Raw genomic sequence first — 129,150 nt, 5'->3', positions numbered from 1 at the left:
TGCTGGCTACCAAGAGAAATCCCACCTCCACCCCACCCCCTGCCCATCAGATCGCTTAAGAAAGTTAAGTTTCTGAGCCCTTAGGAGCATGTTTACAACTATTATTTTACAAGGTCTTGCACAAAAGTTGCACTGTTGACTCCAGTATAGCCATAATCTCCTCCTAAGCCTCTTTAGTTTTGCCTTAGGTGCTTCCCAAGCAAAACTCCTCATGCTCCACATCAGGTAGCAAAAAGGAAATATTTATCCTTTTCAGTTGCATCCTCCACTTCTGAGCTTCGTTTGCCAGCAAACACCTGACTGCTTTACATTCTAGTAATGTAATAACATCCACCTCTAAAGTGCCTTCTCTCTGTTGATAGCTATCAAGGTCATATGAGAATTACAGTGCAGTGAAAAGGACTACTAAATGTATGGCAAAGCGATACAACTACAGGGGAAATTGTGCAAACTTCAAGGAAAAGCAATAAATCCAAATCAGCCTTAGTCACCTGATAAGATGGTCTTTATCAGAAGAGGGATAAGAAGTGTGATCCTGTTAATTGTACTTGATCTCTCATCAGCTTTTAATACCATCGACCTGCAGAGCTGATTTTGGAGAGTAACATTGGGTGACTATTCCTTAGCACCCTTGACTATTCCTTGGCACCAAACTCTGGGTTCCACACAGTACTGTCCTATCCCCGGTGTTGCTTACCATTTATATGAAACCACTGGGAGAGGTCATCAGGGGATTTCAGGGCAAGTGCTATCAGTACACTGATGCCACACAGCTCTGTCTGCCTGTGATAACAGAACCAACAGAGCCTGTGAAAGTCCTAGATCCATGTCTGGACTCAGTAATGGACTGGATAAGAGTCAGTAAACTGAAGCAAAATCCTGGCAAGATGGGTGAGGGGGTTCCCAAGATCTGAAGATAGGTTCACTGCCTGTTCTGGCTGGGATCGCCCTCTGAAAGATCAGGTTGGTAGTCTGGAGGGATTTCTATATCCACTGGAGAGCTAGATAATGTGAACACCGGAGAGTTCATAACTGCTCGACTTGCTTCACCTCCCATTACCTGACCAGATGAAGGAGTTCTTCCTGCATCTTGACAACTGGTTCTTTAGCCATCCACAACAACCCACAGTAGAATTGCCCTACTAGGTTCACAAGTCACAAGATGCTACTTGAGTACAAGCCACCCTAAACAACCTCATGATAAGGTATTTATTCTCAGAATACCTTGTTGTCAAAAAATTCTAAAACAGAAAAACTGTACATTTGTCATACTGAGCCACCTTGCAATCATCTGCAAACATCTCATTGATCAGGCTGGCATGTTATGAAAACCTATCATGGGGTCCTTCTCATGGTTGTGTAGTGTGACACTAGACTGATTTCTCTCGGATGGTTTGTACATGAGCAACAAGCCATCCCAACAACCTACAGCTTGTTCAATGGTACCAACCTGAACTCTGCCCAGAATATGTTCTAAATACAAGCTACCCATCTTTGGTCAGAAGAACTGTCAAGAAAAAAGAAAGGTGAAGGTGATCTTTTCACAGCTGATTTCAACACTCTCTGCAGTGTAATCCATATATATTCCCCCATCTCATTTACTATCCGCCAAAGTGCACATTTTGCACTTTGCTCCAAACTTATAGGTGCCCAGGAAGGTGCAATGTGAACTCCCTCTGCACTTTTTTCCCAAGGAAAAATGAGTTGACACCTTTCTCATCTGTCTGTCAAAACTCCAGGCCCCTTCTCCAGAGGCTGCCCATAGTTTGTTAAACTACAGTATCAATTTAGAGTGACTACTTTTCTGAATGTTAATTACTTATTCTAAATTATTTTGAGAACCTAAAACAAAATATTGGAATTTGAAAGCTCAGACACATTGAGAAAAATTGAACTAATTACTGGTAATTTCTTAATTGCCATCTAACTTGTTGACACCAGCTTTCAAAACTGAAAGAGGTTCTCAAGGCAGAGCAGGTATAGTGGGACATATGCCTATATATATATCCTAGTCTAAAATACTGAGTTCCCATTCAAAAATCTGTTTTTTAAAGGGACATTTTACCTTAAGGGGAGGGAATGGACTGCACATTAACTCTTTCTCAAGCACCTAGAATGAATCACGATGAATTACAAAATATGCACTCCTGTTGGAACTACGTGGAGGATTGTTGAGGATTTTGCTGTGAAGGGGCCAATCCCTCCAAAAATCATCTTCAGATCATTCCCATAAGCCTGCTACTTCATGTGACAGTGACCAGTGCTTCATTTTCCCATTGTGTACCAAAACTATCTTCTTCCTAGGAGAACTCTGCATATACCTGCTTGACTTATGTCAGTGGGGTAAAAAAAATTGGAAAAAAGTATCCATATGTGTAAGACAGGGCGTGAATTTCAGCATGAGAACAAGAACAAAAAAATATGAAGTATGCACTTCACAGACTGTCATGGTCACACCTGGTCTAAGCTGCATGTGTTTCCCTAGAGGCCATGCATACACACTAAGCTATACAAGGAAGAAAACCATTGCACATCATTGGCTATAAGGAGCAGCCAAAGCAGCTAAAAATTTTTTAAAAAAGATTCCAAGGACAGCCACAAGCTGAGAGAGAGAGAGAGAGAGAGAGAGAGATCTAGATATATATATATATATATATATATATATATATCACATGCCTGGGTGTCAGAGGCTTTTAATCATTGCTCAGAAAACTCTTCAGGGAGAGAAGCTGGAAGCCACTTCTGCTTCTGCTTCTTTTAAGCAGTAAAAGGCTTTAAAACACATGTCTGATGTAACTCTTGTTTCTCACAAAAGTCTTTGCAGGTAACAACCTGATGCTGTGAAGGGAAGGTTCCTTCTGGAACTAGCAAAGGCTAAACATGTGCCCCACGCAAAGCATTCTGACTGTAAAAAGACTGCTGATGTAGCAAAAGCACCAGAGCTTTGAGGACACACTCCAGGAGCAGGCAGGATGACCAAGGGGAAAACTACCCATGGCAAGCCACAGAGCGCTTGATCGTCTGTCCCCAGTGACATGGATTATCAAGTGAACAACCTACCCACAATGGCTTATTTTAGCATGGCTTATCATGAGAACCAGCCCACTATATAGAATCAAAATAGAAAGGCACAATTCTCAGAGTACATGTGGCTTTCTATCAGTAAGTATATTAGCGTATTGACCAAAATTAGCATCCAAAGCTCAAATGTTCTTGTTATGAAGTCTCCATTCAAGTCTTGTCTTAGCCCTAAGCTCACCAGAAAGCTTCAGTGTTCTCAGCCCAACAAGATGTCAATAATACGGGGTCCCCACATAAACCTCATGGTAGAATTACTGGGACAGGGTACGCAAAGAACTTTGAAAGCCAAAGAACAACAACCAATATTGAACACTACCCACTTGTGCAAAAAAAGAACATGCTGACAAAGGCCAGTAATTTTACAAAACATGTACTGCACAATGTACTAATTAAAACTGCAATCCTACAACCCTTACATGGGAGTAAATCGTTTAAACTAAATGGGATATGAGTGGACATATCTAAGGTGGCACGTCATCTTCCCAGAATTCCACTCAAATGCTCTCACGTGGCTAATATGTTGTAAGTAGAAAATTTCCTGTCATGTTGTTTATTGTGAATATAAGCCAAAATAAACGTGATCCACTGGAGAAGGAAATGGCAACCCACTCCAGTATCTTTGCCATGAAAACCCCATGGGCAGTACCAAAAGGCAAAAAGATATGTCGCCGGAAGATGAGCCCCTCAGGCTGGAAGGTGTCCAATATGCTACTGGGGAAGAGTGGAGGGCTAGTACTAGTAGCGCCAGAAAGAATGAAGCAACTGGGTCAAAGTCGAAAGGACACTCAGTTGCTTATGTATCTGGTGGTGAAAGGAAAGTCCAATGCTGTAAAGATCTATACTCCATAGGAACCAGGAATGTAAGATCCATGAACCAAGGCAAGCTGGATGTGGTCAAACAAGAATGAACATCAACATCTTAGAAATCAGTGAACTAAAATGGACAGGAATGGGTGAATTTAATTCAGATGACCATCAGGTATACTACTGTGGGCAAGAATCCCTCAGAAGAAATGGAGTAGCCTTCATAGTCAATAAAAGAGTAGGAAAAGCAGTACTGGGATACAATCTCCAAAATGACAGCATGATCTCAGTTCGAATCCAAGGCAAACCATTCAACATCACAGTAGTCCAAGTCTATGCCCCAACCACAGGTGCTGAAGAGGCTGAAGTTGACCAGTTCTATGGAAGCCTACAACACCTTCTAGAATTAATACCAAAAAATGATGTCCTTATCATCATGGAAGATTGGAATGCTAAAGTAGGAAGCCAAAAGATAACCGGAATAACAGGCAAGTTTGGCCTTGGAGTACAAAATGAAGGAGGGCACAGGCTGGTAGAATTTTGTCAAGAGAATATGGTCATAGCAAACACTCTTTTCCAACAACCCAAGAGATGACTCTACACATGGACATCACCAGATGGTCAACACAGAAATCAGATTGACTATGTGCTCTGCAGCCAAAGATGGAGAAGCTCTATATAGTCAGTAAAAACGAGACCAGGAGCTGACTGTGGCTCAGATCATGAGCTTCTCGTTGCAAAATTTAGGCTCAAATGGAAGAAAGTAGGGAAATGCACTAGGCCACTCAGGTATGACCCTGATCATATCTCTGATGAATATATAGTAGAGGTGACAAATAGACATAGTGCCTGAAGAACTATGGACGGAGGTTCGCAACAATGTACAAGAGGCAGCAACTAAAACCATCCCAAAGAAAAAGAAATGCAAGAAAGCAAAATGGCTGTCTGAGGAAGCTTTACAAATAGCTGAGGAAAGAAGGGAAGCAAAAGGCAAGGGAGAAAGATACACCCAACTGAATGCAGAATTCCAGAGAATAGCTAGAAGAGATAAGAATGCCTTCTTAAATGAACAGTGCAAAGAAATAGAAGAAAACAATAGAATAGGGAGGACCAGAGATCTCTTCAAGAAAATTGGAGATATGAAGAGAACATTTCATGCAAAGATGGGAATGATAAAGGATCAAAATGGCAGGGACCTAACAGAGGCAGAAGAGATTAAGAAGAGATGGCAAGATTCTACAGAGGAACTATACAAGAAAGAGCTTAACGTCCCTGATAACCATGATGGGGTGGTCACTGACCTCGAGCCAGACATCCTGGAATGTGAAGTCATATGGGCCTTAGGAAGTCTGAGCAGCAACAAAGCTAGTGGAGGTGACAGTATTCCAGCTGAGCTATTCAAAATCTTAAAAGACGATGCAGTGAAAGTGCTACACTCAATATGCCAGCAAACTTGGAAAACTCAACAGTGGCCACAGGATTGGAAAAGGTCAGTTTACATTCCAATCCCAAAGAACGGCAACGCCAAAGAATGTTCAAACTACCACACCATTTCACATGCTAGCAAAGTTATGCTCAGAATCCTACAAGCTAGGCTCCAGCAGTATGTGGACACTTGCTCCTGGGGAGGAAAGCTATGGCAAATCTAGACAGCATACTAAAAAGCAGAGACATCACCCTGCCGACAAAAGTGCGTATAGTCAAGGCTATGGTTTTCCCAGTTGCAATGTATGGCTGTGAAAGCTGAACCATAAGGAAGGCTGAGCGCCAAAGGATTGAGGCCTTTGAATTGTGGTGCTGGAGGAGACTCCTGCGAGTCCCTTGGACAGCAAGGCAATCAAACCAGTCAGTCCTAGAGGAGAGCAACCTGACTGCTCTTTAGAAGGCCAGATCCTGAAGATGAAACTCAAATACTTTGGCCATCTAATGAGAAGGAAGGACTCCCTGGAGAAGAGTCTAATGCTGGGAACAATAGATGGCAAAAGAAGAAGGGGACGGCAGAGAATGAGGTGGCTAAATGCGAGTCACTGAAGCAGTTGGTGTGAGCTTGAGTGAACTCCGGGGGATGGTGGAGGACAGGGAAGCCTGGAGGAATGTTGTCCATGGGGTCGCGATGGGTCGGACATGACTTCGTGACTAACCAAAAAAAAAATGTTGCTCAAAGCATTATGGAGTTTTTATGTATGTAAGCATATATTTATTAATCAGGAGATGTCACAAGGTACATTTTTTGCATCATAAAAATATGTACTTGGAGAAAAGTTTAAATATATCTAGCACCTTGTTGTCCTAATAGCAATTTATGCTTTCCATAGTTCTGTTTAGTATTACTTTAACCTGAGCTCTAAGGGTATATAAGCAGCATTTAGGTAATAGCCAGATACCAAAGGACCTTGCACCAGTTCTCTTACCTAACTCTTTTGTGCTAACTCTAATGTTTACTCAGCTACCTGACTCTGCTGATACAGCATGTCCCGTGCCTTAAAACATGCTATGTGCTATTTCATAATCTCCATGTTAACCTAAATTATAAATATGAAAATACAAGAGCTTAAGCTACAGTCCTATAAGCACTAAATGGAGGTGTCATACTAACTTCAATGGGTCTTATATCTGTATAGCCATGTAAAGGATTACACTGCATAATCTAAAAGGAATTTCATTTAACTGCAACAACTGACAGAAAGAAGCTTTTTATAGATACAAAAATATTATTTAATGCCAGGTATTATTTGGTTTTCATCAGCTACCTTGTTGTATTGCTGTATAAATTGTTGCCTCTTTTCCTTTCTGAATGCTAATTATCCATTATAAATGGTTTTTAGAAACCTATCAAAACAATCTATGGAATGTGACATGTCAAGGCACATGACCAAAACTTGCACTAACTATTGGTAATCTAAACTGTTTATACTAGTTTTTAAAACTGAAACTGCTCCCCTTCCTGAATGCCACTGTATTGACTCACTGCTCTTCATGAAGACTATTTGCATTACAACAAAGTGACCATGCATATTTCACCTTATATTTGCATCTGCCTCAGAGGGTAGTCAAGGCTCAGAGAGGTTTTGAAATCATAGCTTCAAGGGTGAAAACTGGATTGCTACTGTAATTGTAAGAGGTGCAAACACATACCACCTCACAAAAGAACCAGATTAGCAAGGACTTGATCTTAAGTCCTGAATGTTATTTTTAAAATATTAGTTTTATGAATATTCATATTTCTAACAAAGCATCATTTCAGTGGTAGGCATATCATCTGCTGGGTAGGTATTACTTTCCAATTCAGAACTATGTAGGAGTAAGTTATTGTCCCCAATCTTCTCTATACACATGATGGAGATGAAGGATTGGCCCAGCCTGTTTATAAAGTACTCCTCCAAACATGCATTAGTGTCAAAATCTGAACAGAGTGCACTTATCTAAAATCAAGATGCACAGAGCTCTGAACAGTACAATCAATATCCAAGTATGAAATGGTGTGATCAGGCTCACATACACGGGATTTTATGTGTGCACATTCAGTTCAACCTTACTCAAAACTGGATGTCCACTAATTTTAGAAGTGAAACATGCACTCTCAGTAGGTAGAATAGGAAAGTGTGGTCTTTTTGCTACCTCCTGGGATAACGTCAGGAAGAGCACCTTCCAAACTAGTCCAAGGAAAGCAGTTTCATGCATGAACAAGTATGAAATGCATGCCCAGATCATTGGACTTAGAAAGCAGCTACTGATAGACAGTTGCTGTATGCTGAGCAATGCCAATGTATGTGTCCATATCACACAACATATAAATCAATTAAGCTGGTTGGTCAAAAAATACCTACAGCATTGTGAATCATACAGCAGTGCTGATATAAGAGGGGATTTGTCATGCAATATGCAGTGCTTCCCTTAAGCCAGCAGTGTTGTGAACTCCAGGCTCGAAAAGGTTTTTTAGTGTGTTGAAGCTGAGACCCCATCTCTGCCTTGTACTTCATCTCCTGGATAGGCTATTTGTCTGTTATCACTAGCCACACTTTTTTGCATGCATAGCCATTTTGTAGTAGTGCTCAAGGCACTTTTTCAAATTGCCAAATGTACCCACAGATGACCTTCCCATGCACTCGGATGGCAATAGCAGTTTGCCTGCCAAAAGCCTGACTGAGAGAAATCTAGTTAATTTGTTTCTCCCAGAAATCTATTTACATAAGTCACGCCAAAAAAAAAAAGATTGTGTCCAAAAAAATTGTTGTCCCCAAAAAAAAAAAAAAACCATTCTGAATATGAGGTTTTCAATAGGGGTCACACCACTGCCTCCTTCATTACCAATGGCACAGGACTCTGAATAAAGCACTCACTGCTTCATTAACCCAGGTTCTAAGCCCAAGAGTCCAAAACAAAAGTGGTCAGCCACATCCTTTGGATGAAAAAGGTGAAAGACAATCCATAAAACCTAGCAAGCAGATAGCTTCCAAAACCGCAACCACTTAGGCTCTACCTACAAAACATTGAGCAAACTGTTCACAGCAGGCCTCCAAATAGTCCATCACCTCTTTCAGAGGCCCCACTTGTAACAGGTCGTTCATATGCCCCAACAGCTCCACTAGACAGTATTGAGCAAATGCAATGATGGAAGAAAAGTAATTTCTTTGATGCCATCACCACCACAGAACAGGTCACAAAGATGAACTCTAAGCGCTATCTGGTCACCCTTGCTATGCATTTTCCTCCATCATAGCTCTAGTGGTCTTTCAACTTCCTTCATTATTTCCAAAGTCCCAATGAGCCTTATGGGTTCAGTCAAAGAAAGTTTATTGCATTCAGAGTTCTAACATTCAGGTGATCTCTGCAGAAGAAATGCGTGCAGTCACAATGCAACTTTTCTTCCTTGGTGCACTTTCCTTCACATTTTCATTTAAGATATGTTATCTGGAGATTTTTATTAGAACATTTTATGGAAACACATGGTTCCTTAACAGATAACATGATTTCAATAGTCAGTGAGTCAACATTTAATATTAAGATTGTAATTTAAAGTACTATTCAGAAAGAATGGTACAGACACAGAACATGCTACAAGGTACAGAAACTGGTTATACTTACAAGTAGCGCTGAATGGACAACTGGAGGATTTGGGTGATCCAAAAATAAAATAAGGCCTGGCAGACATCCCTGATCCTGGACAATTGCTCTTCTGTTTAGAGGGTCAGCTGCAAGATCCCTCAGCTGGTTAACTACAGATAATGCATCAGGTTCATCACTCATGGTGGCATTCATTTTTCTTTGTCAGACATAGAGTTCTACTAGAAAAGATATTTATTAATAATGTTATGATATCAATGAAGGTAGAATAAGCCAAGGCAGCATACAGTATTATCTCTGAATTGCTAGAGTCTCTTTATATAGTTTTAAAGTATCTTTAAACTACAACAGTGCAATAAAATACTCTGTACTGCACATCCTGAATAACCAGCCATATCTGACGAGACAACCTTCACTACATTCACTTATTGATGTAAGCCACCCTGAGGCTTCGGCAAATGGGGCGGCATAAAAATGTTTTAATAAATAAATAAATACATTCATCTATATTCAGTTGAGAAAAATTACATTGCATTGATAAATACAAAGTTGGGGGGAAAAACAATAGGTTGAAATTGTTTTTTCATTTGGAAACACACATGGCTATTTTAATCTTTTCAATGAATCTGTATGCTTTCAACGAAAATGGAAAGAATGTCAAGGTAGGAATATAAGAAAATGCACTGTAAGTCTTATCAGTGTATCTGTTATGAGAAATTAGTAAGGTAAGGTTTGTTGGAGTGTTGACAAGACAACAGATGTAGGTTTTAGTCCTCACTCAGTCATGAAACTCACTGGGTGACTTTGGATTGATCACTGACTGTCATGCTGACCTACCTCAAAGGTTGTTGTGAGAATGAAATGGCAAGGAAAATCAGCTTAGGTTCTTTCTAAGTAGAAAAAGGGTGAGATATAAATGTAATAAACTCAAAGTACATTTTTGCACATTCTGAATATGTAGAAACTTGGGGAAAAGTGTAAAATGTGCATCACTATGAGGACTGTTAGGATGAAAAAGTGAAGGATTTTGCCATGAAGTAGATATAAATCACACCACCCCCTTTTCACAGGTCAAGATCACTTGTGCCTTTGCTTTCTCAAGACAGCCTGTGTTTTGACAACTGTCAAAAGAAAGCAAAAGGAAAAAGAAGCTATTTGGAGCTTCTCTAGGGCAATACCCAGGGTTTGTACATGCTGCACTTAGGTAGTGGGTACTCCTCCAGATACTGCCCCAGCCAAGGCATTGGCTTGCACAATTCTAGTTTATAAAAATAAAATAAAAAGACAATGGAAACCTATTGAAACACATTCTGTGCTCAAGAAAAATGAAGGAAAGATCTGACAGTCACTCCAAGAGGCCACTAGGCACTCTGAAGGAGCTACCAGTTACTGCCAAAATGGGGATCTCAACAGCTCTTGAACATGGAGGGAAGGGAGAGGTGACTGTCTGCTGCAGTGTCCCATGGGAAAGAGAGAACAAGGCCAGGGAGAGGGAGAGGGCAATCATTTGCTGAGCACAACCTACTTACAGTGGCTTACTTCCAGAGTCAGCTGTTGTGATGTGAGAACCCACCTGGGTTCAGATGACATGAGAACTCATTGTGGTTAACTAACTAGAACTTAGACTGCCTCACACAGGATGCCTTATTTTGGGACAACAAGCTACTCGGACAATTGGGCTTGTTTGACACATGACGGGTTACTGTGTCATCTGACCCTAGGAGAGCTATTTCATCATGGATTGCATGGACCAGATATGACACCACTTAGCAAGAGGGGCAACCCCCCTCCATAATTCTTCATGATCTTACCTGTGCCACTGCTAGGGACAGTCCCTCCACCAAAGTCTAAATAGTACTTTGAAACAACCATCACTTTTTGGACACCTTTTATATAGGTTCCAAACATTGCATAACTATGTTCAACATTTTTAAAAAATATATTATTTTGTTGGTCTTTCACAAGTGCACTCTAATGGGTGTCTGAAATTTGTCCTCTTGCCTTAAGATTGTCACAGGTTTCAGCTTTCAAAGGAAAGTGGAGTAAGGCAATAGTTGGCAAAGCTGGCAAACAAGGCAAAGCTGCATGTATGCTAAATCTGCACATAGCTGCCAGGGGGCAAATGCTAAGGAGACAACTGAAAGGCAGGAAAGAGAGGAAAAAACAGTGAGAGAAGGTGTACCAAAAGAGGTGGTAGTAGTATCACCCTGTTACCAATGTAATCCTCTCAGTTTCCAGTGCTGAACTTGCAATGCCTAGAAATGCTAGCAGTTGCAATGACAGTCAGCAACGTCCTCCACATTTACAAGAATTCCCTAATTCTCTAGTTAATCCAGAAAGGAAAGTAATTTTACAACATATAAAAAGTTCTCATAAGGTGAAGAATTTGATAACCAGTGAGCTATAACACAAGTTAATTCCAGGGCTCCTGGTCATCCTACTTGACTAAAGGACTCTGCCCAACACTTGTTAACATATTTGTATTCCTTTCCTTTTGGAATTCTAGTGCACCTTCAACAAGCTAGAATAAAAAGCACCACAGTAGCCCTGCAATCCTATTCCCACTTACCTGGAAGTACTCCCCACTGAAACCAACAGGATTAAGCTCTGACATGCATATAACTGCAATGTAAGCTACTATGGAAATTTAAAGATTTGCTTCAATGAAACTCTAAAAGAATTTATCTAGGTCAGGTGCAATAGTTGCACCCCTTTAAAAATGTATTAGGTGTAATAGTTGCACTTTCATGTGGCTTCTTGCAAAGACCATATACAAGTCCTTAGCATTTGTTCAAGTTAATTCTTTGGAATTACAAAAACATCATAGTAGTGCAGTATAGCTTCTGACCACAACCTGAACAAGAGATGAATATGTCATACTCTTAAAAGTAGATGCAGATTATTTAAACAAATATGTACCATTCAGTTCATTATGTTTTTATACCTGACTTTCATACCTCACTACAATCCCTAATGAAAGAGTCCTGTGCATGTTAATTGAAGGGTCCCACTACATGGAGGGAGACCCCTGCAAGAGTGTACAGGATTGCAGTCTAAATCTGCTAATTCTATGCATGTTTACTTGGAAGTCCTAATCATTTCAACTGGATTTACTACTAAGCATATGTGCACTCTACACATAAAATATCAAACTTGAGAGAATAACTTTTGCTGTGTAGTATTCTGGCTATATGTATTATTCTTACCTGAAATGAATCAAATATTCAGACAGTCCAATCATCTGACTCTTCATTCCTACCCTGAAGTATATCCAAACATACATATTGTGCCTTATTCTGAAGTTTTCCAGGTGTGAAATTAGCCTTTTCACTAATTTTTTTGTATTATAAAAGCAACTGTATATTAATAAAATTAAATACTGGTTTTAATTAGAGCACATAACATTACATCCTTACTTGCAGTGCTAACCTTTCAGGGTTCAGGCCAGATTTCTGAAAGTGACTTCACACCGCAATTCTAAACTCACCTGCTGGACAAACCCCACTAGGGCTCAGTTCAAAGTAAACATGCATATCACTATTCTCCAACCCAGAGCCTTCCAGATGTGTTGGGCTGCAACATCCAACATGCTACCCACGAATTCTAGCGCTTGCAAAGGAACCCATCTGCAAGGCATCACGTCCAACGTTATCCTCCCAGGCCACTGCCTCGAGCCTCTTCCCACCTGCACCCAACCTCGCTCATCCACTGCTTCCCCCTCCAGCCCACTCCCTGGTTCAAGGGTCCCCATTACCCGCCCTCACTTTCATAGGACGCAGAAGGGGAGACGGTTTGGTACTCCGGCCCCGACAGGAGAGACCACAGCCCAGGTCCCGTCTTTGCTAATGCCGCTGCCGCCCTCGCGCTATAGCGGACCGCGTCGAATCGCTAAGCGCCCCAGCAGAGGTCACCTGGATCGGAACCTTCCACCGCCGGAGGGAACATTCAGCAAGCAAAGCAGGCACTCGCTGCTCTCCAGCACCGCTACGTTCTCCGGAAGTAATTGGCTGCAACCAAGAGAAAGTCTTCTCCACTCACAGATCGCCTTATTACGCCGCTCTCTGATTGGCTAGCTTGTGGAACTTAGCAACATTATGGGTTAGAGTCTGACCGGTTTTTATATAATTATGTGGAACCGCAAATCCCAGAAAGCTGTAGTAAATCTGATGAAGTTCCGTTCGAGTATTGAATTATGGGTGTTGTTGTAATTTCCTAAGAGCAAATCTATGTGCGTTTGGGTGCAAGTGATATCTACTGTGTTCAAAGAGATTTAACCTTTCCAAGTAATTAAATATGGAAATTCGTCCTTGCAATCCCATGCATTCTTATTTGACGGAAAAGACCACTGTGTTAAATGGGACTCACTCGCGAATTAGTTCGTTTAGACTTTGCAATGCCTACATCAAATTAAGTGCATAGACTTAATGCAGTTGATTCCCTGGCAAACATATCTGAATTTGCACCTTTAAGTTCCTTTTTTGCAGGGCTCGAAAACTGGTTTGTGGAGAAAATGCCTCGTAAAATGCATTCCTATAGATGTCTTCATAAAAGTAAGCCCCATTGAATTAAATGGTATTTACTCCCAGTTGTTGAATGGCCTTTGGTGAGACCTTTGGTGAGATAGGGATTTGTCTGTCCCGAGCATGTGAAGACAGACTCCGGCAGACTGAGCAGATGAGACCTACTAGAATAGGACCAACGGTCATGAAGGTGGTTTCTGCAAGCGTTGTGGTACGCTAAGAGCATGGCAAGACACGAATCCCTGGTCAACCACTGCGCCCAGCCCATCTCCAACCGTCTCGACTCTTGTCCTGCCACTGGAGCAAGATGGATTCTGGGAAGAGAGAGTGAGGCTGACTATGCACACCTCTCCCTCACTTCAATCCACGCACAAGTCTTGACATCCTCAGTTCAACCTTAAAGTCCTGTGGTGATGGGCGAGCGACGAAGCAGCAGGTGTGGATACACTGGGAGCTGTAGCCATGGACCTGCACACAGGCGGCTCAGGTCTAATGGTCATCTTCTTGCTGACCGAAGCAACAGCTGGATTCGGCATCTACCTGGGTGATTGAGCAGCCCTCTTTAGGACCACACTGCTCACCTCTGTAACAAGAGGAAGGGGCTAGAAAAGATGCCCTAAACATTGTTTCTTCACAGAACCCTGGCCAGCTTACCGCAGCTGGAGGGGATCCCATCTTATGCGGTTGAACAACAAAACTGCAAACAAAATGAAAATGCAAGGTAACACCACTGACTACTGGCACATGGAATGTATGCACACTTCAAGACAACCCCTCAGCATATCGACCAGAAAGAAGAACAGCCCTGGTCACCAGACAGCTCGCAAGATTTAACATCAATATAGTGGCCCTGTGTGAAACTCGCCTAGCCAACGAAGGTCATCTCACAGAAACAGGAGGCACATTCTTCTGGTGTGGACGTAGCAGTGACGAACGTCGTGAATCTGGAGTTGGATTTGCGGTTAAGAATCATCTTGTCCCAATACTTGCCATCTTTCCAAGGGTGTGAACATCATCCTGATGGTACGTCAGTTCCACAACAGCATGACAGCTCATGTTTTGGACGACGGAGAAGCTTCAGAGGCCTTTCCCGTCACAAATGGCATCAAGCAAGGGTGCGTGCTGACACCGACCCTGTTCAGCATAATATTTTTGGTCATACTGACAGATGCCTTTCAGAACAACTCCTTGGGAGTCAGCCTGAAATACAGGACCGATGGGAAACTGTTCAACCTGTGAAGACTCCAGGCTGTCACCAAGATAAAGGAGACTTGTGCTACGAGACCTCCTTTTTGCTGATGACTGTGCACTGAATGCTGGATTAGAGCAGGAAATGCAAGCCAGCATGGACAAATTTGCAGTAGCATGCAACAACTTTGGCCTCCTCATCAACACAGAGAAAACCAAAGTGATGCATCAGCCAGCTCCGAAAGCCCAATACCAAGAGCCCACCATCACAGTGAAGGGACAAAAGCTGCAAGCAGTGGACCAGTTTACATACCTTGGCAGCACCCTTTCCCGCACAGTGACAATTGACATCGAGGTCAACTTCAGAATCGCCAAGGCAAGCTCTGCATTTGGCAGACTGCAGACCAAAGTGTGGGACCGCCGTGGAATAAGCCTTGTTACAAAGCTTAAAGTCTACCGAGCAGTAGTGCTAACTACTCTGATGTATGCCAGTGAGACTTGGACAGTATACAGGAGACACGCTAGGCAATTGAACCACTTCCACACGACTTGCCTCTGCAGACTTTTGAGGATCCGGTGGCAGGACCAGGTGCCAGACACAGAGGTCCTCTCCAGAGCAGGCCTGCCATCAGTTCACACCCTGCTGATGAAAGCCTAGACATGCTGGGCAGGCCATGTTGCAAGGATGCCAGACCACTGCATTCCCAAACAGCTCTTCTATGGTGAGCTGTCTCAAGGAAAGCGATCGCACGGGGGACAAAAGAAGCAATACAAAGACACGCTGAAAGCCTCTTTCAAGTCCCTGGTTATCGACACCACCTCCTAGGAGACACTGGCACAAGACCAATCGACATGGCGCATGCTGATCCACCAAGGCTGCCAAACTTCTGAATCCAGAAGGACAACCATAGCACAAGAGAAGCGAGCACTCCGTAAAGCCAGAGTTGCAAATGTTGCAACAGTGGTGCCCACACATGTCTGCCTGACATGTGGCAGAACACTCCGTGCCCGTATCGGTCTTATCAGCCACCTGCAGACACACCGTGGACAACTCACAACCCATTAGATGTCAAGGTCCTCATCGAAAACGATGGACGAAAATCATGTACTATCAAGTTCTAACTTGTGGCAACCCTATGAATTAATGCTCTCCAAAATGCCCTGCTCTTGACAGGTCTGCTGAGCTGTAAGCTCAAGGCTCTTTAGATGAGTCAATCCATTTCATAGTTGATCTGCCAGTTTGTCTTCTGCCTTCAATATTCCCTAGTATGATGGTCTTCCATAGTTAGTCTTGTCTTATGATGTGCCCAAAGTGTAACAGCCTCAGTTTTGTCATTTTTGCTTCCAGGGAAAGTTCTGGCTTGATTTGATCTAGGACCCACTTGTTCATTGTTTTGTTTGTTCAAAGTATTCACAAATTTCTCCTCCAGCATGAAGTTTCACACAGATCAACTTTGTTCATTGTCCAGCTTTCACACCCATACACAGTAGAAATGCAATAGTGTGGATGATCTTGGCCTGGGTCTTCAGTGAAACATCCCTGCATGGCATGGATTTTTCTGGTTCTTATATTGCTTCCACATTTCAGTCTTCTAATTTCTCGGCTTCAGTCAACCAATTGATGGTTGAGCCAAGTATGTAAAATTTTTCACTATATTAATTTCTTATTTGGTGATAACAATGTTCTGTAAGTATTTTCTAGTTATGATTTTTGTTTTCGTAATATTTAGCTGCAGCCCTGCTTTTGCACTTTCTTATTTCACTTTCATAAAAAGATATTTCAATTCTTTGCTGTTTTCTGTATATCTTAAATTACTGATGTATCTTACACCAATTTTCACTCCTTCTTCCTTTGATCCTAAGCCAGCTTTCATTATGATATGTTCTATGTACAGATTGAACAGAAAGGGAGATAAAATACACTCTTAGCATAGGAGTGGCCAGACTTCCTCAACAGAAGAGACACATACAGTAAATGTCAGTTGTTGAGAGCTGCAAGTGGGTGCGCACGGGTGGCAGCAGTGAATGGCAAGTGGGTGCCCATGGGCACCCCAGGTGGAAAGCCACAAAATAAACTTAAAGAGCTTCATGCAGCTTTAAGTCTCAGTTTGATTACCTCTGGTATATAGGGAACTATTTCTTTTCTCCATATTCTATCCTAACAGTAGCTTTTTGTCCATGATACAGGTTATACATCAGGACCATGATGCATAGCTGTACAAAGCATAGATTGATCGCCTTTTGAAATTCTTTGGTGCACTACAGTAGCCAATTTCAATAAGGTTTTGAGTACTTCTTTCTTTTCAAAATCCAGCTGAATGCCAGACATTTCTCTCACTGCATGGGGTAAAATTCTTTGTTGCCAGCCCTTGAGCATCACTTTGTTGCATGTGAAATTAGTGCAGTGGTCCTAAAGCTGCTGCAGTCTTTGGCATCTCCTTTCTTGGGTATTGAAATGCATATCGAACATTTCCAGTCTGTGAAACATTATTTTGTTTTCTATATTAGTTGACATATTCTTGTTAAGATTTGAATTGATTCAGTCTCTGCAACTTAGAATTGTTATATCGGAACCCTATCTATTTTGGGTGTTCCTGGTATGTTTGTAAAATTAGAGAATAAGCCCCACTGAACACAGGACTGCTTTGGAGTACACTGCATAGGAATGTGCTGTCTTTTTATAACAAAAATTTAGTAGTATGAACAGTGTTTTGTGCAGGTAATTATTTTGCAGCTTTATAAAGAAGTGGGGGCTCTGCCAGTCATAATTCCAGTTTCCAATGTTAAATGCAGTTTTTAATGTAACCTGCATTCCTGAAGAGATCATAATCTTTGAACTGCAATGCACTAATGGTGCAGCCCTCCACATATTTACTCATACCATTTTGTGTAGTTGATTATATTTAGTGGCTGCATCTGCAATCTGGTGCACGATAACTTGAGAGTTAGCTGCACAGAACTCACTGGGTCTTATTTCTGAATAAACATGCATTGGCTTATCCTGTAAGACTTGTGCAGTCTTGTGCACATTAAACTGAATAAATCCTTTGTGAATTCAGTGGAATTTTCATCTTCATATACACACAGAATTATATTTAACAACAATCAAATAATATCTTGCACTTGCACACAAACTGTTGCATGAGCAAGCTACTCTCTCAGTCTTCCACAGAATTCCATAAAAATCCTCCATACTGAAGTGGGCACATTTGAGTATGTTCTGCATGAATGTAATTCTTATCAACTACCATTTATTTTTACTGAATAATCCCAGTTACAGAAGAGAAAGAAAAACTATCCACTTTCTTCATATCTGGCATAATCTTATGACCCTTTTTCTAAGCTGTATAGCCACAACATTGTATTGTTCCCACAAAGAGAAGTTGCCCTAGCCAGTTGATCACTTTGCTTCCTCCTTTTGTATCATTTTCAGCTCTACAATTTTGAGATGCAGCAACCAAAATTTCTGTAAAGGCATTTGTATAAATCCATGATCTGTATAAACACATTGTGGTACCAGTAATTTTGTTTTTGATTCCTTTCCTAATGATTCCTAAGATGGAATTTTCACATTCATCTGAGAAGTCAGTTTCACACTGAGTTGTTTTCATCGAATTATCTGCTACAATGCCAAGGTCATGCTAGATGCCATAAATGTTTTTACTCACTATTAAGTGGTTTATCAGGTGTTGTGAACAACTATATTCTTAGAATATGATGTTATCTGAGAACAAACTATAGATACACTTGTTTTTTGAATAGCATTTCTCCTAATAGCAACTTGCAAAATGATACAATAGATGCCCAAGACCCAGTAGGAAAGGAAGAGGACAAATATATTGAGGGTGCAATTTTGATGCAGGGGGGGAGAGCCGAGTCCTTCAGTTCCCAGAATTCCCTCGATGCAGCCTGCGGGAATACTGGGAACCGTGGACTTTTTTTCCTGTCAAATTTCCTGTAGCCTTGTGCTCTTCTCAGTATTATTCAACTTGGCTCTCAAAAAGTTACCATTGAGCCATTGTATCGAGGGAGCCGTATCAGCAGGTGGCGTTCCCGAGTAGATGCAGTGGAAGAATCTCGCCTGTCTTTTGTTACAAGCATGATCTACTTCCAGCTGAAAGCCATAGAGAGGATGTGGGAGGTTTGTATTCACGGGACCATTGAGTTGTACAATTAAGAACGCCGCCTTTCCCCGTCTCTATGGTTCGCTAACTTCCGGCTGTTACCCGGATGGGCTAAGCGGCCAGACTCGCCCTCTCCCTCCACCCCTATGACAGACGGTGATTGGCTAGAGCCGTAGCCGGCACAGCTGGGTGATTGGTTAGTCCAAGAACGGCTTTGAGCGAGGTGGAACGAAGAGCTGGCAGGACTTGGCGGCTACAGTCGGGACTAGAGAGCCGCCGGCAAGGCGAGAAGCTGGTGAGTTTCTGTACAGACGGTTTCTCTGATTTCGTCGCCCAGGACCTGGTTGGGGCTTAACGACTAAATCCTGTCCTTGGGCGCTGGGGGGAAAGGGACATTGGATCGCCATTTATGACCGACTGGGCTCGAGAGCGCGTGCTCAGGGCGCTTGAGGCGCCCGTGCGGCGCCACTGCCGCCTGCTTCCCGGCAGTTCGTGGGGCGAGGGGGAGTAAGAGAGACGTCTGCTACAGCCCCCTTGTTCTTTGATAACCTTGCTGCCGTTTAAAGTCTTCTTATAAGAGGCCCTGATCCGATACAGGTCACAAACAGTAATGGGGGCGGAGGGTGCCTCTGTGCGTGAGCAGTGTTTTTCCTTTCAGTATTGAGTAATCTCAATCCGACAGCGCGTTTTCAGGGATAAGGCAGAAAGGCCTGACTTCCAGAGAGGCATACACGCGAGCGAACCTCAGGTTACTAATTATGCACGGCTCTTTATCGCTGTCAGGTGAAGGGTCAAAACGTTCCGTCATCTGAATTTCCTCTGGACGAGCGACGACCTTTAGGTTAACCTCTGATGGGGTCAATGGTAACCTTGAGAAGTTCGTTTCCTAGCTGACTACTTTCTGGGTGTGCTACTCCGCCTACTGTGGCCTAGTGCTTTGAACTTTTGCCTGCTAGCCTTCCGAAGCTGGGACCCAAAAGCAAATCTGGCAGGGGCACGATATATGGCCTGAATCCTTCATGAGTATTGAAATTTGGAATTTAAATGGACACATTTTCTGACTCCACTTTAAAATAATTAAAAATATATTTCGTTAACCTAGACCTTGTTTTAAAGCTTGAAATGGAAAGATCAGGAATTTCAGATGGCCCTTTTCATAGATTGGCGAGGAATAAAAGAAGAGGCTTAGAAAATGGTTTTTTTCAGTTAAGTTTACAGTAATACTTTTTAAAAGCAAGTATGCTACTAGTGGTACTGTTAAAGTATATATGATTGGAGTCATATCTGTTGAAGTGTTTCAAAAAATGTAAATTACTGTTCTGTGACCTAATACTGACATTTTGAAGAATATTTCTAAGGATACAGGGAAAGAAATGTATAGTTCTGTTGAGCAAGATCATGTGGTCTACAATTTTTAGAAGAGTTCAGACAAAACTTTTGGGAAGGGACCATGAACTGTGATAGAGGTCATGTTTTACATTTAGAAAGTCCCAAGTTGAGTACCTGATACCCACAATTAAAGGAATCTTATCAGGTGATATTAGATCTCTGCCTGAGATTCAGAGTTGCTCTGTGTAAACCAATGGGTTACATGAGAAATAGGCAGCTTCCTATGTACCCTTGTGAAAACAATGCTGAAACTTTTTCTAATATTTTTTGTGTTGTCTCAACTCTTTGTTATGGTACGCTTGAGCAGTCCTTGTATATTATTACACTTATATGTTAGGTTTTGATTGCAGTTTGCCTATCTCCAGTATAGTTAAAAACTTTCAATTTGTTTCATTATCATAAGCATTTACAAAATTTAAAACTGTGAGCATTATGCCTACCAAAAGAGTACTATCCTTCTAACCATCTAGCTGAAAATAAAGCTTGCCAAAATAGATTGCAGTTCAAGAGAATTGGTAGAAAAACATGTCCAAATGCTTCATATAATAGTATTGCAATTGAATATAATGCACATGTGCAAAACGGATGATTTAGAATAGCCAGTTCTTGCCCTTAACTAGTTATTTGCTAGATGCAGCTGTAATTGGGATCCGATAGACAAGTGGAAAGTAAGCTGGGATTGCTTATATACCCTAAGATATAGTGGAATGGACAATAATATTTTAATAAATTACATTGCATTTTAGTACTTTAATATTGCTACAAATACTTAGACTGCTATTTCTTATTTGTGAAGCATGATGTAAAGCTAAAACATACAAGTAAGAGCTGCTTGTGGATTTGCAAATTAATTAGGACATGTGGCAGGGAGAATAAAGGACATAGGAAGAGCTGTGGATACATAAAACCAAAAGTTGCACTAATACATCTCTGTATACATAGAAAGATTAAGGTTCTTGTTTCCTATTATCAAATTAGGCATTTGCATTTTGAGGCATAGGCACAGAATTTTCCATTTCACCTTTGGTATGACATTACAGTTTTAGTTTTACTACTGTTACTTTTCATTTATTGGCCTAATTCATTCTAAAATAATTGTCTTACCTCAACATGGTCACCCAACCATAAAAAAGAAAGATGTTTTGATATCCTAAAAATTATCGCATTTATTGCAGTATAAGCTTTCATACACTCCTCTTACCTAAAACAGTTTATGAGTGATAAATTACTATTTTGCTGCTACAAACTGATGTAACTATGTCTTTGATATGTAACACTTATCCATCTAGAGATTTAGGATGGATAAAATAAAATATACCAGCCAAGGATGTTGTCTGCTTTGACTGGACCGGCTCCAGATTCTCAGGAGAGAGAATTCTCCAAAACCTAATGCTTGAACCTTCTAACTGTAATTGCTAAGAATTGAACCTGCGACCTTCACCTTGCAAAGTATGAATTCTACCACTGCAGGCAATTTTCTTGGTCTTTATTCAACCCACCACATTCTGTCTGTGCTACCATAATTCTTTAAAGCCCAGACAAACAGTTTAAAGAAACCTTGACTAGATCACGTTGCTGAGAAAAATAGTAGCATCACATACTTTTCCAGTGTCCTGCAACCTCTGACTAAGAGTAAGAATACTTGTGTATATAATCACCCAGAGCCACACAGAAATAAGGGTGGTAGGAAATGTGGCAAAAGGAGATAATTATGAATCAGGAAGAAAATAGCTAAGATTTTCCCAGATTTAAAATCATGCAAGCCTTAAAAACTTCTATTTGCTGCCGTTGACTACATGTGTCATCTTTATTTATTCCATGAATGAGCTGCAACTATAGCAGTAAAAAGTTGCTGCAGTAGTTAATAATATAAAGCACAGGAACTAACAAAAAATCAAACTGGCCCAGTTCGGGGAGAAGCAATCCACCTAGAAGGTATCTGCATGTTTATATGTAAGCATATCTTTCTTTCTTGAAACTATCCACATAGCAAAACACTTTGGAGTTCAAATGAGTCCAAAGAAATAGTACCTGTCACTAACAATATTGGAACTGCTTCTTCCAGCTGAAAAACTGACAACTAAATAGTTGCACCCACATCTAAAACATGCCATAAATGGTAAAGCCCAAAGGCATTGTGACTAAGATTGCCTGTGCCAAGTTTCCCCATGAAGATCTTATTACCTTGGAGTTATAGACTGTTGACTGAAACAAACTTATAATGAGAGTTGTATTAAGTACAAGTGTTCTTGCGGGAGATCTTACAGTTGTTTTCCATTCCCCTAAAATATCCGTTTTCTTTTCCTGTTCAGTTCATTGTTTACATTATGCAGCCAAGTAATTTGTCTGGTTTCCAAAATACCTGTGTTCACGTGAGCAAATGCTTCTAGCTCATGACAGAGAGTAAGTTGAGAAGAGTAGGTATTTTATTTCCTAGTGACATACATGTTTACTACAGAAGGAGGTTCTTTTTCAAATACCACAACTTGAAGTGTATTCTCCTTTTCCACATTACTTATTTATAGACATATCTAAAGTTCCTGGATGTCAAAGAAATAAGGATTTCAGGCTGTTTTAAAGATGAAAATGCTAAAATCTAATGCTCATTAAAAACAGCTCCTAATCAGCTAATGTTTTTAATTGTCACAGTTCTTTTACAGTTGAACATTGCTTCAATCACCTGGTTGGTATTGCTTGTAACAGAGGGATAACATATTCCATATCTAATAGATTTATGTTCCATATGCGGTATATTCCCATTTTTTCCCTACAAGCACTTGCTTTCCTACATTGAGGATCATTTATGAGAAAACTGCTTGGCAGCTTTTAATGAAATAAAGGAGGTTTTGCAATTTACAAGTACTAATTGTGTTTCTGTTAGGGAAATTCTTGAGTCACATCTATTGTTGCTGTTTTCTAAGACAATTTTTCCTCTTTTCAGGGCTGTATACAAACACTCAATGTTTACAACTGTTTAATCCTCCAGGATGGCTATGGAACATTTGGCCCCCAGCAAACCAAGGTCATTAGGTTACAATACTCTACCTTGTACTAGATACTCTACTGGAATAAACACCTGTCTAGAGTGATGTTTGAACAAGCTGGGTCAACTATGGAATCAGTAAGTATAATCATTCATGAAAGTCAAGCATTCCTAACTCCCAGTGACCTAAAAAGCACACTGTTAAGTACTTAGGTTCCATTAGAATATATGGAATATAGGCTTAACTAACATTCCTTCAATCAGAGTGGACAAAATACAGGCCACATGAATCCCCACCACCACCATTTTGACTCTGCCACGATGCTGCAAACTTCCCTCATGTTTCCTTTAAAACAAAGTGTGTGGGGATTACTAGCATTGTTTTAAAGGAAAATTGTGTTCCTGGAAGCCCCTGCATACTTCGTTTTAATGGAAAAGTGTTGGTTTTCTGCAGCCACCCCACCACTTAATTTTGGCAGCAAATTTGGTGGGATAGCTTGGGCATGCAGCTCCTTGGGGACAGGGAGAGCCAGAATTGGCTCCCAGACTCACAGGCATTGCCTAGCTCTGGGGTTGGCAACCCGCAGCTCCTGAGCCACACATGGCTCTTGAACCCCTCTGCTGCGGCTCCGTCGCTCAAAACGCCGGCCAGCACAGCTGCTGATTTGCTTGAAGCTAAATCAGTTAAGTAAATCGCTACATTCCTCTGCTAAACAAACTTCCTGCAGGCTTTCATGTTACACGAAATGCTGCTGAAAAGATTCTCTTTGTCCCAGTGTAATCTCCTTCATCTGAATGTTAAAAGCTGCGCTTGGGACCTGTCACAATTCACAGCACTTGACTGTTTATCTGCTAATCGGTCACTAAACACACCTATATCTCTGGCACAGCCGCAGATTGGCAGACCTGGGCTGATTTACTGAGCTCCCCCCCCCCCCACTAGGCCAACCATGGATAAATCAAAGAAAAGCAGTTTCTGAAGAAAACCAAAAATTTAATGGTACGTGGGTAGATTCATTTGCTTTTACTGCTGACAAACTTATGGGGTTTTGCTGTTTAATGCATGCAGCCCTTTAGCACTGACTTTGACTCTTAGCTGTTCTCCTATTCAAAATACATGAAAGGAGTCCTACTAGTTTATAATGTAAGATTAAAAATAACAGTTTTTAGTGACTGAACTAGAGCTGCAGCTAAATCATAATGAAGATATACATAGCATTAAGGTAAAAAACGATATATGCAGTGTTATCTTCATTTTAGATGTCAAAAGGATTTTGCTGCTCCTGGTGTTTTCTTTTGTGGGGGAAACGGGTCCAAATGGCTCTTTGAGTGTTAAAGGTTGCCGACCCCTGGCCTAGCCCAACTAATTGAGAGAATTGCTGTGATTGAGGGGAGGTGTCATTTTAGTGTTGGCTCTGTGTGTCATTGTGGTTGCATAGGCATTAAATCTCTAGTCGTCTGTCTATATGTGAATTCCAGTGTAACCCACACTGCCTTTATTAAATTTGCACAGGTTTATTGTGCAATTTGATGAATGTTTACTTAGAAGCAAACTTCAGTTTGTTTACTGGGGGTTACTTACCATGGGAAACAGTTTGCGTCACATTGAAGTCTTGATGTAGTTCTACCTAACACATGTGGTTTTCATAATATTGGGCACACAGTGTCAGACTTCTGCATTTTTTCTTTTCAGTTGCTTTGGTCGAGTAAACCTTATGGTCCAAACAGAAGTATTGTAAGGAAAATTGGTACCAATCTCTCTCTGATACAGTGCCCAAGGGTTCAGTTTCAGGTAAGAATTTGAATCTTTGTTTTAAACTGAGGGAGCTACTAGGACTACTAGATGTGGGATATACTTCTCCATCAAAGTATTTGATGGCTGTGCCAAATAGCTCAAATGGCCAGCAGCATTAGTTTTTTTCTAGGAGTAAACTTGGGTGACATATGCATATTTAGGCAGGAAAGAAAATCTGTACTTCTCAGCACTCCAGGCACCATGGCCACTGGGGAGAACTGGGAGTTGTAGGACTTTTTTCTGTTTAAATATGCATAGGACTGTACCCTAAGTGCATATGAACTTGGAAAGAACACCCTCCTGCAGAAATAAGGCAATTATCTGTAATTCCTGAAGTAGGCAAAAGTATACATTCTCCCAGTAACCAACCAGCATCTTGTTAGAAACCTAAAAGAAGGACATGAATGTAATAGCACCCCCTCAACCAAGTGCCCAGGCAACTAGTATGAACAGAGGTGAGTCAGTTCAGGCGATCTAAGATCCAGTTTTGTCATGTTCCACCTAGATCCTCCCAGGGGTCACATGAGAGAAGTTAGAACAATAAGGCATCCATAGCTATTATGGAGCACCAAAAGGGTTACAATTAGCTTGCAATTAAGTTTGTACTACTCTGGACACCACTGTGTTTTCATGTATAGCAGCTTCTCATTGCATATATAAATACCAGTGAATACCAGAAGCATGCTGAAATGTGGCACATTTGGTTATTGTGAATTACCATGGAAAATCAACAATTTGTTCTAAGGTTTCATTTCAGTATTGCTTCTTGTTATGTGTGAAGCCAGTTACTATGCCTTTCAGTAGTTTCCCCATTTCATCCAATGAGCTTGGTGGCAAGAGTGGTCACCATGGCTGCTCCAGCCACCATTTTCCAGTACCCTCTTCACCTAGCAATGGCTGAGTTGCAGGCTGACAGGTCACTGATTGGCTCTCCCCCATGCCCCCTGTCTTCCCTCCCAACGTGTGTGCCCCTATATACCTGGCCAGCCCACTACAACCAGGCCTGCTGCCTGGCTGATTACTCACCTTGTGCACCTCTCTGCCACCCTTGTGCCTTCACTCACTTGTAAGGCTGGCATTGCTCCTCTCACACATGTCTCAGGGAGATCACACAGACATGTGCATTCACATGACCTGCATCATGTTGAACAGATGAGGGGTAGGGGTGACATATGAGATGGGCAGTTAGTCAGGCTGCATGCAACGTAGGTGATGAGCCAGGTGGAGGTAGCAGGACAGGCTGGACATCAGGGAGTACATGCTGGGAAGGAGGACAAGAAGCAGCAACCATGGGGCTGCCTGTGCTACTTTAATGAATAGACAGGGAGTCCGTGGAGCAGGAGAAAAAAATGGGGGAGAGGCAGGGGATGCAGGCAGGAGTAGTGTACACTGGCATTGGTCCTCAGCCATGAGGCCTGATGGGGTGCATGCCACTGTTTGGAGGGAAGACAGAGACTCCTCATGGGTAGTTACCTCAAGAATGTGTGAACCTAGAACACAAGGTGAGAAAGGTAACTGAACAGCCTCACTGAGATGACTGAAACCTAAGTTAGTCTTGACTAACTTTAGTCACATTGATTTCAGTTGGTCTATTCTATTTAGGACCAACTAGATGCAACCCTTGATAAAGAGCAATTACATCATGAGAAGGCATGACTCACCAGAGAAGACAATCATGCTAGGGAAAATCAAAAGCAAAAGAAGAAAAGGAAGACCAAGTATGAGATGGATTCCTTCCTTCCATAATGGAAGCCTTGAACTTAGAAGAGCTTAGCAGTGCTGTCAAGGATAGAACATTTTGGAGGCCTTTTATTCATGGAGTCACTATAAATTGAAAATGTCTTGCCAGAACATAAAAATGTTTTCTTTTTCTTCATGGCTTGTTGCATGTCCTTGACTGAATGCCCATTTCTGTTATTTTTGAAAATAGGAGTTCAGGAGTGTTTTGAATATTGTGTCACTATGAGATTTTGTAAAAACTGTCTGAATATATGGCATAGTCAGTGCCCAAAGACTCGCTATATTCTCAGAGGAAAGAACTCTAGCTGCATTTAATTCAGTTTCAGCATAGTCCTGTACATGCCTACTCAAAAGTAAGTCCCCATGATTTCAATGTGACTTACTTTCAGTGAATGAAAGATTGTAAACTCAGTCATCTAAAAGCTGAAATGCCTGATAAAATCTAAGAGTAACTGGAAAGAAGAGCCTTCAGGCTATTGGGTGGTATAAAATGTTATAAATAAATCATACTTTCATATTCTTTTTTTCTAAGTGTTGACCTGGAAAATTATATAGTTACATTTCCTAGTTACACAAACACATTTAAGTAGAGCATGAGAGAGGAAGAAGAATATATGTATTGCAAATAAAAGTAGTTATTCTAAGGGAAAATCTGAGATGAAACAGACCAGTGTTAAAAGGTGGGGAAGCATGTCAGCACAATGTTGAAAGATAGCAGAAAAGAGATTTATAGAACCTTGGGGGTCAAGCAAATGCATTTGATTCTGTTCCAATAGATTTTCTACAAGGGGGGAAATAATACTTAAAAGAGTGAAATTTTAATTTTTTAAAGAAAGTCCCCTTATGAGTGTGGTAAACTTCAAACTAATACAGTATTTACAATTGTGGGTGCCACTGAGTAGCCAAAGGTCTGGTTCTGCATGTATTTGTTCTTCCATTTCTCAAAGCAGTCACATGGATTTTAAATGCAACTGCCTCCTTTAATGCTAAGCAGGCAGTTCTGAAGTGACTACATTAATTAATGTGATTTACAATAAAATCCATTCTTCAGATTTGAAAGTAGGAGGGAAGAAATATTTCTGGGAAGATTATCCTAGTCATGAGCTCTGGGTTTCTATTGTACTTGTATGACAATAGCACTTAATTTTACTGAAATGCTGTGGGTTGTAGCAATTGTCTTTGAGGGAAAATGCATTTAAAAATAAAGTCATAACTTTTAGTTTAATTATAATGAACAAACTGAGTTGCTTGGAAGCATCTTGTATGAATCATTAATCATGGAGTTCTAGATGTTTTCTAGCATAAAAAAGTTCTTCCTTGTTGATCCACCCTAGTTCATGTTTACCTGGTAGTACATGCTGCTTACAACCCTGCTTAAGTGAACTGTCAGTGAGGTCTAGCTGTTTGAATGTGGAGAAGGGCTGGCTGCACAGGATTCCTTGGAGAAACAGGAAGAAATGTTCCCATCATGATTTTTGTAGCTGCTGTCTTAATGGTGTATTTCCACAAAGTCAGGCGTTCATTCTTCTGGAAAGTTAGGAAGCCCAGTGACAGGGCCAATCATCATTTTGATAAAAGTTGTTACTTTGCACTGAGCTTAGGAACTCTTGCTTGAAAACTCAGAGAAATGGGGGACCTACTTTCCCCCTGCTCTTAGAGGAGTGGTGAGGATGGTTTTCTATGTGCTGCAACCCTTTGGAACAGCACGACTGGCACCAGACACTACCCTGAGTCCACTGCAGAGCACAGTGTCTCAAACAACCCTCCCTTTGGCATGAGGGAAAAGGAAGGCCAATGATTCCCTTCAGAGCCAAGCCCAAAACCAAAACGTGGTCTTGTGGAGGATGAAATTCCTTTCAAATAAATTGGGAACTGGCTGGAGGAGAGAATATGCAAGCGTGTTCTTAAGATACCAAGATACCACTTACTTGCCAATCTAAAATAATCCTAAAAGGTTCTCTATCACTTCCCTAAATTGAACCATTCATTGGCTTAATTTAATGTAAAATCAACTTCTACTATTTTAGAAAAAGCAACCATCACCACAACTTCATGGCTGTTTTCATGCTTTCTTCTTGATTGTTGTTGCACTGAAACTTTTCTATAGCATTCTCTTTTCCTTTTCTTTTTTCTTACTAGCCTTAGCTATTCTGTCACAGGATCTGCCACTTGTTTACTTGAACCTGCTGTAAGTCAGTTTTCTCCTTTTTTAAAAAACTTTATTGAGCTGTTTGTGCATGCTTATAATTAGGCCTGCTTCTGTGAAATAGCAAATTAACTTCCATGGCCTAATGTTCTCCTTGAACTTACACAGTGGGAAGAAATGTTTATTTACTATCAATTTTTTGTTCTGCCACCATAGGAAGGAAAAGTATTAGTGCAGTCCTATGCACATTTACACACAATAAAGCTTACTCCAAGACAGGTGGGCATAAGATTACAAGCATAATATAATTTGAGGTTTGAAAAGTAGGTTGCTTACCTGTAACTGTCGTTCTTCGACAGTTCTTCAATTGGTCATCTGTGCATTCACACATGGGGGCTGTGCAGTGCAGTGCAGCGCAAGGCCTAGAGGAGAGAAAATTCCATAGGTGAGCATCACAAAGTGGGTTGGAGCCCCCCTCCCTTCCCCTTTTGGATTCTACGATAAGGGGGTGTGCCAGGTTTGAACACTGGTATAGTTGGGCAAGTCAAAGTGTGGAGAGTGATTAGATGTAGAGAAGGAGCCCAGTTCTTGCATATTATAGTCTGTTCACGTAGATTTGTCAAGTCCTGAGACAGTGGAGTGGCAGAGGTAGGCAGATGTCTTGGCAGCATCAAGGTCACCTAGTGAAGATTCTCAGGCAGAACATGAGAACCAGCCTCCCTTGTAAAAGGAAGGAGACACTTCAGAACTGGCAGGGAAGCAGATTGGAAGGGAGTCTCTCTATCTGGTAAGGAGATGACAAATGAATAGAGCAGATTAAGAAGTATTCAGTATTCCAACTAGCCATGAAGCAACAGGAGGGGCCCTGAAGGTGGAGTCAGAATCTTTTCAGAAGAGAAAGGAAGGAGCAAAAGTTTTGGGTTTGGTTTGGATTCAACCCTGTACATGGCCTGATGTTTCTCTCACATCTCAAAGAGAACAATTTGATTAACACAGTTTTGTAACCTGTTAAGCTTTAGTAAAAGGATTGTGCTGCTAAAGTTTCATCTGATTCTGCTGGAGTGGAAAAAAGGGGGGGAGAGAACTGCTAATGATGTTAGGCGATAATTTGGGTGTTTGCTGCAGAGATTGTGAACCATAGTCTCACTACTGTGGTGTAACAAATCTGCCATGTTTAGCTGCTTACCTTGATACAGGGCATGACAAAATACAGGGTTGTATTTGGCATCATGTGTGAATTTAGCTTTAAGCAAATGGTTAAAATCTGTACCAAACTTGATATCAGTCTTTTCATGGAGGTTATGTCAGAATAATCCAGCCATGTCCAGGAGATGAGCACAGTAACATCACTCTTGAATGATCTATATACCCATGTAGAAAATAATGACAAACCTCGGTTTAATTTTTAACATAAAATCCGATTTGAATCCAAGCTAGAAAAGTAATTATATTTAGAGCTGGAATGGTGCAGAAATGCTTCTGAATTTCCAGGCAGTAGCATCAGTGCTTCATGTTTCTGTCTTGGTGCTTTCTTAACTAGGTAAGCAAATTAGAAATGAACACCGTTGACACTGGAATCTGTACACACACGCACACACCCTCACTCTGTAGTCCATCACTGTATCTGTTGGCCACATAGTTCTAAGTAAGTTTTGTGCCTTTCATCTCTTGGGACTAGTTTAATTCTCACAAGGGGCAATCCTCTGCCTGTTTAGGCAAAAAAAAAAAAAAAAAACCCTACAGAAGACCCAAGCAGCTTCTCTAATTTCTAATATTGTCCACTCATTCTAGCTTACTTCTCAGTCTGCAGCAGGCAGTCATTCTAACCAATTGGGAGAAGATGGAGTAGTTTCCCTTGCAGATGTTGGATGGATTGCTGAAGAAGAAGCAGAAGGTGAGGTGTGTACACGGCTCAGGTATGTTTCTCAAGGTTTTTCCACTGTATTTATTTAAATCAAGATGAGTCATGGGAGGAAGCAGTGTCTTAAACTAATCACATATTCAACTAACTGGCAAGTATTGCTGTTGAGCGAATAAAGTGCCTACTGAAAGAATAGGGAATGAACAGTTCAAAGGTAGATGCTTGCAGTACTTGTATATCTGGTGTGGTAAGCTTCACCGAGGTAGCAGGGATGACACCTTCCATTCTGGGTCCAGATTGTATCCCTCTGACAGTGATCTTTACTCCTTGGGGGTGGTGGGGAAACAGTCTTACAGAACCAGCACACCCAGGCCAGGGTAGATTCTCAGGTCACCTTGCCCTCTGGCACTTCTCTCACCTGGAAGACTGGGTCTTCATCTCAAATCAGGTAGTGCTATTTCCAGTGCTCTTACATAAATTCAAGCAAGGAGGCACTTACACCAAGGCTTTCCATGATGAGACCATGAAGCCATTCTGTCAGGCCTAGAAGGTTCTTGGGTGGACAGGTTGTCTCATCAGGGTGGTTTTAGTACTCCAGCCCTCCAGGTGGGAGCTCACCAGCAGAACTTACAACTAGAAAAGAGCTTCAGAGCTATATTTAATATTTCTCTAAGCTTGGAATGAAGTAGCAGTTTCAGTTCATGAAAGGCTTGTCAAGAAGTGGTATTTAAATATCTTTCTGAATATCTTCTTAAGATAAATAGCATTTAGTTCAGCTGTAAAGCCTAGCAATGCCAAAGGACAACAAAAGCACATTCATCACAGCATGAGGAACAAAATACAATTTTAATGAAGTTCACAAAAGCGTCTTCAAACTTTATTGGCATAATCCTGAATCTAAAACCACTCAGTTTAGCTTTTATGCTCTTTTAAAGGTGCTATTTAACAGTTGTAAAGGTCTCTTTACCTAACAGTTTGCAGAATCAACCATAATATTGCTTTGTCTCAGCTTGTTTAATAATGGGGTTTATGCTAGTAAGCAATACTTTGTTTCTTGATTATAGATCTGGGTTTTGGCCAAAATCCCAACAATTCTCTAGAGGTGAAGGCTGCTCAGGAAAAAACGCAAATATTCAAGGACTCTTGCCAGAACAGTCACAAGGAAAGGAAGACTGCAAGACTGCAGTGGCTTCAAATGATGAAGCTCTGAAGAAAATCAATGCATTAGAAAATGAGCTTGCCAGTTTAAGAGCACAAATCGCTAAGATTGTAAGCTTGCAGGAACAGCAAAATTTGACAGCAGGTATTAAGTTGTCCATTTTTACTTTAATACTCAAGTTAATTGTATGTCTCTTCTTTTTAGATGGTCCTTGTTACAAGGACTACTGTAGGGTACAAGTAATGTTAGTATTGTACATGGTGACCTGCAGAAAATGAGTGGCAGGTTGTTCTTGCACAGATAGTGGATTATTAATGATTTCTCAAACATTGCAAAAGTGCTAGATTCAACTGCTGTGTTATCTGACTTCAGTTGATTTGAGTCAACAGATGCGGAATGGCAATTCTTGAAAGAAAATATACCCTCTCACTGTTCTGACATCTGAAAACAATTTTATAAAAGTTTTATAGTTAATGCATTTATGATGTCAAATTATCCCTTACCTAACTTGCATTAGTAACTGCTGAATGTGAACTGACAGCCTGTCATGAGGAAGGTGTACACGAATTGCATTAACCACTTGTTTTGCATTCACTTTCCTTAGTCCCTTTTTAATAACATACTCAGAAAATAATGTATTCTCCACATGACAGTGGAGGGTATTGGAAGGACAGCAGGAAGGGAAAAACTTGTTTCCCAGCTAGCAAGGGTTTTAGAGCTTAACACATTTTCTGGCAGCCTTCTGTGACCACTGCCAAACTCTGTACATTCTGTTGTCAGTTGTAAAGCACTTTTAAAGAGTTTGGGTATGTCACATTTATCAAAGTTTATAATCTTTCTATTACTGAAGACTCTGCAGTTCTGATATCCCCGTTAACATTTCAGTGTTGATGTTTTTACAACATTCTTTCACTTCTGGCTGTAGTAGTTTTAATATAAAATACACTGAACAGAAATTGCCCTGTTTGTTCAGTGTCAATAGGCATTAACTAGAGAATGGAATTTAAAGGCCTTTTGATATCCAATTACTCTTCCAAAGTTTTCTTCTCTTAAAAACGATGCTATAAACTTGAGAAGGATATGCATGCTATCTGCAGATCATTGTCATGACCTAAGCACTAACTTCCAAAGGGTAGGCTTACTGGCTGTGCCTGCATTGCCATGAATCCTTGGGTACTTAACTAGGGAATAGGATGCATAATGTCGACTAGCATGGTGGCAATATACATATTTGCAGTAGGACAAGGGATGTCGGCATATTCATCCAGATCGGAGATATTAAATGTTAGAAGGAATATCTTCTGTTGCTTTTATGTATTGGAGTGGAAGGCATGAATAACAGAGGCATAGGACTGCATCCAGTGCTGCCTGGGCAGTATTCAGTGTTGCCTGTGTGCAAGTGGGATCTAATGCTAATGTAACAGCAAGCTAGCAGGTCCTGCAACAAGCTGAAATGAGTTTGATGCATTTCCATTCATTACCAGGATTGCTGTCAGAACAATGAATTCTTGTTGCATAACTAGTGGATTCTACCAACACAACAGAAAGAGCAGGAGCATAGTGACAGTATTGGATATTGCCTGGTGTGCAAGAACTGACTGTTTGCAAGATACTGTCCTAAATTGATAGTCACTTTGCTGTACTGCGGTTCACTTTTAAAATGGTGATTGCTCTTTACTGAATAAAGGTTGTGATATGTTTAAGTGTACAATTGTGTTACAGCTGGAATAAGTTCTGCTACATCAGCTTCTATCCCACCGCCGCCACCACCACCACCACCACCTCCACTTCCACTCCAGCAGAGTGCCTCTGCCATTGACCTAATTAAAGAACGTAAAGGAAAAAGAATAAAATCTGGACAGACTTTGATAGATGATCCAAAGAAGCCTGAAATGCCAAATATGCTAGATATCCTCAAAGATATGAACAGTGTCAAGCTGCGGTCAGTGAAAAGGTGAATGCATGTGCATTGCTCTCTCTTCTGCCCAGGATGGTGGCATGGGGTGGAGTTAGGGGGTGAAGGGAGTTAAAACTCTTTACTGTAACTCAGTTCTTGCTTAGCATGGAGAGTAACACAGATACTTCCCTGCTTGATCATGGTGAATTGGCTCTGCTCAGATGCCATCAGTCACTTGCACTGTGACACAGTCTATTAAACTAGGTGGAATAACTTGCTTCTCTTGCAATAGCCCTTCACATCCCTTTAAGCCAGGAGGAATACTGTGGCAGTATTACAATGAAAGATAATTGCTCTCTAAGATGAGAAGTACTGTGATTACATTTATTTCATATTTCCAGTGACTTGGTGCTATACCATATAAGGGTCCTGAAGCAGAGCTGCAGCACACTTACAAGACCTCAGGTTAGGAACAGAACAGGAGATGAAAACAGTATGGAGGGAATCCATCTATTTGCAGCCATTCAAAGTTTTCATGACTTAAAGCTTTCTTTATTCCTTTGAAGACCAGATGAAAGCACAAGAAGAAAAACAGCTGACCCAATAGATCCTGCAGCCTTGATAGCTGAAGCTCTTAAGAAAAAATTTGCCTATCGATATCGGAATGATGGCCCAAGTGAAACTGAAAAACAGAGCTCAGCATCTGAAACAAGGCTGGTAAGTGCTTTGCCTAAATACTAGGGCTGTTCACATGTAACAGGAATGATTACTGCACAGTTACCTTGCTTGCCTTATGTCCTGTGCTCACACATTTCTGAGGTAACTACTCATGAGTAGTCTCTGCACATTGGCCTTTCCTCCAAATGATGGCATGCATCCCATCAGCCCCCACAGCTGGGAAGCAATCCCAGCACACACCACTCCTGCCTGCATTGCCCATCTCTCCCCGTTGGCCCACATACTCCCTTGGGTATGTTTTCAGCCAGTCACCACTGTTTCCCCCTCCTGCTCTACAGTGCCTCTGTTTACTCCTTGGAGTAGCACAGTGGCCCCGCAGCCACATGAGAGCAGCAACAGCACACACAGCTGCCCCCTGTCGCTGCTGTTGGATGTGCTATCTATCTTCCCAGTGCATGCTCGTGATACCCAGCCACCCCCTACTCACCTGTCGGCCAGGTTGTCCTGCTCACACAGTGCCTGGTCACTCGCTGAGATGCCTGGCTCATGCAGCAGTGTCACGCCATTGCCTCCGAAGCACCCGATCTGTGTGCGCTGTCCTCCAACTGTGGCTGATACAATACTGGCAACACATGACCAGATACAGTAGCACCTACCAGTAGGAGAGGACATTTTGTACCAGTTGCATTTCCTGAATCATCTTTAAAGGCAGCTTCATGTAGAGCACATTAATCTAGCCTTGGGTGTCAGTTCTGAGTTCATGCACTGCTAGAGTGTACAGGGTTAGTTTATAACATTATTTCCAATTTGCAAATACTTGTACTTATTCTCATTTCACAGTTTGGGCCACACATGCTGAAGACTACAGGAAAAATGAAGACTCTAATTGAAAACACTTAAGCAGAAAAAGGACTCTACGAAGGACTCTTTCAAGTACCGTTTTGAGAACTAAGTCTGTTTTTGTTTTTATTTGTTTTCGTTTGTTTTTGTTTTGTTTTGGATCAAGGGGTCTGAATTCAATTGTGTCTCTAACTTCCACTAGTGATAATTCCAAGAAAAAAACTTTGGTAAAGCAATTTTTTACAGAAACATCCATAACGGTATGGAATTATTAACAACAGTAATTTATCTCTACAGATAGTCTACAACAGCCTTAAAAAAACTTGTTTGTAAAAAGTTACAGTAATTAACTCACTGTAGCTCAGGTGTAATAACTGCAATAATATTTTATATATTTCATTTTAGCTTCTTGGCCGTCTCATTCTGAACAATTCCTATGTTTGTACTATATTCTCAGCATCTTTAATTGAAGTTTACAGGGCCAACCTAAACATTTTGCTAACTTTAGTGTAAATGTTTGCAGCCCCAATTCTGATAGGCACCATGAGCCACAATTTGGGGTGTGACCATGGCAGTGCAGGAGGGAGAGATTTAAGGTTCCCCCTCCCATTTTTGGCCCAATCCTCCCCACAGAAGTGGGGGAAGGAATCCCCATGGCCTCTTTTTTTAACTTCTACCCCCAGGCAGGGATGGAATTTCAGGCAAAAATGGGAGGAAGAAAGTGTAAATTCCCTCTCCCAAATCTCTGTGGCCAGATTGGAGCTATGCAGTTACATTCAAGTCAGCAGAGCTATGCATAATTAGCAGAACATTCAGTATTGCTCACAGACTTCACTGAAGCTCCCCAGCCTCTGATCATATGCTATGAAGGAGACAAGCTTCAAAACCTTATTACTCAGCAAAAGAGACTTCAGAACGTCATATGCCTTGTATAACAAACTTTCAGTAAAGGATCCCTGTTCTGTCTTCAACACACATGCTACAGTGGCATATTTATAGGCAACACACTAACCAAAGTTCAAACTCTATTTTTGTACAAAACTATGTTTTGTATTATTGATTGTCTTGCAGAAGAATAGTACTTAACAGAAGATCTGGAATACTGCATATTGTAATTAACAAATTTTGGAAACTACATCAGGTGACATAAGCTACCAGTAAAGTATATGTTTAGCTTTGCAGGTTTGATACCAGACCTGAAAAATCAAGATAGCAGCACCCAATTGACTTTTTCTCTAATTTGTACTAGGTGCTTGCCATCTCTAGTGTCTGTACCAGTAGCTTAACTACTACTGGTTTCAACCTGCTTACTAGTATTTACAGCAGTTTAATGCAGAGCTGAACAATGCTCATTTTCAGAAGTACTTTCTAAATGTAACCTAACCTAAGGCCTCTCAGTTGGAACTTTTTAGCGTTTTGTGAGAGCTTGTTTTAGGAAACTGTTACTTGAATGACTCATAGTAATCTGGTAAAATAGGTTGCTAATGTTACAAATTTAATTTATGCTTTATGTGCTGTATTCATTTTTCATTTTAAGGTGTTATAATAAACTTAGTTGATGGTCTTTTTTTAATCTGACCAAAAATTCTCCAAGATGTTTGAAGTCCTCTTCCAAAGTCATTAGTATTTAATCCTACACCACCAATACAAAATTGAAATAAGAACTGATTATCGACTCTTTCTTTCAAAATTAGCAGGTGTGCACTTAGGTCATTCCCATAGGGTCATTTCCTGGTTTAGTGTTGGAGGTGGCTGCTGCAATTACTCTGGAATTAGTATCTGAAATATCCAATGTTTAAAGTGACAATCCTTAACTCAGAGGGACTTCTGTGTGTGAATGTTGCACTGAGCTGTATTCTTCCATCTGTTAGTTTTCAAGGTAGGGAAAGGCAATGGGGTGCCCTCCAAGTGTTTGGGACTACATTTCCCATCATTCCCAGACAGCATTATCAATGGAGCTTATGGGAAATGTACTTCACTGGAGTTGCCTGACTTGCTATTAGCTGCCACAAGATTTTTTTTTTTTTTGGCTGCAGCAGACCAATAAGGCTAGCCATCCATAAATTAACAGATTAAGCTCCCTGTACTATTTTTAATCAGTATTGGGAAAATCCCTGCAATCTTGTTTCCCAGTAAACAACAAATGTTAATACTTTCCATTCTTATAAATGACTGATGGCCAGGTATAATTTTGAATAGAGCTTTCAAGTGTTTACAGTATTTCTTGTATATTATCTGGATACAATGCAGTATAAAACTGTTGAAAGGCACTGAGGCTAAGGAGGAGAGAGTGAGTAGAAAGCGATGGATTGCACCTTACAAAGAAAGGATGTACTTGGCCACAATATGAAGTTTATCAGGACTTTAAACTGAATTCTACAGGGGAGACATACATCTGGGTGCAACTTCAATTGACAAAGGATACTGCAACAGTGAAAAGAACTCTAGCTGGGCCTAACACTAGTCTCACAAAAAATGGAAAAGCAGCCAGGGAATACTTCAAGTGGCCTTAGATAGCTTTACACCACTGCCGAAAGTATGGGACACAAACAACATGAACTTTAATTCTTAGTACACGTGGGCAAATATGACCTGATAGGCATAACTGAAGCTTGGTGGGCTGATTCCCTTGAATGGAATTCAAAAAAACAGGTTGCTTACCTGTAACTGATCTTCGAGTGGCCATCTATGCATTCACACACATGGGTGCTGCACCTGCGCAGTGCCTAGGCTGGAAAGATTGAATGCTAATGGTTTTTGGTGGGAAAACTCCGTTCCCTTCCCCCTTGGTAGCATATATATAGAGCGGAGTGTCCGCCATTTTCTCCAGTCTTTGGAGACTGAACGTTCGCCACCTCATGGAGAAAGATGGTATAACAACCTATCAGGTACCGCCATATCCCCTTCTGGTACTGATGCCATAAAAATATGAGGTACCGAAGCAGTATTATACAGTACCAATGACGAAACCACTCACTGACACTGAGCGGGGCCGGCGGGTGGGTTGTGTGAATGCACAGATGGCCACTCGAAGAACATCAGTTACAGGTAAGCAACCTGCTTTTCTTCATCGTGGCCTCTGTGCATCACACATATGGGTGACTAGCAAGCTTTACCAGAAATGGTGGTGGGTGGTGTCGCTATTGTAGAATGGCAGAAAGAACAGCCCTCCCAAAGGAACAGTCTCTTTTGGCACGCACATCAAGGCTATAGTGCTTTGCGAAAGTACAAGGCATAGCCCAAGTTGCTGCTTTACAGACATCCTGGATTGGGACACCCGCAGCGAACACAGAGGAAGCCTTCACCGCTCTAGTAGAATGGCCCCTTGGAACAACAGGTAAGTCCATCTTTGAAAGTTGGTACGCCAATGAAATGGTTTGAACAATCCATTTCGACAGCCTCTGAGACGAAACAGGTGATCCCTGGTCCCGCTCAGAATACTTTACAAAAAGCCTATTGGAGCGTCGAAGAGACTCCGTGCACGATCTATAAAAGGCTAAGCATCGTCAAACATCCAAGGTATGCAAGGACCTCTCGATTGGGTTTGACGGCGATGGAAAGAAAGCAGGTAGCACAATTTCTTGGTTCAGGTGAAATGGTGTGACAACTTTAGGTAAAAAAGTTGGATCCATCCTCAGGACCACCTTTTCCTTATGGAAGTTTAAGTAAGGTGGATCAATTCGAAGAGCATAAAGCTCACTGGCTCTATGAGCTGAAGTAACAGCAACAAGGAAGGCCGTTTTCCACGAAACAAGACGCATATCGACAGTGGCTAAGGGCTCAAACGGTGGTTTCATAAGCGCCTGAAGGACAACCAAGAGGCTCCATGTCGGCATAACCGGCCGAACAGACGGATAGAGATTCTGCAGTCCTTTAAGAAATTTCCGAATAAGCGGCTGCAAAAACACTGACAATCCTTGTACTGTACCTCTATAATGTGACAGTGCAGCTACATAAACCTTAATTGAGGAAGGTTTCAGTCCCGAGAGATGCAGGTGCATCAGAAACTGAAAAATATTCTCAGCCGATGCCACAACCAGGTTAAATGAGCTAGATTCCACAAAGGATGAAAAGCAGCGCCACTTCGCTGCATAGGGCTTTCCAGTTGACAGCCTTAGTGCAGACTCGAGAATCCTTACAACGTCCAGATTGAGGGAGCTTGGTCCCGACAACATTCCCATTGGTACCAAGTCAGTGAGGGGGTCAGACCGGTCATGAGTTGAGGTACCGAGTGATCTAGTAGATCTCTGTCCCGAAACAGTCTCTTGGATCAATGAATCCTCCACACAGTGAGGTTCAACAACGACAAGTCCGGGTGACAGACAGTGCTGTTTTGCTGGGTTAGTAGATCTTGAGTGGTCGGAAGATGAAGGAACTTGCCGTCCAAGATCCAAAGGACAGTGGAGAACCATGCCTGACAAGGCCACCAAGGTGCTTTGAGTATTCCTGTGGCATCGTCATGCACGATCTTCGAGATGACTTTGGTCAGTAGAAGAATAGGTGGGAATGCGTAAAACCTGAGATTTGTCCATGGGATTATAAGGGCATCCCCCATCGATTCTGGTCCTATTCCCACCCTGGAACAGAATCTTTTGCACACCTTGTTCCTGTGGGTAGCAAATAGGTCTATGTCCGAATGTCCGCACAGTTGGAACAATTGAATGCAGATGTGGTGATTCAGTTCCCATTCATGGATGACTGACATGTGCCTGCTCAGGGTGTCTGCCTCTTCGTTGTCGGTCCCGGCCAGATGGACCGCCAAAAGGGTTATACCTCTCGGGATACACCACTCCCAAATGTCCATGGATAGGTGGGCTAGAGCGGTGGACTTTGTTCCGCCCTGTTTGTTGATATAGAATACCGCCACTATGCTGTTGGACGTGATTTGTATCACTTGGTGGCAAAGAGCTACTTCGAAGGATCGGAGTGCCTTGAAAATTGCTAGTAGCTCAAGGTAATTTATGTGGCTCAACGATTATTGGTGGTTCCACATGCCCTGGGATTGAAGCCCCGCACATACCGCACCCCACCCAACCAGCGAAGCATCGGTGTACAGAGACATTGTCGGGTGAGGGGTGATGAAGGGGGTCCCCACGTTTCAATTGGCCGGGGATACCCACCAAGTCAATGTTCGTGAAACAGCGCGGGGCATATGAAGTAGTTTGTTGGGTGAATCTCTTTGTGGATGAAAGTTCTTGTTGAACCAGAGTTGAAGAGGACGGAACCTCAACCAGGCATGAGGGACAATGGCGACTGTGGCAGCCATGTGACCCAAAAGTCTTTGTATTGAGAGCCCTGTCACTATGCGGCTTTGTCGAATCCGAGAGATGCAGATGTGGAGGCTGTCCTGACGAGCTTGAGGGAGGAATGCCCTTGCTACCGTGGAATCGAGGCAAGCTCCGATGAAGTCTATCACCTGTATAGGGACAAGGGATGATTTTTCACTGTTAATGCAGAGTCCAAGATTGTCCAACAGTATGCAAGCAGCCTGAACAGCTGACAGCAGGGTTTCACGTTTCTGTGATACTATAAGCCAGTCATCCAGGTAAGGGTAGACTTGGATGCCTGAAGGCGAAGGTGAGCACAGACTGGTGCCATACATTTCGTGAAGACCCTCGGAGCCATGGCCAAGCCAAACGGAAGGATATTAAACTCGTAAATGTCAGTTCCGACGGTAAAACGCAGAAGACGCCTATGACTTGGATGAATCGAAATATGGAAATAGGCATCTTTTAAGTCAAGGGAGGTGAACCAATCCTCTCTCCTCAGCAGTGGAAGTACATTTTGAAGGGTAGTCGTCTGAAATTTCTTTGGTTTGATAAACTTGTTGATATTTCAGAGGTTCAAGATCGGACGAAGACCACTGTCCCACTTCGGGACCGGAAAATATCTGGAATAGAATCCATGAAACCCTTCGGAGCTGGAGACCCGTCGAATTGCCCCCTTACAAAGCAGTTGTTGCACTTTGTTCACTAACACTGGGGAGCGCGGTGTAAATCGAATCGGGCTCGACGGAGGAACAGTATCAAATTCTATTCTGTATCCAAGCTGAATGATCGACAGGACCCACCAATCAGATGTAATGGATTCCCAAATGGGGAGTCGGCCTTGCAGCCATTCCCCAAAGGGAAGGGGGAAGGGTGGGTATGGAGGTGGAGGAGATGTTTGCCCGTCCCATCAGCGTTGATGCTTCTCGGTATCGAAACGTCGACGGTTTTGCGGGAAACGCTGATGAGGTTGTTGTCTTCTGCGTTGCGGCCTTTGTTGGTACTGTTGTTGCGGCGGCTGGTAGCGGTAGGGCGGACGCGACCAAGACCACTTACGTTTGAGCTGTCCGGGCAGTTCCATGCATCTAGTTGTCATCCAGGATTCATGGATGGACTTTAGTTTGTGATCGGTGTGGGAGTGAAAAAGCCCCACTTAGAAGAAAGGGCATTTCTTCTATTCGCCACTTCATTTTGTCAGGGAAGTTGCAGTTTCGCAACCAGGTATGCCTTCTTAGTAAGACACCCCCACAAGAGCTCTCGAGTCCATATCCACATGGTGGCGTGCTGTGGATAGTTGTTGAATGGCAACTTGCATCCCCTCTTTAATGAAGGTTCTGGCAAGATCCCGTTGTTGTTCAGGCAGGGGAGCAACAACATTATTCAGCCTCTGCATAATAAAGAATTGATACCTGGCCAGGGTGGCTGGACATGCAAAGCCCGAGTCCTGCAGCCGCCTAGACTCTGCGTGCCAGGGTATCAATCTTGCGACCCTCCTTGTCTCTGGGGGCAGTATGGCCTCTAGCTTCCCTGCCCTGGGATGATTCAACCATCACAGAGTTCAGCTTAGGGTGGTGAAGTAAAAAAGGAATGTCGCTCTCTTGGACCCGATACATGGACTCGTATCTCCTCACTGTAGGCTGAGTTTGGGAAGGCAAGTCCCAAGGTTGCGTCATCGCCTGCTACAGAGTCATAATAAGCGGCAAGACAATTGCTGGCAATTGTTCTCCCCTGACAGTGTCGTAGAACTTGTCTGTGCTCAGATCTGTCTGATGTTTCGCCTCGATCTCGAGCGACCGAACAAGTCTAGAAAGCTCGCTGAAAGATATGTGGGATTCTTCAGGCGATGATGGGCCTTGAGACGTAATAAGGCCATCCAGAGAGGTAGAGTCAGCATCCGAGGTGGTATGGCTCTGACAAGGAAGTCCCTGGTGAAGTGGGACATTTGGGTTCGACCCGCCGGGAGGTAGATGACATATCCTCCTGCGCGGAAGGCGAGGAGCGATCCTGTGGGTGAAGATGGAATCCGAAAGAATGGTAGTCCTCCCAATGCGACTGGTAGTTGTAATAGGGCTGAAACCATCCTTCTTTCCGCCTCTCATCCATTTGGGACAAGGTGGTGGTGATGGAGATCGGTCTCTAGCTCTCATCGTAGGCATAGGAGTCGGGGAACAAGCCCTCGGAGGGGAGTCCCGAATCTCCCCATCGGATATGGACTCACGGTGTGGCTCCTCGGGCAGTTGGATAGGTAGGCCCTGTTGTGGAGCAGGTTGCATTGGGGACCCTGGAGGGGTAACCTGCATCGCCGCTTGAAGCATCGGTACCGATGGCATTGGTACCAAAGCTGCCGCCGGGATCGATGGTGCTGTCGAACCCGAATCCCGGTGCCTCTTATGAGGCGGTTTGGCCGCCTTATCTTTCTTCACCTTCTTATGGACCAAAGACTGATCCGATCCCCCATGCTTCCTCTTTTCCCGTTGTTTACGCAGGGGAGAAAGAGGTTGCTGAGCCCCGGAGGGGGAATTTCCATCATCCATGGGTGCGGCTGAGACATAGGTGGAGTGGGTGAAGGGTGTTGCCCGGACATGCCCAAGGCAGAGGCTAGGCGTTGAACCGCCGCGGACGAGGCTGTGGCCTTGCGCTTAGCAGATGGAGCATGCGCTGGCCCAGACTTAACTGCAGGCTGATCTGATTGCATCGGCGCTTGATCCCATAGGAGCTTCCGCAGTTGGTTCTCCCTATTTTTTCGCGCTTGCTTAGTAAAAGCAAGGCAATGGCGGCATTTATCAGTCCTGTGCCCCTCGCCGAGGCAAAGGAGGCACAAGTCATGTGGGTCTGCTGGAGCCATTTTGGATCCACATTCCACACATTTGCGGAAAGCTGCTCGCTGCGCCATCACAGAAACAGAAGAAATAGAATATAGGAAAGAGGGAAAAGCAATATATTTTTGGTTTTTGGTTTTGTTTTTAATAGGAACGAAGAAAAAGAGAAAAAGGTGATATAAACTGCAACGAGGGAACAATAACTTGGAATAACAGCAAAAAGACAAACAGTAAGTAGCAAACAACACTGAGTCAAGTGAGAGATGAACAGGCACAAGGCACAACGAACACCGGTCGCAAAAGACTGGAGAAAATGGCGGACACTCCGCTCTATATATATGCTATCGAGGGGGAGGGGAGCGGAGTTTTCCCACCAAAAACCGTTAGCTTTCAATCTTTCCGGCCTAGGCACTACGCAGGCGCAGCACCCATACGTGTGATGCACAGAGGCCACGACGAAGTTGTTGCAGGAAATAATACGTTCAAAGGGAATAGAAGTAACAAAAGGAGGCAGAGTTGCATTTTATGTTAAAGATATAGATCTCTCTGAAGAAATACAGGAAGAATAGTCCAGTAATCACATCAAGTGTATCTGGATTAATATAAATGAAAAAAAGGAATAAAAGGATTATAGTAGTTGGAGTCTATTGCTGTCCACCCAACCAAGAAGAGAATAAAGACGAAGCTTTCAAAAAACCTAATTGCCAGTATTTCAAGGAGTCATGATGTTGTTTTTATGAGGGACTTCTGTTCAGAGTCAAACTCTGCCAAACATGGCAGATTCATAATGTGTCACTGATAACTTCCTCCAGCAGAAAATAGACATAGGAACGAGAGGTACAGTTCTATTCAACCTTATCCTAACCAACTGGGAAGACATAGTAGACAAAGTAACAGGAACTCTGGGGAAAGTGACCATGTTTTACTTGAATTCTCAGTAATAACGGAAGCTAAAACTAAATGTAGCCAAACATGTACCCTAGATTTCAGAAAAGCCAACTTTAACAAATTCAAGGTGTTGGTAAAATCCCATGGTGAGCCACTCTGAATTAGGGAAAAGGCACCCAGGAAGGGTGGGATAGCTTTAAAAAAATGCTCAGGTGAAACTGCAAACTGCTTCAACAAGGTAAAAAGAGTGGTAGACAATAGAGAAAACCCATGTGGCTTCACAAAAAGCTAAGAGATAATCTTAAAAGGATATGTATAGGATGTGGAAAGAAAGCCAGGCTACAAAGGAAGAATATAAGCAAGTAGCAAGGAACTGCAATGATGACATCAGGAAGGCTAAAGCAATGAATAAACCTTGCTGGGGAGTGAAAAAGCGTCTGGACAGACATCTGAATATGGTGTAACTTAGTGTCCTGCAATAACAAGGGGCTGGACTCAGTGGCCTTCTTGCCTCTTCAATAATGGAAGGCTGTAATCCTATACCCAATTTCTGAATATTCATAGAAACAAGTTAATTTGTATTGATGTAGGATTTTTGGTTCAATTACCATAATTCTCAGCTGGCTTTACTGCCCAATCTGGCAGCTGATGTCTAACTGATTTGTGTTGCATTCTTTACTGATGTTAGATGAGTTCCTTAAAAGAACATAAAACCAATGGAGTGAAACTTTTCATTGTTGCTTATAAACTACTGACTGTGTTTGCATGACACAACAACCTTTCATGGGTAACTATGCTGGATTGTCATGTCATGGAAATCTAGATTGCTTCCTGCAGTAAGTCAATCTGCCAACTCATGGCTTATTCTAGGGTTTGCACCCTTGATGGATTGTTATTTCATCTGAACCTGCATGTAAGCAGTGAGCAAGCCACTCAGCAAAAGCAGAAAAAACTCCCATGTCTCTTCTCAGTGTCCAAGGAACACTTGCAGGGACAATTGCTGGCTCTCTCTTGCCTGTGCCAGCCACAAGCTTTTTTGCAGCCACTGTGGCTTTCTTCCCTCTTCAGCCCATTTTCCCTCAAGACATCAAGCTCCAAAGTAACAAAAGATTTCTGTCTGCCTACATCCCTGCCAAACAATGTATTGAAAAAAGAAGCCTGAATGCACCCATAAATAGTGCAGCTCACAATTTTCCTGAGGCTCCAGGTGCTCGGAGCACACACAGAACCATCAGGTCTAAACAAGCATCCGTTGATCCATTTGCCACCCCTTTTCACAAACCAAACCACCAGGCCATTTAATATCAGTGAAATAAGCAATGCAAAGCCTTGACCATCTAGGAAATTTGGAAGGCAAGGCTGTGCATTTGCAATAGTTCACATTTACTCAACTCTGAATTAAAACAATAGATGGCAAAAGAAGAAGGGGATGGCAGAGAATGAGGTGGCTAGATGGAGTCGTTGAAGCAGTCGGCGTGAGCTTAAGTGGACTCTGGGGGATGGTGGACAGGAAGGCCTGGAGGAATGTTGTCCATGGGGTCGCAACATGACTTTGCAACTAACAACAACAAAAATTGCAAATTTTAAAAATTGTGCAAATTTGGCAAAACCATTTTTTAAACCAGTGACAAGCACTCTGATGTGCTGATTGGGTACTGGAGGTCTACAGTAAAGTGTAAAAATATAAGCACAGCGGTTTAAACCACTGCGCCACCTGCAGTCCCTAAAGATATGATTACATAATGTAAAAGGTTGCCATGGACCACTGTATAGCTTGGCACCCTTGTAACAGATAAAGCTATCGTTGTCAATAATCCAGTTACCTTGACTACCAAGCCATTAAGACACGCTATAGCCCTAATAAGGCAGTTTCTGATGCTTAAGTTACAGCAGCAAAATTAAGTCATCACAGAACATGCTTCCTCAACTACTGAGAAAATTAAGTGCTTTTTTCTTGCTATTTTACGAGCAACAACTTGAAACATCCCTTTTTACTTATGGCTATAAATCTGAAAATAGGGAATTTTTCAAAACTATTTTGAGAGAGGCCACATCAGAAGACTTTATTTTTCTTCACATAGTTTCTTTTCTTCTTTCTTCCAACAATATATTCCTGTATTTTTTTCAAAGTAGATGATATGAACCTGTTAATTTAAAATTTGCATGTAAGCTGAGAAACAGTAACATACCAACCTCAATGTTTCAGTATAAACAAGTCTTTAAACTTGGGGTAGGAAAAATACAGCCCTCCAAATGTTGCTAAAACTTCAACTCCCATCAGCCTTAGCCAACATAGCCAATGTTGGATTGTAACTCCCACCAGTGTGCCAATGTATTCTGAGTGTTGGACAGGGGATCTGGGAGATGCATAGTCTAGTCCCCACTCAGCCATTAAACACATTGGGTGACTTTGGGCCTCTCACAGACTCTCAGACTATTATATCTTACAGGGGTTGTAGTTGTGAGGTTACAATATGCAAGCCACCCTGAGTTCTTTGCAAGAGGAAAAAAGGAAGGATATAAATACAATGTAATACAAACCCTAAAATCTGGAGGACCACATGTTCCTCACCTATGCCCTAAGGTATATTTGATCTGTCCTTCTACTTAAAGATAATACATGTGCATTAAAGTTGCATGAATACAACCAGCTTAGCACACCTTTCAGAAGGGATGCAACTGAATAGCTACCAGAAGCTTGAGTGGTGATCATGCAGGAATGGTTAGACAGATGCAATTTTTCTTCAGTTTATCTGTGCTTGATGCAACATGACTAAAAGAACTGATCCTTTGACTTTCTCAAATGCAATGTTCTAAAGCTGCTTTGAACACCAAGTTTGGACAAGGTGGTACAGAAATCCATATGCTAGGGAAAAATGGGAGACAGCAAATCTGTCTTCTGTAGTCACAAGAAATGGCTTGTTCTCAACCCTTCTCTATTATTCAATAAAGTGGTAAACTGTTGGATGTTGATTTCTCCAGAATTGCCTCAAAATGTATGAAGTGTATAGAGTCCTGTGGCAACTTTTAAAAGGCAGAACCTATATTATCTCAATAGTTACATTCTCTCAATATTTTGAATAAATAGTTTTGGCTTGAAATTTGGAAGTAAGATTGAAGCACAAGTTTTCTCTTTTTGTTGATGAGTTTAGCATCCACACAGGTTTTGTTCTATTCTTACACAGTGATACTAGTGGAATAAAGTCAAGCTTCTATAACCAGCACTAGGCCACCTTTTTAAAGTTCTAATAAAGTTGTATTTGAAGAAAATCCATGAAGTTTTAACATGCCTATTTGAATTAATTGAAGAGAAACAATTAATGGAGTACTCCAACTAAATGGAGTACTCCATGCAACATTAGATGAGCAGATTTCTACTCAAATGCTGGAAATTTTTCATATCTCCCTCCTGCAGTTTCCCAAATCTAGTTTGGAGGATCCTTCAATGCTGCAGAATAGTTTTGGGAAGCTATAGGGGGATCCAGTCCACCAAAAGTGTCCATTCTACTAGGGGACACAATTAGATACAACCCACTGAAACTACCATTTGACTCCCACCCCCAAATTTTACTATGAATATAGGTTTGAAACAGTAAAATCTGAATTCAAATAAGTCTCAAGGGAGATACAAAAAGCTTATGTAATTGAAATGGTTATATGATCTAATTGTAGACTCAGGAAATAATGTGAAAAGTTTTTATTAATAATCAAAAGTTAACAGCAACAGGCACAGTAAAATGAGTATGGCAAAGCCTATAACAAATGGCTTTACGCTGAAGCTCTCTCCCAAAAATGGCTGTTGCAACTGTAAACAGAATGGAATAAACAGTCTTTACAGTAAGAACAAGGGAAATACAAATGAACAAAAAGAAAGCACCAGTTTCTCAAAATAGATTACAGTTGTGCTTACAGTACTTAAAACAATGTTAAAAAAACAAATTACAAAAAAAGGAATGCTTGAAGATTAAAAATTAGTCCTTAAAATTTGTCCTTAAAAACATTTCTCCTTTTCACATCAAAAAACCCATATTGGGTAACATTTCAGTAGAGGGAGGAATAAGTAAACAATGCACTTTTTCAATCAACAACAAAATTTGGTCACTTAGCTTTGTGCATAGTTTAAGGCAGCTGTAGCAACCTGTTAGTTTCCCCCCTGTGGTTGCTCATGAAAATGTCACATTTTAAAAAGAATAAATAAAAAACATTGCCTTTCAAATCCTTCCCATCTCCCCCTTCCTCCCCCCAATTATACACACAGACGCAAACACACACGCATACACACTCTGCAGCGAAAGGGGCATTGTACCCTTGTTCTGAAGGACACACTTCCCATCCCACTTTATTTCAGATTGGCAAATACCCTGAGCTGTTTCTGGTGTTCATAGTCATTCCACCTTTTTTTCTTATATGTGCAGTTCAAGTGTACAATAGTGAAAACAACATGCAAATGTTTTCATTGTAGAATTCTAATACAATTAGGACTCTTCCTCTCCTCTCTCTGATCCCACCTCCCTCCCAAAATTCATAAATATTTCTGCCTGCTAAAATTGCATGCCCATTCTGCAGTGGAATAAAAGTTTGACTGTGCTTTACATTAAATGTTCCCAACGCATGGCCAAAATAGTGGCATGGGACATTTAGCCAACTAAGAGGAAAATGAACTGCAGTTTCAGATTTGATTTTCTTTTTAAAGTTAGTGGTTCCTTCAGAGCCATGCAGAAAGGTTAGTTTAAAACCTATGTTTCCAAGTACATTTGCAAACATCAGTTCTTGCCCAAGGCAGCCAAGTATGGGCACTTCACATTTCCACACTTTAGACAAAGACTGAATGGAATCTTGCTAACATTTAAGAGAATGGAATCATCCATGTCATGTGGCAACTTTGAAGGCCTTATTTCAAATTTCCTTTAAAAACAAATAAAATAATGTGGCACATTACATCTTGTACTTTTCTACATCAAGGTTCATTCACTCTTTGAGTTTGCATATTCAAGGTTCCATGCAGAAGCCAACCGAGGCATACGCATATTGCTCTATGTTCAGGTCTTGTAACTGGATACTGGGTTCAAATGATTTATCAAAGGAAAGCTTGGAAATAAATAATGCTGGCATTGTTTACACTGAAACCTTGGCAGTCAGACATAATTTATCCTCAAACCCTGTTTCGCAGGTATCAGGCAACAGGCAGTTTGTTAAGCAGATTCTGGGGTCAAGATAGTCGATGTTCCTGAGGTACTACATCAGAGTCCATTTCTTCAAATGCAGGATCAGTATCATCACCACTGCTGGATTGTTCTCTCTGTACACCCTTCCAGCTTGCTTTATTTAGTCCCAAGTGACCGAGCATTGTCTGAGACAACTTGGTGTTGGAAAAACGAGCCCATTCTGCAAACAATGGTTCCACCAAGTAGGTCATAAAACCTAGACGTCACGATAGAATACAGTGAAAAAACTTTGTGAATTTTAAGTTTAACATTTCAATATTAGTTTTTAAATGAGTATTTTTCATGCCGTTTAACCCCTGTATGTTGCCATGACCAACTATTGAAAGCATTGTGCATGTTAAAAGTTAGTAAAGCAAAATTGTGTTCTATCCAAAGAAATAGCCTGCTGTCCCTCTAACCCACTGTGAAACAACTTTTGTTTATTTTGGAGGATATTTGAGGTTGCTACTGAGTCAAAGAGTCAAACAAAAACTGGCAAGTAGCAGGAAGTTACAAACCTTCTGGGGATATAGTTTCCCATACAGTTCAGACCAGCAATCATAATCAACTAGATTATATAACTAACTACTAGACAAACAACTACTAAAGTAGTAAACTAGGCAAATGGTTTTATATTCAACCAATCAGTTTCCTTTAAACTTTTGAAAACAGGAGAAAGCAAATTAATGCATGGAGATAGAAGTGGGAATTGTATTATGATTTAAAACGAAATTCTTTGTGGGCTGGAGGGACTAGAAAACACTGCAGAGCTGCAGATACATTCAGGAGAGGGAAGAGGGAGAACCTGTCTCAAAACCTCAGCAGACCAATCTGGACAAGGCTGAGGTTCATAGGCAGCAAAGGCATAAGCAGGTTTTGCACACTCGTACGTTCAGGCAAAAATCCACAAACCATGGAAACTGCACAAGGTTATTTGCTGTGATGTGTGAACTCAGAGAAAGTATGATAACCACAGTGTGCCCTACTCCAATATCACAGCAAATTATGGTTACTACAAACCAGGATATGCAGGAAACAAATGAAGGATGCCACAGCACATTGGGATGATGAAACGATGCTGTGGATATTGTATCCAAATTATATAAATACTGTAAACATTTAAAACAACTTGCTGTAAAAATGAAACCTCCTTCAAATGGCATTTGTCCAGAGTTATGCCAGGCAAAGAAATATAAATCACAGATGAAAAATAGTTCTGATGTGATCAGTGTCTGTGCAATTCTTGCTTCATGGACACAGAATATTTTAATGTAAGTCTCATTCAAACACTTTCACAGAAGATGACACACTAAAGAATGAAAATATTTCTTTTTAGAAACTTTCAAAAACACTTAAGATTGATCACACACTTTATTTTTACCTTCCCCCTAAACCTCTACCTTCCCCCTCAATTTAAAGGGAAGTATAACAACTTTTCACAAAGATTTACAATTACCAATTTGGATGTTGGCAACAGTTTCTGTCTGTCTGTCACAAAGTGGACTCACTCCCAAGCAGTATTTCTTCTCAACATCTCCTAAAAACAGATTATTTCAATATGCCATTTAATACAGTCCTGGAAATGGAACTTGCCATTTAATTTTTTCAATTAAAGGGAAAATAAATAATAAATCTAAGAAATGCAACTCCAGTTTTTTAATACATCAGGAGAATTTAAAACTACAGTGGTGCCTCATACTTGAAATTTAATTAGTTTCAGGAGGCCGTTTGAACTCTGAATTGTTTGAAGTCCGAAGCAATTTTCTCCATTAGAAATAACTAAAAGTGAATTAATCCATTTCCACACCCTAAACAATACCCATTTTGGTAAACTTAAACAGCAAATACAGCCTTCTGAAACAAATTAAGTTCAGGGTTATATATGAGGTGTGATAAAAAAATAGTGAAATTTTAATTTAAAAATACATTACAATAAAAGACTCAATGCCATTAATCCCCTTCAATTACTCCTCCTCGCTTCAAACACACTTACCCCAGTGCTGTCATGGCTGCCTCGATGTCCTGAATCGATCCAACATGAATCAATTCGAGATGAATCAATTCAAAGACTAATCGATTCAAGTCAAGATGAATCGATTGAAAACAAATTGATTCAGGACATTGACGCTTTTTTTCCAACTAGGGCACAGAACTGATGTTTTCTCTGCAACTGCATTTTTTTTACTTCACTCACATTTTGAACTTAGAAGCATCGTTCAAACTGTGGAGTGATTTTATCTCGATCCTAATGTTCAAACCTGGATCATTTGAAATTAGAGTTGTTTGAACTACGAGGCATCACTATATATGTTAATCATTTGACTACTTTAATGATAATTGTTCACAGCTATAAACAGCAATCAGTTAAAAGGAAAAGCTAGTTGGTAAAAACAAGAATATGGATTTATCTGGTAGCTAGCAGGATAATGCAGGTAAAACTCCTTCTCACTCCCCTGCCATCCCTATGAAGTCCCCAAATCTGCTTGAGAGGGTTGGGGAAACATTTTGGAATAGACTGAATTGTAAACAGTGAAGGGAAACTGTATTTTCCCCTTGTCCTGTATTAGATGTTACCTTTCCTTTCTCACCAAAGAGTAAGCTAGAAATTCATCAGACAATGACTCTCACTGAGCACTAACAGATAAGTGGCACTTTTTTTCAACAGAAAAAATCACTGTCAGAAAGAAATGAGCTCTAGGAGATAATTACTTTCAGCCAGCAATATAAGTATTGCAAGCCGTCCCGAGGCTTATGCGAATGGGGCAGCATATAAGAATCACAAACAAACAAACAAATAAAATCATCTACACAGGAATAACTAAGAATCCCAAATAAATAAATAATCATCTACATAGGAATAACTTGCAAAAAACTAGGAGATGCACTCAGATAGTGGATCAAAAACACACAGCCAAGCCATCAGAATGAGATTCTGTATCTCCCTTTTTTTGTCTGAAAGACTTTATTGCTGAACTATATAAATGCATTTCAAAAGAAAACAACTGAACAGAGGAAAGCAATGAGACATGCCACCATGCCACTTTTGCTATTCAATTATCTAAATAGAAAGAAGATACTGGTCATCTTCCAAGGCCAGCGCCCTCAAAATCTAAACCAGGGGCCCTCAAACTTTTTCAACCCGGGGCCAGTTGAAAGGCAGCTGCAGCAGGTGTGGGCCGGTGAGGTGGGGGTGCCCGTGGGTGTGGGCCGGTGAAGCGGTGGCAGGTGTGTGAAGCAAGGTGGTAGCAGATGAGGCAGGTGGCAGCAGCAGCAGCAGGCACAGGGAGTCCAAAACTTCTGAGGCGGGCCAGATAAATGAGCATGACGGGCCAGATCCGGCCCGCGGACCATAGTTTGAGGAGCCATGATCTAAGCCAATAAGGCATTAGTTGGTATCAGTAACTTTAATAGCTTACAAAATTGTTGATGCAGTTCTAGTGAAGATTCACAGGTATACAGATTTTAGATATACTCTCAAATATGCAAAAAAGTGCAGAAACTTGATCAAGTTGTAATTTCATTCCAACTGCACCAGCAGCTTAAATTAGTATCCATAAAATAGTGTGTCAAAGCTAGCAACTAGTGCAGCATTTTTGTTAATGTGAAATAGATTTTCATTCAAGGAAAGCAGAAATGTCAAGCATTCTGCAGAGATGCAATCTATCCAGGAACAATGATTTGAGGAAACTATTTCAACTGCATATCTTAAGAACTCTTGGAAATAGCCCAAATAAGTTTCTCAATCTCCTGTAAAGCCACACATAACCACTGTACTTTTATCACCTTTTGTTTCACCTTCCAAGGTGAAATCAATTTATTTTTCACTACTTGCCTTGCTGAAAAAATTCTTCCGTTACTTTTTCACTCCACTGCTTGCTGAGTTCCCAAGTCCGACATGGATTGCAAATATCAGCACATTTCAAAGCCATCTAAGCAAATAAAGAGTCATTAGTTGTATTTCAGAAGGTATAATTAACAACCTAATATCACACACTTAATTTTGCAGCTTAAACTGTAAACAGCTTCAAAACAAGCTACCTTTAAAATCCTCAAATATAACAGATCATGAGTAACAAGGGGGGCTATCCTCCAGGCAGCACGCAATTATGTATGAATGAGCACTAAACTGAATGCAACTTCAGTCCAAGTGACTGAAGCAGATCACAACTAACTGCACAGGGAAGGAAACCTATTCAAAACTTAGATGTTACATTCCCACTTAAATAAATAACTGGTAACAAGCCATATAATTTTACGTCAAGCCTAGAATGTTTGTGTTTGATTTTCTGCTGTATCATCATCATAATCATCTTAAAGTGTTACTAAATGGACACAGCATTTTACATGAACCAGGTACAACAGGTCTCTCCCCAGTAAGCTTACCATTTCAATCAGACACATGGAAATGAAGGTGAAACAAAGACATGAGAAGGTGAAACAAAGACATGAGTAAGGTAGGGGAGTAATATTCAACCATTTCAATTATGCATGATTTGGCTTAGATCCATTGAAGGGCAGAGATTGGGGAGGGGGGGGTGATCTAAGGCTTCCAGGAAGATGTGAGCTTTGAGGACAGACAAAGCAAGTAAGTGAAAATCACTCAGAATTAGACAGATCCAATTACAAGTTTTGTACAGTCCATTAGGAGCTCCTTCTGCCACATCATATCTTCTTTTCTGAAAAGCCAGGTGTTAAATTACTGCTTCCCACACTGCAGCAGTTCTGATCCTTGCAAGGATACAATTGCCTGGGCAGTGATCTACAGCCTTTATCAACAAGTCATTTTCACCACTAATAATTCAGGGTACAAATTTCCAAGTCAAATCAACCCCTGTAGCAATCAGAGTTAAGTCTGTGATGCAGCACTTAGAATTCCATCCAGCCACTTCCCTGTTCAATCCAAACTAAGTTACCATGAATAGAAAGAGAGCAGAAAGTCAATAAATAATGACTCTGCCATACAATGTTTCCAGCTGGTGGAGTTGCAACTAACTGTACTAAAAGCACACTGTTCACTAAAATCTACTTAGGCTACCAAAGCATTTTTTTAAAGTTTCTATCAAAGATTTTCAGTAAAAAAAGATTGGTGTCATTCTGTTCTATTACAAGAACAATGATTTTTCTGAAAAGTAAACATTCCTGCTGGTTCATTTTTTGTAGTATCACAAGAACCAAAGAACTTAAGATGCATCAAGACAAACTACCCTTTTGCCAAAACTACCCTTTTTCCGGCCCTGCTGGAAAAGGACTGAAGAACACCGGAGGATCAGAATAAGAAAAATATTTGACCCAGAAGGCCTTAGTTTTCAGTACTAGCAAACTGTATTTTTATAAGAACTACACCTACAGAATGCAGCAAGCCTTAATCAAACCCACATGCAGTAGCCAAAAGCTACTGTATAGTAGCTCCTTAGTAACTATTTTACTACTTTTCCATTTAGAAATCAAACTAAAGTACCTGAAGAATGAGATGACGATGATTCTCTTCTGCTAAGCACAAGTCTTCCTTGTCCAAATGAGTGCGAAACAGGGACAGATACTCATTTTGCCGACTGATATCAGTGGCAAGAATCAGAGCCCCAATCTGGCTTTCCATCAGCTGCCTGAAATTGGGGACACACAGGAATTAGTATGAAATGAAGTATACATTTAACTTACATTTAAATTCAAATATATAGCCAGCAGGCTTTACACAAAGTTTGGATCAAAACTGACTCAAAATTTGTCATTCCTATGAATGACAGGCAGTCAGTCCAAGCTACAAATAACCCACACTTAGAAACAAACTGCCATAATGCCTATTAATGTTTTAAAATTACTGCAGAAAATTGCCATTACCATGCAGAGAAAGGAAGTGAAAGGGGAGAGAGGGAAGCCTCCAAAGCATGCCTTTCTGCCCCACCCATCTGGAGAGGGAAATCTCTCCAGCATTTCCTTGCTGCAAAGAGGAAACACTGGTGAGTTGGGTGGGGAGGGACTAAAGATATTCATGATTTTTCCACTTCTATGGGAGTCCTGCACCCCTAACCCCTGTGAATGTGGAGGGCCAACTATATGTGATCAGACTTACATACAAATAAAGATGAATTTCCATTTTCTCAGGAACTGAACTTGTCTGCAACCCAGAGACTGCCTGTAGTTTCCCATTTCTATCAGTCTTCAATGTATACTGTGCATTCTATAGCAAATTTGATCTATACCTGTTTTCTAGTGACATATGTGCAAATAATCCAGATTCTCTCAACAATCCCACTGCTGATCTCCAGTGGTGGTTTTCTAATACTGAGGTATTCTGAAAGAAAAAAAAAGTTATTCTATCAAGTCACTATCAATCCTGGACATCTCAGTGGCTTTCACTTTGATCCACCATGGGTTGCTTCTGGATTGATTCTCCAAGTTGGCTCCAGGAAGTGTCTTTTTGCTGGAACATAATCACTGGTGGCAAGGTTTTAGCTACATGAAAACCACTGGGAGAGGTTATCTGGAGATTTGTGCTTCACTCATTATCATTTTACTTCTGGTTTTGATTACTGTAATATACCAGTGTGGGATTAGTCCAGAATGAGGTTTGACATATTCCAATGGACATTCCCATTCAGGCCATATTACACAGATCTCTTGGTTTCACCAGTTAACAGTTTACTTCCAAGTTCAATTCCAGGTACCAGGCTTTAACTTTAGGATCTGCAGCACACTATAGAAGACTCCTCTTAGTCATACAGTCAGCTGAGAAGGCAGATGAGTTTCAGAAAAGCTGTTGTGCACCTTTCTGCTTCCAACTTTTAGGAAGGTGGAGCAGAGAACTTTATTTACCTGGACTTTTAAAGGATCTTGATGTAAGTGCTGATGTTTAACTGCTGTTTTAAATGTGACTGTTTGATCTGTCAGGCTCTGTTTTATTACATTTAGCATTTAAGTAAGCCATTGTGTAAATAGTTGTAAAGAGGGATAAATAAAGGAAAAACTTTAAAAAGCCTCCTACCATAGATTCATGACTACTGTTAAATAAGTGTTTTAAATGGATACTTTTCTGAACAGTATATATTTTTACTTACCTTGTATAAAGTTGCTAAATAATGGTTTGTTTTAATAAGGAAAGGCTGATTAACACCTGGGTGATCCAAATCATGAGTGGCAGCTGCAATTAAACTGAGTAAAATATCCCATGGAGTCAGAGACTGGGAAAGCTGTAATATAAAGTATGCCCATATGAATATTCAATGCTAATACTTCCAACACATTTCACTACTGTTCATTGTACCCCAAAAGGCAGAACATTTTATGGAATGTATTCTTATCATATTTTTAGCAAATCCCTGGATTATGTCACACACTCGCTATGATATAGACAGCAATTTGTAAGAGAAGGAAAACTGAAGTTGCATGGTGTTTTTGATCTACAAACTTTTCTTCAGTAGCAACCCCATGTATAAATAAATGAAACATTGTAGTATATTTTTGGAAGTATAAATGGAAGCCAGGACACTAACAAAATTGTTACTTAGTAACAATATATTTTAACAGAGATTTGCAATCACAGTTAAAATGACAATATTTTACCTTAGGTTCTTTTAAATAACAGTGCATGGCCTGAGTCACATCAGCAGCATGAACTGCATTATGATATGGGTTTTGACTGTGGTAATCTTCTTGAACCATTACTACAAATGGAAAGAAATATTGTATTAATCTATACATGATGTATCACACACACTTTTTAAAAACAAGCTGTTATGCACCATCAAATCATATCTGACTTATGACAACCCTATGACTGAAAGCCCACCAAAATATCCTGCAAATTACTGCAGGAAAAAAACCATAACTCTACTTTCATAGTCAGGAGTATTGCTGCAACATTATGTAGGAGTGATGTAAGCCCACCTTCTCCCCTCTACTGCACAGAGCACCTTCTATTTGATCTGTACCCATTCTGCACTAGGACATAATTACACGAAGATCTGGTCTGCGTGATTTCATCTCCTGAAAACTGGGGAACAAACCTGCAAAACAGGCTTTTACAAAAGCAGACAGCTTCTACATAGGATTATGTGCCACTCAACCACCTTGAAATAGCAGCACCCCACATTCAGGTAATGGATAAACTAAGGCGTAGTACTAGTAGTAGTATTTTCATGCATACTCCTATTTGAGATAGATGTAACATTTAGCAGATGTACACTGACAATTACTGCATGAGAAATGCTAGTTCTGGAGTTCTGGGTAAAATAATTTTAACCTGCTGTAGTCAAGTTAATATTATTTGCTATCAGACATTATCTAATGCCTTTGGCTGTCTATCATCCTTTAAGATTTCATAACTAATGTACCAGAAAAGAATATACCAAGTATAAAATGTTGTTTTATGCAGATCTAAGTGCAATATTAACACAATGCTTTTCTGGTCACATTCTTTTTGTACAGTAAGTGACACAGCTCTGACAGCTGCTGCACAAGATATTTTAAGGAAGCACTTTAGATGTGGGGATACTATTTTTCCAAATACCCTACAATTAACCTTTTTTTATCATTTGGAGTACCTTGTGGGCCACAAAGGGGCATCACCTGGAATCCATTCTTTCCTCCCATTCCTGAGTAACATTTTGTGATCTGCACAAAATGGTTCTTTTTCCTACTTGTATTCGTAAACTGCTTTTAAAACGAAGTCTACTTCTACCAGGACCACTCAAGAAGCTTTCAAAATCAGCAATATCTCTTGGCCACCACTATGAAAACTACTTCTTCCTGCATAACAATGAGCATCATTTCATGACCCTTCCATGCTATCTTTCCCCCTTCCTGCTGTGTTCTTCCCTTCTTTATAATGAAGAATACAATTTAAATTGACAGAGAGGCTATTATCCAGAACTATAGATACACTTCTCATCCTTTGCATGCAGATTGCTTCTCAGTGCGACAAATGATTTTAACATCTGGAAATGCCCTTACTGAAATGGCATATCTGCAAGATTATCAGAAGTGTTTAAAATGGACTTGCAAAAGCCTTTTACCTAAAAATCTGCGGAGCTTCATTGTATCTAGTTGGAAGTGCTCTATAAGTCCATGGAGATTAAACAGGTGGAAGGTTAAGGTGACTAAACTGTTCCCTAAAAAAATCACACAAACACAAAATTATTTAATGGAAAGCATTTGAAAATGTACTGGCAGAACAGTTTAAGGCATTCTACTATATAAGGATGAAGCTTAATCATTTGGATAGCTGCAAAGAAAGAGATCTGGTTCACTAGCTTTGGCAAGTAAAAGGCAACTGAATATTATTTTATCACCCACATTACCAGCAAATAGACTAACTATTGCTCCTGCATCAAATAAGACTTAGAAGATTAATTCCAAAGTTGACCCTTTGGCAAACAGAGAGGCAGCTTCTATTGGTGAATTAAGATCCAGAGGACCATTCCCCTGCAGGAAGGTAAAAAGCAGTGATTTTCACCAATGCCTCCTTCCTGCTACAGCCATCACACTACCTCAAATCTCTCAACACTCCTGAGAGGATTTTTCCAAGGACAGGGGTACAGAGGGGTAAATCTCCAAATTATCTTCCCCTCCCCGGTAGGATCATCCTCTTCTCAACTCTAAATGCAACCCAACCTACTTTGTATAATGATTAGGACTTATAATGATTAAGACTTGCATATCTTTATCTCCAATCACTTTTTTACCTAGAATATCAGCCTCAAAGCATTTTCAGATTTATTACTTTCATTTCAACATTCAAGAGCTATGAACTAAGACTATGAAAACCTCTCCCAGTACTGCAAAGTGAATCCATCAGTTTTCAACCACACTTGACATTTATCAATTCCTTCTAGAGTTGTATACAACACTGATTATGTGTCTCTGGCATTTTTATACTAGAAGATGATACAGTATGCCCATGATGTTCTTTAAACTCTACTCAAGCAAATTTGAGAACTGAAATGCGCTATAACAAGCAGCAAGACATTCATTAACTGCCTTAGGACTATTCCTTATCAATTATATACTTATGTAATCACAATACTTCTTATCAAATGCTGTACTCCATGGGCAATTGAAGGCTTGGAACATTATCAGACAGTCTATAATAATGATAACTTAATCAGTTTTCAGCTTAAATTATGATGGGGTTCTGAGGACCTCTCTTTAACTCTTTCAGAAAAATGTTAGTCAGCTTCAAAAACTGGACCCACATCTGAATTCATACCCATTTTTCTATTATATTCAAGAAAGGGCAACTGAGAGAGATCAAGGTGCTATTTTTGCCCTTTGGGTCCCCACAAGCCTAACAGCAAGTGTAGTATGCCAAAAGGGTAAATGTAGGTTCGCTTGCAAACTACCAAGCTATAGCACTTTGCAGTGGCTATGGAGAACTACATCAGTCACAGTTAGTTTGCAATCAACTTAATTTTGACCTTTTGGGGGATTCTCTTCTCTACAGTGGTCTTTTTCTTTCAAATAAGTTTACTTAACCTGAATTTTGGAGAGGGGACAGAAGGAGCTTCTATGGGGAAGCATGCGTTACCCACCCCAATTTAATTTCAGCTGAAGAGAACTGTATTCGCAAATTGTGATAGGTTTGGCTGCACCAAAAAGGCTATTAAAAGGTAATGTTGCTACCACCATTTATCACTGTAATTGAATTTGCTAGGTTCATGAACCATTTCAAAATGCTCATTGATTAGTCTTCTTTAGCCAAGTCATTAAATTTTGTTACCTTTAATTTACATATTCCAAACCCTCAGTCAAGATACTTCTTCCAGAATAAGCAGGTTGCTTACCTGTAACTGATGTTCTTCGAGTGGTCATCTGTGCAGTCACACATATGGGTGCTGCGCCTGTGCAGCGCCTAAGGCCGGAAGTTTGAAAGCTAACGGTTTTTGGCGGGAAGGTCCGCTCCCCTCCCCCTCACTAGTATATATAGAGCGGAGCATCCGTCATTTTACTCAGTCTTTGAAGACAGATCATTCGCCCCCTTGTGGGAGAGAAATACATTACAGCAAGTATCATCAGTACCGTGGATATAAAGATGTGGTACCGATGAGAAAATCCACTCACCGACACCAAGCGGGGCCGGCGGGTGGGTTGTGTGACTGCACAGTTGGCCACTCAAAGAACATCAGTTACAGGTAAGCAACCTGCTTTTCTTTGCCGTGGCCTCTGTGCATCACACATATGGGTGACTAGCAAGCTTACCATAATCGGAGGAGGGTAGGTGTCATTACTGAAGAACAGCTGTGAGAACCACCCTTCCAAAGGAACAATCTTGTCTTCCACGTACGTCTAGGTGGTAATGTCTAGGAAAAGTACATGAAGCAGCCCAAGTTGCAGTCTTGCAGACATCCTGCTGCAAAAGCCGAAGAAGCGGCCACTGCTCTTGTGGAGTGACCCCTTGGAACAACAGGTAAGTCTATCTTGGCCAGCTGATAAGACAATACAATGGTTTGGACTATCCATTTAGAAAGTCTTTGAGAAGTAACTGGAGATCCTCTATCCTGCTCAGAATATTTTACAAAAAGCTGACTGGAATGCCGGATAGATTCAGTCCTCGATCTGTAGAAAGCTAAACAGCGCCTTTCATCAAGCGCATGTAATGATCTCTCAATCAGATTCAATGGTGAAGGGAAGAAGGCAGGTAATACAATCTCCTGATTCATATGAAAAGGAGTAGCCACCTTCGGCAGAAAAGAAGGATCCATGAGTAGAACAACCTTTTCCCTATGGAAATTTAAATATGGAGGATCTACTCTGACAGCACACAATTCACTAGCTCTGCAAGCCAATGTGACTGCTACAAGAAAGGCTGTTTTCCATTAAACAAGTCGCAAATCTGTAGTTGCCATGGGTTCAAATGGGGCTCTAGTGAGTGCCTGAAGCACCACTGAAAGACTCCAAGTAGGCATGACAGGCCTGATTGTCGGATGCAGATTTTGAAGTCCTTTAAGCGATCTTTTTACAAGTGGTTGTGAAAAAATGGATGATCCATGTATTGTGCCACGGTAGTATGAAACTGCCACTATGTACACCTTTATAGACGATGGCTTAAGTCCCGAATAGTGTAGTTCTAGAAGAAACTGAAGGATATCTGCTATTGATGCCGAATGCGGATTGAAAGAACAAGACTCAGGAAAGGAAGAGAATCTCCGCCACTTTGCCGCGTAGGATTTTCGGGTTGACGGTCTCAATGCATATTCGAGAATTCCCTGGATTTTGGAATGGAGGGCTGTTGATCCCGATGGAAAATCTATCGAACCCTACAGGGTAGCAGGAGCCAATGGATCCGATGTGGTAGTTTGAGTATCGGGTCCGTGAGATTGATCCCCGGAGGAGCTAGATGCTGCCGGTATCGAGTCAGTATTGAAGTTCATCGAATCCACCAGGCTGTAAGTTTCAGTGATGCCAAGTCTGGGTGGTGTACCGTCCCTTCTTGTTGTGTTATTAAATACGGGACGGATGGAAGATGAAGGAATTCCCCATGAGACATGCGGAGAAGCGTGGAAAACCATGGTTGGCGTGGCCACCATAGAGTGATCAACAGTCTTGTGGCTTCGTCATGAATAATCTTTGATACCACTTTCATTATAAGTGGGATAGGAGGGAAAGCGTAAAAATTCATCTCATTTCAGGGGATCATGAAGGCATCCCCTGTCGATCCCAGTCCGATTCCTGCTCTGGAGCAGAAATTCTCGCATACCTGTTCTGTCTGGTAGCGAACAAGTCCATGTCGGGATGCCCCCAACGACAAAAGAGTTGATTACAGATCTGTCGATCCAACTCCCATTCATGGGATGTCGGCATCTGTCTGCTCAGTAGATCTGCCTCAACATTGTCTGTACCGGCTAGATGAACTGCTATGAGAGTAATGTCCCTCGGGATGCACCAATCCCATATTTGCATTGCAAGTCGAGCCAAAGCAGCTAACTTCATTCCACCTTGCTTGTTCACATGGAACACTGCCGTGATATTGTCTGAAGTTATCTGCACAACTTGATGTCGGAGCATGTCCTCGAGGGATCTTAGAGCTTTGAAGATTGCGAACAGCTTGAGGAAGTTGATATGCTTGTGGACTCCTGTCGATCCCAAGCACCCTGGGTTCGAAGAGTAGAACACACTGCTCCCCAGCCGATCAGGGATGCATCAGTGCAAAGAGTCACAGTAGGTTGTGGGGGTCGGAACAGAACCCCTGCAGTCAAATTGGCTGGGACTGTCCACCATATTAAGGATCGTAGGACAGAGGACAGAAGCCAGATCAGTTTTGTAGGTGAGTCCTGATGTGGTCGAAACATCTTGTTGAGACAAAGTTGTAGAGGTCGCAGTCGTAGCCTGGCATGTGGAACGGTGGCCACCAACACGGCCATGTGTCCCAAGAGTCTTTGGATCGAGCGAGCCGGAACTATTCTGTCCCGTCGAATTCAATGGATGAGTAAGCCAAGGGTATGTTGTCGATCCTGAGGGAGAAATGCCCTCGCCGCCATAGAATCCAAGCAGGCACCGATGAAGTTGATTGTCTGCGCAGGAATAAGAGAGAATTTCTCTAGGTTAATACAAAGTCCAAGGTCATTCAATAGGCCACAAGTTGTGCGAATGGACGACAGAAGACCTTCTCTGGTCTGGGAGACTAACAACGACTGTCCAAGTAAGGGTATATTTGAATACTGATGACCCGCAGATGTGCGCAGACCAGAGCCATACATTTTGTAAAGACCAGTGGGGCAGTAGCCAGCCCGAAGGGGAGCACTTTCAATTCAAATATTTCTGAAGCAACAGCAAATCGGAGGAAACGCCTGACACGGATGAATGGAAATGTGGAAATAGGCATCCCTCAAGTCCAGCAAGGTGAACCAATCCTCTTTCCTCAGCAACGGCAGGATATTTTAAAGAGTGGTCATTCTAAATTTCTTTGGTGTGATAAATTTATTCACGTTTCGTAAGTCCAATATAGGGTGGAGACCACCATCCCATTTAGGGACCGTAAAATATCTCGAATAGAATCCATGGAGTCCTTCAGATCGAGATAGTTGACAAATCGCTCCTTTGCAAAGAAGCTGATGAACTTCGTTCAACAATACCGGCGAGCATGGTGTAAACTGGATCGGACTCGATGGAGGAACAATGTCGAATTCTATTCAGTATCCATGCTGTATGATGGATAACACCCACCGATCAGATGTGATGGACTCCCAAATGGGGAGCCGGCTTTCCAGCTGATCCCCAAATAAGAGGGGGAAAGGCGGGAGTGGGAGGAGAGGAATGGTTCGCCAAACACGTCAACGATGATGTTTGTCTGCACTGAATTGGCGACGGCCCTGCTGGAAGCGCTGCTGGGGTTGTTGTTTGTGGCGCTGTTGCTGTTGTTGATACTGCTGCCTGAGCTGGTAGTGTTGTCGGTATGAAGGGCAAGGCTATGACCACTTACGTCGCTGCTGCGGCTGCAGTTCCATACAACGAGCTGTCATCCTCGACTCGTGTATGGACTTCAGCTTGTGGTCCGTTCTTGAATTGAATAGGCCCAACCTGTCAAAAGGCATCTCTTCGATTCTCCTTTTCATCTCGTCCGGAAAATTGCAGTTTCGCAACCACGCATGTCTCCAGAGCGAGATGGCACCGACTAGGGCTCTCGAGTCGGTATTGGTGTGATGCCTTGCGGTGGAGAGTTGCTGGACAGTAACCTGCATCGCCTCTTTTATGAAGACCTTTGCAAGCTCCCCTTGATTGTCAGGAAGGGCAGAGATAATATTATCAAGGTGCTGCATTATAAAGTACTGATAGCGCACCAAGGTGGCTTCACAATTTGAAATATGCAGGCCGAGCCCAGAGGCCGCATAGACTCGGAGTGCAAGGGAGTCTATCTACTTCCCTTGTTGTGGGGTGCCGTGTGACCTGTAGCCTCTCTGCCCTGAGAAGACTCCACCACGACTGAGTTCGGTTTTGGGTGTCGAAGGAGAAAAGGAATGTCCTGTTCTCGAACTCGGTACATGGCTTCGTACCTCCTAGATGTTGGCTGAGGGTTGGCAAGCATGTCCCAGGGATGGACCATCACCTGGTGTAGGGTTGTTATTAACAGTAAGGTGATGGTGGTGGACTGTTCACCCCTGACCACATCGTAAAACCTGTCGGTGCTGGGACTGGGCTGTTGTTGTGCCTCGATCTCCAGCAACCAAAAAAGCTGGGACATCAGCTCCACAAAGGAGATGTGGGGCTCCTCAGATGATCCTGGGCCCTGAGAAGTTACAGCCATGTCAGGTGATGTAGACTCTGCTTCGGACTCATCCAAGTCGATAGGGTAATGCCCTGGGTCACTAGATGAAGAACCCCTTGGCGACAAGGATCGGCTCTGGCTCCTCAGCTCTCTTATGGGTGCGTCCCTCGGACTTAGCCCTTGGGGGAGAATCGCGAATCTCTCCATCCGAGATGGAATCACAGGGTGGAGCCTCAGGATGTTGAGGGGATTCGCTCTCCGCCCGGACTACAAGCCGAGGGGAACCCAAAGGGGTAACCCGCATGGCGGCTTGAAGTGTCGGACCCATTGGGGTCGGTACCGAGATGACAATCGGGACCAAGGGTGCCGACAAACCAGAATCACAGGGCTTGCCATGTTCAGGCTTCTTAGCCTTTTGAGCCGGTTTTTCTGTTTTATCCCTCCTAGACTTTTTGTGACCAGAAGGTTTCTCGGAGTCGGTATGCTTGCGCTTCTCCCGCTGTTTCTTGGGAGGCAAAGCAGGCTGTTGAGCCACAGAAGTCATGCCCTTATCCGAATGGCGCAAAGGAGCCACAGTTGAGGCAGAGGCAAAAGCAGGGCGTCACGAAGGAGGTGTCTGAGCAGGGGCCAGTCGTCGGGCAAGGGCCGAATCAGAAGCAGACTTCGAGACCAGCTGGTCTGATTGTAAGAGAGCTTGGTCCCAGAGCAGCTTCCCGAGACGATTTTCCCTATTCTTCCTGGCCTGTTTCGTAAAGGCCAGACAATGCTTGCATTTATCTGTTCTGTGCCCCTCTCCTATGCAGAGGAGGCACTGGTCATGAGGGTCTGCCAGCGACATTTTAGAGCCGCAGTTAACACATTTATGGAATGCTGCCCGCTGTGCCATCGCAAAAAGGAAATGAAGATGATAGTGAAGCGGGAAAGAAAATATTTTTATTTATTTTTTATTTTTTTATAGACCAAGAGAGATAGAATTGAGAAGAATTATAAAACTTGGGTACGCAAAACTTGGATCGAAGAAGAAGAATGAACAAGAAGTAGAACAAGAACACTAACAAGTACCACGAGGTGGGAAATCGAAAGTCTAGGCGAGAGCGATAGCGGCACGAGGCACGGCGAACAGCGGTCGCAAAGACTGAGTAAAATGGCAGACGCTCTGCTCTATATATACTAGTGAGGGGGAGGGGAGCGGAGCTTCCTGACAAAAACCATTAGCTTTCAATCTTCTGGCCTTAGGCACTGCGCAGGCGCAGCACCCATATGTGTGATGCACAGAGGCCACGATGAAGAACCTAAAGAATTTCTCTCATTAAATAAAACAATTCCTTATTACTGAAGATCTTATGGCTAAAAAACTATCCATAAATATGGAAATGCATTTTATACATATATCAATTAAAGTTAACACATGTTTATGCTCTTCTTATCAGTTATTTGGAACATGAACTGTTTCCTATTAAAGTAACACAGCCAAACAGGGTTCAAGATCCAGCACTACTCTGCAATGCCTAAATGTAGAGGATGTGCTTAGTTTCAGCATGAGTATCATTAAGGTGTGTTTCTCACAGAAAACATAGTATTTACACATAATCAGAAATGGTGAGTATCTGCTATCTTACAATACAGTCTTAATGTGAAAATATGTATTTTTTGGTTAAACAAGAAAAAGGAATAAAGGATCCAGCATGTTAATCAAATAAACTTTACTTGGCTTAGTCTCATGAGTGAGTCAAAGGAACAGTACATCATATATCACTTTTCTGATGATTAATCTACTTTTCTCAAAGTTTAATCAGGTTGCTTACCTGAAACTATTGTTCAAGTGGTCATCTTTGCATTCACACATATGGGCTCTGCACACATGCGAGGAGCTCATTCAGGAAGATTCCAAAGCTGATTGACTAGTATTCAATTGACTGAATACTGATTAATGTGAGCCGTTCCGAGGCTATGTAGCAATGGGGATGGCATATAAAAACTTTAAATAAATAAATAAATATTTTCAGTAAGGGAAGGGGCTCCCACGAGGCTACAGTTTATATTATTAGACAGCCCTCAAAAAGCACATCCTTCTTCCCATGGTGGGAGGGGAGATCCCAGTTTCAGGTCATTATGTGTAACATTAGCAGGTGGGTTTGTGCAAATGTACAGATGACCACTTGAAGAACAATAGCCACAAGTAGACAATCTGACTTTCTTCTTCATGGTCTCTGTACATCACACATATGGGTGACTGGCAAGTTTACCTCATGAAAGAAAGGTAGTGTCGCTTAACAGAGAAAATAGTACACTCTGGCTTGGACATATAGGCGATAATGGACTTTGTGGATGAAAAGAAGCTGTGACCTACTGCATTGAGGCATCTGCCCTCTATCAGCCAGAATGGAGTGGAGTGTGCTTTTCTCAATGGGTGTCGTGATGCCGATTGTATAAACATTCAACTCTCCACAGAGCAATAAAACTTAAGTCCTTTAATGTTAATTGTCTACAAGATTTACAATTCTATAGATTAGTTTCCTAACAGCGGTCCCAGCTAAGCAGATGTCAGCCCTATAATGGCCTCTCTTTCTGAGCCCACGTGGGATCATTCTCCCAAGTCACGCCTCTCTTCTCTCTTATGCTGTCTACTTTGTAATTGTTCAAATCTACGTAAAAGATGTCTGTTCTCGGCTTTTGAGAAATCTATGACACCTATAGTGTCTTCTGTTTCTGGCTCAGGGAGATCAGCGTCAGGAGGGGAGGAGGCAGTTTACTCTGCCTCTTTCTCATGTCTCTCTGTCTCTGATAAAGGTCCAGGCGTTTACTCAACGAGCTGGGGCTCAGGGGAAGATGCAGTAGCTGGTTCAGCCGTCCCTGCATTGGGTTGTGGGGGCGATTCTTGGTCACAGGGTGCCAAGTGCAAGGTCTCCTTGTGAGTCACTGTTTCTGTCGGAGCTTCATGCATGACACTACCCCCCCCCCCAGGACCTCCTCCTTCTCGATGAGTACGTGACAGAGATCCCCCTGGTTTATGTGGGAAACGAGCGTGAAATTGTCATAGCAGGATAGGTGCATGAATGTTGGAGGCGGGTTCCCAACTTCTTTCTTTGGGAGGGTAGCCTTTCCAATGTATAAGATATTGTAGGCATCCTCTTCGGAATCTAGAGTCGAGAATCTGTTCGATTTCAAATTCTTCTTCTCCGTCTACTATGACAGGTGGAGGAGGAGGGAGTTGAGTGCAGAGGGGGTGTTGTTGCGGAGATGGAGAGAGCAACGATCGGTGAAAGACCGGATGAATTTTCATGGAGGAGGGCAAGGTCAAGTGAAAGGTGACGGGATTGATTTGAGTGACAATGCGGAATGGTCCAACCCGTTTGTGGGCTAATCTGCGGGAGAGTACAGAGAGGGGGAGGTAATCAGTGGACAACCAGAACCAGTCACCAACATGTAGGACAGGTCCGGGTTGTCTTCGTTGATCAGTGACTTCCTTGTAGATCAACTTAGCTTTGTCTAATTGTTGTTTAAGGATGGACTGCACTGAGGCTAAATCATTGAGGAAATTCCCAGAGGCAGGGACGGGCGACGAGGGGAGTGATGAGGGAAATGCTCGAGGGTGGTAACCAAGGTTGGCCAAGAAAGGAGTTTGATGGTTGGAGGTATGGACAGAATTGTTGTATGCGAATTCTGCTAGTGGGAGAAAGGAGAGCCAGTCATCCTGTTGGTAGCTGATGTAACAGCGGAGATATTGTTCAAGAGTGGCATTGAGGCATTCTGTTTGACCATCGGTCTGTGGGTGATGGGCCAAGGAAAGGCGGAGGTCGACTTTGAGTAGGGTCAAGAGTTCCCGCCAAAATCGGGACGTGAATTGACTACTTCTGTCTGAAATTAAAGCTAGGGGCCACCCATGTGTTTTATAAATATGGTGGATGAAGAGGGAGGCAGTGGTCTTGGCGGAGGGTAGTCCTGTGCAGGGAATGAAGTGGGCCATCTTGGTAAAAAGGTCCGTAACAACTAGTATGGTGTTGAAGCTGCTAGATCTGGGTAAATCAGTTATGAAGTCCATCGAGACGGTATGCCAGGGTCCAGGAGGCGTTTCTATTGGCTGGAGTAGTCCCAGTGGCTTTCCCTGTTGTCGTTTGGATCGGTGGCACGTGGGGCAAGAAAATACATATGTTTTGATGTCATGGTACATGCGAGGCCACCAACAGTCTCTAGAGAGGGTGTGCAGTGTTTTGTAGACCCCGAAATGACCTGCGGATGGAGCGTCATGGCATTGTTGCAGTATTCATTCACGAAGTGAAACTGGAACATAAGGGACACAATTGTAAAGTAGGATGTCATCCTCAAACAAAAAAGGGTTAGGGAGGGAGTTGTTCCTTCTTTGGTCTTTCTTCATGCGTACGAAGGGGTCAGTTCGTTGTGCATGTTGGATGTCATCGCTGTATGAAGAAGAGATGAAGGTTGCGGCCACGGTTTCCAAATGTAAGATAGGGGTAGGTTTGGGTTGTTCTTCGTTATCAGGGAAGTACTCAGGTTTTCTGGACAGCGCGTCAGCCAGAAGGTTTTTCGAAGGGGGTATATACTCAATCTGAAAGTGAAAACGAGAGAAGAACAGAGCCCATCGTGCTTGTCTTTGGTTAAGGATTTTGGCAGAAGTGAAGTGGACAAGGTTCTTGTGATCTGTTTGGATGAGGATCCTGTGAGGAGAGCCCTCAAGTAAATGTCGCCATTCTTCAAGAGCAGCTTTGATCGCTAGCAGTTCTTTTTCCCAGATTGTGTAGTTGCGTTCTGAGTTGGACAGCTTGCAGGAATAGAATGCCACTGGTCTGAGGTTATCGGTGGATGTATTTATCGATTGTAAGAGAACAGCTCCAATGGCTTTGTCAGAGGCATCAGTCTGTAGCATGAAAGGTGCAGAAGTATCTGGATGGATCAGTTGGTGTTCTGAAGTAAATTGGCATTTCAAGGAGATAAAGGCAGCTGCAGCACTGGGTGGCCAATGGAGGCAGCGCCCTTTGTTCTTCAAGAGGTCAGTCAAAGGTGCAGTTAGACAAGAGAAGCGTGGTATGAATCAGCAATAGAAGTTCGCGAAACCCAAGAACTTCTGAAGTTCTTTCTTCGTTCGAGAGGGTTGCCAGGATAGTACTGCTCGTATTTTCTCCGGATCCATCTGTAGACCGTCCGGGGTAATGTGGTAGCCAAGATATATGAGAGAAGTCGTGTGGAATTCACATTTCTCTAGCTTGGCTGAGAGGTGGTGTTCTCGCATGCGCTGAAGGACGGCTTGTACGTGGTGAACGTGAGATTCAGGGTCGTTGGAGAAGATCAGTAAATCATCCAAGTAGGCAATGAGGAAATCATCAAGGAAATCATGAAAGATTTCATTTATCAGTCTGCAAAACGATTGTCCCAAATTTAAAAGACCAAACGGCATTACGTGAAACTCGAAGGTGCCAAATCTCGTTGAGAATGTCGTTAGATGTTCGTAGCCAGGGCGTATGCACAGTAAATTGTAGGCATTGTGAAGGTCCAACTTGGTAAAAATGCGTGCTTGGCCTAGACGTTCCAAAATCTCCGAGATGAGTGGCATGGTGTGCCTATTTGGAACGGTAATTGCGTTTAGGCAGCAGTAGTCGATGCAGACCCTTGGTTCTTCAGAATTCTTCCGAGGTACGATGATAGGCGTTGCTGAAGTGGGTGACAAGGAAGGGCGTATGAAACCTTTTTTTAAAATTGGTAGATATGAAGTCTTTGATGACTTGGAGTTCCTTAGGTGACATGGGTCGTAGTTTGCCGACTGGGAAGGTTGCTCCTGGTTGTATGTGAATCTCCATGTCACATGAGCGATGCGGCGGTAATTTGTCAGCCTCTTGCGGGTCAAAAACAACCCAATGGCTTGATATTGTGGGGGAAGTGCAGTGGTAGAGGGAGGGGAGGAGGTGGGTGGTGTTTGGGATGTAAGGCTATTACAGTACTGTGAGCAAAAGTTAGAGTTGAAGTGTACTTGTCCTGAGTTCCAAGATATTTGAGGTCTGTGTTTGATTAGCCAGTCCATGCCCAGTACTACAGGGTATTGTAGGTCCTTCACTAGTGGGAAAGCTGTTTGTTCGCAGTGTTTCCCAATTTGCAGTGTGAGTGGATACGATTGGAGAGAGGAGAGGCCTCCCTGCAGGGGACGTTTTTGGATGGAGTCCACCTGGAGTGGGGTTGCTAGTGTTGAAGTAGGGAAACAGTGCTTTTGAGCAAATTCCTCATCCATGAAGGAAGCAGTGGCGCCACTATCAATTAGAGCTGTGGCTCGAATTGCAGGCTGTGGGTGAGCTTGCAATGAGATATCCAGCAGGAGGTGTCGAGCTGTGGAAGCCTTTCCCAGGGCTTGGCACCCTTGTGACGTGTGGGAGGGTCCCAGTGTCGCAGTGCTTAACGACGCTGGGACTGGTAGTTTCCCGCCTGCATTTTCAACGGGCAGGACCGTGCCAATGGCCGTTATGTCCACAGATAAAGCATTGTCCGGCAGTGCGGCGGTAGGCCCTATCTCCCCTAGGCCCGAGGCTCGACTGCTCCCAGCTGCATAGGCTTCGGTTCCTGCTCTGGCTGGGGTGTTGCCATGGCAACGTAGCTCCCGGGTGGGAATTGCTGGGGGCTGGCTTTTACACACGGGAACCATCTTGTTTTAGTTGGCTGCGAGCCAGCATGGCATTCTTGCTTAGCGCAGGCCCTTTCACTGAGCCGTGCATCTATCTGGATCGTTAAAGTCATTAACTCCTGCAAGTTTTTTGGCATTGAAATACGTGACATATCATCCAAAATCTCCTCTCTCAAGCCCTTGCGGTATTGAACCATCAAGGCTTCTTCATTCCACCCTAAATCATTCATGAGGAGCTGGAACTTGGTGGTGTAGTCAGTGGCTGAGGCATGCCCGTTTCCGTATGGCTATTTCCTTGCAAGCTTCAACACCAAGGAACTCCCCCAAGGCATTAAGAAATAGATTAGCGTCGTTTAGTATAAGGTCTTGAGCGATAAGCCTCGCAGTTGCCCAGCGGGCAGGGGCCCCCGTAAGTTGATTTATTAGAAATCCTACCTTCATCTTTTCGTTGGAGAAGTCAGGAAAGCATAGATTGATGTAGAGTTCACATTGCGCTTTGAAAGTTGTAAATCCTTCTTTCTTGCCATCGTATTTCGGGGGGGCTTCAACGGGGCATCTGCGTAGTGTTAATTCTTGATTCTGCTTTGAAGTAGTAGCTGTTTGCAGTTTTGCTTGGAGGTTATCTAAGTCAATTTGCATCAAATTGATCTGCTTTGTTGCTTCATTGTATCTTGTTCTCAAGAGGGAATTTTCTTCTCTTAAAGCTTGAAGGTCTTGAATGGTGGGGGCAGGCAACTGCATTGTTGTTGTTTATGAAAGGTAGAAAGTTAGAACGAAATTTCTTCTGGATGGTAGTGTTGAATAAAAAAAAATCTTTGCTCTGCTGTGAGAGAGGATTTACGATGATAGGGCTGACATACTGTTGTGATGCTGATTGTATAAACATTCAACTCTCCACAGAGCAATAAAACTTAAGTCCTTTAATGTTAATTGTCTACAAGATTTACAATTCTATAGATAAGTTCCCTAACAGCGGTCCCAGCTAAGCAGATGTCAGCCCTATAATGGCCTCTCTTTCTGAGCCCACGTGGGATCATTCTCCCAAGTCACGCCTCTCTTCTCTCTTACGCTGTCTACTTTGTAATTGTTCAAATCTATGTAAAAGACGTCTGTTCTCGGCTTTTGAGAAACCTATGACACCTATAGTGTCTTCTGTTTCTGGCTCAGGGAGATCAGCGTCAGGAGAGGAGGAGACAGTTTGCTCTGCCTCTTTCTCATGTCTCTCTGTCTCTGATAAAGGTCCAGGCGTTTGCTCAACGAGCTGGGGCTTAGGGGAAGATGCAGTAGCTGGTTCAGCCGTCCCTGCATTGGGTTGTGGGGGCGATTCTTGGGCACAGGGTGCCAAGTGCAAGGTCTCCTCGTGAGTCACTGTTTCTGTCGGAGCTTCATGCACGACAATGGGCCTTGAGAGGACTCCACAATAGAATTAGGGCACAGGTGTTAAAATAAGAATTTGGCATTCCGTTCTTGTACCCGGTACATATCTTCCAGCCCTGCAGGAGGGGGAACCACAGATGCCGGTGATTTTACACTCCTGGTAGACCATGTCAAGCAGGGTTGTTTGGAGCAGGATGGTGACCAGACCAGTGGTTTCTCATATACCACCTTGAAAACAGGGTCCTTTGCTCTGCAAGGATCCTGGCAAGGATTGAGTCCCAAGCTATGGGTCATTTGAAGGATTTGGTTATAAAATTGTTGGAGGTCTTCCAAAATGTGGGGAAGATCACAGAGGGGTCAAGACAGGCCTGGCAGGACGTCAGAACACCTGTCCAGGGAACAGGGCTCTAAGCTGGAGGTACACGGTTCAGAACCGGATTCCATGGGTTCAAGCAAAAGTCACACACTGATGTTTGGCCAACTTGGCTCTTGATGGTCAGATGCAGGATGGTGGAGAACACAAAGTTGCTAATTCCCTAGCATCCCTTGATGGACCCGGGATCAGCAGCAGCACTAGAGGATCTGTGTGGGTGAAGAACCGATCAAATCCAACAGGGCTCCAATGTGGCCACTCATGTCTGGAAACTAAAGATTTTCAGCATCCTCTGTAGAAGTCAGTCCCATACTCATATCTGTAGGGAGGTGTTAGTTACCAAAGTCTACAGGCCCAATCACCAGTGGGGGAGTGAGACCAGTATTGACATCTACTATACTCTGCAGACTGATGTATACTCGAGATTGGTGATGGCAGGGAGTTGCACCTAGGTCCAGAGGTGGGTTCAGTTTGCTGGCATATCAGAGGCAACAGCTCACAGATCTTGGCTTCTGAGAATGAAGTACTCACAGCCAGTGGCAGTGGTTGGGTCAGAAGCTCCTGCATTGTCTCTGCAGTCCAGGCTCTGGCACTGTGTCTTTGGTACATGGAAGGTCAATAAGGAATAGCATGTCACAGTGTTTTATGGCTTGCTTGCCACCATCTTGCCCTTTCGCCAGAGTGGGCGTTTTTGAAGGTTTATTTTTCTTAGCCAACTTCTTGACCTTCCCTGTCTCAGTAAAGTGCCATTTCTCCAGGGCAGTAGTTGGAAGTTCTGCCAAGGATATGGAGGCTGCTACTCCCAAGGTGGTTGGGTGAGGACAACTGCCCATATGGATGGTTCTACTCCAGAGTTCCACTTCGAAGCAGTCAGCATATTTTCTGGTCTGTTTAGCAAACACCTGGCAGTGGTAACAGGAGTCAACAACATGAGCCTTTCCCAGGCAAAACAGTTACAGTGAATGACAATTTGTAGGTGGTAGTTTGCTGCCACGTTTCGTGCAGCTGCAAAACAGAGCCTTGAGCACTATCGTCTCAAACAGGAGGCAGGAAGGTGAGGTCAGCGGAGCTGGGTAAAGTGGGGAAAAATGGGGAGAAGTAATATTCTTTTGTTTGTTTGTTTTGTAGAAGTAGGAAAAAGAAAAGATAGAAGTACAAGAGCAAGGTAAAAGTAAGCAGAGGAAGACCCTCCTGATGTGCTCACAATGGTGGTCTTATAATCTGAATTGAGGTCTCGGCAGGAGCCCCTCCCCACATGTTGGGCATGCCAGGGGATGAGCTCCCACTGAGTATTAATTAATCGCTTTAGCATCTTCCCAAATGAGTTCCACACATGCACGCAGAACTCATATATGTGATGCACAGAGATCACGAAGGAGAACTCAAAGTTTTCCAACCACTCACTTTAAAATACTCTCTGTTGCACCAGAAACAAAATCAATATCATCATCAGCAGCAGCAGCAACAGCAACATACAAACATAAATAATATGTAATCAGCATCTGTTCCTTTCACAATGGGCACAGGCAAGACAGGGAAACATAAGCAAGGATAGACCAGTTTGGCCAACATATGACAGCCACATCCTGAATATTACAACATTCCTTTAATGTGCTTTTGTTTTCTTGGTAAGTTTTTTAACCATCTATCTCCCCTTCAAAATGGCATAATCTGAGTAAAATAATGCACTGTACAGGTAGCTAGTGTAATTCCCAGATATTTCCATATAGATGTTACACTCAACTACTGTTTAAATTAAGTTTTACAGCAATCCATACAGCTCCAAGTGAGTAATCAGGGTGCAAATATTCAGTGGACTAGAAATTCCTACCATGTCTGAAGACAAATGCAGTTATTTCAAGCTATTTTTCACTGCATTTTTATGAATTTTCAAAGAAGAACTCTGATTTTTCCTATCACAACGTTTACAGTAAAGCTTAATATAAGACCCTATTCTTTCCTTATGCCTAAGTCAATGAGCTTTCAGTCAAGTTTTTCTGGAATACATAATCTAGGCTACTTTAAAAAAAACCTTTTTCTTATTTTACAAAAAAAAAGCCTGAAAACACTAGACAGTGTTTCTTAGGATAAGTGGTTAAATATGACCAACTATTTTCTGTAAATCTAAAGATAATGCATTCTACTCTGCCATTAAAAGAACAGAGTGTTTGCAGTGGAAATGGATCACATGTTCAATGCCAGCATGGAACAGATATTTATTTACTGTTTGACAAAAACTGCTTCTTCACAGCAAAGTAGATTACTGGGAGTAGCTTAGTGTACAGCAGATTTAGAAGAATATAAAACTAGAATCTTACCATTTGTTAGTCTGTCAAAAAGGAAGATATCAAAATTCCAGTTTCCAACTTTTTCTAGCATACACTGAAATCAAAATAGAAAAAAAGTTTACTTGCCAGTTAAAAGCACTTATGTGTACACTACATAGCTGAACCGTGATTAATTTATTTTGGCTGCATTCTAATTAGAAAGGATACCAGCAAGGATGTAAAAGACGACCCAGCAACATGCCTGTGATGTCACTTCTTTCTGTTTCACAGGCCCCAGTAATTATTCTTGCCTAATGGGTCATATAGCTTGCAAACTGGCTTCTTATCCCTACAGTGTTCTTTATAGACAATGATGCTGGTGGTTGTTGTTCTTGTTTCCACTCACAGGATATTAAGAGATCTTTCCAAAACATACCCTTATTGCTTCCCCATAGCATTCTTCAACTTCTGTACCAAATATCATACTTCCCATGCAAGTGCACAAGTAAGCTGCTACACACATATTAGGTTTATGCCAAAAGGTGTGTACAAGCCTGCTACACAGAGTAAAAAAATTATAGCACTGACTTACACACTCTTATGGAAACTACATCAAAAATTGGTGAACAACCCATTATATATCTTTCTTCACAAATTAAACACAGTCGCATACTGTGTTTGCTGCCTTCCTGTCCACAGCTCATTATCTAGGGAAGGAGACGAGATGAGGCTAGGGGCTTCTGACCCTGTTTTAAGGTGTTTTCTAAAGATGTCTTATGAATGTCTCCTTTTCTGGTCCTCCTCACAGCCTGATGATTCCTGGCAACTGTGCCTTGTGATACTGCTACTTAATGCCAGGTCATCAAGTAATAAGACCTTCCTGATCCATGATTAAATCATAGATGAGGGGGCTGACTTGGCTTGCATTACTGAGATAACAATAGTGAGGTTACTCTTTCCCAGTTCTGTCTACCTGGATACTCAGCACAGCACCAGCACTTGCCTTGTGCTCTGGGGAAAGGGGGTGACCACAGTCCATAGGAACTCTATCTCCCTCTTGGGGCTACCTGTTCATTCAAGTTGAGGCACCGAGTATCTATACCTTGCACTGGACAATTGAGACAGATTAGAGATCTTGCTGGTGTATCACTCACCCCATCACCCAGCCACCTTCCTGTCTGAGCGGAAGCAGTGGTCTCTGACTTGGTGTTGAGAATCCCAAGGATGCACTGGGCTCTATGTGGAGCTGCCTTTGAAAAGGGCCCGTATGGCTATTGATAAGGACTGGGTTTTGTGAACATATCATGCCAGTCCTTCGCAAGCTGCATTGGCTGCCAGTTGCTGTTCAGGCACAATCCAAAGTGCTGACTTTAACATCAAAACCTTAAATGGCTTGGGGCCAAATTATCTGAGGGAATGCCTATTTCTGTATGCTCCCACCCAATCACTAAGATCTTCATTGGAGGACTTTGTGTGTGTTCCTCCCTGCAAAGAAGTGTGGAGAAGATGTCTAGATGATCATTAGACTGAATGTTACAACTTATCTGGTCTTAAGTCAATCAGGAAAATGTAACAGATTTTTAGAAAGCATTCAGATCAGTCATTCATGAATTTTGATGGTACAATTCTGGTATCAACTTATTTTTCTTAACCAGCATAGATTCACTTGACCCTTACAGTGAAGAAACCTTTGAACAAACTACTCAAACTATTTCTCACACAGCCAACTGTAGTACTTTCTTTTGACTTACTCTTTATTTGTTTTGACTTACAGTAGATAAGTTGTATCTTTAGTCTATACAATAATACCATTTAGTGCAAGTCAGTTAGTTGCAGACTTTAACATATATTAATATTTCAGGACCAAATTATGCAGTAGTTAAAAAACAAACCTTAGCTTGTCCATTGTAATCATCATCTAAAATGTTTGAAGAATTTGGAAGAGTAATACCACGGAAGAAACGAGATGATCTCAAGTACCGCTGGAAACTCAGTAACCTTCGGATATTTCTTGCAGACACAGAAACTTCAATTTCAGAATTTGCTGGAGGAGAGAATAAAGAATCTTGAGATGGATAATGCTTCTACAAAACATGAGAAGATTAATCTATAAGAAAATTTAGAGCAGGAGTGGGGAACCTGTTGCCCTTCAGATGTTTCATTACTACACTTCACATCATCCCTGACCCTTTGCCATGCTGGCTGCTCAGATGGAAGTTGGAGTCCAACAATACCTGAATGGGCACAAGTTCTTCACTTCCTAGTTCCATTAGTGGGTGCCAGGAACATGCTTTCCATGAAAAGAACAGGACCCAAGAAAGCTTAGTACCCAACCCTTACATTCCAAACATGTTACAGCAATTAGAAATGATATTAGATTGTAATTTTTGAATCACTGTATGCTGGAATTGCCAAACAACTGAAATTATGTTGTTTTCATGGACTTAAAAACCCTAGTCATTCAATAAAATCAGTTTCCAAACTCTGAAGTAGCAAACCTCTACTATGTTCTATAAACTCTGGGACCTATGGCATTCGTTACACTGCCAAGAGTTAAATGAATGTGAATAAGAAGAGTTTAAACACCATTCAGAACCCTGATTACACCCAAATTCTAAAATGAAGTTTACCAAACACTAACAATAGGCAAAGAATTTTGGTGGCAGATGGTAGGAAGGAATAAAACAATCCTAAAGCCCACTTCCACTTTAGGGCTGGGCTGAGCAACATTAACCCCTTTCAGTAAAGGCTCAGAATTTTTTTTCTTAAGTGGAAACATTTTTTTGAAGCCTTTTATTTTTTTCTGAAAAATTGAACAATAGATTATAAAATATTTTCTTTCAAAAGAGTGAGTAAAATGTTTTCTAAAAAACATCTATGAATCTATGTTTCGGTATGATTCTGGACAGTATCCGATTATTACAATTCTTACGCACCAAGGACAAGCAAGTCCTTGCTGTAAACTGAGGCTACAATTCTTATATGCAAAAGTGACATGTATTTCTGCCTCCAGGAAGCACTGCCATTGTAAAAAGAAAAAGAAGATGGTTTCAGTTTCTTTAATCGTGGGCTTCCTCTTCTTGGTATAGTTGGGTAAACCTATTTCTGTCTTCTTGGCTAGGTCAAGACTGGAAGAAGTGTAGGGCAACAAAAAGGAGCCAAAAATATCCTTACCTGCAAGGTAACAGCTCACATTTATCTGGATTCAGAAAAATGAGCCATATTTAGTCTATCTTCATAAAACTTTTGTCAATGTGATGCTTTTTTGTTACCCCCTCACCACCACAATGACCACCACCACTTAGTTCTTACTGGTAAGCTAGCCACTTTTTTCCCCCTTTCCCTCCTCTCTGGAAAATGGTGAGACCAATAACTAGCATATGAAGGCATTTCCACTCTGCAAGTCCTTTTGACAAAAATAAATCAATTTGCAAAAATGTAAGGAGTACAAATAATGTCAAGAGCAATATATTCATCTGAAACCCCATTGTCAATAACTTTAAAAACATGCTGTTAAGAATTAAATTACTAAGACTACCATACCATTTGCCCCACCAGGCAACCTTTTAACAAGACTGTTTTGGGGTAAGAAAAAGAATGCAGAATATGAAAACTGTGCAAGGCAAAATCAGTAATGCACTGTGTCTTGCACTACTTACAGTTGTGTGGACAAACGGGAGAGAAGGAATCAAACTCCGAAATAATATTTCAACCTTTTTTACAAAAACATTGAAAGATCCCACCCACTGCAGAGTGCGTACATAAGGAGTGTATCCATATGATGTCCTAATGAAAACTGGAAGTGGTGAAGAATTTGCTTTGCTGACTGACACTGCAAATAATGGGAAAGTGGCATGGGAGATCATCATGGATACAGATCCACATATGACTGAAATAGAATGGACTAAACTTGGCTTTTACTTCTCCTCCATGAAACATATATAAATAGGCAGGGTAGAAGCAACCATCCAATGTAAAGAAGAGGAACTTTTTAAAGTTTTAAAGCCAAGTACCCAGATCACATAGACAAAGTTCCAGGTGGCGCAGTGGTTTAAACCGCTGTGCTGCTGGGCTGGTTGATCAAAAGGTCGCCAGTTCAAATCTGCACAATGGGGTGAGTTCCCGTTGCTCCGTCCCAGCTCCTGCCAACCTTGCAGTTCGAAAGCATGCAATTGCAAGTAGATAAAAGGGTACCACTTCGGTGAGCAGGCAGCATTCCGTGCACTTTGGTGTTTAGTCATGCCGGCCACATGACCACGGAGACTGTCTGCAGACAAACGCTGGCTCCCTTGGCTAAGAAACGAAAACGAGCACCACCCGCTAGAGTCAGGCATGACTGGACTTAATGTCAAGGGGAAACCTTTACCTTTACCCAGATCACATAGACAAAGCTCCAACAGTAAAATGGGGTGCAATCTTCCAGAGTTAAGAATATTTATCCCACAGGTATTTTACTTTTTGCTGGAATTCAAAACCTAGCTGCTGATTTCTATTAAATTCAACCCAACATGTTCAGTTCCCATTTCTTGCTGGACTTTCCCCATCAAAATCTATCAAGCCTTGTAAAGAAAAAGAAGTCTCACTTCACTGGATACAATTAATACATGTTATACTAAATAATTAGTTATACAAGCCACACTGCACTAGATCCCTCTGTAAACAGAGTTCCATTCAGAGAAAGGTTGCTCCTGACACTGGCTAACAAAAAAAGGGAGGCAATTTGTGCCAATTCCACCTAGCTGCTACAACTCCCACAATCTGTTCCAGAGCATTAGGGAATCCTCCAGAATGCTGTGTTAAATTCCAATCCTGTGCAATTTAGACAGGAAAGAGACTTACAACTTGCAGCATGCCACAGCCAGTATAATGTGAACTGTAGGCCCTTTTCTCTGTTTAAACTTGCAACTTACAACAGGAATAAAGTGACTCTGAGAGGTTTTACGACCAGGAAAAGTTTAGGAAAAAAAGTCCCTTCGCCTTTCTGTGAACATGCATCTTTGTTGGATCAAAGTCTTCCTGTTTGTGTAGACCTTCAGTGAATCACAGAGCAGTCCTGGATCCAACCCAATGAGAGAGACAGAAACTACAGATTTTTTTTAAAAAAGCCACTGATTTAGCTTTTAGAAACTGCCATTTTACAAATGGAGACTATAATATAGCATGACAAGTGAAACCCAAACATAAAAGGGAAGAATCCTTGTAATCAGGACAAGTTAGTTATAGTACCAGTTCTCAACTGAATATCACTTTCATAACTATGCTCTCACTATTTTCTCCATTGGTGCAATCATGGTATTACCTAAAGAATTCAGAGGTCTGCAATATTTTCCTTGGCTGATGCTAGTAAACTAGTTTCAAGCCTTTTCAAGATCCTGATCAAGCAATTGAAAAAGCACAGAAAAGTTACAATTCTTGATTTCTGCCTTAAGTTCCTCTAAAAAGAAATCTAAATTAGAAGTCTCAAGCACTCATTTTAGTCCCATTTTAAGTATTTACATATAATACAAATGTGTGTGGTTGTACACTAGGGCTCTGATTTGCATTAACAGGTTCTCAGGCAAGTTTTCAAACCCAAGTTATGATAGTCTCAGCTGAGGTTTTTTAAAATCACATATTAATCTATGCTGCTGAGATTCTTAATATCCAAGCTGTCATGGTTTTCAAAGACTAAATGAATCATGCGAGAGTGGGAGTGGAGTAGGTGTATGAATACATTCACATGTATTCAAGTGTTGTAATGGATTGACGTAGAGGCGGCTGAAGAAATGGGAGGAACCAGAATGTGTTCTAACCAGATAATGATGGGGAGATATTCCCATCATGTTCCAGACTATATTAATCTTTGAAATCCTTAAAATTCAGGTGAACCCTAAAAATGGTATAAACATTACTATTAAGTGCCTCATGGCACACAAGCCACAGCATTCCCATGGTCTTCATTTACCCATATCCAACTGTCCCCAAAAGGCACTGAAAGCATACCATCTGTCATTTAGGCTCTGGGCTGAAAGCTTACTAAGGAAGTGACAACCTGAACATAATTTTAGTTCACCTCTTTCTGCTCTTGACAAGACTAACTAGCAGCTGCAGGACTGTATCCCATGTTCTACTTTAATACACAGAACTTACGCTAGGAATCACTCTCATGATGCAAACTATAACCAAGAGTATCTGTAACTGTTCATAGTAAAATGCATAGCAATTTATCAATCCTTGTAAGAGCAGTGAGAGGTAAAATTCTTCCTACATTTTAACTTGTGTTATACAAAGGTTTTCCAGGAATATTCTAGAAAGCACTGATCAATTTATCTGTTCCAGTTTAACTATGAAACAGAGATTTTATAAGATTTAAAAATAGTGACATAAAACCAATTTTAAGTGACAGAAGGAGCAAGGCTAAGTCCCAAGCATTGAATGAAGGGCCACAGAATATTCTGATTGAAAAAAGGGGGAGTCAGAAATCTGCCCCCTCACAGCAAGTGCAGAATAAACCACACCAGCTGCCTTCCATGGTCAGAACAGTGACTTTAGAGAGAGGGAAAACCGGAAAGGGTAGGAAGCTGAGAGAAACAAAGAGGCCAGAATACGAACTAGCCTGAGGTCTCCACAGCTCCCTTCTTTCCCCTCTAGTACCACTGCTAAACAAGCAAAAGAACCAATCCAGCTAAAACTGCACAGTGGGATGAAGGCAAAGTGAAGATCACCTCAGTTGCTCCTTCTGCCCTGCACTGCATGAGATGGAGCATCCAGGTTTGAGAGCTTCTGATCATTGATTATTCACCTGACCGAACTGCATCCTAATATTAAGATTTATGGTTGTCATTTCACACAAGATTATAGCTCAGTGCTACAAATGTTCAAAGCACATGCTCTGCATATAGAAAGGTCCAGGTTCAATTTTTTTCCCGATTTGTATCCTGCCTTTTTCCTACAAAGGGCTCAAGGTAGCTTACATCTCCTCCTCCATCTTATCCCCACAACAACAACCCTATGGGGTAGGTTGGGCTGACAGTCTGTGACTGTCCCAAAGTCACCCAGTTGGCTCCATGGCTGAGCGGGGACTAGAACCCAGATCGTCTGAGTCCCAGTCCCATGGTCTTAACCACTACACCACACTGGCTCTCAGCATCTCCTAGCATCTCCCAGGAAAGACAACTGAATGAAATTCCAGGTAAACACTGCCAGACAGATCTAGATATTTTACTCAATATAAGACAGTTTATTCTGATCTTAGGTAATGAAATCTGCACCATCATTTACTCCAGTAGGGTAAGTAACTGGCAATGCAGGGCTTTCCAAATGATCTACAATTCTACATCAAACCTCCAGATCTCACTCCCATGCTCTCTTGTGCTTTTTAACCTGCTTATCTTTACTGTGAATACATGTTGTCTACTCAAACACATGCAAATGGCTTTTTAACTCCCACCCACCCTGCACACAAAGTGAATAGCAAAGCCAATCTTGCCATTCCCTTTACCCACCTTAGCTGATCACTTCAGTTTGCCCTTTATCTTGCACAGAGAAATGAACAGCATGGCAGTATAAGAGAACCCCAAGAAATCCTCCTCTGTTCTTCAAGTTAGGAGAAATTAGATACCCTTTTGCCTGTACTTCAACCTTGCTCAGTTCAAAACATTGCTTCCATTTTAAAATTAGTACTCCAGAAGGGCACTATTGCTCAGAAATGGACAGTGTACCTATGCCTTTTAAATGAATATTCAATACCCCATAAAAGTCAATGTTTCATTATTATTCATTTAAGGGCAGTTATTGGCATCCCATGTAGATTATTTTATGTTAATTTAATTAACTAGGTATAATTTGAACAACTTGATTCAATTGTTAAAGAGAGATTAATCAGAACATGGATCACATTTTATCTTTTGGAGAAAGATTAATTTTGTAGTTTAAAAACAAGTTCTTAGCATTCAACTTGATTATTATAATAAACTACCTAAAAGGGAGTTTCTAGTCTTGACTGCTTCTACAAACACCATATATGATGAAAAGTGAAGTTATACAGATTGAAAGAGCACCTAAGTTCCATTACTTTCAGCTAACATATAAACACCTAATGCATTCCTTTCTAGGATTTCAGACAGGCCCTTTTTAATTGTGGGAAGGCAACCTTGAGTTGCAAGGGGTCAAATAGCTTTTGCTACAGACTTTCAAGAGTTATCTAGCTGGTCACTGCTGGAAACAGGTTTGGTCTGTTTCAGCATGTAGCAATTAGATATAAATGTAAGAAGACTCTTCAAAGAGAAGCAACATATGATTTGAAAATTTTCTTTTGGATTGTAGGAAGGTGAAAGACTGAGGCTCAGTTCTGATGGGACATGCTAAAATTATAGTTTGAAGATTAACAGCATGCTGCAGATTTATGTACTTCTTTCTTTCCCCTCCCACCCATGTTTGCAATAATCATAGGTTACCATTACCTCTGTGTTAGGACTAAACAAACCAGGATTGAACGAAATCAGATTACAAACCTATTTCAATCGGTAGTTCCCAAATAGTCCCGATTAGGTCTAACCATAACTAGACCTAATACAAAATACAATACAAAATACAGAAGATTCATCAAAGGACAGTATTCTATAGGCTTTCTCCTCTATCTCTGCAGCCCTAACCTCATCTGAAAATCTGCTCCTGTAGGTTCACAGTAAGTATAAAGGTGCAGCGGAAGGCTACAGGAATGTGTCCTCCACATGGTTCCACTGACAAATATAATTACATCTGTGAAACAACTTAACTGGATTTCACCTACACATAATACTGTAACTAAAGGACTCTTCCTATAGACAGTATAGCAAACTACAGAAGGGATAGACAATAGAAGCAAAATTATAGAAAGGAAGGGGTAATTCCACAGAAGAGGAGAGAACATAAACCATGAAAATTTTAGCTATTTCCTCACATAAGTAGTCTGTTTGTGACACGTCACAATTAAGCCAGAAAATTTCAGACAAGAATTTACCATTAGAACCAGCTTCACAAAAATCCACTCCTGCTTTTCACACAACTGTTCTTTGTCAGCAAGCTAATGAGATAGGAGTGAGTGAAGAGAGGGTTTATTATTATTGGACAATGAGAAGTTATAAACCCTTTACAATCTACAGTGAATCATCCCAAGAACCACTAGTAATCCTGATCTACCTTCCTGCCCATACTTGTTCTAACATGTCCTAATATTATAGAGTAAAGGCTCCAGGGAGAACACCACATTTAGGTTCAGTCCCAACTTTTGAAATTTAATTGCATCAGGCTTCATATTGAGAAAATAACTGTTTAAAGAAACCTCCAAACAAGCGAAAGCAAGAGAATAGCTAAGAACTGACGGCTGCACCATTCAGAAGCTTTACAGTTGGAATATTTAATTATACCACCAAACTTCCTAGAATTACCACAGCATAAAAATGCATCATAGTGAATCATACTGAGGTCAAACACAGTAAGAAAGCCTGTGAGATTAGTTACATATGGAATTTCAGTGAATATACCAGAAGGACCTTATCAGTGCACAAATATTGTTGGTGTAGAAGTTACACACGTGTGAAGACTATAAAATAGTTAAATGGGCCAGCCTCTTATCAAGCAAAGGATATAGCATGCTAGAGAATCTGGACCTCTTATTCATTCATTAAAATCTGATGTTCTGGCTTTCAGCTTAGTGTCACACGAATTTAGAAAGTTACACTATCCTGCAAAATGTGTACATTCATAATTTCTCAAGCAGAAATTATCTTACTTGCAGGAAGAGAAAATTGTTAATTGCCATTTTACAGCAGCCATCAATTACTTGAAGCTCAGCAGCCAAACACAAATGGAATCCTTCATTACTGTTCTGCTATTATTTAAATACTTACAGTGAAAAATACGGAAATCAATGTATGGATGAGAGCCTCTTCTCTCTGTTTCAAATCCTGCCCGACTTCTTACTCGTACATCTCCTAGAAATAGGGTCAAGAGTGAAATACACCATGTCGAAGTGCTACAGAAAAATTGCAACTGAATACAGTTGCAAGGTGTAGACGTTTCTGTATGCAGTGTTACAGTCATATAATGAATCTAATTCAATCCATGCCTTTTTAAGAGGCAATTTCAAAACAATCTGAGTATCTTTCAAACATGCAATTGCATGCTTATGCTTTTCATTAAATTCTTTTCTTCCTCATCATAAATAGCCAAATAAATAGTCAAATGAAAATATATATTCTAAACTACAGTACTACAATATTTTTAAAAGAAAACCGTAACTGAACAGTAGGAAGAGTTTACATTTACAATGTTTTACCATTCCAACTGTTACTACCAAGTTTACTTGTCTTTAATTATCTGTGTATTACGCAAGACCTTAATGAAAAACAAACTTAGCATTAATATGGAGATAAAAGCTTTATTTATTTTCCATTTCAACTAAAATAGTTACAATACAATAAAAGTATACTGTTACTACTTGAGAGTAACTGATCAAAAATAACCCTTTGTTTAAAGCAGATTAAATATGAAATTAAGGTTTAACTTAACTGGAGTCCTACCATTTTTTCCAATTGAAATAATTCTACAAAGACCAGTTAGAAAGTTTATGATCCAGATTAGAAACTATGCCCCTACGGTTTGATGTTAGATGAATTAACCTCTTGCCCATAAAATCCTTCCTTTCCTAACTTCCTCCTTCCTGACAAGTCATAGTTTGCTAGCAAGCCAAAATCTGAATAGTTTCCAACTCTGGCTAACCAAAAAATCAATACAAAGCAAATCCTCCTCCTGTCCCCCAAAATTTGTAACATTGCTGAAGATTCTTATTCAGATATGCTTTTATTCTGTGTTATGTGCTGCAACTATATATTTGATTTTACAGAAAATAATAAGCATACGATCAAGTTGAACTGGCATTTGCTGCAATCACAGCAACTGATTGCACACACTTTTGCATTCCATTAAACTGAGAAACAGAACTAAATCTAGACAGAAGCATGCCCTACAAACATTATAGTCAGATAACTGGTAATAAGCCATTACTACAAACTGCTAAAACACAGCTAGAATAGCAACAGCTAGAATCCAAAGGCCTGTGGATGTATAGGAGCTTTCCATTACCCCTCATTACTTCAGCCCACTGTGCTATCTCTCTCCTCTGCAAGACACTCCCACAGGAACGCTATTCAGCAGCACACCGGCCTTCCTTTCTTACAAGAATGGGATAGCTTGGATCCCAGACAAACTCTCCCCCGCCCCCCACATCAGAAAGTATTTACTTAGCTTAGCTTATGCTTTTGGAACATTTGCTCTGCTTTACATGTAGGACAAGGCAATAGACAAAATGATGCACATAAGTAGTGCTTTATATAGCTAGCTGTTACATCAGATTGATACAAACTAATCATTGTAAGCACCAACTGCAGAAACACAAAATGTTTCAGCACTTCAAGAAAAGTAACAATTTGAGGGCTCCAACAGTGGAATCCAACCTGGTCTGTGTTTTGGGAAATTCAAACAATACCAGGGCAACATGATGATTGAGCATCCTAATACTGTCATAAATGCATGATGCCAGTCTGTGCAATCCCTATTAACAAAGCTGAACTCCAGAGTGCTGAAGTGATCCTAAGCTGTTACAACAGTTGCATTCACACCTAATGGTTAGTATACAGGGCTAAGCACCCTGGAAGCCTGTAGATATTTTGGTCTACTACTCCCACAGTCCCTGTCCACTGGTCATGCTTGCTGGGATTTATAAAGTTGTCTGCATGCTACCCACTCCTGCAACATGGTTGCAAGGAAACTGGAAGTCTCTGTTTTAAATTAAGCACTATTTAGCTTATTGTTAAAAGCCTAAAATGTGGTTTAATTTTAACAATGCTTAGCTGAGACCTGTCAGTTTCCTAAAGTGTGGTTTGAAGTTTGCTCGTTTCCACTAATCATAATAAAGGCTCAATGACACACAAAAATACAAAGGAAGCAGCAGTTTCCAAACTCCTTCCATAGCCACACTAAAGGAGGAAGAGGAAAAGGAGGCAGTGGCAGGAGAAGTGTGAAAGGTCAAAAGGTGCTGTGGTTCGTTCATATACTTATAAAATGTGGCTTTGCACAGGATTCTGTAATCTTTTGGGGGCTATAGTCACTTTTGAAGTTTTGTGGTTGTGGTACTTTATGAAATGGCTGCCATGGGAGGCTTACCTATGTAAAAATTAGAAGCCATGGTGAGCATGCTCAGATAGACAGCATTGCTTTTCCAGAAAGCAAAACTATGAGACTGAAAGAAAAATAACTTGCTCTGGAACCTATATACATGACAGAGGTACTTTGAGCTCAAATGAAATCTTTATTTAGGATTTTGCCTTAAAGGCCTTTACCAGAGGGTGGAATTATTGCCATTCAATACACTACCACAGATGTCATGAAGTCCAGATACAGAGAGGTCACCCAAGTCTCCCTGAATACTCCAAAACAGCCTATGCTACTTATCCCAATTCTCATTTTACCATACATTATGTATGAACAAATCTTCTTCCCAGTAGCATCTTCTGAGCAGACTGCTGTGACTCGCTTCACTGAAGACTGACCACTATGAGTAGAAATAGGGCCTTTATAGTTGCTGGTCCAAAACACTTCCCTGGCTTTTTTTTAAAAAGTGCAAATAGAATATCCTTTTGGACTGATTTTAGGATTTGGTTCTGCTATTAATTTCAGCGTATACCGCCTCCCGGATTTAAAATCCCAAATATATAAGCATGACAATATTTAGACAAGTATTAGTTTTTATTTTGTCTTTTTAAATATGTATGATCCTATTTGTGTTTATTATTGTTGCTGAAGTTCTAAAAAGCAGCATATAACACATATTTCTGTGAAGAATTCAGAAACCCTAAGATTAAACAGTATGGCTTAGGCTCATAGCAGCTATACCTCTGGCTATTTGACTTAGATATTTCTACAAAGCATGGGTAGGCAACATGGTGTCTAAAGGTACCAATCTACCCCCAGATGCATTTTGTAGCACCCACTAGGGTACCTCCTCTATCTCTTATAAATAGATAATGCACATTTTTTTCTAGCAGCTTGGAAATAGGATTCTGTTGATTATGAGAAGCTGATTCAAATGAATTGCTTGGCCTACCTCTATGCCACCTCTATCTCGTACTCTGTCTATTTGACAATGACATGCCTTGCAATGGTATGCAACATAGTTCTGCAAATTGCCAAATGTGCTCATCACCCCAAAGCAGTTTGTCTATCACTGTTCTAAAGCACTGGGAATCTCTTAGACTACACTCAATTACAGTAGAGAAAAAATGCCCATTCCTTAGCAGCAGAGTTAACAATTACCTCCTTTGTAAGGAGAGGACATCTATTAGTAAATCTACTGAGGGAGGGAGCCTTTTCTCTTTGAGTATCTGTAGAGTAAACTGGGACAGGACTGTAGGGAGTTATTAGTCAAGCTAACTAACATCTAAAATATTTTTTTAAAGGGAACATCTTGGGTTTTAAGATGTATGTATAAATTTACTTCCTTAAACGAGGGATTCTGTTCAATGAAGTCATAACTGACTTGCTATTTATTATTCTATAAAACAAATAAGTAATACATTCTATTAATGGAATCTGCAAATTCAGGAAAATGCTCTAATAGATGTTAGCCAATTTCAATCAGAGCTTACATAGAGCTTGTTCTTACAATAATCACCCCTCAACTTATACTTGCGGTAAAATCAGAAGCATTCTTTCAAAATGGCTGAATAGAAGCTCCAAAAAAGGTACGCATGTCAGCATGAAAATTAGCCAGTGAAATACCAACAAAAGAAGGTAATAAACTTGTGCCCAAAGATCTATAAGTTTAAAAAACAGACTGCCCCATGTTTCAGTAAATGTGCTCCTAAGTGGTGCTCCTAAGTGCTGAGTAAAATTGATTTTATAGTAAAGCCATTCTATAAAAAAGACAGCTAGCACTCATTTAAAAAGTTAAGAGTTCAATGTGGTTAAAATGACAAGCATTATAAAACACGTATTTTATAATAGATCAATGCTTCAAAATGATATACGTGAAAAACATTCAATGTGTAAAATAGACTTTTGGCAAGCAGCAAGTTATAGTGTTCCAAAGACACATATCTTTTTTCTCCCTCTGTTCAAGATTTCTTTTTGAAGGGATTCTATGTCAAGGACAGGACATTTTGAAGAGCATCCTTTCATAGAATAATCATAAGTGAACAGAACTGCCTAGCAACCATAAGGGAAGAGAACTGCCTAGCAACAGTGCCACATGCACTGGTTACCTCCCGCTTGGACTACTGTAACGTCCTCTATGTGGGACTGCCCTTGAAGATGGTCCAGATACTTCAGATGGTGCAAAATAGAGCTGCTGTTGGGGACTGGTCGTTATTCTCACATAACTCCAGTCCTCTATCAGCTCCATTGGCTTCCCACTGAAGTCTGGACTCAATTTAAGATGCTGGTTATTACCTATAAAGCCCTAAATGGCTTGGGACCTGGATACCTAAAGGAACGTCTTTTTCCCTATATGCCCTCCTGCTCCTTAAGATCAGCAGCAGAGGCCCTCCTCCAGGAACCCTCTTTGAAAAAGGTCAGGAGACAGAGCACTCGGAGGAGAGCTTTCTCTGCGGTGGCACCCCAACGATGGAATGCACTCCCTAGAGAGGTCCGCCTGGTGCTGTCATTATATGTCTCAACACGTCAGTGGCCTGACCCATGAACGTGGACACACTCTGGACCTGGTTTTCTTGACAGGGCAGGAAGAGGGTGATCTGAGGGTGAGGAATTTATGTTTGACGTCCTTGTCATGGTCAGATCACTTCCTCATGAGGTTTGAGTTCGAGAGCAGCCTTTCCCTCTGTAAGGGTGCGGACCTGATTATGCTGGTCCGCCCCTGGAGTCGGATGGATCCTGATGGATTCCTGAAGGCTCTGGGGGATTTTCCAGTTGATAAGGCTGGTGCTCTTGTCGAGGCCTTGGTTGAACTATGGAATGGGAAGATGACCAGGGCTATTGACATGAGCGCTCCTAAGCGTACTCTCCCACCTGGCAGAGCCCGTTCTTCTCCTTGGTACACTCCTGAATTATGGGCGATGAAGCGGGTTGAGAGATGTCTAGAGCATAGGTGGAGGAGATCACGGGATGAATCTGACCGAACACACTTAAGAGCCCACTATCGGGCCTATGCTGTGGCGGTGAGGGCGGTGAAGAAGAAATTCTTCTCCACTTCCATTGCCTCCTCATGCCGTCCGGCGGAGCTCTTTCAGGTGGTGCAGGGGCTGGTAAACCCAGGCCCAAAGAAAGATCTGATGCCACCCTCGAAGGCCCACTGTGATGACTTCGCCAAGCATTTGAGGGAGAAAATCGCTCAGATTCGTCACGAGCTGGACTCTACTATTGAATCAGATCCTATTGGGGAGGTGCCAAAGAAGCCGTTGAGTCCTCAACTGATGGATGAATTTCAGTTGTTGTGGTCTGACGATGTGGACAAGGTGCTCGGACAAGTACGTCCTACCATCTGCTTACTAGACCCTTGCCCATCTTGGCTACTCAAAAATGCCAAGGATGGGATTGTGACCTGGATCCTGGAGGTGGTCAACGCCTCTTTAAGAGATGGCCAGGTACCTGCCCCTTTAAAGGAGGCGGTAGTCCGGCCAGTTCTAAAGAAGGCATCCCTGGATCCAGAGGTGGTCGCCAATTATAGACCGGTGGCCAACATCCCCTTCTTGGGCAAGGTGCTAGAGCGGGTGGTGGCGGGACAACTCCAGGCACTCTTGGATGAAACTGATTATCTGGACCCATTTCAGTCCAGCTTCAGACCCGGATACGGTACTGAATCTGCCTTGGTTGCCCTGTACGATGACCTGTGCAGGGAGAAAGACAGGGGGAGTGCATCCCTGTTGGTCCTCCTGGACCTTTCAGCAGCTTTCGATACCATTGACCATAGTATCCTTCTGGATAGGCTAGCAGGATTGCGGTGGTTCCGCTCCTATCTCAATGGCTGATTCCAGAAGGTAGTGTTGGGGGACTATGGCTCTGCACCATGGCAGCTATGCCATGGAGTACTGCAGGGATCCATTTTGTCCCCATTGCTATTTATCGTCTACATGAAACCGCTGGGAGAGGTCATCAGGAGGTGTGGGCTGCAGAATCATCAGTATGCTGATGATACCCAGCTCTACCTCTCATTTTCAACGAATCCAGGTGAGGCAGTGGCTGTGCTGAACTGGTGCCTGGCCAAGGTAGTGGGCTGGATGAGGGCCAATAAACTGAAGCTCAATCCAGACAAGACGGAGGTCCTGTTGGTGGGTGGCTCGGGCTTTGGGGTGGGGGACTTGGGCCTTGTCCTAAATGGGGTTGCACTCCCTCTGAGGGACAGGGTTCACAGCTTGGGAGCACTCCTCGACCCTGAGCTGTCACTGGAAGCTCAGGTGGCGGCGGTGGTGGGGAGCGCCTTCCTTCAGCTTCAGCTGATCCATCAGCTGCGTCCCTATCTGGAGAACGATTGCCTGGCGACGGTGACCCATACTTTGGTTATTTCCCAACTAGACTTCTGTAACGCGCTCTACGTGGGGCTACCCTTGAAGATGATCCGGATACTTCAATTGGTGCAAAATAGAGCTGACAGGTTGCTGACTGGGACTGGGCGTTGTTCTCATATAACCCCAGTTCTCCATCAGCTTCACTGGCTCCCTATTGAAGTCTGGGTCCAATTCAAGGTGTTGGTTATGACCTATAAAGCCCTTAACGGCTTGGGACCTGGTTACCTAAAGGAACGTCTGCGTCCATATATGCCCTCCCACCCCTACGATCAGCAGCAGATGCCCTTCTCCAGGAACCCTCCGTGAATGATATTACCCGAGTACCCGGAGGAGGGCCTTCTCTGCGGTGGCGCCCCACCTATGCAATGTGCTCCCCAGAGAGGTCCGCCTGGCGTCATCAGTATTTGCTTTTCGGTGCCAGGTGAAGAACTTTTTATTTAAAAGTTATTTTAACTGTTAATTTATTATTATTGTATTTATAGATTTTAATATATATAGCCGAAATGGTACCAGTTTTTAAATTATTGTTTATGAATGTTGTGAGCTGCCCTGAGGCTTTGTTGCGATGGGGCGGCATAGAAATGTTTTAAATAAATAAATAAATAAATAAATAAGCTTTTTGGCGCCAGGTCACCTTTTTATTTGACCAATATTTTAATGTCAATTGATTTTAATTGTGTGTGTGTTTGTGTGTGTGTATTATATATATATATATATATATATATATATATATATATATATATAAATTTAACAATGTTATTTTTATATTCAGTCATGGTATACCCAATTAATTTTGTTTAGGACTTATATTATATTGTAAGCCGTCCAGAGATGACAGTGATGGACAGTCTATAAATGCCCTAAATAAATAAATAAGGCAGACATGAATTGATGGCATGTTAACAACAACAAGTTAGATTGATATTAAGACAATTATGTGTTACATAACCTTAGTTCCTAATTCTATGTACTTTGGATTCTTGGAGTTTTTATAAGCATTATCCATAAAACAGCATTTATTCAATAAAAAATATATATCAAAATATGCTGGGCAGTATATTTGGACCAACAGCATTACCATCATTTTCAGACTGACCTCTCAGAATGTTTCCATCTGCCAACAGAATGGCAATCGCTTACCAAAAAGGTTCCTCATCTTCTTCCACTACAGCCTCCAATTTCTTCTGGAAGGATGGGAAAGCCTCCAAACCATATTCGGGGTATGAGAATACAGTAAGGAGTAAGGAATACAGTAAGGAAAAGGTCACCCCACAGTCAATCTGTTACATTCTACATGTACTCGGAATGGAGCAGAAGAGCCAGGCTAGCCCAAGGCTAGCCTGGTATGACATGGTTTCATTCTCCTACCTACTACCATCATGCTGATATATTATATGACTTTAAGTAGATACACTATAATCTTTATATTTTAAAGGCATAAAAGATAGCAAATGCTTGTTAATGTCCTGTTAAACTATACTATCAATTCATAACATTCATATGCAGATTGCAATTTAACAGTATATTCCACAACTACTGAATTTTATACAGGATTCTCAAAAAGAGACCTAGGATTTCTTCCCCAATCTCATTTGGTAATTAAATATACATTCTATCAAGCAAAATATTAAAACTATAGTCATACAATTTACTGTCCAAATTTACAGATTCAAATGCATGGCAGGGCACAAAAGTCCTGAATGTTAGCATTCTTACAATAAGCCTAAGTCAAAGTTTATGCTTCAGTTACAAAGAGCCTCTGAAAAAGACTATTACACACAACTGAAAACTATGTGTGATCTACCTAGAAGTTAGTGTGGCTTCTGGCCACTGAGTCTGGCTTTAATGCAGGTGGCCACTGAATGGGCAATGCCAAAGGGCGTCATGCCTTTGGGTTATAGCTTGAAGAAGGAAGCAATGGTCAAGAGTCAGATCTTTAAATTTAAAAAAAATAAATAAGGAGCCTGTTAAGTAAAGTTGATATATATGATCTGTGAGTTAATGCTATATACTGAGTTAGTTACTACATTATCTCCCTTAGTTATTAGGTAGCTGTGTTTTGTTCTCCCTGAGCAATATTGTTGCTCCCTATGCAAGTATAACCATTGCAGCTTTTGTTATGAGTAAAGGGAAGAGAGGATTAAGTGCTCTGGAAGGTAAGAAGGCAACACTGAATTGATAGAGGACAGATGGTTTTATGATGGTGATGGAGAGCACAGAAGAAATGTTAGGAAAAGCAAGTGAGATATTATTATTATATAACTGTTTGTTGTTCACCATATAACTGAAGTTTTCAGGGTGGCATACATGTTAAAACACTATAATAAAAACCAGTAACATTACTCAAACACACACATTTGAAAGCAGCAAGAAAACAATGTATCAAAGCAGAATAGCAAAACTGCACAAAGGGGGATTTTAAAAAAACTTATTTTTTGAAGTATTTAAAAGGCTTTGCTTTGATTGGCTAAATCTCTCTAGGAAGGATCTCTCCAGGGACTACTTGCCACTAAGAAAAGGACTACTCATAAGTAACTAGAGCTTAATATGCAGAAGCACTCAGCCAATGCAAAGAAGAAAAAGAGAGGAAAAATGGAGGGAAGAACCAGTTTCTAGTCTACCTCACAAGGATCTTGGTTTTTTATGTAACACTGGATACGTTGGAACAACTATCAATGCAATTTTGAGTTATGCTATTGTTTTTAGAATAATGAATAAAATGTTTAAGAGAAGATGTTGATACAGTATAACCTGGCCTTTATTCCACCAAAATGGTTTCTATGGAATAGGAAGTGTGAAATTTCTGGAAATTTTGAAGCCATGGGATTAAATGTTTTACTCATCTCTGATCATTGTTACTTCTTCCATTCCTTATTAAAATTATGGATCTAAAGTCTAATTTTCAATTATGCTGCACATAAATCTTCCTCCAGCTCTTTCCCACTTTTTCTGGCTTCTAGAATGACTCAAACGTTTCAGAGGCTATGCTAAAGTTCCTTCTGATAACACATAAAACAGGAACCAAAATAATGTAGCATGTATAACTTGCTTTACTCATAACAAATAACTAAACCAATTTTACTGAAAACTCAGTGGATTTATAATTGTATACATTTAAATTTAATAATTTTGACATGATAATATCTAAATGAAATAACTTTAGATATGGAAAAAGCACTAAAAGCTTATTTTCCCATTTTCTCAAAATGTCCATTTTTCCTGGAGGAAAAAAAACATTTTCTTCCATGGCTTCAAGATTTCCATCTCTCAGATCATTACCTATTCCTATTACATATGCAAATAGGCAGCCCTTTTAGATACGATGGCCCCAAACCATGAAAGTCAACAGCTGCACACTTTGTCCTCTCTAACTTTGGGAATTCTAGTAGCTGTCCTGCAAACTTCATAGGTCTGAAGGTTCTGCTGCTGAGTACCAGTTCACTTAACAGAAGGTGTTTTTTGGCTTCATCCATGATGCACACACCCTTCACTGCCTGTATAACAGATTGGGAGAAATCCATGTCACTCGTCTCATCCAGACATGTTTACTTGGCAGAACCAATCAATTGTAAGCCACCCCGAGGCTCATGAGATGGGGCGGCAGATAAGTTGTTTAAATGAATGAATGAATGAATGAATGAATTGGGGGTCAAAGAGGGGCACCTTGGTTACAAAGGCCAAGAACGTTGTTCCCTGAGTAAATAAATAAATAAATAAATTGGGGGTCAAAGAGGGGCACCTTGGTTACAAAGACCAAGTACGTTGTTCCCTGAGTTCTACCAGTTTTCAGTGCCCATGCCTGTTGTTGGGCTCCCAAGAAAGGCTGGGAATTCTGTTGCTGTACTGTACACACTAATGTTCAACAGTCTCCCAGCCTAGGCTACCACATGCATTGTTGGATTTCAACACCTACACCAAGACCAACATGCTGGAGCAACTCAGGACTTCAGAGTTACCAACAGCTTATTACAAATAATAATGAGCCCCAATAAATGTGACGGGTCATATCTGGTCCCGGTATTTTATTCAGGTGAGGGTCTGTGGGAAAGGGAGCCAGAAATTTTTTCCTTTATCATGGACTTTAACATTACCTGATCAGGCAAGATCACTGAGCTGCCTAGAGCCAATGCAAGGATTATAGGAAACTTCAGTCGCCCAACCCTAGAGAGATGGATCAGGAAGGCTTTCTGACATCCATTAGGGAATTTCCTGCAGTCTTAGCCAGTGGTCCTCCTGGGATCCCAGAATAAAGAAACATCCTCATCCGAAACACAGTCAATTCAGCTGAAAACTTGTGGTTAACAAGGTGATTGGGTCAACAACTAGAGTACAGATCGTGGAAGTCTTACTGTTAGCATGACTAAATGCAGGTAAGGACAAATCTTCAGACTTACTCTGTATTTGTAAAGGTGGTGAGAATATTCTACTTCTCTGTCATCATTACATCTGCACAATGCCAGCCAGCTTTAACAGGAATTCTGGGGAGGAGCTGGAGCCCATGAAGGTTTATTATGATCAATTTGAAATGCATTTTGCAGGTAGAATTGCTTGAATGCCAGCTAAACTAGATGCCATAATTATAATCCGAGAAGGAGGAGACCCTCAGGTGGCAGAAATGCTTATCTATTTGTTTGTTTAAAGTTTTATAGACTGGCCTATAGCTAACACTCTTGGAATGATTTACAGCATAAAACATAGTAACGTCCCCATAATAACTATTACAAATAAAAATAATGACAATTAGCAAAAAGAATAACATAACAATACACAACACAATAGACACTAATCCACAGAAACCAATTAATCATCATCTGAATAAAAACCAATATAAAATCATAAGCATATATTCAACAATTAAAGTAACAGGAGAATAAAATGTTTTTGACTGGCACTGAAAAGTATACAGTGTTGGCACAACGCCCTGGGGAGTTGGTTCCATAAATGGGGCACCACAACCAAGACGGCCCTTCCCGTCATAGCTACCTTCCTTACTTCTTTTAGCAGTAGCTCATGGAAAAGGAATCTTAGAATTCAGGTAGGTGTATAAAAGAGGTGGCATTCCTTTAGATATCCTGGTCCTAAGCCATTTATTTATTTATTTATTTGTTTATTTAAAACATTTCTATGCCGCCCCATTCGCCGAAGCCTCGGGGCGGCTCACAACATAAATTAAAATATAATACATTAAAAGTATAAAACAAATTAACAATATAAAATAAGAGGTGTATACATCAATGTGAGCACCCTGAACCGAGCCCAGACTTCAATTGGTAACCAATGCAGTACATAAAGGAAAGGGCTTATTTGTTCATACCCAGCCCATCCCAATTATCAGACAGACTGCCCTATTCTTTACCAACTAAAGTTTCCAAACTGTTTTCAAGGGCAGCCCCATGTAAAGTGCTTTACAGTAGTCAAAACATGAAGTTATCAGTGCATAGATTACCATTGCTAGGTTCTGTCCATCTAGATAGGGATGCAGCTGACATATCAGCCACAATTGATAAAAGGTGCTCCTGGCCATACATGCTACCTGGTGTTTCAGGAACGACACTGGGTCCAAGAGTACCTCCAAGTTCCACACTCTGTCCTTTAAGGGGAGCATAACCCCATCCAGGATAAGGCAGATATCCTCCTGCCAGACTGAGGTTCCACCTACCAATAACACCTCCATCTTGCCTGGATTAAGATAAGCAATTTATTAGCCCACATATAGTCCATCAGCCTGCTCTGACACTAGTTCAGAGATGACCCTGCCTCACCTGGATAAGATGTAAACAAGAGGTAAAGCTGAGTATCATTAGCGTACTGATGACACTTCAGCCCAAAACTCTGGATGACCTCTCCCAGCAGTTTCATGTAGATATTAAACAGCATGGGAGATAGGATGAAATCCCGGGACAATGACATAACTACCATGGGTCAAGGTGCTATCCCCAGCAGCACCATCTGGAATAGGCCAGCCAGGTAGAACTGGAACCACTGCAAAGCAGTGCCTCCAACTCCCAACTCAGCCAGCCTATCCAGAAGCATACCATGGACAATGGTCTCAAAAGCTGCTGAAAGGTCCAGGAGAACCAACATGGACACACTTCCCTGTCTTTCTCCCAACAAAGTCCATCCCATAAGATGATCAAGGCAGTTTCTGTCCCAAAACCAGGCCTGAAACAAAACTGAAATAGATCCAGATGGTCTGTTTCCTCCAATAGAGCCTGGAGCTATCTAGGGGTATGTTGGCCGCAGGCCTATAATCATTAACATCTTCTGGATCCAGGTATGCCTTCTTCAAGAGGAACCTAATCACTGTTTTAACAGAGTTAAGGCCAGCCCCTTCTTCAGAGAGGCATTCATAATTGCCTGGACCCAGGAGCACATTCCGTCCTTGACTTCAATCATGAGGGGCAAGGGTCAAGGATACAGTTGGTGAGCGAGACTTGTACAAGCACTTTGTCCACATAATCAGTCCTCAATAATTGAAACTTATCCAATGAAACAGGACTGAGATGGGTCTCTGGACTCCTCCATTACAGGGACTACATCTAACATGAAGTCCAATTTTTGCTGGATCTGAGTGACTGAATCTGAGTGCTGTGCAAACTCATCACAGCAGGCCACCAAGGGTTCTCCATGATCCTCATTACAGCCTATACATAAAAGGCCACTTGAAACAGTTCCACTAGACAGCACCAAAAGGATGTGATGCTGGTGGAGAAGAAAGCTCTCTTCTCCATTTTCACTACCACAGAGTAGGCTCAACAGTAAGCTCTCACCAGTGTTTGATCAGATTCAGCCCCGGTTTTTCTCCACCTACACTCTAGCCATCATCCCAATTGCTTCATTGCTCACAATTCTGCTGTATTCTGCATGGGCTCTGAGCATGGGAAGAGGGCTGCTTAGGTGCCAAATGGTAAGTTTCATAAAGCACTCTGGACTTCGACCGCAGCGCCAACTATATCAGCCAGAAAATCCCCACAACCCTCTGGAAACCTGGATCCATCAGCCCCTGGGGATGGAGCATTCTAATGAGTGAAGAGAAAGAGCAGTCCTAAGTCTCAATCTCATGAGGAAGTGATTTGACCCCCATTTCCAGATTACCATCTTCTTGCCCTGTCGAAAAAAGCAGGTCAAGAGTCATTGGTCCTTTTTCATGTGTTGGGCCAATGACATGTTGAGACAGCCCCACAGTTGTCATGGCAGCCATGAAGTCCTGAGGCTACCTGGTGTTAGCTCAGGGCCATCTGTCAAAAACAGCCCTATCTAAAGGCTAGACCTAACATCAATTTATTCATGCTCTAGTTATTTTCAAATTGGAATACCATAATGCATTTTATGTGAAACTGCTTTTAAATTCAGTTCGGAAGTTTCAAATAGTAATAAATAAAGAGCAAATTTTTGTTTTTACTACCTCTTAAAAAAAAAAAACCAGGAGACCAACAGATTAACCAACACATTGACATCCATCTCAACAGAGAATGAACAGAAAGTCCAGTAACTGTACAGCAGCCACTGTTGAATCTCGCCTATCAGGAATCCAGTGAAAATGCTATGGCAGGACAGTCTAACTTTTTGTACCTTGAGGGCTTCATGAGGACTTCGGCACAGAAGCTGGGGGCTGTATAATGAATTACTTTTCTATATCATAAGTTAAAGTGTTTGCAGTATATTGATTTTATTTAATATACACAATATTTTTAATTAACCATTAAATGAGAAAAATTAATTTTAAGATATTTTAGTACTAATTGAATGAAAAAGAACACATTGAGGGCCTTTCTTCCCTGTTTCTCCCACCCAGAAACCCTCCCATGTGATCCCCCTATCCCCTTCTTTCTTGGAATTAGCGCATTGAGCCTCTTGTATTTGAACCAATGAACTCTCCCCAACATGCTCCATTTGTTCCTGCTATTGAGCGCAAAGGCACTCCGCTCCTGAGGCTCAAGAAACAAGTGAACTGGGCTGGCAGCCTCAGGAGAGCTCCCCACAATCATTCCCATGCCATCACTGGAATCCAGACTGAGGGGACAGAGGGGCTCCAAGTGGCAAGAGGGCCAGAGAATAAGGCCTTGGGGGCCACATGTGGCCTGCAGGTTACATGTTAGACACCCCCCCATAGGATGTAGTTAGATATGAATGTGAATGAAAAAGACAGATATGTGGACACAGACAAAACAACATAAATATGAATACGAGAATAACTGTGTATGCAGTAGAAAGGAAAACAAGGATATACATATGGCTTGGACTAATTCCTTCATTCTTTGTCATTTTAAAAGCAGCAACTACCTCCCATTTCCTATACACACAACAGGACTGTAGTTCTTAGTCTGGGATGGTCAGAGACTGGAGTAGGATGCACAGATGGTGAATGCAAGCTTTACAAACAGACTATCAATCACATATTATTGTTGAAAGACAGTCAACAATTCAGTACTAAAACTGAGGATTGCTTCAGGATCAATAGTCTCAAAGGCAAAAGTCTATCAACATGTCTCTGCCTACACAGAGGAGCCAAAAGCATATGTAAAGATTATAATTTTGTGGATACAGAACACTGATTATCTATGCTGCTGGATTCCTCTCTTATATTCATAGAAGCAATCTCAATTATTTACACTAAAACTCCTCCCAGTCATCTTTTCCTATATGTTGCAGTCACACTATTACATGAACACTAGCAATGATAATATTTAGTTTCTAACTTAAGCTAAAACTTCCCTACACAAACATTTGCTCATGCAAGCCACGCAAACATAGCTTTAAACAAAACAAATTCTTAATCTCACAAACACCAAGAATCTGCTATAAACATAGTGCATTTGAAATAAGAAACACAGCTACAAAAGCTAACCTTTAAAGCAAGCAAAAACCACTAAAAGCTCAAGTATTTCAGCCTTTATTCATATTTCACATTTTATGTATTTTAGTATACATTTATACTATTATCTCTAATGTTCTCCCACACCACTCCGTCTTTTCCCATTTAGATGTGCGCTACTGGGAAAACTAATCTCCTATTTTCTGACTATCATCTCTTTACTTGTTTAGTACTTGACTCTATATGAAATTTGTGCTTGGCAAATTAGATTAGAGACAAACCAACGATCAGCAAAAGTCATTGAAAGAGGTAGAAAAGGGACAAGCAAAAATGGAAAATTTGTTAGAATATTTTAAGTTCCACACACAGAGATTTGGGTGTTTTAACAAGTGACTATACTTACCTAGCATGCGAATGTACAACGCAGTTTGATCAGAACTGTCATAGGAAATTGCCCCACGTCTCTGAAAATAAAAAACAGAACATTATATTCCTGCTTTTTAAATTTCTCATTTTACCAAACGGACACTGCCTCTATCATAAATAATCTGTTCTTATAAGGAAGATTTTCTCTAAAATGTCTGAACTTTATCTTCATATGGGCACATACAAGGAGATATATTGTCAGTTTTGCCAAAACATAGAAACCTTTTCATTTATGTTCTCAGATCATTCAAAGTCTGGTAAGAAACTCAGGGTTAGAACACATACAACAAAGCTAATCTTAACCATGTTTAAAGAAATAGATCACTGAATGGCACACTTCCTCCCACTCTTCCAAATTAACCATAGTTTAAGGTTATATCAATACCTATATTAAAGTAGATGGAGGGTCAGCTTATTTTGGACAGCAACAAACTCCCCTTGATGAATCAAGGTTCTAATCTGTGGTTCTCTGTGATCTGTTCCTACATAAAAGTTAAAGTGGCAGCAGTAACAAAGCATTTACCTGCTACAGCTGGTATACCAAAGTAGTCAAACTTGGTCATAGTTATCCATGGTAGATGCTTCAAGCATGTTATTATAGCATTATTTGAGCTACACTGATTGCTTGTATGTCCAGGATCAATTCCAGCTGCTGGCTATTACTTATAAACCCTAAAGGAGTTGAGATCTGGTTCTCTGCAGAATTACCTTCTTCCATATACACACCTTCATTAATTCAGTGCCACAAGCTCAGTCTTTTGAACAGCAGAACAGTTTTATAGAGCAGCCTTTCCAGAGAGGCCAGCTTCGCCCCAAAAATGCTTGCCTACAGGTATCAATTAAAAACTTTTGTCTTTCAGAAGCCATTTAGAATAACCTAAGTCTCTGTGAGATATTTCCTGTTATATTTTTCTTCTTTGTGTTGCTTCTTTTTTCCTTCTGGATGTTTCACTCTGATATTCTTCCAATTTCATACCCTAAACCTTTTGGGGAAATAGTTTGATAATTAATTATCAAAGATCCTGTTAGATCCTTTTAATCCATTTATGAAAAATTGTGGATTATAAATATAAGTAAGAAGTGATAGTAAACATGTTTAACATTAATGTGAACTGGATCACTCACAACCATTTGTAACCAGGCTATTACCCATACTGATGTACCCCTAAACTAAAGACTAGCACAGAGAGTGAGGAAATGTATATACACATGGCCTTTTAACTCATCCCTTGCAAACTGCTTTGAGGAATATTTTCTATAAAGGAATAACATGCAAAAATAACAGTACCTTAGCTATGTCTAGGTGGAGAGTGTTATAGTTACACTCCCACAGTGAGCTATAAACACTAGGAATATAATTCTACCACAGTTACTCATAATCTCTATGCAATGAGATTATGCATAGAGATGCATAATGTATCAATAACCATCCTCTCATATCTGTTTCACAGTCGTTGTTAGTTGCAAAGTCATGTCCGACCCATTGCAACCCCATGGGCAACATTCCTCCAGGCCATCCTGTGCTCCACCATCCCCCAGAGTCCACTTACGCTCACACCAACTGCTTCAGTGACTCCACCTAGCCACCTCATTCTCTGCCGTCCCCTTCTTCTTTTGCCCTCAATTGTTCCCAGCATTAGGCTCTTCTCCAGTGAGTCCTTCCTTCTCATTAGGTGGCCAAAGTATTTGAGTTTCATCTTCAGTATCTGGCCTTCTAAAGAGCAGTCTAAAAACTACTATTTCCTTTTAGTTTTTCTAGTGAGCATATATGAAGAACGGTGGCAAAATGGGACTAAAGAATGACTATGCATTAAAATATTTGACGAATTAACTCTGTCTACAGCAGAGTTATGGCAGACTTACCTCCAAATCAAAGATAACAATGTGGATTTTTCCAGGGGCCAGGGCTTGAGGGCCAATCCCATCCTACTGGAGGAACCAAAGGAAGCCCTGTGTCTGAACAAGGAATCTCTATGGACTAGATTTGATTCATGGGCCAGAAATTCACCATCCCTACCTTACAACCAGTGCATCTCTCTGCTGATACAGCTACCTCTCTTCAACTGCCTCTATCCATAATCCCCCAATATTTATATATAGCCTGTTCCTTTGGTTTAGATTAGCAGGATGCCCAGCAACAATCTCAAACTGTCAGCTTCATTGTGTTTCTACAAGCACTATGAAAACAGCTCTAATGTTTTTGTGATCCTTTGCTCCCAGGCCTGCTTTGTTCCAAGGAAACAAGTCCAAGATTAAGTTGGGGATTAATGTAATGGTTAATATCACAGAAGCAGACAAATAGATGGCTTTCAAGAAAAAAACAGTTCCTTTTCCCTTTGCCATTCCTAGACAGAAAGGGCATTTGGGGTGTACAGTCACAAGCAAAAGGTTACAGTTCCTCAAACACAGTATCTCACCTTCCCTTTCTATTCTTCCCATATGAACCAGCAAAACTGGAGAAACATGTTGACATGGGACATTCAGTAACATAAGGTTGCCTAAATCAGCAGTTCTTAACCAGGAACATACAGCCCTCCGTGGGAAGCAATCTACAAATATCAAGAGAAACATTCAGGACTTAAGGGAGGAAACAGGGGACAATTAGAGTTTTAGGAAGCCTCTCTTGCAAGGATGTTTACAAAGAAGAAGACTTGCATACAGCTCACCCCACCCTAAGCATAAATCTCAAATCCCAGATTACTGACTCAAGTCATTAAAATATCACAAAGAGGTGCCAAATTAAAATGTCCTTCCCCACCTGGTGAACTAAGTACTTCCCCATCCATTTTCAATGGTGTGTTCTAAGCTTCCAGAAAGAAAACAGACAGGACACCATAATATCAAAACAAATAAGGAAGAAACTGGTTCTCAGGAAAAGCCGGTCAGGATCAAATAAACCTAACATTAACAATTTGGCTTAAAGGCTATCCGGCATGGTCACACTGAATACATCTCAGGTATCTGTACAATGGGCACACCTCATAAACATTCCTTATATATTAGCATAAAGTTACCTTGTTTGGAGTGTTGTTTCCATGTCTTCTACTTGTGGCTTGAGGGCCATTTGATGATATTGTTTCATAACTGATGGACAATAGTGTCTTAAAGGCTAAGAGCCAGTGGACCAAATAAAGCAATAGCTTATGAAAGAAATTCAAAAATCCTTTGTAGGTCAGAAATTCTTGTCTCCAGCCATGAATATTAGATTAATTTTTAATTCTCGTTCTTTACAATGTAACAATTACTATTTCCATATATACATGAAGTAAATAAAATCATTATGGAATAAAAGATATTAACAAAATCTGACCAGTAAAATCTAATGTTGATACTCAGGATGTGTTCAGTTTCTTGCATTTTTTCCTTTTTCCCCTTTTGCAATCTTTAACTTCAAGCATCATGTTTACAGACTATATATACAGCTATCGAGAACATGAACACTAGCTTCAATTTTCTTCGCATCTGGTTTCACAGTTCTGACAAATACACAAAGACAGCTATGGTCCCTGCGAGAGCATCCAAGGGACAATAAGAGTGAGAGCTTGGGAAAACCTCTTCTGAGACTGGAGACAGAACTTCATCCTTAAAAGGTGGATTCAGAGATTTCATCCCTACCTCCTTGCAACTGGTATTAGGAGAATCCCACTGACTACCCCACAGAGGTCAAATAATCTACTTCAAAGAGAAGGGGAAAGGGACCATTCCAGAGGTCAGGATATGACTTGAGCCTCCTTAGACTCCTGCAGCCATCTTCCTTTCTGCCCTAAATAGCCCTTGCAAAATAGCTGAAAGTACAGCAGGACCCCCCTATCCACGGGGATAGGTTCCAAGACCCTCAGCAGATGCCTGAAACCATGGATAAAAGCAAGCACTATATGTACTATACAATGTACAAATACATTCCTTTTCTCACAATTTTATGAATAAAAGATTTGTTCTTACCATAGAACCTTAGCATATGATTTTTTCCTCTCCCTATTAAATTGAGAATTTTTACAATTTCACTTTGGCATGTTATGGTACTTTATAACTTCTCTTCTGGAGCGAAGTCAACCACAGTTAAGTGAAAATTTGATAACTGAGACAGCAGATACAGGGGTCCTGTTGAATAGACCTGAGCATGGAAAGGAGGTGTTCAGTGTGAGAAAGATGGCTGCTTCGAGCATACTTTTTCAGGGACTGCTGGCTGAGATTCAGAAGAATCAGAAGGGGAAGGAGCAGAGGGAGAGGAGCAGGGGGTTGGGAATGTAGGCCATCCTGAGACACTGAGATAAGTGGAGATGCTTATCTCAAGGCCAAACTCCCCAGGTGTGCAGACAGTCTCTGGGAATAATCAAGATGTACAGCTAGTGGGAGGGCTCTTGGAACACAGGAGTTTCTTAGACACAGAGGTGGCGGCCCTGGCTCTAGATCCCATGACATGTTCTCAGCAGAGAAGGGTGGCTCAATCAGAGGATCAACTTGTGGCAAGGGGGCAAGTGCTCATTTTTAGAAAGCTCCTGCCAAAGGAATGGGGCCCAGGAATGCTCATAAGGAGAGTTCTTGAAGGTGAATACTAGATTGGGTTCTAAACCTTCTCCATGCACTCTGCGTGTTTTGTGCTTTTGGTCAATAAAGGTTGTGTGTCTGAATGTGCAAAGGAGGAACCTCAGCTCTCAACAGGAGCACAACTCCTTCTACCCTACAGGTGTCAATCCAGCTGGGAAGAGAAATCGCAGAGGGTTCTCAGCAGTGAAAGTTCAGCCCACAAGATTGTGTCCCAACTTTAAAAAAATCAAGATACTAAAATCCATTGACTACTTTAGCAACCTGTCTGGGTCAAGGTCCAAGATTGGTACATTGACAGCAGACACCACCCAGGATATTACCCAGGTAAGGATTCTCATTCTAAACCCCCACAACTGCATGCCTCCATATTTGTGCAAGTGAAACACATCATTCAAAAATAATGAATGCATATACAAATTTATTAAAAACAAGTTTTAAAAAACTGGGTAGAATACCTTGTTTTTAACTCATTTTTTTCCTGCTCCCTTTTTTTCATGTATACAGAGTTTTACCATGTACTCCAAGGGAGAGCAACTTGTGATCCTTCTCATGTTGTTGGTCTACAAATTGCCCACCCCAGTCTACTCTAAAGTGCATGGCAGACAAGTGATTTGCTGACCTATGTTCACTAGTTTTATGGGCCAAACCATCTCAAGCAGAGTCCTAGCAGCTTTATTTCCAGGTAGATTTAGCTTCCAGTCATTAATCCCCAAATTAGAATGGGTTCTGGTTTCTTCAGAGTTCTTCTGTAGAGCCATTTTTCAGTATCTGGCAACATGCTCCTGGTACTCCAGATCATCTTGGTGGTACACCAAACCAGATGAAACTTCTCTCTTGTTTGACTGATGAGATTTTAATTAAGCTTAAGTATGTTTAACTTAAGCAACCATGTACTGCTTCCCTGTTTTTCACCTCCACGTCGCATCCCCTTCCACATGTCAGTTTTAAGCTGTAAACGTCCCTAAACAGGGATCTGTACTCTGCAGAACACCATACACACAAATGGAGTTATAAATGTAATACATGGCTCCATTTTTAAAACTAATACAAGTACATTAGTATATCACCAACTGGATTAAGTGACTGCCATTCTCTAAGAAAACATAAAGAAATATTTAGACCCATTTTTCCAAGCCTGATGAGAATTCCTGTGAGCAGCCCCTCCATCCAAAAAATACTGTTAATTTTCTAGAACAGGGATAGGTAGCCTAGTGCCCTTAAAATGTTTCAATCTCCCAACAAAATTCCAGATAATGGGAGGTGTATTCCAAAACATCTAGAGAGCACAATTGAGTTAGTCTAATCTAAGTCCCAATCACTTCAATAGTCAACTTTAAGAAAAGTATTCAATGCGATCCTAGGCTGCTTATCCCATTCTATAAACGTGTTCACAAAACTCGAAGAGGCTAAAGGTACAGGGATGTATAAAATGATCTCGCTCTCAGCATACACCATGGATCTTACCTGAAATATTAGTTTAACCCTTGTCAATAGCAAACTATGGAAGATAAAACCATAGGAAAGATCAGTTTGATTAGAAAGATTGCTGCATGTTTGTTTCCCCCACTGTACTGGACCTAAATATACCGTATTGAGAGCTACTTTAAGAGCTTCTATGGTGAAAAGGCAGGATAACAGTGTCTAAATAACACATCTAAATATAAAAACACAAGATGAAAAGCTATGTTAGGCATTTATATTAATTTATTATACTTATCAGCAAAAAGCATGTTTAACATTTTATGCCCATTGATTGAAAGGAAATTCAATCATGTGTTTAACTTGTTTACTACATTTAGTGAAATTAGTCAGATGTATCACACAGTGAGATGTAGCTTACATGATTAAACTAGCTATGGTTAACAAACCATGGTTGTTTGAGAGCAGTCGGGAGAAAGCAACTGAGCATGCTGGATCCCAGACGCTTAACCGCTTCCATCTCATTGTCCATGACATTCAAACCCAGAATTCTGAGTTGTTGAGGGAGAGACAACCCAGAGATTTAACCCATGCTTTGTTCTTGAGTTAAGCTATGAGTTTTTCTCTCAATATCCCATTCCCAGGTTGGGACATTACAGAGAACAACCAAGTCCCTGAGCTGTTTAGTAAAGTGGAAAGCAGGCAGGAACCAACATGCCCACACCTGGCTGCTTATAAACAACTCATAGTTAACTGTGTTATTTAATCATTTGAACTAGGTCACACTCTCTTGAGAAGATACAGGACTACTAGAATAGCAGCTCTGCAATCTCTCCCCCCACTAAAAAGAATGAAATTACATATCCTTTTAGCATATTTGTGATCCAAAGTGCTCAACTACGGCTGACCTGTGCCCCAAGAGCTTAGCTCAAAGATAAAATTAAAAACAGCCACTGCTTACAGGTTCACAACAATCCAAAGCAGAAAATTCCATACTTATTGTGATACCTTGACTTCAGAAGACTAACTTGAAAGTTCCAACTACTTTTATATGTTAAACACATAGGAATTTATCAGCAGATAATTTTTAGAAATGCTGAAAGTCTCAAACAGAAAAGGTTTGGGACTAGTTAAAAAAAGGACTTGCATTACTAGGAGAGCCTTTAGGACCACACACCACCATTTTAAATAGTTCAAATCCAAATCAAGTATTTACTCAGTATAACTTGAGATTTCAAATGAAATTTGCACTGTTGCAGAAGATAATCATATATATTCCAACTTCTTTTGTAAGATTATACTGATTTACCAAGGGAAACATAAATGAATCCATAATCACTGCTAAAAGTTGGTATTTATTTTTGTTTGGAATATCTTATAGAAATAAGTTCATAAAGCTAGAATATTTCTGTCAGTATATCTAGTTCAGGTTCTACAGTTTCATATTAAGATTTTTAAAAATTACAATGGCTTGAATTCAAAAGTCTAACTGGCAAGTAGATGCTTACATAGGGAAAATCGATGGTTGTTCCCTACCTCTGGCACCCCTTCCTCAAGAACTAGCTCCTGCCAGGTCAGGCAGTGGTGATGGGAATATCAGCAATGCACATAGAGAGAATGTATTATCTTTGCACAACAAGATCCTTTGATCCAAGCCATTATTTTTAGTGTATTTTTTCTATTTGTATTAAAAGAATTTTAGGTTAGAATATCACATTTTAATTCTATTCTCTAATACTATATAATTTTCTAAACTATGTGCTAAGGCAGTAACAAGAATTATGTGCTAAGTTGCTTTTTTAACAAATGCAAAAGAAACCTCTAAAAGCCATCTGAAAACCGTGCTTTAATAATTCATAGTTTAAATCATTTGGGACTGAAGGAAAATGTGCCTACCAAACACAGGCTCCAGTCCCATTAAAGAGTGGGTTCATTAAGAAACAAGTCTCTAACAAGACAAATAACACACTGTAACTGTTTTAATATTTCCCAAAAGTCTAGTGTTCTAATGAAGACACTATGTATTATGTCACTATCTCAAGGAAAATGGCTACTACCTAACCATGAAAATGACTTTCATAGGAAACATCTACAACAAGGGCAACTGCATATGGGGTCTACATCTGAACCTGCAGACCCCAAATTATCAATAACTAATCTAAGTACAATATCAACTTAGGTGATACAATGAAAAACCACCATTAGGCTCTGAATCACCCATCAAGTAAGTGTCATGTAACCTTCAAAATTCATTTGTTTATTTGACACAGGGTGGAGGAATTAAATCTATGACTCGATAGTCAACAGCAAAATTGACTACTTGGACTTATTGTGGGCCTCAAAATTATCTCAATGGGAAGTAGGTAAGAACTCAGGAGAATGTAAAATCAATATGGCATGTGACCGCTTGAAAAAAGGGACATAGGGTCTTCTTACTAGTTGCTACTCCTGCTCCTTATCTAGGAGCATATTAAAACTAGAAATAAACATTGTTTTCTGTTTGCTGAGATGGAGGCAACTGTCATTGGAGAAGCAACTGTCCCAATCCTTTCTTCCCTACTGCTACAAATAGCAAGATTCTAATCAACCAGAAATTTGTTTGTGTGCCCTCCTAATCCAATCACATCCTACTAGAAATAAAGAAAACCAAAATATTTATGTTAATGGTTTCAGAGAAAGTCTGTATAATAAACAATCCAATCTGGTCAACAGCAGAATTGCAACAATAGTGTCTAGAAATACCCTGGCTTCTGGAACATTCAAAAAATTTAACTTTCCTGGTAACTGAAGCCTGAAATACTTTCCTAAAGCAAAGCAGCACTGGAAAATATGGAAAGCTATAAATAACCATTTATCATGTAAAATTATTTCAAATTAATACTTTGCATTAATTGTTTGGACAAAGGGAGTTGAGGAAAACAGTGCTGCCAAGTTATGATATATCCTGGGAGTGCCTCAATCTCCTTTTCTGGCCCTCCACAGCCCAGCACTTTGACAGCTGGAATCAGCCATCTAAATTCTTTACAGGATAGGAGTAGTGTGGGGACAACCTTGACTCCACACCCTACCCGTTCTCCATAGGATGCCTATAATCATCAGAGACTGTGTGTGTCTCCAATGGCCTGTACCATAATGCACTAGTTCAACATGTATAAAAGTCTACCTTCCTTCAAAGATAAGGCCTTGGCCTATATCATGTGGGACCAGTGTATGCATGATAATATTAACACAAGGACTGTTTGTGAACCCTTCAATGCATACTTTTTTCTCTTTTCTTTGTTCTTAAAATCACAGAGGTAGATGCTAGATGTTGATGTGTTAACTCTAATACAACAAGACACAGAATGCTCACTGGAGTCAGTTAGTGCACTCTTCTGTTCTGAATGGCACTAAGTTTAACCAAATGAAAAGGATTCTGAATATAAGTCTATGAAGAACATTTCTGGGGATATGACTAATGTAAAAAGTCTTACACTGAAACTCTGAGGTGCAGGTGAGAATTACATTACCTAATCCAACAATTCTTTGAAAGGCATTGAAAGTGTTTGAGATGCTTATTTTCTCTGAATTTTTAAATCATTATTTTGTATAATAGGGTTTCTTCTGAAGAAATAAAAGTAATATACTATGAAAGCTTCTTTAAGGTTAATATTAAAAATCCTATACAATGATATACAGTCTCAAATGATTTGTGGAGGTAAAAAGCACTAAGAGAATAACTGCAAAGTATACATTCTGTGGAAGATTTGCTCCATTGTTTGAAGTTTGCAATTGTTTGAGACCTCACAGGGTTGTTATTGTGGGGATAAGACTGAGAGGAGAATTATTATGTAAGCCACTCTGAGTTCTTTGTAAAAAAAAAAAAAAAAGTGGGATAGACATTTAATAAATACATGCCTAGAATCTAGCTTCCACTGCTCTGTGCTATCAAAAGGCATTTAAATAATATACAATTGTCATTATACACTGTGGTGAAGTGGAGACCAAGGTTCTTGGTCCCACTCAGCCATGTAATTCACTGGATAGCTTTGGGATGGTTTCTTTCCCTCAGCCTAGGCTCACAGGTAAGGCTGAGAGAACAAAATTAGGCTGAGGTTTGTTGTGAGGACAAAATAGAGAGGGGGTGGCCCAAGTAAGCCACTCTGGGTTCTTTGGAAGAGGAAACAAGTTAGGATATAAATGTAATAATAACACCACCTATGGTAAAGAAAGGATCTCAGCCTTGTAGTCCATAAAGTTATTCAGGGGACTCATAAGACTAGTCATCATATTCATGTTCCCAGGGCTATAAAGAAGACAAATTGTTCACAGCAGAGAAGCTATTACACTATTATTATTATTACCTCACCAAGAGGGATATAACTAATCATTATTTTCTCCACATTAGAAAACTTAAAAAACTAACCTAAGTTCACTGATATCATCTCAGTTAGTTGTGCTAAAGCTAAATAGGATAGTATGTATGAAAATATATTGACCATTGGCAGTAACTTCAGTTAAAACCAGCAGTTACGTTCAAATAATACTATGATCCTTACTTCAAAGCAAGTTCCACTAAATCAGTGATGGTGAACCTTTTAGAGACCAAGTGCCCAAACTGCAACTCAAAACCCACTTATTTATTGCAAAGTGCCAACACTGCAATAAAACCTGAAAACAGCCAGTCCAATATATATATACATATCCTTGGCAGCACACTGACCAGCCATGTGAAAGCTTGGACGAGTCTAGGCTAATGTGTTGTGGCTTGTGACATCATTGCCTGGCACCACTACTCCTTTCCGAGCATGCGCATGGTCCCTATGTCTGCTGTCATCCAATGCTCAGCTGCTGGAGTGACTTGGCTCATGTGCCGACAGAGAGGGCTGTGTGTGCCCACTGTGGTACGCGTGCCATAGGTTCGCCACCACTGCAATCAATCAATCAAATTTTAAAGATTTTTAGGATCAGAAAATAAAGGAACTTAGACCTGAGGTGCCAGCGCAAAAGCACATATACTGATCTAAAGTCTCTTTAAGGTCAGAAATTGGCATATTTGGAATTCTGAATTGCATAGGGTAGGGTGCGTGTTGTGGCATGAGTAAAAAACTACCAACACACTATGCAATGGGCAATGTATGTGCAATGGAGTCAGAAGCCTTTGAAGATAAAGCAATCTTGACAGAAGGGGAGATTTTAAGCAGAGAAGTAGGGAGAGAGGAGAACCCTTCTTCCCACACAGTATCTATCTCCTCAGGATTAAAATGAACATTAAAATGAACATTTACTTGTTTTTTTCCCCACAGTAGTGGAAGGCTATTATGGGAATTTAAAGAAAAATGTCAGCCATAAAAGGAGTTAAGCCACAGCATTTCACTACTCAATTCCCCAAACACTGGGGTGGCAATTCTAAGGTCTTGTCTTCTTCTAAGGTCTTCTTCTCCAAATGATTAAGCTACATATTCCATAATGTTTTGATATCCTATTATTGAACACCAAAGAAGAAGATAAACCTTGGTTAATTCTCTCTTCATTTACAAAGGCAGATTTCCATATGTGCAAAACCAGGAAAAATCCCCACCACCTTGATAACTGAAGAAAGTTATAGTTGATTCATTTTGATAATATTGAAAGAACAAATTTAATAAATCATCTCTTATGCTGGGCAGATGCCTTAAAATTCGGAAAAGTGTTCTCATTTGCAGGAAAATCTCAGCAGACTGCATCAGGGCAACAACAGATGGGCAACCCAATCCTCAAAACATTTAAACAGAAGAGTGCCAAAAATGGCAACAAAATCTATTTTCTCACATTCCACCGCCTACCTACATTTATTATGGCTAAATTTGTTATTGTTCCCACTGGACTCCTTCAGTGCAAAATTGGCTAGACAGGATGAAGTGAATTTCAAAACCTACTGCAAATCTGACATTGTTCCTTTAAGCTGCAGCAGATAAATGAAAATATAAAGATATCTAGCTGGTTCTAGAGGAGAAAAAAATCTTGCATACAATATTTAAGAGGAATGTGTGCAATTGGGCCAAAGTTTTGTATCTGCTTCATCTCTCATCATAAACTTAAAAGATATACAGTTCGACTGGATCACTTTCTATGTAACTCTGTTACTAATAGGAAAAGGGAAAAATCCTGAAAACTTAAGATAGAAATGCATTTCTTTAGCAAAATAAAGATGCAGGTGCATGGGCAATGAGCAGAGACTCTAACCCTCTTTCCGAGATCTCGGTAGGTCTCCATCACAAAAACGTTGTGATATCCATATAATTACAAACGGTCCTGGTTTTCCTTGGCCAAATGTCGAAGAAAACAGAACTACACAAAATATAGAGGAACACCGCAAAGGTATCCTTTATACTCTAAAGCACTACCATCCAGCGTTACAGGTGACAAAACTGCAACCGGGGGGTTAAGGAGACCAAGAAAGGGCGACAAAGCTATTCCACAGAGATCAACAGTTCCTTTATACGTTGCGTTTTGATTTCGTCTATTTTGCGAACTTCCTAATTCCACCCGCCTCATCATTTTCTGCACTGGAGATGCATGGACTGAGCGAGAGAAGACTTTAAAGGGCCGCTCACCTGGGAGAGCTGCCTGGGGTTGGGGCAGCCAAAGAGTGCCGAACTGGAGCTGAAGCTGATGGCCCCTCTGCGGCTGAGGACGTGCTGCGGGACCGGCCTGTCCAGAGGCAGCACCGGCAGCTGATAACATACTTCCATTGAAATGGAGGCAGCGCCGCCGCCGCCGCCACCGCGTCGTCTTTTGCGGCGCCCACAGAAGCCAGGCCAGGCTCCAGGAGCGAGGCGAGGCCCGGCCCGGCGCTCTCACCTGCCCCACGCGCCGAGAACGGTTCAGGACCGGCAACGGGCCGCAGAACAGCGGCGTAAAAAGACAGGCGGGGAGGCTTTCGTCCACGCGCTTCGGTGCAGCCTTTGCCCTGCCGACTCAATCCCCAGGAGGTCTCAGAAGGAGAAAGAAGTACTGAGAAGGAAGCAGCAGAAACCGCAGCAGGTCCCGGCTCGAGTGTCCCGGTCAGCTCCGCAGCCGGGACAGCCGCGTGCCGCCGCTCATTGGCGTCGCGGAGCGGGCCCAGGTGCCCAGTACAACTGCGGCGGCGTCGGGCTGGTTTGGGTGAGACACAACTCGGCTGCGGCAGCGCCGCTATTGTCCGGCACGAGGCGCGGCCCCGCTCGCTAGGGGAGGGGCCAGGTAGTGGTTGTTGGGTAGCGACGGGGCTGGCGCTGCGGTGGCGGCGCAGGAAGATAAAGGAGGGCGAAGGGAGAGAGGAGCGTGGAAGGGGGCCGCTTTCTCCCCTTCCGCGCCCACAATTAACGCAGCACGCTCGCCCGAGAAGGACGGCACCGAGCCAGGACGGGAGATGGGCGGGGCAATGCGCGGCGGGAACGCAGACGGAGCTGTGCGTCGTGACGTCATTTTCCTCGCCTCTCACACCTTGTTGAGAGAAGTAACAGCGAAAAAGCGGCGCGTGGGCTGGCGCCTTCGTGAGTTCTCGTGTGCGCTAGCTCGACGTGTCTGGAGCCGTGGATCCTTCCTTTCGTACGGAGACTGCCTCCTCCCCTCGATCTCTATTTCACCTCCCATCTCTCCTAGCAACTCTTACGAGAGAAAAGTTCGGGAGGTTTGCCTGTACCTTTAGCCTAAAAGATAGGCTGGAGGATGCCCAAACGTATTTGGAATTGTCTGGCTCTCCATTAATTGTGCAATCCTCTGCATATTTGCTCAAAAGTATATCCTAAATTCAGTGGGGCTTACTTCCATTCAGTTGTGCTGTTTGTTTGAAAAATCCGTTGGGCACAGTGAGACTGACTTAACGTAAGAAGAGCCATGCTGAATCATATCAAAGGCCTCTTGGGGTCCAGCATTCTGTTCGCACGGCCAACCATTGAAACCCACAACAGCTAGAGGCATAGTGCCTGAAAGATTAATGTAGCCCTCGTGTCTACTAGCCATCCTTCTCATTAAACACACAAGATTGTGCTGCTAAGCTGTTTGCAAGACCCATATAATTCCTTCAACGTTTGAAGATGCTCCTTAAATAAAAATGTTCATGCAGAAACTAATAGCGTACTAAATGAGATAGTTTGCATTCTTGATTGGTTTGCTGCTGCAGAACAACCATTCTCAGAATTTTGCCTGAAGCAGTCAGTCTCTGTCCCAGCTCAGCAGTGGCTCCAATAGCTTGCTTGTTCTCCCAACTTATCTATGGATACCTAGATTGATACCTATCTATGCATTCATGTTTAGAGGCTGATGGCAGGCAATGCATTTTAAAGAAAGAATGGGAGATAACATAAAAGCAACGTAATTAATTATAGTCCTCACACCCATTCCATACTTGCTTTGCTGAAGTAAGTTCTGTATATTTATGTAAAATAATATTTTTGTAGTGCTTTGACAACCTACAAAACCTGTTCGACCAAAAAGAGATTAGCATGTGAAAAGCAATGTGTGTTGTAAGATGCAGAATACAATGCTTTATTCATACTACCTCAAACCCTCCTAGGCCATTGCCAGTGCCATAACTTACAGATTTATGTGTGGCAATGACATGAAGACTAGCTGTCACTGCAATGGAACCCACCCTTCCTTTCCTTTCCTTTTTATACTGCCAAGTACCTGAGGCTCTCTGGGCAGTTAACAAAAGTTAAAATTAAACAAAAGCTTAAATGACACATAAACACAATTTAAAAGAACATAGAATTCCTATCAAATGGCTCTCTATAGTGCATCAGGCCTCAGTACTGGAGTATTTATTGCAAACATATCTGTTTGCTTTGCCATTTCCCCACTTGTGAGCTATCTTTGTACCAACCTGAAATACTATTAACTGTGTGTATGGTCTACTTTGCTCTTATTCTTCTGTAAACTTCAGAGTTTGTTTCAGATGAGAAGCACTATATAAATATTATTAATAAATAAACTCTCAAAAACTATAATCTTGTCTTCTGACTTGTATCGTTAAATATAAACCTGGGAAAGGAGTGTGTCACTTCTATGCACCTAACCCACTGTCAGTTTTAAACTAAGTTCATTTAAAACTCTCTCAACTGAATTCTCTAATACCTAGCAACTGCCTTGAGGATTGCGTCTGAACAGTGGTTTGTGTACTGTTTTAAGTTCCACCCATGGATTAAAATACCACATAAATAACATACAATCTCTCACTCACAGACAAATGCACACACAGCTTCTTTATGTGATACCTCTTGCTTTATTGTGCCTTCTGTTTTCTTTATGAAGGAATAGCATGTCCTTGGCACGTCCCCCTGCCCAGGGTTTTGTGTTTTTTTTTACTTCTGTCTTCCTATATGTTCTATGACGCAACCCAAAGGTGGTGCTCCAGTATAGCACAATTGCAAAAAATCCATTGCTATTTTGTAGTACTACTTAGGATGTTAGGAGATACAGCTTACTTTCCTTACTCTAGTCTAAATTAAACTACAAACATAGCTGGAAAACACCAGAGAGGCCTGGGGGATGATGTTGTGTGATAGACTTGCAATATTTTATGTGTGAGGGATAAATGCCTCATGTAGATAAGCCCATACACCTCAGGAAGATCTGTGATGTTTGATTTGTTTGATACTATTTTCAGAGGCACTACTTGGCAGATCTAGATTAATGCAAAGAGCTCCAGTTCTCATCATTTATTTCCCTCAATCTTATTTCAGCACACCCCCACTCTAATATATTGCAGTCTTGTTCAGAGCTTTCTTAATAGCACCAGTTCTTGGTATTTGAAAAATCAGCTCAAGATGAAAGCTGTTTTCTTTGTAAAACTGAAAAATACCACTATGAGACTATGAAATGCCAAATAATTCTGGATTTTCTAAGAAAGGTGTAAGGCTTGTAGGCTGCTTACACAATCATAAAATAGGAATGGAAGCCTAATAGGTTGGATGTAGATATAGCCATTCTTAAAGCAGACTGATTGAAGTGAACAGGACTTGAGTTACAGAAATCAGTCCCCTGATTCAAAGGAGTCTACACTAAATATGACTACATCTGAACCCAACAAATGCTTGTTATCTTTTGACGTTTCCTTTTAACTCACTGGTACAATGGAATGATTGACATAATACAGCATCTCTTTAACAGGCTCTTCACAATCAAAGAGATAACATTGTGAATCATAAGGTACCCTCATCCTAACAAGTGAGGAAACATATTTTTCCAGCAGAGGTGTATGTAGCATCCAGGTCCTTAGATCTGAATCACTAGCACATTATAAGTTATTAGAATACACCACCCCCCATTAAACAACTTCAGGCTTTGTGACAACAAGAACTTAAGTCTGAACCATCTAAAATGTAAATGTCATTACTGTGCTTGGTTAATTAAAGTGTGGTACTGTTCATACAAATGCCTATCAATGTGGATGATGTTTTAGCGTGGAGTGATTCTACTCTATGGGGTGTACATGAAATTGTATAACCATAAGTGCTGAGCCAATTAGATGATTTTTTTCATTGTGATCACAGCCCTCCTCCTAGCAGGACACCAGTTCTGCCAGAAGGCCTTCATAATTGACCCTGATCACATGATCATGCTATTTTCACACGTGTACAGCAGAATACAGCTTAGGGTTGCATCATGGTGAAGCAGCTCCCACACTGTTATGTGTGGGTGTGTGAATGGCACCAATATTGACGTCATTCCTCCAAACAAAACCAGCATGTCAGAATCATTTGTTTTGCATGTGCGTTTGTGTGTGTGTGTGTGTGCACGGAAGAGGGAGAAACACTCTTCACAGAAGAAATCTAATTAATAAAAGGAGCCAAAACACTAAACCCATGGAATTCTAGCCACTTCCTGCTCCTGTTGCCAGAACAAATATGCAGGTGCAGCAGCCACAAAACTAGCATATGACAGGAGCCAAAGTTGCACAATGAAAGATGTGGAAGTACATAAAAGAAAGAGCAGAACTGATCTCCAGATTATTTTTCTTTGCAATCTGAGAAGATTGTGCTGATGGAAAAGAGTGCCCCAGTTGACAAGACCCAATTCTTGTCACTTGACACTTTGCAAGAGCCCCTGTGATACTCTACACCATTCTTTGTTTCCTCTTCCTGCCTTGCCTATGCATGTCCCTTTGCACCTGCTATATTACATACACGACTCTAGATCTGTAGAGCAAATAACTAACAAAACTGCCATCAATCAGAGCATATTTACGAACTGTGACGTGAATTTGCTGCGCTGCAATGCACTTCATCACAGAGGTTCATGCCGCGTAGGTAGGTAACTCTACCTTACTTAGCCAGATAATCAGAAAACAAATCAGTGTCTTCAAGGAGATAAATAAGATAGGGTGACTTTTCACAAGGTTGAATAAAGAGAAACAACATTATCTGGTGAGGGATTACCATTGAAAATAAAATCAAGAAATGTATTGCTGTATCACAATGGAGGTAGCACCATTTATGGGAAAAGAAATCTTGTTCTTTATTAGAACTGGCAACTTTCCATTTTAGAGTTTTAGAGAAACTGATATACTATCCCATGCAAACTTATATGAGATACATTTATGAACAGAGTACAACTAAGTTTTTCCCATGATACAGGAATTTATTATTTGACTAAGAGTTCAATCTTAAATATGTGAATGACTGAGTTTAATGCCTTTTTAAAAAAATACATACATTTGGCATTGTGTCCTGCAAATGTAAAAAGAAGCCCTTTCAATTTGGGGTGTGTGTGTGTGTGTGTGTGTGTGTGTGTGTGTGAGAGAGAGAGAGAGAGAGAGAGAGAGAGAGAGAGAGAGAGAGAGAGAGACAGAATGATCTGAGCAACTGCCACCTTTAGGATATGAATGAAAATATGAAAACAATGCTGTCACTGTAATCAAAGCTTCTAGACTTGAACTGCAATTTGCTTTGAACCATTGTTTTAAAGATATGAAGTGTAGGTTATATAGTGCTGACAATCAAAAGTTGTACATCAAGTCTTAAACTCTTCCTTAAAAACTAATATTTAAAAATGTTTTCTTTATTATAGTCCTCTTATACAAAGTTTCTGTCATTTTGTACAGAAGTTGTTTACACTATTATTCTTTTGAGATCTCCACTGTAATAAACTGCCTGTATTGTAACCCTGTTGTGCATGTTTCTAATTCTAATCTCCTACTATCCTGTGCAAAGAGAAGGATTGCATCAGGGTTGGGATATGGAGAGAAACTCTTGGAAAGAGGACATCCACACCCTGGCATATCTGAATCACCAGGAGCTAGACTGGAACACAGTCGACTCCTGCTCATGCCGCTCCTACCTATGCCAAACAGTTTTCCACCACTGATCTAAGGGAACCTCAAGAATACCCCTTTCCCCAAAAGCTAAAGACAAAGCTTGACACTAAGTTGCCGAGATGGCTTTCTCCTGTGGAAGCTCTTACATACCCAAATGCCTTGAATTTTAATATGATTGTGAGCTATGATTATATTTAAGTAATGCTGAAAAATTGAAGCCGAATCAAGAACTACAGGAACAGGGCACTGATCTCTCTTGGTGGCACAAGATTCAAATACAATTGAGATATACAAAAGACTATAGAATGTATGGTTTTTATAAGGAACTAATAGCATTTGATCAAATTATTTTAAAATCAGATAAAAAATGATTAAAAGGTTGAATAATTTTCTTTTGGATATGAAAATGGTAGATGAACAAGTTAAAGAAACTATGATAACATGGGCACAAAATTTTGGATACAATATTGAGTTACAGAAATGGCAAAAGCTGTGGGAAAGAAATGTTAAGATAACCCTAGCATCTTCATATAAAGAAAAGCTTTATAAAATGTTTATAGATGGTATCTATCGCCAAATAGATTAGCAAAAATGTTTCCAAATATGTTAAAGAGATAGATAGAAGTGAGCAGGAGACAAGAGGATGGCGTTCAATGTGGATAAGTGCAAGGTCTTGCATTTGGGGCATAGGAATAGCTGTCGTAAGTACAGGTTAGGAGACAAGTGGCTGGAGAGCAGCACTTGTGAAAGGGACCTCGGGGTGTTGGTTGACTGCAGGCTAAACATGAGTCAGCAGTGTGATGCGGTGGTCAAGAGGGCGGACGCCACCCTTGGTAGCGTAGCCAGAAGTGTGGCTTCTAGATCGAGAGAGGTATTACTGCCACTCTACACGACTCTGGTGCGCCTGCAACTGGAGTATTGTGCTCAGTTTTGGGCCCCTCATTACAGAAAGGATATAGCCAGGTTAGAGTCAGTGCAGCGAAGGGCCACAAGGTTGGTGGCTGGTTTGCAGAGGATGGGGTATGAGGCGAGACTGAGGGAACTGGGTCTCTTCAGCCTGGAGAAGAGGAGACTCAGAGGGGATATGTTGGCGACATACAGGTATGTGAGGGGATGTCACATGGAGATGGGTAGAGACCTGTTCTCCCCTGCAGAGGAAGGCAGAACGCGCTTCAATGGAGCAAAGCTCAGGGAGCCAAGGTTCCATTTAGATGCCAGGAAGCACTTCCTGACAGTCAGGACCCCGAGGGTGTGGAATGGGCTTCCACAAGTGGTCGTTGAGGCCCCATCGGTGAGAGTGTTCAAAGATAGGCTGGACATGCACATGGTGGGCATGTCATGAGTGGAGCCGGCTAATGCCGGAGGTCAGACTAGATGGCCCGGGAGGTCCCTTCCAACTCACTATGTTTCTATGTTGGAAATGTAAACACAAACCTGGTACTTTGTATCATTTGTGGTGGACTTGTGTTTAGGCAAAAAAAATATTGGGTTAAAATACACAAATGGCTTGAGGAAATGTTGCATAAATCGTTAACATTTAAACCTGAAGTCTTTCTATTAGGTATTGTTCCTGATAATTTTGATAAGCAAGCTATATATTTGACTTTACATATAACTACTGCAGCGAAGAGCCACCTACTGAAGAGTAGATTTTTAAAAAGATTTTGGATTGCGTGGAGATGGACAGAATGACTTTGTCTTTGAAGGAGAAGGAAGATACATACTTCTATCAAACTTGGAATATTTTCTATCATTGGTTAGAGAAACGGGACTATGAGTAGAATTGAATATAGTTGTTGAATGTAAAAGAGAGTGTGATGTCAACCTTGTATGTTCGATGTCCTGAATAATTGCTGTTTTTTTTAGTTTTGGATTTATAGAGAAAATAATAAAACTTGTTTTAAAAAAAAGAATACTCCTTTCCCCAAATATTCTTTTTCAACTCTTCTATGAAGTCTCCTGTTTGCCATGTAGAGAATGTTGTTATGGGGATAAAAATGATGAGGAAACACAGTGTAGAACACTTAGAGATTTTGAAGGAAAGATGGATTACACACACACATTAAACACTCTGTGAGTTTCCAGCTCTAATTGTATGGAGACGTAAAGGGAAAAGTGCATGCTATAAGAGCAAACAATTAAGTAACTTTAATATATTAGGTTGAAATTTTTTTTAGGTTGAAATTTTTTATTTAAATAAAAACATACTACAAAACTTTAATATATTAGGGGCTCCCTGTATTAATATTCTTGCTCCTCTGTCCCTTTGCATCCATTCAACAGGCATCTTTTGTTACAGGCTAACCAAATCCAGAAAAAAGGAATGTACTTCCCCACGCTCTGCCCAAAATCCCTAGTAAAATTTTGTAACATGGGGGTTTCAGTACTTGAAATTTTCTTTGTTTTTCAATAAAAAATAACTGAATGATTTGTCTTTATTGAAATAAGTTCAAGAAGTCATAATATGCCAAATCATGGAGTAAATATTAGCCATCTGTATCTTTATGATCCTGTAACTGCATGCGTTTATCAATGATAAGTCTTTCTCCTCCTGGATATAGGCCAGATTAGATTATTATTGTTGTTAATGGAGTTGTAACACCAGTAACTTGCATTGAAAGATAACCTGAGTGCCAACAAAGCTGCTGCTTAATTACAAAGGCCTTAGTGAGGTTTTCTATATATTTTTAACACTAACTGTATCTGGACTTGCACAGCTCAGGCCTGTTCACACTTCCCAACAGCTCATCATAGGATAATATACCTAAGGGTGGCATTGCATTGTACTTGGGTGCCTGTGCCATCCAAACCTCCAGGTTGCCCAGATTACTGTGACTTGTCAAGTACACCCAGGTTGTAAGGGCTGCTTGAGGGTTAGGTAACCTGCAAAAATTCCTAAAAGAAGTCAAGGGGTTGGGGTTAGGTAACCTGCAAACAATCCCTACCACATGGGTTTGTACAACACAAACCATAGGATGCTTTCACCTTGCAAAAATGGCTCCTGTAGGCTCCTTTGCAAGAGTCCCCATGGAGAAATCGAACCACAGTTGGCTATCATGTCATGCCGGCCAGGTCAATATCAATGCATCGTCTTGGAGGGTAGAGTGTAAAATGGTATTTCAAGGGAGCAGTAAAGTAGCAGTAAAATATGTTGGCTATGCACCAATGGGGCTCTTGTGCCAGAGTAAGACCATCCCATTCCAGCAATTGTTTTCTAAAATTTGTGAAGATAGATTTTCTAACCAAGTATTCAACAAGAATTAGTTGTGCAATATTATAATTTCATACCAAACAGCTGAATCTGAATCACATCAATAATTCTATTTGGCCTTTCCTTGAATTGTAGTAGGCCTATTGGTGGCATTTTGTTAGAGACAAAAATATACAGCCTTAAGATGTGGACATGTTACTTTACAGTTTCATGTGCACTTTGGCTCCATGGCCTTCCTGATATTAAAATCTGCTAGGATTGTGTTTACCATCAGAAGCAAGTAATGCCTCTCAGGGAGGTCATAGTTTCCTCTACACAGAAGCCAATGGTTAAACTTCTGTTGGGGAAAAACGGATCCCTTGATTCTGAATAATTATTGCCTAACATCTCATATGCCATTTGAGCAAGTTACTGGAAAAAGTGTTATCTTTTCCATTGTAGGTGGTCTTGGATGATACTGATTACATGCATTTGTTCCATTCTCATTTTGGCTTTGTTTTGGGACAAAAACAGCCTTAGATGCCCTTGTGGATAACTTATGCTGGGAAATGGAGGTGAGGATGCTTATACTCTGCAAAGGCTTAGATGGCCAATTTCAAACATTTACATTCTTTCCTCCAGGTGCACATGGAAAACAGGCTGTGTCATCACCAAGATGGATGGTATCATGGTGGGGCCTGACTCCTTGCCTCCCTGCCTTCTACATCCAACTCCAGTACCAGTCTTCTAGCCTCAGAGTCACAGCTGGTGTGATTCTACAGGAAGGATTAGGATTGTACCCTAAGTGGGCTTCAAGTGTTTCCTTAAAAATTTCAGAACAAATACTTCTGCATTAGGAAAAGAATCGTGATGTACATTCTTAAATCTTTTTGTTTACTAAATACAAAGAAGAAATGCATGCTAAACTAGACCTCTCTAGGGCATCAGAAAAGTTTGCAATGCAAACTGATATTTTTCATATGGAAATAAACTTATGCAAATAGACCTAATTTCCATTGGAACATCTTCTGTTCCAAATTTTTGAGAAAACCTACATCAATGGATGAGGGCAAATAAGGCAAATAAGCTAAGGCTTAACCCTAGATAAAACAGAAGTAAAATGGGGAAATCAAATAATCTGGGAGTAGTATAAGACTGGTGTTGGATGGGTTTGCACTTCCCTTAAAGGACCATGGGGTAGCTTGTGGGGGTTCTTCTGGATGCATCATTGGATATGCAGGTACCAAGGGTATCGTCTGTTTGCTTCAGCTGATTCTCTGGCTGCATCTGTCTGGGGAAAACTGACTTTGCTACAGTCATCCACACCCTGTGTATATCCTGTAACATGCTCTACATAGGACTGCCTTCAAAGAGCATCTGGAGGTTTCAGCTGGTAAAGAACACTTCTCATAAGGACTAGGTGATCAGAGTATGCAACACTGATTCTGTACTGGGTGCAATGGTTGCCAGTGATCATCTTTAAAACCCTAAACAGTTTTGGACCAGAACTGCTCACTCCTGTGCAAACCTGCCTATCACTGAGGCCCAGCATATAAGCCCATTGCCTATTAGAATGATAGGTAAAAGCAGGCAGGCTCTTTCTTGTATTGGCTGCATCTATCCTTATGGAATGACCTCCCATGAGATATGTGTGTGGCTTCCTTCCAGACTGGTTTTAAATGAGCTGTAAAATCCTGATTGTTCCAGGCTGCTTTTAAGTGAACATAAACCTATTGATATAACATTAATTTGAATTGTTGTAGCTATTTTCAGTGTTTCTGTTGCTGTTTCAATTAATTCTGGTTTATTGTTTTAAAATGTTACTTTGTGAACCAGCTTGTCAGGTTTTGCCCTGAAAGGCAATAAACTAATAGAATGAGTAAATATGCAATAATGTGAATAGATATGCAATAGGTATTTATCTCTCTCTCTAACCATTAAATGTTTGATTTGATTCCCAATATGTTTTCAAAAACCTGTTCTTCCTAAGGGGGAAAATGTTTTGCAAATAAGGAAGGACCTTCTGTCCAGTCTTTTGTCTCATACACATTTCTCAAACACTTAGCAAATAATGGCAGTGTAACTGCTCAGATTACAGAGCTAAGATATGATCTTAGTCTGGTAGTCTGAGTCATCCAGGACGAAACTACTATTATGTTGGAGATCCAAGACTGTATCTCCCAACATACTTATTTTCACTTAAAAGCTGGGGATCGTGGATGGATTGGAACAGAAGTGATGGGACAAGTAGGTTTAACTCTTTCCCCTCACATTTTTGTGACCTAAATCCAATCTCCACAAACTGTTGGTTGTCCTGCTGCAGAAAAAAGGCAGGCAGTGGAGTGCTTGAAATGCAGAGGAAACTGAATCTACTTTCCATGCCCATCTATCTATATAGTTGACACTGTTGTTGGTAGTTCTGACAACTGTTTCTCTTTAAAAATTACTTGGCTATCAGATCCCAGACTGTTAGAAAATAGTAGTCTTATGTATGGTTAAAAGAAGAAGGATGAACAGCTACAGGTATTAAAAAGAACTTCGAAGTTGCAGCCCTGAAAGCATGTGGGTTGCAATCCTATACATACTAGGTTAGGAATAAATAGCATTTCTGAGTGAACACATGTGGGATAGTGCTGTTAGATGGAAACTGGTATTAAACAGTGCTGGGGTCTCAAATTGAGTGACTCACTCCCAAGTCCAACTCAATTCTCATCAGCAACTCAACACAGACTCAACCTGGGAGCAACAAGCGAGTGACATGACTCAGCTCAAGGTTTCTACATTTTTTATGGCTAATTCACTCCAGAGCTTACTTACCATGTGGCAGGATACAGGCACACACACAGCAGAGGCCATGGAAGGGAGGGGGTTTCAAGAGGGTGAGACAGGCTAGGGAGGAGGGGAACGCAAAAGGGGGAAGGTGAGGCTTCAGCTCTTCTTTTTGGCACAAAGGGATGGAAGGAGGGAAGGAGTTTCAAGGGGCAAGGGCAGAATAGAGATTTATTTATTTATTTAAATGAATCATGGTTGAAATAAAAGTCTGCAGAGCATCATTGAGAGAACTACAGATGGGAACATCTGGGGATTACAACTCTCCCACACATGTCCCACCAACACCTTACATTTTTCTGTTAAACTTGGCTCTTGTGACTTGAAAAGAGAGTTGAGACTTGACTCAAAAAACTCTTGCAATGACTGGAGGCTCAACTTGGACTTGAAAGTAAAGACTTGAGCTTTGACTCAAGACTTGGAGTAAAGGGCTTGAACACATCACTGCTATTAACTTAATGCTTTCTTCACAGTAGAGCTCTTTAGGACTGTGTTCTTTATCTATTCTATCACTGCAATTCCAAATTGTGCATGTGTACTAAGAAAGCCACTTGTTCATGAGAAAATATCCTTTCAGAAAGATGAACAGGAGTTCAGAATGAATACATTTTTATTTAACTATTAAACAAAGTCTGAAAACTGGAACTAAAGGACAAAAATTACTCAGCACTGAAGTCCATTTCTAGAACAAACAATATCTCATTGGACAGCTGCAAATATAATCTACTAGCTTGTTCTTTTTATAGTAGTCAAACCTAAAAGTAAAAGCATAAATAAGTTAAATCTCTACAACATAATAGAAGGGGGAAATTTGAAAAGCCAATTATAGTATTTGTTCACCACTTCCACTTTTCATCAACTTTCATAAACAACTGTTCTTTGATTGTTTGATGTGATATCTGTACATAGAAATCCAAGGGTAAATGACAAGCAACCCAGTGTTTTAACCCAAACATGGGTTCAAACTCCAGCATTGTTTGCCTTTGCCACCAGAGTTCTGGGTTCAGTCGCTGCATCAACGCCAAAATGTGGGCATTCTGGATTTGTTGATGAAAGTTGATAAAAAGTGAAAGTAGTGGCTGGGTTCGCACAGCATGACAATTGACCTTGCATCATTACCCTGGTTCATAATTTTTTACCATGATCTACCTGACAGACAAATGGCTTCTACTTTATCATGGTTTCCTTCCTCACTGCTCAGTCTTCTCACTGTTAGCATGTATCCCACCAGCCACTAGGTCTGACATTCACTCCCAAGTTGCACCTCTCCCTGCCTATGTCGACTTCCCTCTTCTTCTTTGGTCCACACATAGAGGCTAGATAGCTGGAAGACTCTTTCCAGTTGCCACTCTTTCCAAAAGACCCTGTGTTAATTGCACATCATGACTGTGGAAACCATGATCCTGGGTTCAGACAAAAGGACAAGCCATGGTGATACAGAGAAACCATAGAAAAAAGCATTGTTTTTTAATCATGTTTTCTAAAGACCAAACTTACCATGGTGAAATACTGGGTTAAAACGAGACCAACAATGGTAAAACCACTACCACCACCACCACCACAGCTTGTTGTGTTGCCTAAACCCAGCCACTACATGAGTGGGAGGCAGCATATTCACTCACTTGAAGCCCTGACAATTCTTTATTTAAACAACCCACCAGTTGTCATTACCTGTCAACCAGGCCATTAAAACTTACTCCTAACTGAAGTTTTGATACTTCAAATGGGAGTTTTGCCACTCAGGTTTGAGGGGACCATACTGAACACTGAAAAGGACACTAATACATTGCAATTGATCCATATCATAAGCTAGGGGTTTTTTTAATTTATTTTTTATTTGTACCCTGCCTTGCTACCAAAAGAGGCAGTCAAGTTAGCTTAAAGACACAGTGTACATTGATTCAAAAATAATGTATTGAACTGTAATAAAAAAAATAAAAATAAGTGTGGGGAATAGACAGATGAATAAACCCACTTACAGGCCAAAGTCCTTCTCCAATAAAGCAATTTTGTGTTGTTTTTTTGCCTGCAGAGAGGAAACAAACCTAGCCTACCTTGGGAAGGAGTTCCACAACCTGGGAACTGCCATTCAGAAGGCCCTGTCTTGGGTCACAACCAAACACATACCTCTAAAGGCAACTGTCTTGAAAGAAGAACCTTTCCAAAAAAACAAAAAAAAACCCCCAAAACCCTCTTAAAACACAGGCAGGCTTGTATGAGAAAAGACTTAAGGTTACCCACTCTCAAGCCATATAGGACTTTGCAGTTAATAGCCATCATTTTAAATTCTGCCTGGAAATGGATAGTTTGCAACACAGTGACACACTTCAGAGTAAATATACATGAGATTTGCACGGAAGAGTATTTCAAAGTGCAATCCAATACATCTTTACTTATAAGTAAATCTGATTAAATTGGATCCAGCCCTTTCCTCCCATAACTTGAAGGGCTATTTCCTCCAGTGAAAGACTTCTCATCTTGAAAGTGCTTCCACAAGCAGAAGGAAAGAGGAGGTGATTTTTGTTGATTTCTCCCTCCTTCTGCAGCTCCCTCCAAAAAACAAAATCTGCTATAGAGGATAGGAGAGCCTCAAGCATAGGAGGTTTTGCACAAGCTGTAGGCAACCAGGGAGTCAGTAAAAAAGCCTCCACTGCTTTCCCACCAGCTGAAGAATCCTGCGTATTACTCCACACAGGTAATTTAAGTGCTGGTGGGGGTGGACTCTGAAACCAACATAGTATCTTCAAGGACCTGCTCTCTAATCCATGGTTTATAACTGCAGCCTTAAAGTACCAATGCCATGTGTGTTCTAATTCCTTTCCTAGTTAAATCTGTAGAATTCAACTGCAGTAGAGCTTTCTATAATAATAAAAGAGGATATTTATGTGTTTGACCAGCACCACCATAGAGCCAGTGCTGTGAAACATAGACACCTGAAATATGGCATACTTAGTAAGAGGACCCTAAATGCATGAACTGAATTTATTTAATTAATTTAAATATGTCTGTGGTTGAACCCTACAATAACATCATCAGCCATTAGGGCAGACTTTCCTGTCTACCACATTGCTTGACAATCAATGTGGTCTGAAGCCAAAGCAAAGTTTCATAAGCCAAGGTATATGCTTGTCCTTTCCTTTTTGCCTGGGACAACCTAGGGCAGGGATCAGCAACCCACGGCTCCAGAGCCGTATGTGGCTCGTTCATCCCTCTGCTGCGGCTCCCTGTCACTCAAAATATGCATCACAACCGCCAATGTGCGACACCTGCCGGCACACGATTTATTGAACTTTTCGACCCCTGGTAGGCCAACCATGGATAAATCCAAGAAAAGAAAAGTTTCAGAAGAAAACAGAACGTTTAAATTTGCTTTCATTGCTGACAAGACTGGTTTACCAGTATGTTTAATATGTGGTGAGAAATTGGCAAACAACATAAAGCCAAATGTTGCAAGACATTTCCAGAATAAACACACAGCCTTTGCTGAAAAATATCTGGATGGAGATGAGAGAAAAAAAAGCCATTTTGGAACTGATGCGGAAGGTTGATCTGAGCAAAAATCGTAATTTCAGTTCAGCTTTTTATTTCATAAATACGAGGACTCAAATAGACATTGAGTATTTTATTTGAAAGTAACCTTCAACCCAGCGTCTTTTTTTTTCGGAGTTCAAAATGTTTTTGTTGCATGAAGAAATAAAAAATTGTTTTCTCTGTAGCAGTTCATTGATTTCATAAATGCAACACACTATGTAGTTTTTTTATACATCACATAAAAGTAAAAAACTATATATGCAGTGTTATCTTCATTTTAGATGTGAAAAGGGTTTTGTGGCTCCCGGTG

General features: G+C 41.2%; 2 protein-coding genes across 13 annotated transcripts; one reads left to right on the top strand and one right to left on the bottom strand.

Annotated features, from left to right (window-relative positions):
• The first annotated feature begins 18,946 nt into the window (after positions 1 to 18,946).
• On the top strand, positions 18,947 to 36,937 carry MTFR1 (mitochondrial fission regulator 1). Of its 8 annotated transcripts, none has more exons than XM_044423827.1 (10): positions 18,948 to 19,076; positions 23,112 to 23,291; positions 24,847 to 24,945; positions 26,879 to 27,041; positions 28,828 to 28,876; positions 30,638 to 30,750; positions 31,760 to 31,998; positions 33,577 to 33,808; positions 34,318 to 34,468; positions 35,270 to 36,937. In XM_044423827.1, exons 4-10 carry the CDS (start codon positions 27,028 to 27,030, stop codon positions 35,327 to 35,329), a joined length of 858 nt encoding a protein of 285 aa, XP_044279762.1. In that variant the 5' UTR covers positions 18,948 to 19,076; positions 23,112 to 23,291; positions 24,847 to 24,945; positions 26,879 to 27,027; the 3' UTR covers positions 35,330 to 36,937. The 8 variants fall into 8 exon arrangements, with proteins under 8 accessions (XP_044279764.1, XP_044279762.1, XP_044279761.1 ...); XM_044423826.1 differs by having other exon boundaries at positions 18,949 to 19,076; positions 30,626 to 30,750; XM_044423824.1 differs by lacking the exons at positions 26,879 to 27,041; positions 28,828 to 28,876 and having other exon boundaries at positions 18,949 to 19,076.
• A 716-nt stretch (positions 36,938 to 37,653) lies between these two features.
• PDE7A (phosphodiesterase 7A) lies at positions 37,654 to 114,123 on the bottom strand. Of its 5 annotated transcripts, none has more exons than XR_006414052.1 (13): positions 113,607 to 114,123; positions 101,042 to 101,102; positions 85,155 to 85,238; positions 77,178 to 77,329; positions 75,337 to 75,400; positions 58,459 to 58,554; positions 57,008 to 57,108; positions 56,503 to 56,634; positions 55,648 to 55,739; positions 54,906 to 55,050; positions 53,280 to 53,376; positions 50,758 to 50,984; positions 37,654 to 37,664 (listed from the first exon to the last, which is right to left on the bottom strand). XR_006414052.1 is itself a non-coding variant. In XM_044423819.1 (13 exons), exons 1-13 carry the CDS (start codon positions 113,742 to 113,744, stop codon positions 49,453 to 49,455), a joined length of 1,455 nt encoding a protein of 484 aa, XP_044279754.1. In that variant the 5' UTR covers positions 113,745 to 114,123; the 3' UTR covers positions 47,926 to 49,452. The 5 variants fall into 5 exon arrangements, 4 of the variants coding, with proteins under 4 accessions (XP_044279754.1, XP_044279757.1, XP_044279755.1 ...); XM_044423819.1 differs by lacking the exon at positions 37,654 to 37,664 and adding an exon at positions 47,926 to 49,664 and having other exon boundaries at positions 50,904 to 50,984; XM_044423822.1 differs by lacking the exons at positions 37,654 to 37,664; positions 113,607 to 114,123 and adding exons at positions 47,926 to 49,664; positions 92,964 to 93,004 and having other exon boundaries at positions 50,904 to 50,984; positions 101,042 to 101,057.
• Positions 114,124 to 129,150: the final 15,027 nt, after the last annotated feature.

Source organism: Varanus komodoensis, unplaced genomic scaffold, assembly GCF_004798865.1.
Source record: "Varanus komodoensis strain SLA01 unplaced genomic scaffold, ASM479886v1 scaffold14_1, whole genome shotgun sequence".
In the NCBI taxonomy this organism is placed as follows: Eukaryota; Metazoa; Chordata; class Lepidosauria; order Squamata; family Varanidae; genus Varanus; species Varanus komodoensis.
This window is presented reverse-complemented; position numbering and strand designations above follow the sequence as displayed.

What these genes read in the sequence shown, in the direction of transcription:
- MTFR1 (XM_044423825.1), top strand. Translation starts at nt 23,259, where the DNA reads ATGTTTGAACAAGCTGGGTCAACTATGGAATCA. An exon ending in CTGGGTCAACTATGGAATCA is followed by an intron (nt 23,292 to 24,846) that starts GTAAGTATAATC and finishes TTTTCTTTTCAG; the next exon opens with TTGCTTTGGTCGAGTAAACC. An exon ending in GCCCAAGGGTTCAGTTTCAG is followed by an intron (nt 24,946 to 30,625) that starts GTAAGAATTTGA and finishes CACTCATTCTAG; the next exon opens with CTTACTTCTCAGTCTGCAGC.
- PDE7A (XM_044423819.1), bottom strand. Translation starts at nt 113,744, where the DNA reads ATGGAAGTATGTTATCAGCTGCCGGTGCTGCCTCTGGACAGGCCGGTC. An exon ending in ATTTAGCAACTTTATACAAG is followed by an intron (nt 55,740 to 56,502) that starts GTAAGTAAAAAT and finishes TTTTTCTTTCAG; the next exon opens with AATACCTCAGTATTAGAAAA. An exon ending in CATATGTCACTAGAAAACAG is followed by an intron (nt 55,051 to 55,647) that starts GTATAGATCAAA and finishes CCCCAATTTCAG; the next exon opens with GCAGCTGATGGAAAGCCAGA.